At 39.1% G+C, this 144,179-nt stretch overlaps 2 protein-coding genes across 3 annotated transcripts; one reads left to right on the top strand and one right to left on the bottom strand.

Annotated features, from left to right (window-relative positions):
• The first annotated feature begins 13,454 nt into the window (after positions 1-13,454).
• basp1 (brain abundant, membrane attached signal protein 1) lies at positions 13,455-38,144 on the top strand. 2 transcript variants are annotated; one of them, XM_053651994.1, is made up of 3 exons: positions 13,476-13,557; positions 15,866-15,907; positions 36,214-38,144. In XM_053651994.1, the coding sequence occupies exon 3, from the start codon at positions 36,228-36,230 to the stop codon at positions 36,819-36,821; it is 594 nt and encodes a 197-aa protein (XP_053507969.1). In that variant the 5' UTR covers positions 13,476-13,557; positions 15,866-15,907; positions 36,214-36,227; the 3' UTR covers positions 36,822-38,144. The 2 variants fall into 2 exon arrangements, with proteins under 2 accessions (XP_053507968.1, XP_053507969.1); XM_053651993.1 differs by lacking the exon at positions 15,866-15,907 and having other exon boundaries at positions 13,455-13,557.
• A 20,470-nt stretch (positions 38,145-58,614) lies between these two features.
• Positions 58,615-120,145, bottom strand: adcy8 (adenylate cyclase 8 (brain)). Its single transcript, XM_053651266.1, has 16 exons — positions 119,580-120,145; positions 114,734-114,845; positions 105,977-106,104; positions 95,390-95,548; positions 94,934-95,204; positions 84,531-84,728; positions 83,621-83,721; positions 80,039-80,240; positions 78,551-78,643; positions 77,993-78,177; positions 77,583-77,664; positions 70,904-71,062; positions 64,977-65,123; positions 62,099-62,191; positions 59,310-59,424; positions 58,615-59,160 (listed from the first exon to the last, which is right to left on the bottom strand). The coding sequence occupies exons 1-16, from the start codon at positions 119,726-119,728 to the stop codon at positions 58,673-58,675; spliced, it is 2,682 nt and encodes an 893-aa protein (XP_053507241.1). The 5' UTR covers positions 119,729-120,145; the 3' UTR covers positions 58,615-58,672.
• Positions 120,146-144,179: the final 24,034 nt, after the last annotated feature.

Below are 144,179 nucleotides of genomic sequence, written 5' to 3'. Positions count from 1 at the left end.
GAAAACCACTTCTGATCTCCGATCCCTCAGACATCACCACCTTAAAAACCGGCATGAGTCTGTAATGGAGATCCTGACATGGGCTCGGGAAAACTTTGGTAAATCTTTGTCAGGCAACACCATTCGCCGCTGCATCCACAGATACAAGTTAAGGCTTTACTATGCAAAGCAGAAGCCAAACATCAACACTGTCCAGAAGCGCCGCCGAGTTCTCTGGGCTTGGTCTCATCTGAGATGGACAGTAGCACAATGGAATCATGTTTGTGGCTGACAAGTCAACATTTCAAATAGTCTCTGGGCCAAAGAGGAAAAGGACCATCCAAGCTGTTATCAGCATCAGGTCCAAAATCTGGGTCTGTCATGCTATGGGGGTGTGTCAGTGCCCATGGCATGGGTAACTTGCACATCTATGCGGGCACCATTAATGCAGAGAGATAGGTACACATTTTGGAGCAACATATGCTGCCATCCTGAGCAGGACAACGTCAAACCACATTCTACATTACAAGCGCATGTGAGAGTGCGGGTGCTAGCATGGCCTGCCTGCAGTCCTAACCTGTCTCCGATTGAGAATGTGTGCGCAAAATAAGACATGAATGCCCCGTACAGTTGTGCAGCTGAAGAAATGCATAATGGATGAATGGGGGAAAATTCCGCTTGCTAAACTTAACCAACTGGTGTCTTCAGCGCCCAAACGCTTAATAAGTGTTATTAAAAGAAAAGGTGATGTTATACAGTGGTAAACAGTCGTCTGTCCCAAATTTGTTGGAGTGTGTTGCAGTCATCAGATTTGAAATGAGTGTATATTTTCAAAAGTAAATTAAATTCACAAAGTAAAACATCAAATAATGTGTTAATAATGTGTTTTCAATATAGTACAGGGTGAATTGAATTTTCAAATGACTCTTTTTGTTACTGTCCCAACTTTTTTTAAATTGGGGTTGCAGAATATGGCCCAAAACACACTACATTTCTTAATGGTTTTAATGCCATTTGTAGTAGGAACCATTGTAATGTCTGTAATAGTTTATAAGGGTAAAGGGTATACATAGAGGGTTATCTTATCAATTCACATTTTTCATAATTCATATTTTTAAACTGATGTGAAAATAATTTCATAGGCTAGCAAGGTGATTTGCCTGTAACTGATACTTAAAACAAAAACTAAGGGTAGGCCTTTCCCAGCTGAACCTATAACTCGAATTACTGAATCAATTTGTGTTGTATTGTAGCAGATTCAGTGGGAACAGCTCTCAGGTGGTGCAAAAGAAAAGCTTTCTCCCTATTGTTGGGAGATTGTGGCTGTGCTCTCTGAGTGGAAGAGATGGATGGCATATCCCTTCTCCACCGTCAATCACAATGACACTAGCCAATCACGTGCATCTGTCAGTTCATGTATGCAGAAGAGGGTAGAGAGTGCTTTCTTCCAAGCATGTGTTAGTCCCCATCCTGCCCGGTGGATAGCTCTCATATAAAGCATCATAAAAAGAAGTAATGTAGAAATTGTGGTAAGGCCACCACACTGTGACACCACACATATATCTTATAAATATAATAACCTAAATAGCTTATACAGTAAGGTACATTACATTACAAGGTAATAATCAGTGGTGTTGGCATCCCTTCCAAACTGGTTGTCTCCAATGTTTAAGGGGAGTGGATGTTTAAATGTAACACAGCTGTAAGCAATAAAAAAAATCGTTGTATATAATTAAAGAATATAATTGTATAATAGATGTGCTAGCCATTGCAGGGCACACTCACACACCCATTCATACACTACGGACATTTGGGACATGCCAATCAGCCTACAATGCATGTCTTTGGACTGGGGGAGCAAGCCAGAGTATCTGGAAGAAACCCCCGCAGCATGGGGAGAACATGCAAACTCTGCACACACAGGGCAGCGTTGGGAATCAAACCCCCAACCCCGGAGGAGTGAGGTGAACATGCTAACCACTAAGCCACCGTGCGCCCCTTGATGTGCTATAAAGCTGAAAGTATACTTCACTTTTTACATGTACGATAGGAACAGCGTACAGTATGCATGACACAAATTGATACAAATTTCATCATCAGCAGAATACGTGCACACTATGCGCGCCACCTGATTTTTCTAACATGTGCATTTAATTCTTTTGCACTATTTAGATGTTCCACAAGGTGGCAACAGTGATCCATGGCCGTTGATTCTCAAGGTAGTTGAAGAAAAAAACAGAAGAAACGAAAGAAACGTAAACGAGTACAAGTTATAAAGTACCCACATTTGTATATTTCTAGCCTTAAAGAGTATACGGATTTGTATATGGGTGCTAATCATGACAAGAGATTGCCCAAGCATTATTCTTCGTGTTGTTGTGATTCTTCTTCATTGTCGTCCTTCATACCAGAAGACCTGCTTTACTGCTCTGTACTGACTCTTGTATTCCAGGAGGGGTAGTGCAAGTTGTGGTAATGCGCATACCTGTGTATGTATACATGGCAAATTGAGCATACTTTGAAAGGCTAAGCATACAGCTGTGCATCTACGCTAGTGTAAGCATTAAAAAAAAACAAAAAACAAAGAATGCCAGAGGCTTAAGAGGAGTAAAACACTGTGAAGCATGCCGTTATTGGAAAATATTCAACCCTGGGGTGGTTATGGTAGATTTGCTTCCAGCCACATCATACTGTACCAACATTCTTGATTAATTTTCTGTAGTGATTTATTCCTTACTTATTGTATATCCTGCAGAGATTAAGGATAAACTAGACTAGGGATTTACAACATTTGGAATTAAATTCAAACCAGATTTCACTGAGCACTGTTGTGAATGGTATTCTTGGCACGTTTCAGACATTTTTAACTGGCTATAAAGTTTTTTAACTGGATATAAAGTCTTTGGTTTTTGGTTTGTGTTTAAATATTTATATTTTTGTCATACTAAAAACCATGTCCAGCCATGTAACATGTACAGCCATTCCTGACTTTAAAAGCCCAAGAAATGTTTTTTTAGGATCTGCTTTACTTCAAACCCACATTAATTCATTCTCTTTTTGTAAAGCAGATTCACAATCTGAGCTGGATCAGTGGTTTTTAATTGCAAATCTGCACATTTGTGTTTTCTGGCTCATAAGTCTTATGTATAGCAGTAGGTTCACATGACTGTAACTGTGAATCAGTGATTTAGTGAACGTTAACTATGGATCAGTCCTTACACTGTGAAACAGAGACATGATACCCATATACCCTTATCACCATTAAACTAACATTATCTCAGGAGCCCAGCCTTGAGCAGCCAATTGTCTGGCCTTGACACCTTCCTCTCTTTGCCATAATCTCACTTCCTGGTAAGAGCTATCTACATACTGTTTTGACTATGATGGATGCTGCAGTGATCATGAAGACTGGGTATGTTTATAGTTTTTTTTTCTTTTCTTTTTTTAAATAATATGCATCTACACATACATGGACACACATACACACCTCTCTTTGCAAATGCCACTGGAGGGTTAGTGGCTTTCTGGAGAGTGTTGACCAATTTCGCAGAGAAGAGTACAGGTCAAACAGCTCACATTTCACATGTGAATGTGAATGTACATGATTGTGTCAGAAATTGCATGGTAATTTGCAATGGTAGAACTTCTCATATTATACTCACTTTTACAGTATATTAGAACATACTACAATGTCTGGATTTTGTTCATGAGAAACACTGTGCCAAATTCTCCTCACTGCAAGAGTTGTAATGGGTTTCATTTTTGTTATTTACTGACACACACATCAACATGTAAATGTAGAACTGAGTTATGCCAGCACTGCTTTATGCAAGACAAAGAGGGTGGATTTCAGGGGACAAGGCTGAGACAGAAACTGTAGAAAATGTAATCAACAATTGCTTACGCTCTTACACACTGCTTAAACACTAAGGGGTTCTTTGCTTCCTAAAAGTTTAATTTAATTTTTTTTTATCTAGAACCTTCTGTGAATAGCTATATATTGTCAGCAATATTACAGAGATTCAGATGGCCAAAAGTAACCATGAAATATTTCTTCCTGTTACTCCAGTAAATTTATTCAATGCAGGTTTCAAATCCTTTCTTGAATGTATTCACATTACACTAACCATATTCACTTGTTTTACTGTATTTCTATATATTCACTCATATTCACATACACTATATGGCTAAATATGACCACCCTTCCCAAACTGTTGCCACATAGTTGGAAGCAAACAATTGTCTAGAATTTCCTTCACTGGAACTAAGAGGCCCAAACATGTTCCAGCATGACAATGTCCCTGTGCAAAAAGTGAGCTCCATGAAGACCTGATCTCAACCCCACTTGAACACCTTTGGGATGAACTGGAACACTGACTGTGCACCAGGTGTCCTCACCCAACATCAGTGCCTATCCTCACTAATGATCTTGTGGCTGAATGGACAAATCTCCACAGACACAATCCAAAAGCTACTGGAAAGACTTCCCAGAAGAGTGGAGGTTATTACAACAGCAAATGGGGACTAAATCTGGAATGGGATGTTCAACAAGCACACATGGGTATGATGGTTAGGTGCCCACATACTTTTGGCCATATAGTGTATTTAATTATAATTGTTTTTAGTAAAGTAGTGTATAAATGTTTTTCTCACCAAAATTTTCTTCATACTCATGTGTGCATGTTGATAAAAAGCCAATCATCCATAAATTATAAAGCACGTTCATAGTAGAGTTCATTTACATTTTGTAATACACATAAAAGAGAGCTGAAAATGACAAAATGATTACTAAATGGTGAAAGTGCAGGGTACACTAAAAACCACACACCATGACCTCCTTTATATGGTGCCATTTCTGTTGTCCTCAGGCACTTCATATTAATTTATATATTTATTCTGGATCACTTTCTTTGCCATCCTTAATATGGAATGACTAAATGACTAAAATTCTCTAAATGACTAAAAAGTCATATATCTGAGAATTTGTGCATGCTAGCATACACAGTAATTACACCACTATGAATGACTCAATAAAAGTTAAAGAGGTTATGGAAATTTGATGGGTTAACCTGGAGACTAACTCGAGGTACAAAGGCACAAAAACTCAAAAGTGTACACACTCTATAGCCCTTCATGACCACTCAATTAGACCAGCAATGGGTTACATAGGGGCTGTTAACATGTAACTGATCTCTGGACTGAGCTGACTGTAAATATTGAGCCTCCTGTATTAACATTCATTCATGAGACTGAGATATAAAACAACACTGAAGCTCTTTCTTTCATATTCATACACACAGCATGAATTTAATTCTTTTAAGCTACAGGATGTTAGAAAACTGCCTACTTCAGTAAACTTCCACTGTATGCACACACACACACACACACACACACACACACACACACACACACACACACACAACCCAAATTCAAAGTGCATCTGAGCACAGGAACAAGAACATAAACATTTCCTTTGGCTTCAGATGCCTGATAAAGATTTAGTTCTTCCACAGGGAGTGAAAGAGGGCAAGAGGGAAAGGGACAAAGAGACATTTTTGGTAGTATAAAGTTTTAGCGAAGTTAATGTTTAATTCACAGTATCTTCAAATAAATACATACTTAACTTCTCATATGGTCGTGATCTGGACTGCCCTGGTGGACTCTTTCAGAAGCCCAGCAGTGAGATCAGAGGAACACGTCCCTATAAGAAAACATTGTTTACAGTAAATACTTTATATTTAGCTGATTATTTAATGTTAACCCTTTGTTGTCTTGTGGACCACATCTGATGGCATGAACACATGCTGCAAAGGCTTATGGTCGCTACGGTGCATCATGGGAGACAAGGACCATGTTGTAGCACATATGGAGAAATTTAGGTTTGAGCTCAAGAACCCAATAGCTGCAGCTAGGTCCTGGTGGGTATAAAACAAAACAGATCTTTACAGGGTCCAGTGTACCCCAAAGATGATAGAATTAGGTGTATTAATGAGCAAACTGGACACCTTGAACACTCTAGTGCTTTTTGTCATCTGCATGACAGACCTTAAAGCAAATGTATTTTTAGTCAAGGGATTTATGTCAATATTTTAGGGCAATGTAATAAATATGGTCTAATAAATTGGAACAGTGTATGAACTATTTATGAACTATTTAATATTTTGTTTCAAAAACACCACAAACACCAAATTCTTACTCAGAGCTGGTCATTAACTTAAATCTGAAAATCATGTCTTGTACTCAGTGTCCGGATGCATACCTGCTTAAGTACTTTTCTGATTATATATATATATATATATATATATATATATATATATATATATATATATATATATATATATATATATATATATATATATATATATGTATGTATATGTATATATACACACACACACACACACAGGCTTGGGGAGTAACAGAATACATGTAACAGCATTATGTAATCAGGATACAAAAAACTGGTAAATGTAATTCGTTACAGTTACTTCAAAAAACAAAGTAATCAGATTACAGGTACATTTTGTAAAAAATGGGAATACTATCAGGATTACTTTTTTTCATTTAAAACCAAAGAAATAACTCTTTTGACGTAACACAGTATAGACAGCTGCTTGATTATAGTTCTAGTCTTCCCAGTCGTGGCTCACATGAGCAACCTCCTGATGCATGCACAAATCAATTTTGCACATAGTTAATTTGGTAGAAATTAAGACTAATTGTTCTCTGAAATGCTTTTGTTGATGTAATGTTACTCGTATCAGAGACAGTGATCTTTTTTATTTATTTAATTTATTAAAACAAATTGAAACCTCAAACATGTTTTTAAACTCTAAAAGTTCTACGTAATCCAAAAATAATCAGATTACATTACTTTAATATTGTGATACTTAGATTACTTTACCGATTATATTTTTTATGAAGTAATTTGTAACGATTTACATTTTTAAAGTAAATAATCTAAACAATAAAAATACATTTTCAAAGAAGATTTCAAAGTGTCTGATCTCACATATAAAAGGAGACTATTCCAGAGTTTAGGACCTACCACAGAAAAGGCACGATCGCTTCTAGTTCTATAGCCAAAATGAGGAACTCTCAAAAGAAGTTTATAAGAAGACCTAAGTGCTCTGGTTGGGAAGTAAGAAAGAAGAAGATCACTGATATATTCTAGCGTGAGACCAGAAAGTGCATTTTAAACATAAAGCAGAATATTAAAATCAACCCGGAATTTCACGGGAAGCCAATAGAGACGTGAATACAGGGAAATGTGATCCCTCTTTCTTGACCCTGTTAAAAGCCTGGCTGCTGCATTTTGAACCAGCTGTTGATCTGATAACGCAGTTTGAGGCAGACCAATGCACAGTGAGTTACAGCAGTCTAACCATGATGAGTGAATCACAATTTCCAGGTCTTTACTAGAAACAATATGTTTAACTTTAGCAACAGATCTCAAATGGAAAAAACTACCCGACAACAACACTGATTTGCTTGTTGAAAATTAATCATGAGTCTAAAACACGCCAAGACTACATGATCTTGTAGATTCAACGACAGAGGACCTAACTTGGCCACCAGACCAGGTAAAGAGGACACAGAGGAACCTAAAATCAGAACCTTGGTTTTGCTTTCATTTAACTGTAAAAATTGTTTGCCAGCCAGTTTAATATATTTGAAGCAATTTAGAACATTATGAAATGAACACTTCTTGTTTAAGCTCAATGAGAAATTGAGAATTGTCAGCATAACAATGACAAGATATACTATACTTCTGAAAAATAAAGCTCAGAGGAAGCATACTAGGCTTACCGTGATTTATTGATGCCATGAATAATTATGCTACAAATAAATCATGTTTTAAACAGGTAATTAAGAATGAAAGTAAAAGCATAAACCAATGAAAATGTGTGTTCGTGTGTTTTTGAAAATCATTTTTAAGTTAGTTTTGGCATAAGAGTAAGCCATGCTGTTTTGTCATATTATATAAACATTTTTCATTCACATGTAAATAGACAACACTTTGAGGAGTTCAGAAATGTATCATGTGTTTGGTTATTTGTTTTAGTAATGACAAGAAAGCTTAGACAAGCTCTACATTTGAAAACTGAATTTTCAAAATACTTAAAAAAGTTCAAATTGTCTACCACTTGATTTTTTCATAATGACTCAAGAGGGAATGGTGATAGATGTCTGATTTGGACTCATCATATACATATATGGTATTTACAGCTATCAATACTGGCAGTCCTATAACATTTGAGAATCGTATCAAATATGTGTACACTAACCTAGAGTTCTGAATGTGACAGGCTTAGGATGTCGTAGTGTTGGCCAACTGAGCTGGCATGATGGTTCCATCTAGTGGTAATCTAGTGACTCATAATAGTGTTCATATGACTAAGACCTGGTTTACAGGCCTACTTTTGAGACTTCATATCTTCGAGCGCATCAGGATGTCATGCACTGATGCTCACATAGGAATTTACCGTCATTCCTGCATGTATGTGTGTACACTAAAGGCAGTGTCGCATGAATAAACCCAGAATTTACATGAAATAAAAAGCAGAAAAGTTCCAGAGCCTAAAACAAAAGAGAGTTTTGAATATTACTAGAATATTTAATAGAAGTCAGCATAGCTATAACCTTGTGTTATCAGTTATAAATAAAGTCAAAAAGTGTTTTCTTTTTACTTCGAGCAGTGGTGTCTCAGTCGTTAAGGCTCTGAGTAACTGAGCAGAAGTTTGAGGGTCCAAGCCACAGCACTGACAAGCTTCCACTGTTGGCCCCTTGAGGGAGGCCCTTAACCCTAACTGCTCCAGGGGTGCTGTATCATGGCTGACCCTGCGCTCTGACACCAGCTTCCTAACAAGCCAGGATAGGCAAATAAATTATTTTCATTGTACGGTAATGTATATGTGACAAATAAAGGCTTCTTCTTTTACCTTATCAATGCTTCTTTATTTACATTTTTAATGTCAATTTTTGAGAAATACAACCATATACAACAATTTCTGCATGAAAGGGTTAAATTTAACTAATGTTTAAATTCATAATTCTAGCAATCAATGAATGATGGATGCTTTGGAATTCTTTTAAAATTCTTTCTATGATTTACATCGCTTACATTGTGTTTTTACTGGGAATCACTTTGAAGAACAAAGTGTGAGATCCTGCTGATTGATTACATTTTTCATTATAATGGTAGCTACAGCCAGTATTTATTCCCTGAATATGCCCTGGAGTGGCTTGTACAAACGGTCTAACAAGGCTAAGCACCCCTGTCTTTCAGAGGTAAAAAAAACCCCATCATTATATGGGTTCATCCACATCAGATTATTTGCTGTTAATAAATGTCTTAAATCAAATAATTAAGGACTTTTGTGGACAGTGCAACTGTGCCAACAAATGATCATAAGACAAAGACAGAATAGTATGTAGAAGTGAGGCAAGGGACATCAGTTATTTTAAGACAGCAGTCATGTTAGGTCATTATACAGAGAGACCACCTGTAAATTTTGGTTTACACTTTTCAGCCTGTGTGGCTGACAAATCAGTAATATGTCATCAGCATTGATATGAAATACAGTTACAGGTGTAAAGAATGCAAATGAGCTGGATTATTTACTCTAAATGTGTTTGGTAAGTTTAATTTTTTTGTTTGAACAAAAGGGTTAAACTTCTCTGTTTCAAATGTTTGGTATTTGGATGAATTTGAAACACCTAAAAATAAATAGAAATCCTGAAATCAGCCGGTCTATCTGCATTTAGGTTTTTGTGTGTGTCAGGTCAACTCAGTTGACAAACTCCATTTCCCAGAACACACCGTGGCTTACAAACACGGCTTCCCCAGGCTACACTTCCAAGAAAACACACACCTTGCCGCCTTCACAGTCACCCAATTTCTAATCATGCACACCTGTTCCCAATCACACTCACACCCTTTATTAACAGACTTTCAAGCTGGATTCTTTGTAAAGTATATATTGATGTTCTAGAAGGTTCTGCCAGCTCTGAGGAGGACTCAATTCCTGCTAGGGTCACCACTGAGTACGTGCACCTCCTTGTCCAAGGCCCTTCTAGCATGTGTTCTTTTTCATAATGATGGTGCTTACTGTGTTCCTGAACATTAAGCTTTTTGGGTCAATTAATTGGGTTATTTTCTCAGTTTCTACCCAGTTTTTTGGTAGTTTTGTGTAACCTAACTGCTGGGTTATTTGTTGGGTCACTTTCACTGACAGTTGAATCAGCGTACCCCTTCACCCTGCCTGATGCATCAACCCAACTGCTTGGGTTAAATCAACTCTGCATGGAATGTCTTTGTATTCACCTCAGGTAGAGGTAGTGGTTTTTGAGGTGAGGAAGCCAAATGAACACTAAGTGTTCATCATTATCTAGTGTTAATACAGCTGAAAATGCCTGGCTGAGTTTGTGATATTTAGGCAGGGAGCTCTTGAAAATGTATTCATTGGGAAACAGTAACTCGGTGAGTGATTAACTTTACCTATTGTTATGGCTTCAAAAGTCAAGATCATGTACTGCTTCTTCTGTGTTGGTGTTATACTACTAGTGTCGTGTTTAGGACTGAGGTTATTTTATAGTTCTCTGGGTCTGCATCTTATCTGAGGCATCTAGACTGAGGCTCCAGTAGGGATGAGTGATGCTAACCTAGACACTCTGGTGAGTGTCTAGGTTAGCATTACTCTAGCATACAGCTCATGGTTATAGACATTACCTTTTTGAGAGTTAACAATAACTTAGCATTACAGCTATTCACCATGATGTAAGTGTGGATTAACATTAATTACATTTAGCAAGCCTTTTGGACAAGGCAAGCTGTAGTAATCAGCATTAGGATTATTGCTTGGAGCAGTGTTCATGTACTCTGTGAATGTTAATGCTAGTTAACAGGTGCAGACAGTCAGTGGCTAACGGAACTTGGCTAGCTTAGTAGTGTTGCCAAAATGACCAAAGTTCTTCAGGGTTAATATGACAGAGGATGGGGGTTACAGTAGGTTGTAATGCTTTCCACTATCTCTCTAATGTTGGTTAAATTAAATAGGTTATGCTAAATTTGGATGTGAGGTGTTAAAGGCTGAAATATTCATGTCAGCTTGATTTTCCTGGTGAGTCTACAGCACCATTTTGTTCATTATGGGAGTGGGGGTCATGTTTCCAAAACTACAGTTTGGGGTTCTGTAACACAAAACTAAAGGCATTTGTTCATATTTTGTAGCTAACAACTAACCAACACTCTTTGCTCTTTTACAGTTTTTCAAATGGCAGGGTGATTTGTAAGAAGTTATGTCAACTCAAATTCTTGTATTTGTCAAATGTTTTAATGCTTTTAATAAAGGTCACCTGAATTTCATGCAGTTTTTTTTATGAGCTTTTTAGTGGAATTTTAGCATACATAGCATTTTAGGGTAATTTAGGGTGGGGAGAGGGGAGTGTGCATGTTTTATTTTAAACATCTTTGTGGAAGTGTTTAACACGTGTGACATGTACGAACACTGTTAAAAGCAACACAATGTGTTGTCCTTAACTAGACATGCAGGTGTGTTAAATTAACATATGATTGAGTAAAGGTTCGTATCCATAAAACCATTACTGTACACTAGAAAAAGCAAATATGCAATAACAATCCAGTTTACATGATGCTAAATGCATCACTATTTTTGTTAGCTTTGCCTTACTGTAATGCCCACTGGATCCTAAATTGGTTACTCAGTTGTTTGGATGTTTTAAATGCCTCCTTTGATCAAAATCTGATTTCTTTTAAATGACATTTCAGTCCTTTACTTCAGTCTATATATAAACACCACTTTAGCAGCTCTAGCAATACATCTCTGAACACCTTGTGTATAAATAAAGGAGATGCCATGTTGACATTTGTTTTATAATCTGGTAGATTTGACATTTTCAAAGGGTAAAAATAACCCTGAAAATATTAAACCATTTATGAAATAAAATTAACCCAACACTTCTGTAAAAATGAAGGAAAAAAATGAATGGAGAAATTCCAACCCTTTAGGTTGGAAAAACAACCCATTTGTTGGGTTAAAATTAACAACCCAACATGCTGGGTTCATTTAACCTGAAATGAGTTCTGTCCTACACTTACCCAGCCACTGGGTTAAAAATAACATGGGGGGGGGGTTTCAACCCACTGTTTTTTAGAGTGAAGTGGCTGAATACTTATCTAAATGGGAGTTTTTTTAAAAAATTTTTTATGTTTTTGATATTAAATACATTTTACCAAAGTTTCTGGAAGTGTTTTCACTTTGCCATTGTTTATTTTGTGTAGATAAAAGGCTGAAAAGTAAATTTAATCAAATTTAACCAATTAGCTCAATGCAATGTGCAAAAACTGAAGGGGCCCTGGGACTTTTTGGGGTGGCTGTGACTCGGTTGGTAGAGCGGGTTGTCCACTAATCGTAGGTTTGGCGGTTCGATACCTGGCCCACATGAAGTGTCCTTGGGCAAGTCACCTGAACCCCAAGTTGCTCCCGATGGCAAGTTAGCGCATTGCATGGCAGCTCTGCTACCACTGGTGAATGGGTGAATGAGACACAGTGTAAAGCGCTTTGGATAAAAGCGCTAGGCTATATAAGTGCGCCATTTACCATTTACTTTCTGAACCCTGTGTGTGTGTGACAAGAGAGGAATTTCCCCTAATTTTAACATTTCTACTTAATAGTTTCATTACTTGACAAAGTATTTTATTTTTTGCTTGCTGTTTAAGTAGAAGTGCAGTGTTTCTCTCCATGCTGCTCCTAGTATTGATGCGCAATTAACATGTTAATACCAGTCTCTCTCTCTCTCTCACTCTGACTGCATATCGACTAACTTACTACCCACTTATTTTTTTCTCTTTCACTGTCTCTCCTGTGTCCTTGTCCACACACCGCCCATCTTAAATAGCCGGGGCATACGGTTTATTGCTGTAGCGCGGTGTCTGTGCCGCCAGGAGGCGAGAAGAGACAGTTTAATCCACAAGCACACAGGCTCTGCCCAACATCTCACACTACAGAATAGCGTGTCAAATTAGGATTAGTGTATTATATTCATGGTACAATAATGGAACACTTTGTAGTAAGGTATGCGGTTTTGACGTAGCCACAGAGCATGAAGCCCATAGAGCGCCAGCACTGGCATTTTAAAGCATAAGACAGAGGCTACAGTTAGAGAAGAAACAGCGTGAGATGTTACGATTTTGTGCCGTCGATTTGCGCATCCAATCAAGGCATTCGTGGTCTGTTCAAACTAAAACCACTAAAGCTGCCAATCAATAATGCTTTGAAATGGTGTGTATGATAAGTGATATGACGTTGTTTGTGTGCGTGTGTATGCTATGTCTATAAGCCCCCCCCCCCCCCCCCCCTTTTTAGCCACCCCCCTACCCAGCATCCCCCCCCCACCCCCGGCCCCCTCCCGCCTCCGAAGGAAAGAGGAATGCAGCGCGAGCTTCAGACTGGACAGCCGGAATCAGCGCATATCCGCCGACACGCGCACCGGAGAGAGACGCGGAAAAATCCAGCAGACACTTCAGAAAGGATCTTCCTAGAGAAACAGCTGCCGTCGGTAAGGTCCTTGCAATCACTAAGACAACTATTAGAATTCTCTGGCTTAAAAAAATAATAATAATAAAATAAAGTGGTCTTTGGGGATTTAAACATGGATTCGCCAGCTAACCCATTTGGAGCGCGCGCCACCGGACTGTAATGTGCCTACATTTAAAACGCTCACTCAAGCAGACAACCTGGCTGATTAATGTCTGAAAGAGACATATTTGTTTTGTTTCGTTATTTCGAATTAAAGGATCCTTGAAAGCGCCTAGAATTGAACCGGATAAAAGGAGAGGGGCGTGTACAGAGCGCAGGCTCGCGCCTCGGACCGCGCTTTAGTAGCCTTTCATAACGTTTCATTTTAAATTTTTATTATTATTATTTTGCATGAAAGATATCTGAAAATTGATAGCTGTTTAATGTAAGCATATTATGTGTGAAAATGTATGTGACAGTAGCCTATATATAATATGTATGGACAAAAGTTAACTTATTTGTAGACTATTGTTTTATATCCTAATTGTAAAAAGGTTTGGGTGTGAAATTGGTGCAAGTGTTAAGTCTTTGAGGAATTGAGAATTATTCATCTCCACCACACCCCTTTATCCCGGAGTGGAGGTGTGCAGCACTCTAACTGCCACACACACACACACACACACACACGCGTACGCGCACACACGCTAGCGCTCTCTCTCTCTCTCTCTCTCTCTCTCTCTCTCTCTCTCTCTCTCTCTCGCGCGCGCGCGCGCGCACACGCACACACAATTAAACATACATGACAAATAGACAAATATATACTATGAATGTGTGATGCTTCTTCTTGTAGCAAATTGGGGATATATAATATATTAATATATTATTATTTTATTTATGAGAAAGAATCATATTTTTTTGTCTATCAAAATGTTCGAATCTTGACATTCATTCCACACGAGCAAATTCCACATCGCTGATGATTCTGTGTGTTTTGCTGCATAATTGATTTTTTTTTTCTGTCGAGTACACCAGTAATTGCCCGCTTCTTTGTCTCAACGGCACGCATGCGCAGTACTCATAGGGTGTGGATAGTCTTTTTTTATTTATTTATTTAATTATTTTTTTAACCAGCGCATTTAAAGCGTTAAAGCCTTAATTTATGCTGACCGAGTTTATGCCGCCACTTGTGTCCATGCTTAAACAAGGAAAAAATTGCACGTCGGTGAATAGCTTAAAAGGCTTGAAGAGATGCTGCAGGCAATGAACCGATTCACTGGAGGCTCTCGAGGAGCGTGCACACACTCCCGTGCGCGCGCTCTTACTTGCAGCAAAACCAACACTGAGCATAGACCCCTATGAAAAAAAAACCCGTAACCCATCAGCGCCTAATGAATAATAATAATAATAATAATAATAATAATAAACCTAATGAAAACGATCGGAAGAAAAGCGTTTATTGTTTGTGCAGAAGCGCATCAGTTGGCCACAAAAGCTCCGGCTGTATGAATCACATAAGCCTCAACCTGCACGCGCTAAAATGCAACGCGATATAGTAAACCAAGACATTCGTGGAATTGAATGCATGTTTGATACAGTGTCATTCAGGGTTTTGGCATCTAGACGTGTTCAGCTTGGCTGCTGCAGCAAAGCTTGCAGTAGAAAATAAAAGTGGATTATGCGTATTGCATTCTGATAAAGCGGCGCTTCATGGCGCTTTAAAGAAAGTGAAATGGCGAATCAGACACAAATCAACAGTTGGTAGGCAAAATGGCGACTTTTACTCATTGCTGGTGAAATATTGTGAAGCAAATAAAGGGAGATACATTATGGCTAAAGTGAAATGATATGCATGTGTGTCTGGGGAAATAATAAATTGACACAGATTTCCAACTTACATATTTAGTCAGCCAAGACGTGCTTGGTGACCAGAATTTGCCTTAGCTTTCCATGCTTCTGAAGGTTTATAATCACAGATTAATATCATGCAAACTGCATTACAAAATGATCCCAATCTGGCCTCGAATCAGGCCAAGTCACTAGTGGTTCCTGACACAATAACACAAACTGTTGTACAGCAGTAAATTGCAGGAGAACAATAATATATTGCATAAATTAGAGCTGTAATGACAGCCATTTTCATCCTGGAATATTACTTGTATATTAAGCATTAAGGCAAACAATTACATTTGCCAAAAAAACAAACAAAAAAAGACCATTGGAGGCACATATGATTCAGCATGATCAGCATGCTGTTTGCTTGTGAAACTGATGTCATGAGCTTGAATTACATGATTTATAATTATCTACATATGCTGGTCAATCTTCCTAATTCTAATACAAATCTACAGATGCAAAATTTGAACATCAACCATATCTTGGCTACATTTGAGGTAAGTGTAATGTTTCTGAAAAACTACATATAAACATTTTCATGGAAATGTTCATGAATTTCTATTATACTATTTAATAAAACAAACAAACAAACAAACAAAAAACTTCATTGTAAAAGTTGTTGATTTTTCAAAAGGGTTAATTGCATTTGTTAGGAAAATCTTTACTCATCTCCAGACCATCACTTGAGTTAAGATGTTGCGAGAAGATGAACAACTGCAGAGAAAGGTGCGTGCGTGTATCAGACTACACTGGGAAGAGTTGTGGATGGCTTGTGATGTATGTAATGGCCCCTGCTTTGATAAATGAGAGAGAATTATCACCCACTGCTGCCTGAGCAGCAGGTCCTCCTCCTGGCTATAAACGGTACTGTGGAGGATTCAGTACTTGCGGGTAAAACACTAGCACAGTTGTTCTGAGGACAAATCAGTCTACGCAGGACAGCATGTAGTAATGAACAAACTGTAACAGACATAGAATAGTGTGATGGAGAAAACTGAAAATATTGAATATATCCTTTTATAATTTGTATTTACTCTTAGTACAAATAGAAGCATTGCTGTACTGTAACTAGCTGTAACTGCACTGTAAGAGTAGTTTCAGGAGTTTTTATTTATTATTATTATTATTATTATTATTTTTACACCATTCATGTAGTCTTTCCATTTGTCATTCAACATGGAAACAGCAACATCCTGATAATATTCTGGCAAAATATAGCCTACTATGCAGAAAAATATGCATTCCAAAACTAACCAATCAGCAGTAATGATTTGTTCTCAACTGATCTCAGAGCAGCAGAGGAGAACACTTGAGGTTTGCAACAGACTTAATCACTCAGCATGTTTAGCTCTCCCAAAATTCTATGCTACCAGGTTTCTTGATGAAAGGTATACAACGCACATATTATAAGCTAACATCGACATAGCTTTGAAATAAATGTTTATGCAAGATCATGTGCTTGTACATGTGAATGTTTGTGAGGGCAGTTGGCAGTTTGTAAAATGCTACTCATAATATTCAAAGCCAAATCAGCTTGCCAGTAGCAGTGACATTAGCTGATGGCAGTAATGTTATCGTATACGTTGCAGGGAGGAGAATAATGACAGAAAAAGAGGACGAGCACACAGAAAGTGAGTGAGATATCTGTAAACCAAAATATTTAACTCAATAAAATTAAACAGTCTGTCTTTAGTCTGTTCAGTTTATGGAAGAATAGACAAACAGAGATTTTAAAGTACCAACAGATGTAGTACATATTCAGCATTGTAGTATATGTAGTTTCTGCAATGTGGACTTCACTAAAATTTTGATATTGGTTACGGCTCTGCTTAGAGGTCAATCCTGGGCACTGTTCCAGCTATTTCTGGTTAGTACGTTAATGGATAAACTGTTTTTTTTCTGACTTCAGAATTATCAATAAGAACAAAAAGGTAGCTTGTGTTACTTTGATAAATATTTAATAATAACAGCCCAAAAGTCATATGCAAATAGATCTCTCTAGGTTAGCTATAGCCTGAGTACAGAACATTTTGGGCCTTTAAATGGTTAATATGGCAAAATTGTCATCCTGAAAAGCCACTATGTACTTGTCTTAAAAATCTCTCCCATTTAAATTGCTCTCTCAGAGAAACTGCTCTGTGAATAAATTAATTCCTCAACTGGTAGGAAAACATTTCACTGTGTTGTGGTGTCAACAGCCAAAACTGGAATAAACATGTAATGTGATATTGTATATTTCCTTGCTCAGTGGATCTTGAGTAGTGGACATTATATGAGCATACATGTGGTATTTTATAGCCCCTTAATGTGTTGTGATGCACAAATAACAAATGACATGAACAAGACTAGTTGTTTTGACTCTGTGTACCCTTAATGACCAACTGCTCGTAAATTCTTTTTAGTGAGATTGTGAGTTAGTTTGTGGGTTCACTGTCCTGAAGAGAAAACAAAGGTGTTTTATTTTCATGTTTTACTTGCTGGATACTACATTTGTTTTGTTTTGCAGTGATCTTAGCTTGCTTTGCTATGGTCTGTTTGTATTTGTGACTAATAGGTTAATAAATTAATATTTAGTGTTCAGTGCTGTTTTTTGATCATTTTATTCCTGGGGAGAATGCTCGTGACCAAACCAGCATTGTGTCCCTGACAGGTTGCTAAATAATTTCTACAGCACTCGTCTTCATCTAGCAATGTGCTGAATCTGTATTGGCAGGTATTCTGGTAGAGAGTTTTTTGAATAACCAGAATTTAAGTCCACTGTCAGTCAACTTAACCAACAGTGTCGTATGTGTTGTGCTTGCCTGCTTGCCTTGATGTTTAAGTGATGAATAAGTACACCCCATGGAAATTGTTGGCTTTTTTGACATATTTGGACAAGCAGACATTTGATCATCTTTGAAACAGTGCCTCTTAATAAAGGTGATATACTTGAACAAAACCACAAGGAAAAGTAGCTTTTTCAATCATTTATTCAACAGAAATATCCATAGATGTGTTATTCTTCTGTGGAAAAAGTAAGTACACCCTCGGCCTCAGAAGCTAGTATTGCCCCTTTTAGCAGAAATAACTTCTTGTAGCCGTTTTGCATAATTGTCCACCAGGCTTGCTGGAATTTTTGACCACTCTTCCATGCAATATTCTTTCAGTTGCAAGAAGTTTGAGGGTTTTATTGCATGTGCTGCCCATTTCAAATCCTCCCACAACATTTCAATGGGATTCAAATCTCGACTTTGACTAGGCCATTCCGTCACCCTTCCATTTCACTGAGCCATTCCTTGGTGGATTTGCTAGTGTGTTTTTTATCATTATCCTGTGGAAAGGTCCACTTCAACTTTCAGACAGATGGCCTCACATTATCTTGTGAACTCTTTGATATGATGCAGAATTCATAGTTGAATCAGTGAATGCAAGCTGTCCAGTCCCTGAGACAGCGAAGCAACCCCAAACCATAACATTTCCACCACCGTGATTCACAGTTGGTATGAGGTGCTTCTCCTGAAAAGCTGTCTTTGGTCTCTGCCAAACATGTTGGCGGTTACTGCGGCCAAACAACTCTAACTTTGAGTCTTCTGTCCAGGGCACATTATTCCAAAAGGCCTGGTCTTTGCCTATATGCTCATTGGCAAACTGTAATCTTGCAAAAGATTTTTCCTGGCACGCCTCCCATGCAGGTCAAATTTGTGCAATCTTTTTCTGATTGTAGAAGCATGCACTTTGACTCCAACAGCTGCAAGATTTGCTATCAAATCCTGTGATGAAATTTTGGGGTTCTTGGAGACTTCTTTTTGTATCAGACGGTCTACACTTGGGCTGAATATGCGGGGACGGCCAGTCCTGGACAAATTGGCAGTCATTTGAAATCTGCGCCATTTGTAGATTATTTTCCTTACAGTGGAACGATGTATTTAAAATAATTTGAAGCTCTTGCCAGACGCAAAGGCATCCACAACCTTGTTTTCAAAGTCCTTACAGATCTCTTTGCATGATGACACCACACACCTCAATAACAAAAAGAACACCAGACAGTAGATATGAGAGTTAAATAAATAAGACATGTTCCACCTGCACTCCCAAAGCAGGTTCTAATCACTGGCACCCAATCCTGAACACCTGATTTTACTCTAAGGTGTGATAAATGTAGGGGTGTACTTACATTTCCCATGTGACTGATCTGTTTGTCCAAATATGTCAAAAAAGCCAACAATTTCCATGGGGTGTACTTATTTTTTCACATGATATATGCATATGCACACACACACACACACACACACACACACACACACACGCACACACGCACGCACGCACACACATATCAGGATCATGCAAAACCATGCTAGTTTGTGTATTTTACTGGCATCAAGTATGTATTGCTATTATACATTGGCTTTCATGTATATCTTTGTAATTAAGAGTATCAGAAGAATCAAGAGTATGTATTAAGAGTAAGTTCCTACTACACTGATCAAAGAATCTGACACAGGCAGCAGTCTTTAAAATGTTCAGGAAAAATAAATGACAATCCAGGTCGACCAGTGTGTACAAGAGAGAACATTCTAGATATTCCACACCAGGCCAGTGTCTGAGTTTGCAGTCTGACTGCTGAGGCTTACTGAACTGGTAAACCTATTCTGTTGGCTGTGCAATATCCTAGTGTTAAATTCACTCTTACAGTGTTTAGTCGTGGACCCATATGAACACACAGTAAAGTGTTCCATATTGGGTTTTCTGCCAAATGCGATTATGCGAGTCTAGCCACCATGAATCCTGCTGTAATGTTTACTAAACCATATTAGAGACCAATAAATTGGAGTATGATTGGGCCTGTACATCAATATTAGAATCATACTTGCTGAATATGCATCATACCTATACAGTCTTATCAAACAAAATGACAGAGGATCGTGAAGGCCTGCATTAGGGGATAACACACAAACTATACACACACAGACACACACACACACACACAGCATGCCTGGAAATGGTTGCTATGACTCCCCTTGAGGAGCTTTATTACTAAATATAAAATGGTTGCCTATTCCATATATTGTACAGTAAATAGTACTAATACCTTTTGCACTCTGAGGTTCACTGTATGTCCAGTATGGAGCCAAATCAAATTCATGCACACTCTCTGCAGCACAAAACAAAGAAACTACCTGTAGATTGGGAGTATATATTTTGCCTATATATCATAATATGCATAATATTAATGTTTGTCATTCATTTTAGGTTGATGGTGTTGGCTTTTGTGGATTTTGGCTTACATTTAAGTGAAACTTTTTCAGTGAATTCCCGTTGCAATAATTGAAAAGAGATTAGGGCGAAGGGAACAGAAGAGAGAAGAGCTGTGGGTATGATTGATGCATAAAACCAAAAGTGAATCAGAGGATGAGAGCTGGAGAGAGACAGTGAGAGTTAGAGTTGTGCTGACAGGTAGAGACAGCCTGGATGAGAAGAACGCTGTCTGTGTGCATTTGTTAATTTAAGAGGAGTAACTAAAAAGGACATTTAGATCAAATATGACTCACAGACTCTCAGTCAGCAGACCTTACAGACATGTGTGCATGAATATGGGTGGGATATACTACACTGTAGGGTGTGTCATCATGGAATTTTTCTTAGCCCAACTATGATGACCTGGATGATGAGCCAGAATGGCTGCTGTTTTACGGTTCCTACGGCAACAGCGAATAAGAGAGCAGAGCCCCACTGACCCCACCTGTCCATCCTCTCTGATGTGTATGTGTTGGCCTTTTGTTGGAGACAAAAGTGTCCAGACAATGGTAAGACCATCCAAGGGGGGTTCGTGAGCAAAGTTAAAATATTTTTTAGGTTTTATTTAAAAACCACAAAGCAAAAGAATTTGTTTCAGTAATGCATAAAAAAAATAACTGAAAACATACAGAGCAACAATGTGCATGAGCAAGAGTAGATTATTCAAAATTAAAAAGAAACCAGATATGCAAAACTCTGTCACGATTTCCCCTTGCACTATACGCCGGAGCATCTGACATGTATGTGTATGTATGTCCTGTCTCTGCCCCTGTATCATCACTGGTTGTTTCCCGTACATGTCATCATTGTTCTCAGCTGTCTTGTGTTGGACCCCTGATTACATTGGTTATTTAAACCCCTCGTGTATCTATGTACGTCGCAAAGTATTGCGTGAGTGTATTCACCGTGCCAAGCCTTTGTTCATCGTGTTCCGTTTCATGGTTTTTGATTTTGTGTGTAGTTTCTCATTTTGCCTTGCCTAATTTATGCCCGTTTGCCAATTGCCTGACATTTTGCCTGTGTTGGACCATGCTTTTGAGTCACGTTTGGATTTGTCTGCCTGTGTCTGCTCTAATGAAGCTCTTATCTGCATTTGCATACATCCTAACCTCCATTACGTGGTTAACGTGACAAACTCACAAACAAATCAATTCTTCATGTAGTTCAACTTTCCATACATAGGTTTTTCATATTCAACATAGAAGCCATATCTTCCTGCATTTTAGATTATTTTTTATATGTGTAAAAAAAAAAGCCCTAGCAGATAATCAACATCATGTCTAATAGAGGTTCTAAACATGTCAACATGTCAGTCACTCTTAAACAAATGCATTGAATCTCATGTATTTTGGTTATTGAGGGAATATGACATCCCTCTGAAAAGCATGGTGAAAATAATATCCATCATTAATATTCATCATTGGCCAGGAATTTAATTATTAACTAATATCATTTGTAACAGGGCGTTTTGACCTATGCTGTGGGCTGTTGTCAAGGTAGTGTTTTACTGACAGATAAATGATGGGAGCATCACAACCAGCGGTATGCCATCACAGTCATAAATAACAACCCAGCTCCAGGAGGAGTGTTGCTCATCTGTCGACTGGGGTATCTTAGCAGGAACAAACAGGTGTAGTGTGATAAGACTGCTCCTTGCTTCCTAGGAAGTGTGTATGATTGTATCTAATAATGTATATTTCACTCTGTTGCTTCTGCCTGTTGTCTGTCCATCTGTTTATGTATTTATCCTTGGAGGAAATTATATAAACACTTCTAATGAATATTCTAAACATTTCTAAAATAAATTTTATTGCCAATCCTAATTTTCAGGTTATATCATTAAAAATCATTGGGGTGTGTGTGAGTGTATGTTGTCCTCAACTCCATGGCAATACAGATTAAACATCAGTAATGATTCACAACTCCTTTTTTTAATGGTCACTCATTGCAAGACCAGACATGTACGTGTGTGTTCATTACTGAATGGTCATGCTTTTTAAAAACATTATGAATGATGGCCATCATGAGCATTAAATTAATTAATAAAATAATTGTATGCACCAAACTACAAGTGTGTCGCACAGTGGAAATTTTTATCATAGTGAACAATGCATATGTGCAATTGAGTATGATGTTGCTGTGTGTTTGTATATAGGTGCGTGTGTGTGTGTGTGTGTGTGTGTGTTTCTTCGAGATAAGGGTTGTTCTGTCTTGAGGAGGTCAGTATTGGTTTCACTGCTTAGTGTAGTCTTTGAGGATGGATTGTTTATGCCATTCAGTAGGTATTCATTCTCTTGTATGTTTTAGTTATTTTCGTTTGATTTTTAAAGATTTCCACATTATCACAATGAATGTTTTGCTGAGTGGAGAAAAAAAAAACAGCATTACAATCTAACCATTCTATGCTTTGTGCTATTTACATGTGAAATGCAGACCATTGATATGCTTGCAACACCAGAGCACAAATCAGTCGGTTATAACCACTTACCACTTAACACTTAATCATCTTGCTCACTGATGACTTCCTCTTGGATATTGCCAGCTCGAATATTACTTTCTGAACATGGTCATTTTTCAGGCTTGAAGGTGAGCTGAAATAAAAATATCTCTCTGGACAGGGGAGGTACTGCGACTGTTCTGGAGCTCTTCTATCATCACAGCATGGACTATAGATACACTGCTGTGGTGATAAATACCCTCTGGGGAAAAATATTGTACTCCGAATACACATTAAGGGATGTAACCACTACAAAGCAAAAACATCTAGTCTTTATTTAGGTGTGATCAAAGAGAAAACTGATAAGGTTGATCTTAATTTATTAGCTCTCACGTCTGATAAAAACCATCCAGAGTCTTTCAGAGTTTCCACTCTCCATGGTTCCTGTGTAGCATTGCCCTGATTAGGTGACATTTCTTTGGCTTGGTCGGTTGAGCTGCACTTAGGTTCAAATGACAAGAACATCCACAATATAGGGAAAAGAAAAATAAAGGAGAAATCCTTGGATCCATATCCAAATTATAGATTCCCACTATTCTGCCAGCTTCTTTAACACATTAACATACACATCAATAAACACAGAATCTTGATTATTATTATAGTTATATTGTCCATCATTCCATTTGTGAAACATGCCTAGTAGCAGTGTTTGCTAGCTGTCACTCACCCTGACAGCTTTTAAGCCGGAGGTGCCATCTGACCTTGTTCATACACAAAATAACCAAAACACATCACCAAGAGGAAAGGTAGCATAGTCTATCTATAGTCCAATTTTTGTTATGCCTACATCGAGTGTTCTGGATTTGTGGGCATTTTTTGCATTACACACATGCTGGAAAGAAATGTACATATATACTGTATAATATAATATTGTATGCAAAATACTTATAGTTCTATTTAAGGTTATGTTTACATATAGACGTCTGACTTAATCCTAAATCTTGGCTCGCGCTACATAATTTAATCGTGCATGACTATGCATTCATAAATCTTGCTACATTCATTTACAATATCCTGAATAGCTTCATGCAAGAGAATTGCTTTAATGCTGCTTTCAGTGCTTGTTGGTGTGAGAGAGAGAGAGAGAGAGAGAGAGAGAAAGAGAGAGTGCTTATCTCTTTTAGTGTTTATTTCTGATCTCTGCTGTTTTTATTACTAAACATGCAGCCTAAGAGAGAGCAAGAGAGGATTGTACAGACGTGTACAGGATTTAACTAGGGCATTTGACAAATTTCACACACACACACACACACACACACACACACACACACACAATGCATCAAGAGTTTCATGAAAAACAAATAAAAAATGTTTAGGAGGGGAAAAGAAAAAAAACAATCACCGGCTTTTACAACTCTTAACTAATACTAATCAACTTTTGCTTATAATACAGCACTCAGTCTTTTTGGGTAAAAGTCTACCAACTTCACACAGGTTTTCGATAGGATTTAGGTCTGGTTTCTGACTGGGCCATTCCAAAACTTTCACCTTCTTCTTCTGAAGCCATTCCTTTGTTGACTTAGATTTGTGCTTTGGGTCATTATTGTGCTGAAAGGTGAATTTTTCTTCATCTTCAGCTGTCTAACAGAGGCCTTTCATATCAGTTTATCTAGATATCTAGCTGCATAAATGTGAAGTGAAGCACAACTTCAACAGAACAAGAGAACAATTTTCTAAGTAATTTCATTGTTAGACACACACACTCATTATCTTTAGAACAACAAATAAACCAAAATGTGGCATTTTAATTTGAATTCAAGTACAAGATTTGACAACATGAATAAAGCATCATGTTGGATTTAATGGATTTCAAGGCAAGGTGTCAAGAACAGGTACCAAGAGATTAGGCAAGATCTATCCCACTTTCCTGTTATGGAAATCTTCAATCTTTCATTATTTCACTGACTGCTTTCGAAAATCCAAACTTTGGAGTGAAACAGTACAAGATGAACTAAAAGTTGTGTGAGTTGTGTGAAGGGATCGATTCAACATGGCGGTAAGTTTTATATGCCTTGAGAACCATACATGTACTGGTTTATAAGTTACACAGTAGGCAAGTATTGCCATATTTCCGTTATAGCAGCACGTAGTGGTCAAATGACAAAAATTTTGTTCATGTATTAGAGAGAAACACTTTTGATTGTTTCTCTCTAAAAGACATCATTTTTGGTGTCTCTGTTTATCTGATGCTGATGTGTACGAGACATGAATCCCAAGATGGCATTGTCCTTTACGTTTTTTAAAATTTGGAAATAAGTAGAAAACCACAGGTGTCCTTTTCTGATTGCACCAGACATGTGTTTTGATTTCTGGAGCTTCAAATTCAACACACGTCCACGTGAAATGCAGGTGTGAAAGCTTGATGAAAGCTTGCTAAGGCTGCACAGCACGAAAACAGCCTAATGCTGGCTACACTTTGACAGTTATTACATCATCCTTAATGTCCTGCAGACAAGCTAGCAGGTGTAGCATGCAAAATTTCAGGATCCTAGGAGGTTACTTATTTAAACCTTCAAAGTGAACATTTTTAAGAGATAAAGGCAAAGACAACTATAATCGTGTCAACATTACGAGGACACAGCAAAGCCACATCCCACCTGCTACAACAACTCTTGTAGTAACGGCCCATAAATCAAACTAAAAATATATTAGGACTAATTTGCTAAATGTTTTGCATGTTTTTCCAGTATAGTAGAAGTGTATGTCGCTGGAGGCAAATTAAACTGCTGGAAAAATAATTTTTGTCTCTTATTACAGAAGATTTGGGACAAAATGTAAAACGCACACACACACACACACACACAATCATTCAAGACTGGATCAATCACCAAATTAAGGGAATGATTTAAGCCTTACACTCAGAATGAAAATATATATATATATATATATATATTTTGCCACCTTCAGGCTGAGGATTTTCCCTTGATTAATATTGAGAGGGATACTCTAGTCCTTTGCCAAATTTAGTGTTTTTTTTTTTTTGGTGTCCTATGCTTCTGGACTGTAATGTAATTGTATTCCAGTGCTTGGACCCCTTATAATCATTAACGTTGACTCTGTATTCAAAGCAGTCTCACGAACATGCACATAATGTAACTGCCCTCTCAGTAACCCAATACCAGATTATATCAGCAGGACAAACATAGTAAAAGAAAGGAAACAAAAAAATTCACTCCCTCTGTTTGACTCCAATAATCATGATCTCTATTGAGTTAACCTGAGGCAGTGTTTGGACAGAGACTTGCCGTATGTGAGACTATGTGTGTGTATGTGAATACGTGTATATTTTGGTGTGTTGTGTTTGACATGGTGTGCACAGGTGGACCAGGTGTGCCAGCAATAAAAGCTTAGATATCGTTTACTAGCAGAATGAGACAGAGAACAGGGATTAGAGTTTTGAAACACGGATTGCTATGATCACCGTGATAAGACATGGAAAAGTGGATTATTAATGTGCCGCTGAGGCTCTTGAAATATGCAGGAACTGGCCTAAAAAAATGCAGCTCCTTAATCTCGTAATTAATAATTCCACAGGAGGACAAAGTGGCACTGAGAAAGCATACAAGCGAACACTAAAACCCGGAGCACACCCATCCAACATCCTTCTGATAATGCGCTAAAAAAAATCTAGCCCATTCTTCTCTAATATAATATATGTACATATTATGTACTCTAATATATATAAATCAGAAAATAAACAAATAAAAATATGTATTTTTAAGAACCTGTGAGATTGGTTTGTGTGCTTAGAGTACATAATGAAAACGGCCACAGATCTCATTTACTTAATGGCTGTTATAAACAGCAGCAACTCTGACAGCAAGCATGTTTGGGCTGACCATGAGAGCCATGCAATAGTGCTGGCACTCGCAACCATGATCCACCAAGCATCTGTTATAGGCACTGAGCACTCTGTCAGTCAGCAGCCTTAGAACGCATATGAGCCACATTTATAAAATGGCGCACCAAATTGTGTTAGAAACATTAGAGAAACCATGATCACTATATACTATATATTACTGAAGCTTTTATTCACTGTTATTGCTAATGCTTTGGTTCATTCTGTTATTTAATTTAATTGAATTTTTTTTTGCATTTTATTCATTTGGGAGTCACTTTTATCCAAAGCAAAAATTGAGCGGAGAGTTTGAGCATTAAGGGTTTAGCTCACAGGCCCAACAGTGACAGCTGGGTGATACTAGGATTCGATTCAACTCAATAGAAACATTTACATCATTTGCCAGACACCCTTATCCAGAAGGACTTGCATTTATATCATTTTATGCAACTGAGCAGTTAAGGGCCCAGCAGTAGCAGGTTGGTAGTGCTGGGATTTGAACTTGTGAACTTCCGATTAGGAGTCCACTGTCTTAACCACTGAGGTACCACTGCCTTACAACCAGCCTTCCAATCGGTAATTCTCCGTGCCACCATTGCCCCATTACATATTCATATTTACCACTACTAGTTACCAAGAAGTATAGCCTGTTCTGCAATTAGGTCTATAGGGGCATTTGTATGAGCCTAGTTAAAAAATGCCAAAAAAAATGTGGTTTGATAGTTTTCATTTAGTTTAATAAATACTTTTTTGTTGTTGATAATTTGGTCTGAATCAGGTCAGTGCCATGTTTAGTCCATAATAATATTACAATATTAACAAAAACAGTAAGAATATTATTAGTTAACCTGGGACAATCTTTTTGGCACAGATCTATAAAACTATATTAGGCCATTGTGCAAAAAGACACCTGCCTTGTTGTGTTATGTGGATCTGGAGTGGATTCAGTGCTACAGTACATTTGATCCTAATCCGGTGCAGTCTGTTGTCTGGGAACACTTGATGCAGCCGGAACTGACTGGAGTTTGTTATAACACAATGTTTTTCAGTAACTTACTCAAAATGTTTTATGCTAAAGGGTAATACAAACTTATAAATGTAGAAATGAAAGTGTTGAATTAATAGGAATTGAGATTACCACTGGGTCTTTGAATTCTTCACCTGCCCCTCTATGCCAAAAACAAGAACTGGCAACCATTTTGATCAATATTCATTCTGAGTGTAAGGCTTAAATCATTCCCTTAATTTGGTGATTGATCCAGTCATGAATGATGAGTGTGTGTGTGTGTGTGTGTGTGTGTGTGTGTGTGTGTGACTGATTGATACATGACAGTTGACTTAAGCTGCAGTATTTCACTTGGCTTTTAGAACTGTCAGGAAATTAGTAGTGCTGATATAGTGTGTATGCTGAGTATATGTAACTGATCTTACACATGTACCTGTATGTATATAACCTAAATATTGCCTCTTTATTTACACTTTCATTTTTATATATACACATTCATCAGAGAAAACATACATATTTTTGATTGTGTCGAGCAGTTGCTTGACTTTTCCTAATCTCATTTATAGGCAGTTGTTTAGGATATAGCGAATATGTCTGTTGATTTTGTGCGTTTTATATGTTTCATATGCGTGTGTGTGTGTGTGTATGTGTGTATGTATGTATATATGTGTATATATGTGTGTATATATATATATATATATATATATATATATATATTATATATATATATATATATATATATATATATATATATATATATATATATATATATATATATATATATATAAATATTATATTGCATGTAGATCTTTATTTTTAAACTCTGAATTGGCAGTGAAGGAAATAGATCATCAAATTCATAACATAAATGGCCCCTTACTGATTAATCATAAGTAGGTTGTCTTCAACAAAAAGCTCTTAATTTATCCAGTAATGTAACCATGTTGTTGGGTAGTGCAAATATTTTTTTATCAGCTCACAATAATCAACATTTCAGGTAAAAGAAATCATACATGTAGATATGAGTTAGGTATACAGTGATATAGATGTGTCTCACAGGTAGGATAAAATGGAGAATAAATCAATATTTAAAAGGTCTGTGGTGAACCACATATTTGAACAGATTAATGACTAGAGTTGAGGTAGTTACATTGTGCCATATTTATACAGTCCCATCTGAAAATACTGGAACAACAAGATAAATTCAATTGTTTTTTCTGTACACTGAAGATTTTGATTTTGAAGGGTTTGAGATCAAAAGATGAACATGAGATGATGGATCAGAATTTCAGCTTTCATTTCCTGATATTTACATCTACATATGTTAAACAACTTACAACATGGCACCTAATGTTTGAGCCCACCCATTTTTCAAATGATCAGAATCGGAATCAGCTTTATTGCCAAGTATGCTTACACATACAAGGATTTTGTCTTGGTGACAGGAGCTTCCAGTGCACAACAATACAAAACAGCAACAAGACAAACACACAGAGAAGTGCAACAGTTTAAAATGGTAGTGGACAGGGTGAGTGGGGTCCAAACTGATGTTTCCAATCTTCTTCCTCATTCTGGAAGTGTATAGTTCTTGAAGGGAGGACAGGGGCAACCAATAATCCTTTCAGCAGTCCAAACTGTCCTTTGTAGTCTTCTGATATCTGATTTCATAGTTGACCCAAACCAACTATTATTGTCGTCATTTCGGATGAGGCCGATGACACTGGTGTCATCTGCAAACTCCAGGAGCTTGACAGAGGTGTCCTTTGTGGTGCAATCATTGGTATAGAGAGAAAAGAGTAGTGGGGAGAGGACACATCCCTGGCGGGCACCAGTGCTGATTGTACAGGTGTTGGAAGTGAATTTCCCCAGTCTCACAAGCTACTGCCTGTCGTAAGAAAGCTGGCAATCCACTGATCGATAGACGTAGGAACAGAGAGCTGGTGTAATTTGGTCTGGAGTTTAGCTGGGATGATGGTATTGAATGCTAAGCTGAAGTCTTCCAAAAGGATCCTTGCATATGTCCCTGGTCTGTCCAGATGTTGCAGAATATGATGCAGTCCTATGTTGACTGCATCCTCCACAGACCTGTTTGCTTAATGAGCAAATTGAAGGGATCTTGAAAGAGTCCAGTGATGTCCTTCAGGTAGGTCAGCACCAGTCTCTCTAATGAATTCATGACCACAGACATCAGGGCAACAGGTCTGTAATCATGAAGTTCTGTGACTTTTGGTTTCCTTGGGACAGGAATGATGATTGAGCATTTGAAGCACCGTTGGACTTCACGCTGCTCCAATGATCTATTGAAGATCTGTGTGAAGATGGGAGCCAGCTGGTTAGCAAAGGATCTGTGACACATGGGGGAAACGCCGTCTGGGCTTGAAGCATTCCTAGTCTTTTGTTTCCGAAAGACAATGCACACCTCTTCTTCACAGATCTTAAGTGCAGGCTGAGTATCAGGAGCGGGAGGAGGGGGCTGCAGGAGGTGTTGGTGATTGTGTGACGTGAAGGTCAGAGCGGGTGTGGGGTGAAAGATTGGGCCTTTCAAATCTACAGGAGAACGCATGCAGGTCGTCAGCCAGTTGTTGGTCCACCACAGGGTTGGGGCTAGGAGTCCTGTAATTTGTAAGTTGTTTCATGCCACTCCACACTGATGCCGTGTCATTAGCTGAAAACCTGTTTTCCAGCTTCTCAGAGTATCTTCTTTTAGCCTCTCTGATTTCCTTATTCAGTGTGTTCCTGGCCTGATTGTACAATATTTTATTCCCACCCCTCTAAGCCTCCTCTTTGGCTGACGAAGCTGCCTGAGGTTTGCTGTAAACCACGATTTGTTGTTGTTAAACTTTAAATAAGTCCTTGTAGGAATGCACATATTCTCACAGAAACTGATGTATGACGTAACAATATCTGCGAACTCGTCCAGGTCAGTAGCTGCAGCCTCAAAAATACTCCAATCCATGCAATCAAAGCAGATTTGTGGTTCCAGCTCTGCTTCATTGGTCCATCTCTTTACAGACCTCACTACAGGCTTGGCTGATTTTAATTTCTGTCTGTAGGTTGGAAGAAGATGAACCAGACAGTGAGTGGAGAGTCCCAAAGCTGCTCTAGGGACAGAGTGATATGCATCCTTTAATGTTGTGTAGCAATGACCCAGGATGTTCCTATCTCTGATTGGGCATGTAATGTGCTGTCTGTATTTGGGCAGTTCATGTGAGATTTGCTTTGTTAAAATCCACAAGAATAATAATAACTGAGTCCGGATATTGTTGTTCCATGTCTGTGATTTGATCAGCCAGCTGTTGCAGCGCTGCACTCATACACACGTTTGGCGCGATATATACACTCACCAGAAATAAATGAGGAGAACTCCCACGGCATGTAGAATGGCTTACAGTTAATAAAAAGCACTTCCAAATTAGGACAGCACATCTTCTTTATCGTTGTTACATCTCTACACCAACTTTCATTGATGTAAAAGCAAGTTCCACCTCCTTTCGTTTTCCCCAATAAATCTGTGATGCGATCTGCTCTGAACAGCTGAAAGCCCTGCAGATGTAACGCGCTGTCCAGGATGGCTTCGCTTAGCCATGTTTTTGTGAAGCACAAGGCAGCAGAGTTTGAAAAGTCCTTGTTTGTACGGATGAGGAGGTGTAGTTCGTCTGTTTTGTTGGTCGGAGAGCGGAGATTTGCTAGATGAATGCTCGGCAGCACTGTTCAAAAGCCACACTGATGGAGCTTGACCAGCACGCCTGCTTGTCGCCCTCTTGTACGTCTCACATGTCTGTGTCTCTTGAACAGCACAGCTGTGCCTCTGACTAAAATGTCTAGCAAAGCGTCCGAATATTTGAAAACCAGGAAAATATTATTTGGTATATGCTGCCAAATGTTCAGCAGTTCGTCCCTGGTAAAACTGACTGGGAAAAGATTACTAGACACAGGACAAACGAACAAAAACAACAAAAGAATAGGAGCGCTCCACACAGAGGCGGCCATGTCCGGTGCCATCTGGTAGAATACCAGGGTAGGATGTGATTGGAACATGTGACTGACAGGTGTTTCTTGTTGTCCAGATATGCCCTGTTAGATTGATTGTTTAAATAATTAATAGCTCTGAGTGTCTATTCCTTGTTTGAGCCCTGGGTTTTGCATTTGAAGACTGCGTTTGTTGTTAAAAAGGATCGACCAATATGAAGACTAGAGAGCTGTCTATGGGAGAAAAGCAACCATTTTGAAGGTGAGAAAAGAGTGAAAATCAATTGGAGGCGTTGCACAAGCAGTGGGCATAGCCAATGCAACAATTTGGAATCTCTTGTATAAGAAAAAAAAAACCCACTGATATACTAACAACAAGACATGGAACAAGTCAGCCAAGTAAAACAACAGCAGTTGATGACAAACATTGTGTGAGCTGTGAAGAAAAACCCAAAAACAACAGTTACCAACATCACCAACAACGTCTACAGGGCAGGCATGAAGGTATCACAAAGCACCATTCTAAGAAAACTTCAAGTGCAAAAATATAGAGGCCATAACACAAGATGCAAACCACTCATCAGCAGTAAGAATCAGAAGGCCAGATTGGAATTTGCAAAGAAATACAGGGATGAGTCTCAAAAGTTTTACAAACAAAATTAACCTCTACCAAGTGATGGAAAGGCCAAAGTGTGGAGAAACAAAGGATCTGTTCATGATCAAAAATATACAAGTTCATTGATCAAGCATGGTGGCGGTAGTGTCATGGGTTGTCTGCCAGTTTACAGAGAAATGCATCCAATCTAATTTGGATTAACTTCATCATGCATCAAGACAATGATCCAAAAAGCACTGTCAACTCAACAAAGGATTTCTTTAGGGGAAAAAGTTGTAGGTTTTAGACTGGCCAAGTCAATCACCAGACCTTAAACCAATCGAGTTGCATTTCACCTCCCGAAGAAGAGACTGAAGGGAGAAACCCCCTAAAACAAACAACAACTGAAAGAAGCTGCAGCACAAACCAGGAAAAGCATCACAAGAGAAAAATGCAACAGTTTGTTGATATCAGTGGCTCACCTGCTTGATGCGGTTATTGCAAGCAAGGGATATGCGACCAAATATTAAGTGTTATTTACTTTAATTTACTTTACGATGATCTGTTCCTATACTTTTGCTCAACTAACAATTGCCATGTTCTTAGTTGTTTAACACAGATAGATATAAAAATCTTCAGTGTATAGCAAAAACAAAAGAATTGGCCTTGCCATTCCAATACTTTTTCAGGGGACTGTACAGTACAATACATGTTTATGGGCATGCTATATTGGTCTGGCACAGCTGTGTAGTTATCTTTAGTGATATAGATTAAGAGATTCAGTAGTTTTTAATTTCTACTAAAAGAAAAGTGTAGGATATCTGATCCGGTGATTGAGTTGAGTACTGAATGAGGAAGGTTGTGTATTGTGTAAACATCAGGAGTTGTGCTCTGTTTAAATTTTACTCTACACTCCAGACATCACTTCTAATATTTCTTCCCAGAATGCTTTGCTGCTGCCCGTGATTGGGCCAAATTTTCTGCTCCATTTTCCCTCGCTCAGACACACACACACACACACACACACACACACACACAGACACACACACTCATACACACTCATACACACACACACAGACACACACAAGATTTTGAATCACTGGAGTTGTTGTATCTGTTTATGTGGTCAGTGATGATCACTGTAAATTATCACACACATACACACACACACACAATGGCAAGAGATGACAGAATAGCTATGACAAGCTTTCACTCTTCCTCACTCTCTCTTTGTCTGTGTCAGGGTCTGTTGTTCTCTGTCTGAATCACAGTCTGCAGCTCTCTGCCTCTGTGTCTCTCTCCTTCTCCCTCCATCACCTTAGAGTAATGTGTTTCAGCGTAGTGTATTTCACTCTTGTACTAACAGAACGCATGAAGATGTGTGAAATTGTAGATCGGATGTAGTTTGCATGAGATGCTGTCAGCAGTGGCACTAAACAGGGCAGGAATATTGTTTTAGGCCAGTTCTACATTCTTGTCACAGGAACTTTTTGGGATTCAGGATTTTAAAGAATGACTAGTAAAACATGAATCCTCCTTATAACTACTGTATGTTACAGTCTGTATTTTCAGTCTACAAAATAGAAAGCCATGTTTCCTTAATGGTATTTTCCATTTCCATTTTGTTATAGCAACTGAGTCTAAGTCACAGGGCATGGTGGCTTATTTGTTAGCATGTTTGCGTTACATCTCCAGGGTTGGGGGTTTGATTCCCACTTCTGCCCTGTGAGCAGAATTTGCATTTTCTCCTGTGTTTCGGGGGTTTCCTCTGAGTATTCTGGTTTCCTCCCCAGTCCATAGGCATGCATTGTAGATTGCTTGGCATCTCTTGTCCATAGCGTGTGATTGTGCACTGCAATGGGTTGGCACCCCATCCAGGGTGTCCCACACCATGTGCCCTGAGTGCCCTGGGACAGGCTCCAGGCTCCCCTGCTACCCTGTGTAGGATAAGCAATGCAGAAAATGGATGGAGTCTAAACCCGATTTCACACCAGAAGTGGTACATGCACATCATATCACAAATGCTCTGCCACATTTTAATTGCACTTAAATTGCATTCAATACAGGAATATTGTATTTTTTCTAGTTCTAAAAATTCCTATGTTGTCTCTTATTCATTATTATTGGCACAGAGACTGCTCTTCATTCCCCCCCACCCCTCCCGTACCTTTTTCTGTACAGTCTGGTTTAGTTCATGCATGACAACCCCCTAGTGTACACTCTCATGTGACATGCAAAGACTTCTGGAGACTTAACAAAGATTCAAGAGGCACTTTATATAATTCTATCTTTGATTTAATTTAAATAAAATTGATAACGTGTATACTTTAACTTGTATACATTCAGGATTCAGTATAGACCTGTCATTGATAGCACATGGCATAAAGCTTACTGTCTTTAATAGAGTTTTGGATTATCTTTGGCTTTTGGTGACATACAGACACAAATATCCACTGGAGCTGTATACAGGAATGGCACATTATTTTTACTGATGGTGATGGGGGAGACTGCCTCTATTGTTTTCTGAAAGACACACACACACACACACACACACACACACACACACACACACACTCACACTCCCCACCACCACCACCATTGTTATTTCTAGTAGAGGAACAGTTCTGAGTATTATTTTGGTTTGGTCACATATACATTACATACACTGGCTGATTTCCCCCCTCAGTTATACATCACACACATGCATGTACAAGTTTGTACTGTATGTGTGCGCATGTGTGTGCCCATGTTCTTTTCATTGTGAGCAGGTCATGTGACTGTGGTTGCTGTGGTAACTGCTATTCTGAGTCTTGGATTCTGGGGTTTAGTCTTTATCCAGACTTGCCTTATTGATACAACATCCCCTACTTAACACTGAGCTACGTTCTGTTTTCAGGCTGCATATTATAAATATATAATGTTGAGAGACAGTGATTACAGTTTACATTCAGTTAAAAGGGACTTTCAGCTGTATTATAATACAAGTAAATGTGCTCCATGAATAAAAAATTCTATCACTGCAAGCTAGCACAGCCATTATCTTGGCAGTCCATCCCCTGACAAACAATCTCTGCTGGCACTGTCGGAACACGAATGCCCAAAATGTAGTGAAATCACTCCATCATGCCTGTGGGCTGTGTCTAGTGACAACATACACACTGGTATAATGGGCACTGCTGCAAGCATAATACAGGCAGAATGATAAGAAAAACCTCAAGATATTTCAGCCTACTAGGTTTACCTAGACATTTATAATATGTAAAGACATCGCAAACATTTAAATCAAAGTAAAAAATCTGTGCAAGCCTTACAGACCTTGGCCCTTAATTACTAAAGGTTTATGATTGCAATGGTACCATTACTAAATGTACACATACTCAGGATCTCTCGTAGGATACAAACCTTTTTCCGAACAAACTGTATTTTCTCAGCCAGCTTCATGAGGAGCCTAAACCAAGAGGCTTTTCTGTTCTGAAATATGCTGAGCTCCTCAGTGATCAAGTCCTAAGCTTGAAATTAAAACTATATGTCTGGGGAAACAATTTAATTAGAAGTAAAACTGAGGTAAAACTATTTATTAAAATTCATTTTGTTTGCCTGTCTGCCTATTTCTTTGGGTTTCAGAGGTCCAACGCACCATGGGAGGAAAACTGAGCAAGAAGAAGAAGGGATACAATGTGAATGACGAGAAGGCAAAAGAAAAGGACGCCAAAACAGAGGGCGCGTCAGCAGAGGAGAATGATGCTTCGAAAGACAACAAGGAGGACGCACCAACTGCCACGGAAACCACTGAGACTGCCAATGACACGGCGGCAGCCACCAAAGAAGCAACACCTGTTGCAGATAGCAGTGCAACTGTGCCAAAAGAAGAGGAGAAGAGTGTTGCCCCAGCAGCCAAGGAAGAGAAATCAGCAGCTAGCACCACCTCAACATCTAATGCCAAGAGCCCCGACTTCGCCAAAATGGAACCTGCAAAGAGTCCTGAGGCCCCACCCACCAAGGCAGAAGAAAAACCCGCCTCTGCTCCAGCACCGGCCAATGAGAAAGAACCAGCGAAAGATACCACCCCAGCTCTCAAAGAGCCTGCCCCAGCTAAGGATCCTGCCTCTGTGATGGAGAGCAAGGCAGACGCTGAGGCTAAAAAGACTGAAGCTCCACCTTCTGCACAGCCTGTAACCACGGAGACCAGCCCTGCCCCCAGTAAGGAGCAGACAGTTGCTGTGCAAGATTAACGAACAGAGGCAAACAAACCAATAAGGAGAAAATAATAATTTTAAAAAAATCAGATTAAATTAGTGAAACTAGCCCTTCTTAAATTGTAACCACTCTAATATTAATAATTGTAATAATAATATTGACTTTGACAACATTATTCAACATCTCAATGATTTTTACTGATGATGGTTTTTTTAATAGAGCAGAGAGCAGTTACGAGGTGGTAATGAAGTTGTATAATTAGAATATGAGCTAAAATGATGATGATTAACGTGGTGCTGTTGATTTCTGTTGTCACAGTTATTATTGTTATTTTAACATGGACACAAGACTGAATCTACCACCAGCCCCTAAATCTAACTCTTAGTGTCTCTCTCACTCTTAATGTCTCTCTCTATCTTGCTACCTGTCTCACTCTCTCCATTTAACCCTCTATTTAATGGAGGGGTCAAATGAAAGCGTGAAACTGGCTTTTTTGCAGGCCACACACACACTTCTCACCAGTCTGTCCTTACATTGCTCTCTTTCCAAGATGAGTGTGACTGATGTGTGTGAGTGTGTCTGTGTGGTGGTCTTGCATTCTATTGGGTATCTTCTCTTTGCTGCCGTCTGGTTTGTGCTTTGGTCATTTGCAGTGGTTGACGTTGTGTTTTGGCCTTTGTTCTCTAGTCTTTCCTGACCTTTCAATGCCTTTCATTGATATCCTTTATATTGATGGAATTAAAAAAAAACAACAAAAAAAAGAAAGTTTGTGCAGCACAATGTAATATATGCACACGCGCACACACACACACACACACACACACACACACACACACATACCCGCACACATACATACACACACACACACACACACACACACACCACCGAGAGAGCGTGAGAGAGAGAGAGAGTCTGTGCTAAAAGGTGTTGATGCATTAAAACGTGTGTACACATTTGCAGTGTTTGTTTAACTCTCCATTGGTATTATATGTACAAATAGAATCCTGTGTGCATGTGTGCATGTGGCTGTGTGTGTGTGTGTGTGTGTGTGTGTGTGTGTGTGTGTGTGTGTGTGTGTGTGAGAGAGAGAGAGAGAGAGAGCGTTTAGATGGCCATGCCTGAGGACCCAGTCTGCCTTCTTAATGATTAAGCAGCAGTTGACATGGTGTCCATGCCTGACAGAAGAGAGAGTGAAAGAATGAATATAAAGACGATAAGAGAGTGAGATGAAGAGGGATTTGGAAGTGTGAATCACAGACTTTTACTAGACAAAATAATTTCTCTCAATGCAATGTGACCTGTGTGTGTGTGTGTGTGTGTGTGTGTGTGTGTGTGTGTGTGTGTGTGTGTGTGTGTGTGTGAGAGAGAGAGAGAGAGAGAGAGAAAGAGTGTGTGAGAGTGAGTGAGTGTTGTAACAGACTTCTTGCATGTCAGTCGTTGAGTGGCCCTGTAGCGTATTTTGGTTGCTGTGGAAATAATGTTGACAATATTCTATTACTCTTTCTCATTAAAAATGCACAAACACACCAACAGACTCTCTCTCTCTCTCTCTCTCTCTCAGTTTGTCTATTTCTCTCTTAACATCCCTTGCCAAATTGAAACAGAACTTAAGCTGGATGATTTGAAATTATATGTTCTTGTATAGATGGAGAAACTAATAAAATGTAAGAAACTGATTGAAATCCCTGGTGATCATGTCATGTTTTTTGCCTCTGCATTTTGATGCATTTTCTGCTTCAGGAAAACTTGAATATATTTTACCAAAATGAAAGAAATATTTTTCATTTATGGTGGCTTAGTGGTTAGTGCTAGTGGTACTAGTGGTGGTACTAGTGGTATATATTAGAGATGCACTGATGCTAAATTTCTCAGCTGATACCGATAACCGATACCTATAGTTCTGCCTTTTATGCCTTTTTTTAAAATTAATAATAATTAATTCCACAATTCTGAAGGAAATGTAAATAAAACCTTTATTCTCTACATTTCAACAAGTGTTTCACAGTAACTGGTCTCATAAACAGAAAACACATTACTCAAATTAACATTAACACGAACTAAATTCTGAAGATTAAAGTAAGATTTCGTAACTTATTGGATGTTATTAATTCATATTAACATTGACTGAATTCTAAAAACCCTGTTTGGATTCACATTCACTCACCACAAACATACTTCATCACTGAACATCAAACTGGTAATATAAAAAAAATATATATATATAAAAAAAATATATATATATATTTTATATATATAATATATTTATATTAACATTAACAGTATATGAATTATGCTACTCTACAAATATATTTTTCTGTGCAATATATAATTTTTTGTCAACCCAGCTTCATTTAAATCTTTCAACGGTGTACTGGCCCTTTAATTCAGCGCGAGCAGCACGGGGGACAAAAATTAGACTCAATGCCGAAACTCCTGCTTCACCTCTGCTCACTTCCTGCCCTGATCATCAGATGTTTTAAACTATCGGCTGATGGCCCATAGAGGGAAAAATAGCCTTATAGCCTTTATCGGCCGATGCATTGGTGCATTTCTAATATATATAAATAAGTACAGTGCATCCGGAAAGTATTCTCAGCGCTTCACTTTTTCCACATGTTATGTTACAGCCTTATTCCACAATGAATTAAATTAATTATTTTCCTCAAAATTCTACAAACAATACCCCATAATGACACCGTGAAAGAAGTTTGTTTGAAATCTTTGCAAATTTATAAAAAAATAAAAAACAAAAAAAGCACATATACATAAGTATTCATAGCCTTTGCCATGACACTCAAAATTGAGCTCAGGTGCATCCTGTTTCCACTGATCATCCTTGATGGCATCCTAGATGTTACTACAACTTGACTGGAGTCCACCTGTGGTAAATTCAGTTGATTGGACATGATTTGGAAAGGCACACACCTGTCTATATAAGGTCCCACAGTTAACAATGCATGTCAGAGCATAAACCAAGCCATGAAGTCCAAGGAATTATCTGTAGACCTTCCGAGACAGGATTGTATCGAGGCACAGATCTGGGGAAGGGTACAGAAACAGTTCTGCAGCATTGAAGGTCCCATTGAGCACAGTGGCCTCCATTATCCGTAAATGGAAGAAGTTTGGAACCACCAGGACACTTCCTAGAGCTGACTGCCCGGCCAAACTGAGCAATAAGGGGAGAACGGCCTTAGTCGGGGAGGTGACCAAAAACCCGATGGTCACTCTGACAGAGCTCCAGCCTGTCTCTGTGGAGAGAGGAGAACCTTCCAGAAGAACAACCATCTCTGCAGCACTCCACCAATCAGGCCTGTTTGGTAGAGTGGCCAGACGGAAGCCAATCCTCAGTAAAAGGCACATGACAGCCCACCTGGAGTTTACCAAAAGGCACCTGAAGGACTCTCAGACCATGAGAAACAAAATTCTCTGGTCTGATGGCCTGAATGGCAAGCGTCATGTCTGAAGGAAACCAGGCACCACTCATCACCTGGCCAATACCATCCCTACAGCGAAGCATGGTGATGGCAGCATCATGCTGCGGGGATGTTTTTCAGCGGCAGGAACTGGGAGACTAGTCAGGATCGATGGAAAGATGAATGCAGCAATGTACACAGACATCCTTGATGAAAACCTGCTCCAGAGCACTCTGGACCTCAGACTGGGGCGAAGGTTCATCTTCCATCAGGACAACGACCCTAAGCACACAGCCAAGATAACAAAGCAGTGGCTACAGGGCAACTCTGTGAATGTCCTTGAGTGGCCCAGCCAGAGCCCAGACTTGAACCTGATTGAACATCTCTGGAGAGATCTGAAAATGGCTGTGCACCGATGCTCCCCATCCAACCTGATGGAGCTTGAGAGGTCCTGCAAAGAAGAATGGGAGAAACTGCCCAAAAATAGGTGTGCCAAGCTTGTAGCATCATACTCAAAAAAACTTGAGGCTGTAATTGGTGCCAAAGGAGCTTCAACAAAGTATTGAGCAAAGGCTGTGAATACTTATGTACATGTGTTTTTTTGTTTTTAATTTTTATACTATATATAATATATATTTATATTATATATATATATATATAATATATATACATATATATATATATATATATATATATATATATATATATATATATATATATATATATATATATAGTGTGTTATTTTAACAATTCTTTCTTTTGATTCAAAGTAAATTAAATATTCAAAGCAAATAACCTAAGAACAAAATCAGGCTTTACTGACAAATCGCATCAGCTTTGTTTTATTACTACCATGTCTTTCTCCTGAATGTCTCTTGACTAAGCTGACTCTATCCAATGATTCATGAAGACTCTGTCATGTAAAACTATAATTGCTAACAGCATCAGATCTGAAATGATTCTCTCATTATACTCCAGTTCCTAATTAAAGCGATTACTGATTCAAATCAGATTCTCCACTCTGATTCCTGATTAAAACAATTCCTGATTAAAATCAGTGTGAAGCTCTTGAGAGAAAGCCCTAATCAAAGCTGAATATGCTAATCCTTGCATGAGAAGACATTCAGACTAATCACATGTATTCTGTAGTACTTTCATGAGCGCCATACACAGTTATGTAGTGAACAACTATAGGATCAACCAACACATACTTTGGACTGACTAATCAAAAGAAGTACTGTGCGACAACATCTGATTGGCTGAGGGCTGACCATAGTTACCACTCTTGCCTAGAAACACACTTGAACACAGACATAAAAGGAGATACAGTATATACATGCAGGAACTACAGTATAATATACAGTATATGCACATGTATAAAACTTGTATAAGCATAAAAGACCCAAAAAACAAACAAATGTTTTTAATGGTTTATTATCTTATAAACATTAAATAATAACATGTTTAAATAGGCTGGCATATATTTTGTTGAACAAAGGCATGCACAAAGGCACACACACACGCATGCATGCAAACATGCACACATTACTCTCTCTCTCTCTGTCTCTCTCTCTCTCTGAAAACTTGGAGAATAAAATTAGCCATGGTAAAGGGTAAGGTCAGACTGGTATAATTTACATTTCAGAGTCACTAAAGATGGTTTTACTGGTAAAACTCCACCTCCAGCTCTCTAAGATCAGCAGAGTCCCTGGGGGGAAAATCAGTGCCTGTCATTGGTTGGCTGCATTTCTATGGTAACACAGCTGTGTGTGCATGTGTGTGTTGGAAGCAGATGTGCTTCTTATGAGAGATCAGTCTGATCTCTACTAACTTGCCATTCACAGCTTAGACGCACCCCTGCACCACCTACTCCCTGCCTCTGCCCTGCCTCTGCTCTGCCCACACTTTAGCCTATGCACCACTCACTGGTTGCCACTTGTGCCACAGCGTGACTAAAATTCACATAAAATTCCATTTCCTAGATTGAAAGGATTACTAAAGGTGTGTTACCGATATCATCAGCACACATAGCAAACAATACTTTTTTTATGAATATAACTTTTGGCTCATCAGATTGGGAATGTACAAGTCAATGTGAGTCATCTAGCCCATGGAATATAAAGTGAGCGTAGCTTTCTTGGGATATTTTTCCACCAGCAGAGTAAAAATAAACAAAACATTTGGCCATATTCTGAATGTCTGAAATGTCAGTTACTCAATGTTAATTACTTAATATTAACTAGCTAGATATTTCTATAAACTGAACTAAGAGTAGTGGAGTGAGCCCTCTCTCTACCTGGCACTTTTTTTTGATAGGCTGGTGATGTTTGACATTTAAGTAATGCTGCTTCTTATAAAAATTGGTTCATAACTAGAAAAGCAAAATCTATTTGTTGCATAGCCTGAACAAAGCATTTTTATTATTACTATAAATTTTTATTTTGTGCAATAAGTTATGAGTAGCTTGTAGTTTGAGAAGCTACTCACAGCTTATTGCATGGCAAGTAGCTTCACCAACACTGATAACATTTTCTGATCTTTAATTTGATCTTGATCTTGAGTTTTAGCTTACAATTTCTATTTCTAAATGACAGGCCATTGTGTCTCCACCACACAAAACATTCTGGAATTGTAAGGTTGTTAACAATTTACAGTGTTGAACAATAATTAATATGTATATATGTAGGGACTAAGCAGGAACGAATTAATAGTTCTTCATTAACATTCAAGTTGCTAATATTAATGTCCAAGAAATGCTAATTTTACTTTCACTCTCTCCTCCAAAAATAACACTGTAAAGTGTTACACTTCAGAACTTGAGGACTGCTCACTTGACTTACTTGTGCCCTCAAGCACACGCGCACCATAGATCCACCAGTAGTGGTATCAAAATGCTTATATGGAGAAAGAAGGGCGGCTAAGGGCACCATTTGGGAGGCAGGATCATTTTAAGTTATTATAAATTAAGCTTACCAATACATCTCATATTGCAATGTGTTTACTTATGTTTACACACACATATCCATTGTGAAGATGATACACTGTCGAGTGTAGTGATATATTTTTGGCTTTCAATGTTTCTGACTTCTGAGTCTTACTGAAGTAATAGTACAGGAGCTGTCCAGTGCTGAACTGAAAATATCTCACCGGCCTGTGTCATGTGGAAGAAGCTTATTTATTAAAAAAATCCTTTGGAAAAATTGGAAAACAAGACAAAAAAACTGTATTTGGCTCCATTCATTTTGCCCTCAACCCTGAGCAGTTTCCCAGTCCCTGCTGATGAAAAACATTCCTACAACACTATGCTACCACCGTCATGCTTCACTGTGAGGATTTGGTTCTTAGCAGTTTTGGGTTTCTGCCAAACATAGTGCAAACAATTACAATTGGTTGCACCAGGACTAATCTAAGGGTTTCATAGCAATGGGGTGAATATTAATGCAACTACAACACATTTTTTGTAAATAATTTTGCAGACTATATTGTGGGCTTTTTTTATGTAGATTCATGACATAGAATCCCAATTAAGTTTCAAGTTGTAACACTACAAAATGTGGAAAAGTTCAAGGGGAGTGAATATTTATGCAAGGCACTACAAATATTACAAATACATATTACAAATATATTATACATAGTACAAATATTGTGATGATTAGACATAAAGGTGATCTATTCTGAGAGTTGTTTTTTTTTATTGTAAAGATAATGGTTTAGGTGCCACAAAGTATATGAGTGTACAATAACTAATACAATGTCTTTGCAATAGTATATTGGAAGCAGCTGAGACCATTCACTGGAGTGGTTTTGAGTAAAAAAAAAACATCCTGAATAGTCCTACTTGACCACAGATTTATGGTTAGTAGCCAGAGGTTAGACTCGCCAAAACTGTCTAAAGAAGCACCAATTTATGTCTTCTGAAAAACTGGGGTTACTGACTTACAGTAACATATATTCTTTGGTATACAATTGTAAAATTTCAGCAGTCCAAAAAGCAGTGGGATTAGAAAGTCAGAGTCTATGAAGAATTGGCAGATGAGTGAGTTAACATGAAGGATTTAGGACTAAATACAGAAGGGGATAACTTGACATGCAATTATACATCATGTAAGAGTGTGGAACACAAATACGGGTTGGTCAGGATTAGGGTGGTTTTTGTTCTATCACAATCTCCAGTTCCGAGATTTTCCGTGAGTAGCTGATTAGACACAGGATGGGTCCCTGCTCGAATGAATCGCCATTGTAAACCATGAATAGTAAATTCTTAGAGCTTGGTCTAAAAGACTGAAAAGTGAAAAAAAGTCATTTTGCTTATCTAGGGTGAAGCCACCTAGGAAATTTTATTTGGAATAGTTGAGGGCAATCTAGAAAATGCAGTGCCTGAACTTTGCCAAGCATCATTGGAAGTACAACTGGAAATGTGTTATGGCCAGATGAGATCATATTTTTACCATATACACCATTAACATATTTAGTAAAGAAAGGGGACCACACTATGGAAAGCCCACTGTATACTATGGTGGTGGATCATTGATGTATTAAGGATGTTTCACAGACTTTAGTTTCTACCTCAGTGGCAAGAATTGCTATAGTTTAATACCTTTTTTTTTAAATGAACGATTTTAATGAATAATTGACATGCAAGGGGCCTTGTGAAGACAGGAAACCTCTCGAATTCCACTAAATACCATGTTTTGGCATAAAACCTGATTGCCTGTCCCAGGAGATTAAGACTTGGTTATTCCATCAAAGTAAAGACCACAAACAACATAAAATCATGACACAAATCAATGTTTTGGCAGTCTAGGAATAATAAAAAGGGGCTTAAAATGATCAAGAGTGAGTAACCTAAAATATAACCTATACATTTTATACAGTAATATATTATTGATTGCAAAACACAAAGCTTTATGTTTATTGGCCTGTATATGAGTGGGGCAGTGGAAGCTCCTAAAAGGAGGTTGTGAAAAACCTGTTCCCTGCCTATCATGTCTCTGCCACTAGCAATTCTCTCTCTCTCATTCTCTCTCTCTCTCTCTCTCTCTCTCTCTCTCTCTCTCACACACACACACAGAGAAAGAGAGAGAGAAAGAGAGAGAGAGAGAGAGAGAGAGAGAGAGAGAGAGAGAGAGTTCCATTCACAGATGCATTAATCTTTGCCTTCAATGCCAATATGTTTTGAATGCAATTTGACTCTCAATGAGCCTCAAACAATTACAGTCAGGTATTGCACTACATGTTTGTTCCCAAAAAGTGCTCTTGCAGCTCCACATTACAGCAGAATTTAGTACCAACCCACCATGCTTTTTCTGAAGATGATTAGTATGCAGGAGGAAGCAGGTGGAACTAAAATCTGCAGAATTTAGGACTGGTAGGATGACAAGAGGACAGATATTACAAACTTAAAACCAAAGTCATGTTATGCTGTAAATATACAGTATTACATGAAGGAAAAGTGTTGCAGAACTATATTCTGAAACAATAAATGAATATTAATATTAGAGAGCACGGTAATCTACAAAATGTAACTGGTGCTGAAATTTATGCCATAGTAGCTTCAGTTTAAGAGGCTCATCCACCATCTGCAGTAACACTACATTAAAATATTCATAAGACTTTCATTTAAATATTCATAGGACTTATAAATAAAGAAATGACTGTGTATTGATCCAGAGAGCTGATAGGGCACTAAGATACCTGACTCCACCCATTTCTACAGAAACAAAACAATAAATAAATCAATGTTGATATTCATACTGATTTTTATATTGATTGTAATGTTGGTGTTCATTGTACTTGTTCATAGTATGGAGTTCATGGTTCAAGTATGAGCAGAAAATGCTCAAACCTTCACGCAAACATCATCACATGCACACACAGAGATACGCAAATACAACAGTCAACAGACTAGGATGTACACTAGCACCAGCTCTTGGGTGGTTGCCAAGCAACAGGATGTGTGGCAGGTTCAGGATTGTCACTAAGTGTGTGTTATGCGTTTTCAAAGTACTGTAAAGAGTGTGTATATTGGCTTGATAGGGTGAGGAGCTTTCAGAAAAGATGGACCTGACAGATGGTTTCTCACATTATACACATTTCTACACACACACACACACACACACACACACACACACACACACACACACACACACACACACACACACACAGCCTGCAGTGTCACAGCTGAGCTCATATTTATGCCAGTTTCTATGCTGTTTAACTCTTTGATGCCTCTCTTCAATGTTTTCCATCACTCTGCTTCTCTATCTTTCCCTCCCTCTCTCACACATATTGCATACGTTCTCTGCTAATCATCATAGCAACTGCTTTTTCATGGTTTCATTGGTCAGATAATGCAGCAATGAGAATAACAGCAGTCCTGTTTGGCCTGGCTGGTGAGTGCATGGTGAGAATACTGAGCATACAGATTAGTCAAACACATTCTGACAGGAAGAAATCTTTCCAGCAGATAAAACACTCACACATCGACACAACCACATACACACACTTAAAACAAGCCATATGCAGACACTTTCCCAAACAACAGACAAATGCACACACGCACTCACACACAAACCAAGCCTTTCCTGTAGGGTGACATGATGAGCCGATCGAGGTTGCCATGGAAACACATCCTACGTAAGGAGAGGAAACAGAATGGAGAGATTATGTTAATCTATAACTTTTTCCATAAAGACTAGTAGTGACTCAGGTGAGGAATACATACACAAAACATTGAGTTCATATATTTTAATTATGCAATATAAAAAAAAATGCCAATAGTACACAATAACATACATCACCTGGTTGTGTATAGTTTCCCATCAAAGACATGTGATTTGAACAGACCATGAAAATGGTATTAATTTCTTTTGTAAAATGTGCCTATTTGGAAACAAAGACAAATATTGGCACACAAACATGAAAAGCTTTCTGAACTTATAATTTAAAGACAATTATCAATTTGTTCCTTGATGAGCAATACTGCCTGAACAGTATTTTTGTAACTCATTCATTTATCTGAATGAGTTACAATAAGTCCAGAGCCTATACTGGCAACAGGCAATGGTGGCTCAATGGCTAAGACTCTGGGTTCCTGATCAAACAGTTGGGCATTCAAGCCCCTATTGGCTGCCACTGTTGGGCCCTTAACCCTATCTGCTCCAGGGATGCTGTATCATCTTTGACCCCAGCTTCCTGATAAACGGGAAAAAAATATTTCACTGTGCTGCAATGTATATGTGTCAAATAAAAGCTTCTTCTAACACTGGCACAAGGTGAAATGGCACAAGGCCATCCTCAGATGGATGCCAGTCAATTGCACTGCACCTTGCACACACACACACCTAGGGGCATTCTAGCATAGCCAATCAGCAATGTTTTTCGACAGAAGACGTACACCAGAGAACCCAGAGGTAACCAATGCTAATAGAAGGAGATCATGCAAAACTCCACAGAGACAGTACACCCTGGACAGGGTGCCAATCCATCGCAGGGCACAATCACATACACACTCACACACCCATTCATACACTACGGACACTTTGGACATGCCAATCAGCCTACCATGCATGTCTTTGGACTGGGGGAGGAAACTGGAGTATCCGGAGGAAACTCCGCACACACAGTGCCACGGTGGGAATCAAACTCCCGACCCTGGAGGTGTGAGGCGAACGTGTTAACCACCATGCACCCATCAAGCCACCATGCGCCCCAATTATTATAATGAGACATTTTAATCCACAGAATTGTAACAGTTGCCTAGCATCAGAGGGCAAATGCTATCTTGGATGTTAGTTATTGGGACTGCCCCCCAGCACACATTAACCAATTAAAGTCAGGGAAGTATTTCTACAGAAGACTAGATGAGAGGTTCACTGGTGGGCATATACTGTAAATGAGAAACTAAAGAAGACATTGATGATTTTTATCTTGTTCACTCTTGGGATGTCGAAACTGATGTAGCTGATGTTTTTTTTATTTTTGCAAAGTGCTGCACATGTCTATGAGTTCCAAACTGCTGTGCTGTTTTTTTTTTCTTCATTTTTTAAAACTATTTATTCACTGAGAATTTTCCAATAACAGCATATCCCAATCCTATACAACAGCAATTTACCAATGCTAATTATTGCTTATTTATTAATGAATTACATATCGTGTTTTATCCATTTATAGTTAGATTTATGTTAATATAGTTATTGATGTTGTGCAACATTCATGAAACAAGTTAATTCCTGTTATCACTTACACTATAGCATCTACATATAAGCAGTTGTGCTGTCACCAGCCTCTCCTTTTTCAAGGACCCCAAAACCAAAAATAAATAAACAAACAAATAGTAAACAAACAAACAAACAAACAAACAAATAAATAGATAGATAAATAAATAAATTAATGCTTATTACTGAGAAATCAGAAAGGCCTCCATCCTGAAGACGTTTTCTCAAAACCTGAAACCTCATTTAAAACAACAACAACAACAACAACAACAACAACAACAACAACAAAGGCTTTATTAGCTCAATATAAAGCTAGTGTGTGCATCAGGCTTAAATTACTGGAATAATGACAGGAAAGAAGAAACTAAGAAAGCTTCAAGCAGAAACAAAATCTCTCTCTCTCTCTCTCTCTCTCTCTCTCTCTCTCTGTGTGCATGTGTGTGCGTGAGAGAGAGAGAGAGAGAGAGAGAGAGAGAGAGAGAGAGATTGATTTCCCCATAAGGAATCTTTAATTTTCATATTTCAAAGAATAAAAAGAATCCATTTTGGTTTAGGGTTAGAGTTAGTTAATCTAATTAATTATCTGCATTAAGCTAATTACGTTTCTCAAAGGGATAGTAAAACAAATGTGTGTGTGTGTGTGTGTGTGTGTGTGTGTGTGTGTGTGTGTTTGAGCAAAACATAAATGAATTCCTAAAACACTTCGTTCTCTCATAATTGTACACCACGGGCAAACAGAGATTTCACATTCCTTGATCATTTCGAAATTGAGGTGACCTTAGAGACTTCAGCGCCATCTGCTGGACATGAAACTGCAGTTACACAAGTGTGAATTCAACGGAAGAATGGAAGATTCAGTAAAAACTCACTATTCCCCCAATTACCCCCCATGATGTTGGGTTCTGATGTGAGTCAAAAGAAATTCATCAAAGCACAAAAAACACTATTAAATGAACATGGAAATTTATTTTGTATATAAACTATAAAATATGGGCATATTTTCCATTTTTATTCAGTTTTTCTAACTTTTGCCTAACTAAAATGTCTTCTTTTTGTCATGGAAAAAATTAATAACACTGTCTTCTTGTTACATTCTGTCAAGACTCATAGGCACACTTTGGTTGTGCAAGTTAATGGCGATGGTGGGCATAGTAAGGGTTGACATCTTTCAAAGTGTAAAATGTAAAACAATTATGGATTCAGATGTAGTAACACTAGCTACTTGTGTTCACTGAATTGGCTTCTGACTGTTGGGCTAACAGCATCTATTTATGGTTAAGGCTCTTGGCTACTGTGATGAGGAATGTAACCAAACAGCGATGATGTCTAATGATATAGTATTCAGAATTTGAAGGTCAGTACTTTACCCTTTCTGCAATATTCAGTCTGGCAGGGAGCTCTAGTCCAGCAGCATTTGAAATTTGTTCTAAGCCAATCATTCATGTTTTGTTGTATAGAAATACACCAAAAAACTATATAATGCTATGTGAAGCCAATACTGATATATAAATATGATATTAGGAAATACACAATCATATAAATCACATATGCAGACATGGCTTTTCACCACTTCCTTGATGTCACACTTTCTAGCACTGTTCACAATTTAGGGTTCTTACCTGATGTGGTTTTCTAGTTCACTGTGTGAAGAAGCAAGATTTTTATTTTAGCCTGCATTTTCATTATCACTATGATCTTTATAGGTTAGCAGCCAATTAATATACATGGAAATATCACTAAATTAAAATAAATGTATGTGCTTTCACATACTGTGCAGTGTTTATTCTGTTCGACTGGAATCCTGGTGTAATCCTGCAATATAAACATTATATGTCTGTTTGTATGTGCACACCTGACCATCACATACACATGTGCTTGTTAATCTCATTCTAAAATCATGGGCATTAATATGGTTTCTTCCCTTTGCAGCTATAACAGCCTCTACTCTTCTGAGAAGGCTTTCCACTAGATTTGGGAATGTGGCTGTGAGGATTTGCCCATTCAGCCACAAGAGCATTAGTGAGATCGGACACTGATGTCTGGTGAGGAGGCCTGGCATGTAGCCAGTGTTCCAATTCATCCCAAAGGTATTCAGTGGGGTTCAGGACAGGACTCTATGCAGACCTTGACTTTTTCCACAAACCATCTTCATCGACCTCACTTTGTGCACTGGGACATTGTCATCCTGGTACATATTTGGACTAGGATCCTTGAAGTCAAATCTTAATGCTTCAACAATACAAAGACATTCTAGACAATTGTTTGTATCTAACTTTGTGGTAATATCCTAGGGAACACCCACATATAAGTATAATGGTCATATGGTCACATACTTTTAGCCAAATAGTGTATCATAAAATATCAAATAAACATAAAATAGGTCCAATGCTATAAGTTAATTTATTATAAATAGTATCACTTATGGTGGTCTTACTTGTCTTTTGTGAAAAATCTATTTAAGATTAAATGATTAAGAGAATATTTGTCATCCACTTACTTAATATGGAGAATTATTTCAAATTTTGTATTCTGTGATCTCTTGACTTTTTGTTATGAAATTACAACATATTAAAACTACCAATTAAGACAACCAATTTCTATAAACAATAAACAAATGCTTTAATTCTGTATATGTATATATATAATGTATTTATGCATATGTATAATCATAATTTTAGTTGGAATAAGCAAGATAAGGTCTAACCCTAAAGCTGGTAATTACTGCTATTCCTAATAGAGTTACTATGCTTTTAAAGGGTTATATTAACTCACTCTCCTCACTGTTTGTTGCATAAAATTTTATGTGAAATGTCATGAAAAAACACACATGCCAGCAAAGTAAGTCTCAGTACAAGTATAAGCTACTGAACTTAGTTGGAACATAAAATATGGACATGAAATTTATTGATTTTCAAGTACAGCTTACTGTATCGAATTATCTTAGGGGTGCTTTACAAAACTGAAGATAGCTAACAAATATGGTGGAAAACTTCCCAGTTTGGGAAAAAATCCTGCACAGTGCTTTTAACACCGTGGTCTATAACACAAAATGGCTAGCAGACATAGGAATATACACATAATAACTGAAGGCTAACATTTGAAGTGCTTTTTCCAAGACACGTGAAAGCCAGCCAACAGCATCTTTTCGAACTGTTGCTCATGTCGAGTCACAGTGCAGGATAACAGAGTTGGAGGACAGCCAATTTTGCGTTCTTGGACTCCTGGCCATGGATGGCTATGGCATTATTGGAGTTTGAAATTGCAATCGCCAAACAATATGGTGAATGATTTTCTGTTGTGCCACAGAAAATGAAAATAACTTACCTCCTTAATTGTGGTAGAATAAATGCTGACAAGGGGCTGAAGATGGTTTTGAGAAAATACTGGATGCTACAGTAAAATTTTGATTGTGTCATATGTAATCACCCACCCTTCTGCCATATGTTGTACTGTTGGAAATTGGCTGTGTTTTTATACAGTGGGGGAAATAAATATTGAACGTGTCAACATTTTTTTCAGTAAATATATTTCCAATGAGTCTATTCACATGAAAATTTCACCAGACTTTGGTATTACCTCAAGAAATCCACACATATAAAGAAATCCAAACATTAAAGTCCATAAATAAAGTTATGTGTAATAAAGAGGAATGGCACAGGAAAAAAAGTATTGAACACCCTTACTGAAATTTATTCAATACTTAGTGGAGAAGCCTTTGTTTGTAATGACAGCTTCAAGACGCTTCCTGTATGAAGAAATTAATTGGCCGCAGTATTCAGGTGTGATTTTGACCCATTCTTCTAAACATATTGTCTTTAAATCTTGTTAAATTGGATTCAAGTCATGTGATTGACTGGGCCATTCTAACACCTTGATTTTTTTTTACTCTGAAACCAATTGAGAGTTTCCTTTGCTGTATGCTTTGGATCGTTGTCCTGCTGGAAGGTCCACCATTCCAGCAGATTCCAGCGGTAAAGGACTCCATTTATTGTTCCTTCACTTATATGAAGTCTGCCAGTACCATGTGATGAAAAACAGCCCCACACCATGATGCTTCCACCTCCAAACTTCACTGTTGGTATAGTGTTTTAAGGGTGATATGTAGTGGCATTTCTTTTCCAAACATGGTGTGTAGTATGACAGAGAAAAAGTTCAATTTTGTTTTCGTTTGACCAGACTACGCTCTCTTTCATAGGCTTGTCCAAATGAGCTGTAGCAGACTTTAAATGAGCTTCGACATGCCTTTTATTTAGTAATGGAGTCTTGCAGGATGAGTGTGCATAGAGGCCATGGCAGTGGAGTGCATTGCCTATTGTTGTCTCTGTGATTATGGTACTTGCTGCCTCCAAGTGTTTCAGGAGCTCTTTCCGATTGGTCCTTGGTTCTTGGACTAGTCTTCTGACTGTTCTTCTGACTCCCTGGTCAGAAATCTTGCGAGGAGCTCCTGTGTGTGTCTGGTTGGTGACGGAGTGATGTTGCTTCCACTTGGGGATAATGGGCATAATCCTTACTGTTGGATTCAGAAGTTTTTAAATATGTCTGTAACTAATTCCATCAATATGTTTCATAACAATAAGGTTGTGAAGGTCATGGGAGAGCTCTTGGCTTTTACCCATCATGAAATGCTTCTTGTGTGACACCTTGGTAAAGAAAAGACTTTTTATAGACCATCAATTTACTAACCCAGCTGATATTTGCACAGATAAAGGTATAATTACTTTCTAACTACTTATAGATTTCAGCTGGTTCCTTGCCTTATCTTGCCTTGGAGAACTGCTTTTTCTTAGCATGCTCAATACTTTTTTCCTGTGTCTTTCCAATTTATTACACATTACTTTATTTATGGACTTTAATGTTGTTATTTCTTTATATGTGTGGATTTCTTGAGTTAATACTGAGGTCTGATGAAAATTTCATGTGAATAACCTCAATGGAAATATATTTACTAAATATATTATATATATTCAGGCCCAGACAACGTCAGGCTGCTCGAGGCATGTGCCACACAAGCTGCAGGTATATTTCAATACATCTTCAATCTTTCCCTAAGGCTGAAAAAGGTGCCCCAACTGCGGAAGACCTCCTGCATTGTTCCGGTGCCCAAGAAAGGTCATCCCAGTACCTCAAATGACTACAGACCTGTGGTGCTGACCTCACATGTCATGAAGACCTTTGAGAGACTGGTTCTGAGGCACCTCAAACTGATCGTAAGTGACAACCCTTGCGTACCAGACCCAAATCAGTGTGGACGACGCAATCATCTACCTACTGCATAGGGCTTACTCTCACCTGGGGATGCTGGGAAGCACAGTAATTTTTCTAATGCATTTAACCCCCCCGCCGCTTGCAGAAAAGCTCTCCGACATGAGGGTAGACCATGACATGATGGCTTGGATCATGGACTATCATGGACTATCTTACCAGCAGACCACAGTATGTACGACTGCAGGGCAGCCTGTCAGATGTGGTGATGTGCAACACCGGCATACCTCAAGGAACTGTGTTTTCACCTTTTCTATTCACCATATACACCTCTGACTTTAGGTAAAACTCTGGAACATGCCACCTCCAGAAATTCTCTAATGACTCCTCCATCGTGGGCTGCATCAGTAAAGATAAGGAGGAGGAGCACAGAGGCGTAGTGGAAAGCTTTGTCAGATGGTCTAAGAATAAACACCTTCAGCTCAACATCGGCAAGACCAAAGAGCTGATAGTGGACTTCCGCCGAAACAGAAAGCCCCCAACAACTATTACCATCCAGGGGGAGAAAATAGAGATGGTAGATTCATACAAGTTCCTGGGAGTGCACATTAACAGCAAACTGGACTGGTTGGAAAACACTGAAGCTCTCTACCAGAAGGGAAAAAACAGACTGTTTATTCTAAGGAGGGTATTTCATGTGAGCAGGAAGTTACTGCAGATGTTCTATCAGTTTGTGGTAGCCAGCGTCCTGTTCTGCGACATGCTGGGGAGGTGGAATTAAGGCTGGGGAGGCTGACAAACTCAACAAGTTGATGAAGAAGGCCAGTTCTGTTGTTGGTCACAAACTGGACAATCTGGAGACAGTGGTGGAGAAGAGAATGAGAAATAAAATCAGGTAAATTCTGGGAAACTCCTCTCATCCACTGTATGCTGAGCTGCAGCAGATGGAGAACACCTTCAGCCATAGGCTCATCCCCCCCGGGTGCAACACGGAACGCTTCAGATTTTCCTTTGTGCCGACAGTCATCAGACTGTACAATACCTAACCCCCCCCCTCCATTGACCTTACTTTACTACACTACATATATGCTGCTACACTGCTGTATTATGGGTATGGTATTGTACTATTTACATTGCTTACACACTACTTGTGTAGTAGTGATTGCTTTATCACTACTTCACAGTTATTGTTATATGTCTACACTGATTATACTGTACAGCTGCAATATGTAGTATATAGTATTGTTTAAACTGTACATTGTTGTTTGTTGTATATACTGTTCATATGTATACGTGTGTGTGTGTGTGTGTGTGTGTGTGTGTGTGTATGTGTGTGTGTATATATTTATAGTTTGCGCTTATGTCTATACATATGTATGCATCTTGTATCCATCGGCCGATAGTTTAAAAACATCCGATGATCAGGGCTGATTATATCCTGTCAATCAAAGCTGGGCGGGAAAACACATCGATTTCGTGCTGTGTGTAAAGAAGATGGCTCTGGTGTGGAATGAAGACAAAGCTGCAGTTTGTAAGGTCTGTAATCTCTACACTGCTAAAATTTTACACAGGAAGTGAGCAGCAGTGAAGCGGGAGTTTCGGCGTCGAGTCAATTTTTCCCCCCTGTGCTACATGTGCTGAATTAAAGCACCAGTACACGGTTGAAAGATTTAAATGAAGATAGGATGACATAAAAGTATATACTGCACAGAAAAATATATTTGTAGAGTAGCATATTTCATGTCCAGTTAATGTTAATATATATAAAAAAGTTTATATTATATATTACCAGTTTAATGTTCAGTGATGAAGTAGAAATGCTTTTGTTTGTGGTGAGTGAATGTGTAGCCTAACAGGAGGTTTTTTAGAATTCATTCTGTTAATAACATTCAATAAGTTAAGAAATCTTAATTTAATCTTCAGAATTTAGTTAACGTGTTAATGTTAATTTGAGTAATGTGAATAATCAGTTATCAGTATCGGCTGAGAAATTTAGTATCGGTGCATCTCTAATGTATCTATAATATATATACACACACAGCTGCAATCAAAATTATTCAACCCCCATTGCAAATCAGGTTTATTGTCAAAATGTACAGACTTTCAACACAATGAATGCTTCATGTGGTTTCCCCAAATTCAACTGAAAATGCAACTTATAATGATTTCTCCAGTTTCAAAATTATTCAACCCCTTCATGGCAAGCATTTTTAATACTTAGTAGAGCACCCTGGCTTAGTGGTTCGCACGTTTGCCTCACACCTCCAGGGTCAGGGGTTCAATTCCCACCGTGGCCCTGTGTGTGTGTTGGCATGTTCTCCCTGTGCTGCGGGGGTTTCCTCCGGGTACTCTGGTTTCCTCCCCAGTCCAAAGACAGGTGGATTGGCGTGTCTAAAGTGTCCGTAGTGTATGAATGGGTGTGTGAATGTGTATGTGATTGTGCCCTGCGATGGATTGGCACCCTGTCCAGGGTGTATCCTGCCTTGTGCCTGATGCTCCCTGGGATAGGCTCCAGGTTCCCCGTGACCCTGAAAAGGATAAGCTGTATAGAAGATGGATGGATAGAGCACCCTTTTGCTGTTATGACCTGCTGCAAACAAGATGCATAGCTAGACACCAGCTTCTGGCAGCGTACCTGAGGAATCTTAGCCCAGTCCTCATGAGCAACGGCCTCCAGTTCAGTAATATTCTTGGGTTTGCGGGCTGCAACTGCCTTCTTCAAATCCCACCAGAGATTTTTTATGGGGTTCAAGTCAGGTGACTGATGGCCCTGTAGAATCTTCCAGGACTTCTTCTGCAACCAAGCTTTGATGGAATTTGAGGTATGCTTGAGATCATTGTCCTGTTCGAAGGGCCAATTATGGCCAAGTTCACCTTCCTCACAGATGGCATGATGTTCTCTTCTAGGATTTTCTGATACTTCAATGAATCCATCTTGCCTTCCACACGCTGCAGGTTTCCAGTGCCAGAGGATGCAAAACAGCCCCAGAGCATTACAGAGCACCACCATGCTTGACTGTGGACAGAGTGTTCTTTCTTCATTCTTCTTCCTCCAGACATACTGCTGATCCATCGTGCCGAAAAGTTCCTTCTGTGAACTTCTATGGCTTATTTATATGATTTTGAGCCGAAATTTCTTGTGCTTTTGGGTCAGTAGTGACGTACGTCTTGGAGTTCTGGCATGGAAACCTTCTGCGTTTAGTACGCGCCTTACTGTGCTCACCGACACCTCAGTGCCTGTTGCCATCAAGTCTTGCTGCAGGTCTTTTGCAGTCACAAGGGTTTTTCCACAACCTGGTTTCTCAGAAATGTGGTTGCAGCAGGTGATAGCTTCCCTTTTCTGCCTCGTCCAAGTATTTAAAATATTTTCATGTGTTCTAGCTCAAGCACACCTGGTGCAACTAATGAAGCCCTTGATTAGTTTCATCAGTTGTGCTTGAGACAACACCTGTTTTGCATATTTGTGCTGTTATGAGGGATTCTATTCAGGGGGTTGAATAACTTTGAAACTGGAGAAATCATTATAAGTTGCATTTTCAGTTGAATTTGTTAACTGTTGAAAATCTGTAAACTTGGACAAACGTGGACAATAAACCTTGCAATAATTTTGATTGCAACTGTATGTGTGTGTGTGTGTGTGTGTGTTTGTATGGAATGCATATAATTCCAATTATGATAATTTAAATTTCAGCTTGAAACACTACAAAATGGAAACACTGGAAAATTGTAAGATGGGTGAATACTGTATTATTAGTGACCTACAATATTATTTTATTCCCTTAAAATTAACGTAACTAAGTGTCTCCGTAAGGTGTTGGGCGAAGAACAGATTCAGTGTACTTTGGTATAAAAGCTACAAGTCTCTGAAACTGTACTGGAGGGATGAACACCAATTGTTGAACAGATATTCCCTCCACTGGTGTTCAGCTGGGTTGAGATCTGGTAACTGCAAAGGCTATAATATATTAGTTAAATAATTTCATACTCATCGAACAATTCAGTGAGCCCTTGCACCCAGTGGATGAGAACATTTTTATCCTGGGAGAGACCAGTTCTATCAGGATAGAAATATTTCATCATAGCATGAAGCAGATCAGTCAGAAAAACTTTGTATCGGTTTGCAGTGACCTTCCCCTCCAAAGGGAGCAAGTGATACATATAGTAACCCTAAAATGGTGGGATTATGGGGAATATCCCATGAGGACATGGCAAGAACTTGATGAGTGTGTTTAAGCTACTCAGAGTAAAATGTTTTTGCTTTTAAGTGGCAAAACATTCATAGATATAATGGAATTTACTCCAAAAATTAGGCCTAAGAATAAGAGCAATTTATAGTACGAGTACTTTTAAATGGTCAAAATTTGCCATCAATACTTTACTTGCATTTGCAATTATTATTATTATTATTATTATTATTATTATTATTATTATTATTATTATTATTATTTCATACAAATAAGAGAGATTTCAACTCTAGTGTGATTGTGCTTTATGTACATTATTTGTGCACCTGGGCTCATACTACAAAAATAGGGTGTGGTTTAAGATGATGCAACTGTCACAATTGTAAATGCTTAAGATTTACTCCTAGTTGCTCTGAGTTGGTCTGAATTTTTATTTTTTTTTACTCCCAGCTTTTAACTAAGATTTTTTCCCCCTTCTCAGATTTTATGAAACTCTACATATCATCCCAGACTATGGGAAACAAGTCCATAATTTGCTGAACTTATAACTTTTCCAAAACTCTCAATATGTAGTACATCCAAGGAGCATCAGTGATGGGCAATAATCCAGTGTTAAAAAAAATCTGGTCTCTCAAGTATTTATAAAAAATTAAACCCCTTTATTTGTGTTTGAAATACAAAAGAAATACTAAAAAAAAAAGAAACGGCAATACAGACACGCAGGCAGTTTATCAGTCTTTGGGGCAGCTCAGTCTTTTAGTCAGGCGTTGTGGTGCTTTGCTCAGATTTTATCCTCAGGCCATCTCTATGTTGGATCAGTATTTTTTTTCCATAGTTTTTACTCATTAAAAAATAAATAAAGTGGTAGTCTTTACGCCAGTTCATTCTTGTCTGTGGCCATCTCAGCATGGCTGGCATCAGGCCCTGTGGGTGCCAACAGGGTCCTGCGGTTATAGTGGCCCTTCATGATGCCTGAGTTGTTGTTCTCGTTGAGGATCTGCTTCTGCTTTTGGCGGTTGAGTGACTGGACAAGGCCAAGCACCACAGCGGCGAGCGAGTATTGGCCTGTAAGCTTGCGTGGCTGCAGGATGAGTGGGTTGGGTTGCACACGGCCTAGAAGGAAGTGCGTTCGGATTTTGCCCTCCTGCTCGCTGATGCCCTTCACATAGATCTCACCACGGTATTCAAAAGCAAAGCCGCGCTCTGTCAGGATGCTGTACGTCTCCTCAGGGACCTGGATTTTTCCACTCACACCTGTGCTGTCCATACGGCTAGCCAGGTTCACTGTTTTCCCCCAGATATCATACTGAGGCTTTTTAGCACCAATCACACCTGCTACCACAGAGCCATGGGCCATTCCTGAGACAGATAGAGAAGAAAAAAAGAGGAAAAGAAAGAACATGTGAAAGAAGTGGAGAAACCAGAAGTGGAAGAGAAGAGACAAGAGTGGAATTTTCTGAAGTTCTCCCAGAATTTCAGTATATTTGTTTGAAGAAATGGTCTCTTACCAATACGGAGTTGGAAATTGTTAAAAGAGTGTTTGTTGATCTCTTGTATGCTCTCATTTAGAGCAATGGCAAAGTCGGCCAGAGCACACAGGTGACCCCATTTGTCTTCACATTGCTACAGAAACACACACAGACATGCAGAAAAAGACAAACATGCACATGCTTATTTAATATATCAAGGGCAGTATTCAGAGTTGGTAATTTTAGTCCAAAACGGACATCAATATTTATGTGGGGAAATTTTGCATGTATTCAGATTTCTTCTCTGCAGCTGCTTAAATTGATTTACTGAGCTCTCCATTCACATTTTGCAAATGATCTCTTTTGAGGTTGCCAGATTTTTCTTGAGTAGAAGCGATTGAGACGAGATTTTTCAATAGTGTCTAGACCACTTCCTTTAAACACAAACATTAGCCTTTAAGCCAAGAATAAAAAACCTCAGGGAGAGAAAATGTAGTACTGAAGAATGAAATACTGTTTTTTTTCTTGGCTGTCTAATGACAATTTAAAAATCAAAGCAAAAAAGACTAACATGATGGTATAGGCTATTATATAGGCAAACATCGAAATAAAGGAATCTAATTGCAGTCTAGTATATTGTTAATGAATAGTCCTAATCACTGCAAAGTTTAGTTTAATTTTAACAGTATGGCCTCCACCATATTAATCGGCAGCTTATAAAACAGCACTTGATACAGCACATCTTTCTATTTTGCATTTTATGTTTTTCATTGCATGGAAAATAAGCAATGTCTTTGATTAAAATGCATCAACTCTCCATACACTGTAAAAAAAAAAATACACTACATAGTGGGCATGTTTATTCAGTTGATGGAGAATTTATTTTTTGTTATATCCTGATTTGATTTCTTGTATTTCCTATATTTATTCAAGCTCAGTTATTAACATCTTGATGTGTTTTTATTATTATTATTATTATTATTATTATTATTATTATTATTATTGTTATTATTATTGTTATTAACCAAAATACACAGTTATAATATATATACATTTATATATACAATTACATATATACAAATATATACAGTATCTCACAAAAGTGAGTACACCCCTCACATTTTTGTTAATATTTGATTATATCTTTTCATGTGACAACACTGAAGAAATGACACTTTGCTACAATGTAAAGTAGTGAGTGTACATCTTGTGTAACAGTGTAAATTTGCTGTCCCCTCAAAATAACTCAGCACACAGCCATTAATGTATAAAACCGCTGGCAACAAAAGTGAATACACCCCTAAGTGAAAATGTCCAAATTGGGCCCAATTAGCCATTTTCCCTCCGCGGTGTCATGTGACTTGTTAGTGTAACAAGGTCTCAGGTGTGAATGGGGAGCAGGTGTGTTAAATTTGGTGTCATCGCTCTCACACTCCCTCATACTGGTCACTGGAAGTTCAACATGGCACCTCATGGCAAAGAACTCTCTGAGGATCTGAAAAAAAGAACTGTTGTTCTACATAAAGATGGCCTAGGCTATAAGAAGATTGCCAAGACCCTGACACTGAGCTGCAGCACGGTGGCCAAGACCATACAGCGGTTTAACAGGACAGGTTCCACTCAGAACAGGCCTCGCCATGGTCCACCAAAGAAGTTGAGTGCACATGCACAGCATCATATCAAGAGGTTGTCTTTGGGAAATAGACGTAAGAGTGCTGCCAGCATTGCTGCAGAGGTTGAAGGGGTGGGGGGTCAGCCTGTCAGTGCTCAGACCATACGCTGCACACTGCATCAAATTGGTCTGCATGGCTGTCGTCCCAGAAGGAAGCCTCTTTTAAAGATGATGCACAAGAAAGCCCACAAACAGTTTGCTGAAGACAAGCAGACTAAGGACATGGATTACTGGAACCATGTCCTGTGGTCCGATGAGACCAAGATAAACTTATTTGGTTCAGATGGTGTCAAGCGTGTGTGGCGGCAACCAGGTGAGGAGTACAAAGACAAGTGTGTCTTGCCTACGGTCAAGCATGGTGGTGGGAGTGTCATGGTCTGGGGCTGCATGAGTGCTGCCAGCACTGGGGAGCTACAGTTCATTGAGGGAACCATGAATGCCAACATGTACTGTGACATACTGAAGCAGAGCATGATCAGTATGCAGTATTCCAGCATGATAATGACCCCAAACACATCTCCAAGATGACCAATGCCTTGCTAAAGAAGCTGAGGGTGAAGGTGATCGACTGGCCAAGCATGTCTCCAGACCTAAACCCTATTGAGCATCTGTGGAGCATCCTCAAACGGAAGTTGGAGGAGCATAAGGTCTCTAACATGTCATCATGGAGGAGTGGAAGAGGACTCCAGTGGCAACCTGTGAAGCTCTGGTGAACTCCATGTCCAAGAGGGTTAAGGTAGTGCTGGAAAATAATGGTGGCCACACAAAATATTGACACTTTGGGCCCAATTTGAACATTTTCACTTAGGGGTGTACTCACTTTTGTTGCCAGCGGTTTAGACATTAATGGCTGTGTGTTGAGTTATTTTGAGGGGACAGCAAATTTACTCTGTTACACAAGCTGTACACTCACTACTTTACATTGTAGCAAAGTGTCGTTTCTTCATTGTTGTCACATGAAAAGATATAATCAAATATTAACAAAAATGTGAGGGGTGTACTCACTTTTGTGGGATACTGTATATATTTGCTTGTACTTCCTCATTTGTAAGTCGCTTTGGATAAAAGTGTCTGCTAAATGAATAAATGTAAAATGTAAATATAAAGCATCAGTTTGTATCAGTTATATCAGTTATAAAGCATCAGTGTGCTTTACCTGTTTTTCAGGTGACAAGCCAGACACAGCCATGTATGTACTGCCAATAGTTTTAATCTTCTCAATGTCTTGAAAACGTTCCTCTCCCAACAGCTGTAGAAAGTGGGGAGAGGGCAAAAGAAAGGTCAGGACAGAGTGTGAAAAGTATGAAATAAAGAGTGTTTCAAAGGGTAAAACATAACAATTAGACCTTGAACATTATACAGCCTTTGGGTGTATGAATTTACTGTAAGGTTCCTATATTTCTCTATGCTTAACCACAATAGGTTTAAGGTCTCTAAGCACAAACCTGAAGTCACCACAAGTAGCAAATAAACTCCTGTCTCTTTACTCCCACAATCTTGGGTTTTGGCTGTTCTAGAAATAAAGCTGCAGATAGATTGCCTATACACACCCTAATCCATGGACAGAGACTACAACAATTTTGGATTTAGAATGTAACAATCTTTAGAAAGTATAGTGTGTCATTCATTGGGTATGTACGTAGTCATTCTGCAGTTTTTAGCCTTGTGTTCACCATTTACCATTGTGAACAAATTCAACTAAAGATCACAAAACATTCACTCTAAATGTGGTAATCGCATTTGAAGTCTCTCAACACGAAGATAAAACAAGTGTCAGTGCTAGCAAAGCTTGTGTCCAAGCTATTATTTACTCCAATCCAGCAGCATAATTAATTTCACTGATCTCTTCCTCTATACAATCTATGGAACCTATGCATTTTCCTAGAAATACTATCATAAGCAATCAGATCTCCCTTAGCATGCATCAGATATTTTAAACTATCAGTTATCAAACCATTAACACAGAAAATTGATCTTGACCCATCATAATTTATTAATTATTTTAATATTGATCAATATTAAACATCTCCTTTATCTCCAAGATCCTAAAATGTCAGATAAGCTCATCCTTGCATGGGAATCACTGGATGGAGCGTTTGAAATTGATACTGTTCTTAAAATGTATTTGAGGAAATGTACAAAAGGTACAAGGAGACAGGAGGCTTCTAGATCAAGGAAACACAGATGCTTCCTACTTGGAAATCATTGTTATAGCATGTGATATAAGCCAGAATTAAGTGCCACTCATACAACTGTATGCAGGGCAGATTTGGCCAAAAACCATACATGCGTCTCAGCAATAAATTTAGCTTTTTCTTGCACAATATCGGCTTGATCATGGAGCAGTGCCATTGCCATTGTCTGACAGTTTTACACAGTCTGACACTGTTTTAAGAACAATATTTCACTATGGAATAAATGTTTTGGGTTTTAAATACACTCAGTGATGTTTGGTTTCAGGTTAACTCTGAGTGTAATCAGTAATGAGTACATGAAGATGTATTAGACAGTTAGCCAAATACAATTAGGTAATTATGTCACTGATAAGGTGGTCTTTAAAATGATGTTTCTATAACAAGGGTGTCTCAAATACAACAATACTGGTCTTGCAACGGGCATAGGAAGACTTTTGGCTGAAATGTTTTCTATAATCAGTCACTCCAGCAGAGCCACTATGGTTGTAGAGATGGTCCAGAAGCGCTCCTGAAACAGTCCCACTTGGTTCTCTTGTAACAGATAGTCTTAAAATAATTGAAAGTAAATACCACTTAATATTTGCTATTTGGTGTGTTTTTGGTCATTGCTGCATGATAAAGTTCCTCCCAATTAGACTGGATGAATTTCTCTGTAAATTGGCAGACAAAATGTTTCTGTAGACTTCTGAATTAATTCTGATCATGAGTCTTTATTGGTCACATATACAGTAGAGCACAGTGAAATTGTTTTCTTCACATACCCCATCCTGTCAGGAAGCTGGGCTCAGAGCACAAGGTCAGACATGATATGGTGCCCCTGGATCAGAGAGAGTTAAGGGCCTTGCTCAAGGGCCCAACAGTGGCAGCTTGGCTGGGGCTTGAACCCCAACCTTCCAATCAGTAACCCAAAGTCTTAACCACTAAGCCACCACTGGAATTGAATTCATTCTGCTACTACATCATGAGTTACATCATCAATAAAGATTGATGCGAGCCTGTTCCAGAAGCAGCCATGCAAGCCCAAGTCATGACACAACCTCCACCGACCTTGTATATTTTGGATCATGAGTAGATCCTTTCTTTATCCATACTTTGGACTTTCCATCACTTTGGAAGAGGTTCACCTTGGTTCCAGAACTTTTCAATATGGCCTTCCAATTCTTACTGTTATGATACCTTCACCCTTGCCCTGTGGAGGGTGTTGGTGATGTCACTGACTGTTGTTTTTTTTTTTTTTTCTTTCTTTTTTTTTTTCCCATAGCTCTATGTTTCTGTCATCGACTGCTGTTGTTTTCCTTGGCCAACCTGTTCGATGTCTGGTTGTTAGTACACCAGTGGTTTCTTTCTTTTTCAGGAAATTCCAAATTGGTGTATTGTCTATTCCGTATGTTAAGGGCATATGTGCTATGGCACAGATTGATTTTCACTCTTTTCTCAGCTTCAAAATGGCTTGTTTTTCTTCCATAGACAACTCTCTGGTCTTCATGCTGGTTTATCCTTTTTAATAACAAATGCAGTCTTCACAAGCAAAACCCAGGGCACCACCCAAGAGTAGACATTTAGAGCTATTAATTCTTAATTTACCTACTTTTGGTTGCCTGAAATAGAACTAAAAGTTCATGTAGTACCTAAAAGTTACATCCACATAAATATTGAAATAACCTAACAGAATTTATAACAGGTTTTAACCTAACAGTCACTGTCATTTCAAATCCAGTGCACTAGAATACATTCATAAAAACAATAATTGTTTGTTATTTCAATTTGACACACTATTCGCAAAATATTTTCACTTGTGCATGTATACATGTCAGTGTCAGTGTCTGTGTCAGTCCTGACCTCATCAAAGTCAGCAATGATCTCATTTAACAGCCGTAAGCATTCAACTCCTTGATTGTTCATTTCAGTCTGAGAATAGAAATCAGCAAAGCCAGGAATAGAGGCAAACATCACCCCGACAGCATCATAGGAATGGGAATACAACTCCTGTAGAGAAATAAAGTAAAAAAAGGACAAGAGAAGAGAGGGGTCAGTCTAAGAACAAAAAAGCAGACAGGGTGGATGGCATAGAATATTTGTAATAGTAAAATGATGAAGTGTGTACTGGTTTGAACCATGTAATATGCATATGTGTTTTCTGATACTTTTATTGTTTGGGGTAAATTTTTTATTTTTATCAATTACACTATTTGGCCAAAAGTATGTGTACCCCTGACCATCACACCTATATGTGGTTCTTCCCAAAACTGCTACAATGAGGTTGGAAATGCACAATTGTTCAGAATGTCTTTGCATGCTTTAGCATTACAAATTCTGTTCATTGGAACTAAGGGGCCCAAACCTGTTCCAGCATGACAATGCCCCTGTGCACAAAATGGGGTTTAACGCTCGTCTAATAAAGCACACATAACTGAAGTAATCTATACATGTTGCACAGCTGCATTACCTGCATTAACAGATGAGCATATACAGTACACTGACTATGTTTACATGCACATCAAATTCTGTTTAAGGTCTATATTCGGGTTGCAGTCATATTCCGAATAAAATTTTTATATGCGTACAGGCATTGGAATACATCGTTTTTGTAAATATACCTGATATGGCATTCCTAAATACCTAGTCTACAGCTAAGCATCTGTTATCACCCACAATTTCTTGTGGACTGAGCATGCGCATATATCTCCTTTCAGTGGATTTTCTGAAAAAGGCGTTACACACTACAAATTTCAGATTAAAACAGGCATATTCCAGCGGTGGGTATCAGGAATTTGGGGAATCAGATTGTTGTCTTGATCTGAATTGGGCAACCGCAGTCATTGACTAGACAACTAACCTTAAACAAAATGTTATTGCAAGTGTGCATTACAGGAATCGAGCACCAACATATTTACCAAATGATGACCTTCCTCACTGAACCATATCGTTAAAGCACTTTAAGTGAATTCAATTATTAATAACATTGCCTAGCTGTATTAACTATATAACAGTTGTGTCTAGTCAGAACAGTCATTAGACATTTCATAGACATTTCAGCCTAAACAAGATTTTACCCATCACCTGACTTCTCATATGGCTATTAGAGCAAGGCATATTTTAGTTGACATGTATTTAAGGATTTTATTTGTAAATATTGTTTATTTAATAATTAATTTTGTATTATTTTAAAAATAATAATTTTATCATTTAATTATTATTATTATTATTATTATTATTATTATTATTATTTTTTAGGATTGACAGAGAATTTATCCTGTAGGCATATATAATCATGGGCTGAAGGACATAAGATTGAGGTTTTGTGATGCACCCAACTTTTTTTGTTGTTTATACACTGTACTGGTCAAAATGGCCACCAGAGGGAACTAATGCTCTACCACAAATTCCAACACCGCAGCATGAAACACTCACATTCAGAAATGCACATACTAAGCAGTGTTTGATAAACTGCAGCATCATGACTGACCTTCGCACTTTAATGCTCTAGGTCTGTTTGAGTGTGAGTGTGTGTGCATGTGGGGTTCAGATCACATTTCTTTGCCAATATGACAATAGCACTGAATCATTCAGCTGACAACGGTAGAGTGACGTAAGTTACTCCATTAAAACACACACACACACACACACACACACATGCACACACACGCTAAAAATATATTCATTGTCCCTACTGAAGCATACTATAACAAGTCACCTGATTATCAATGGATGAGATAATTAATGAAACCTAACACACACACACACACACACACACACACACACACACACACACACACACACACACACACAAAGGTCTAAGAGATGTATTTTTAATAAGACCCCAGTGCCATGTTGGCACTATTCACTGAGAGTCAATCCTCCCAGTAAGAAAGACAAATGACTTAAGGCACACACCTATAGTCACACACACAGACACACACACACACACACACACACCCCAACAACACACCAGAACAAAGACACTGTTACAGTCAAGAACCAAGAAATCATGCAATAAAAAAGAGCCACATGAGACAATAGAGATACTGACATTGGAGATTTAGTGAGAGATTAGTGGAGGCAGAGATGAAGATGGTGATGGAGATAATGGCAGTTATTCATCAAAGGTACGTAGAAATGATAGCAGATTTGAGAACATGGAATGGCCTATGAACGACTATGCATCTTATGATTTATTAAGCTATCGTACAACATCAAATGAAATAGTGATTTTTGCGCAATTGATGAATCAGCTTAAACTGCGTGGAAACAGTGTCATGCCTGCTAATCCTTTATTTACATGGCATGCCCCAGTTGATCCTTTTCTAAATCTCATTTCATTTATGAAACATGCCCTAATGTATTTAGGAGTTGCAACATTGAGCCAATGAAATGAAGGCTTTCAGGTTTTCCAGAGTTTCAACAGAAGAAAGGATGGTGCAATACATCTGTCTTTTGCTATCCTTTGTTTAAGAAAGGATGGTGCAATACATCTGTCTTTTGCTATCCTTTGTTTAAGAAAGGATGGTGCAATACATCTGTCTTTTGCTATCCTTTGTTTATATCAAAATTAATGGTATCATATAGGTGAATATAAACAGTGATGGAAGTGTGCTCTGCAAAATCCCATAGAATCCCACACAGAATCCCACAGAGAACATCTAATCACCTGTGGGTATTAATGTGGCTTGGTTTTTATTTATTTTAATACTCAAATAGATTGATCAAAGCTTCATTTATTAATTTAGGTCAGACGAATTTCCATCCTGAACAAATTATCAACGCCTTATTTCAAGCCCTGATTTCAAACTCTAACCAGTCATAAACACAATTCTAACCAATCATAAACACAGTGAAAATGAGTTCTGCTTCATGACATTAGTTTTACTTTTAAAACTTTTTAAGTTTTGCTTTAAAGTGAGAAAATGTTTGCCACATAGGCTACTTATTCATTTGAGACCGTGTTTGGTAATATTCACCCCATCAAGTTGTCATGCAAACTAATAACATTATAGGCAAAGTGGCAAAGTGGTTAGGAGAAGAAAGATTGATAAACATCACCAACCACATAAATTCAACAACAATTAATAAGCATGCTTCAGCCAGGGACATCACACTTCCACTATTTTTATGATCAAACTTTAACAATTTTATCAATTACTTGTTGTAGCCCTAAACAAAATAATGAAATAAATGAATACAATCTACCCAAAAAGAAATAAAATCATGTCTGGTGTGTTATTCTGTTGATATGAAATAAGGTAATAACCTCCAAAAAAATGTATGATGATATGCAAAACTCTTTGAATAACCTCCTCAAGAGTTCACACCCAGGTCACTGCTTTCTGGTGTCTCTTGTTTGTAAATTTGCCTATTACTCAATTAAAGGACTCGTAGCGTCACTGCCAGACTGAATCGACAAACAAATCATGGACGGACGAACCACAAACCAATGCATGACTCAGCCAGACTCATGAGTCAGAACCTGGCCAAAGAACTCAACTAAGTTCTAAGCCTCCAAGAATACAAAGGTAGACCTATACTTCCTGAGTCATGCTTTGTCAAGGCCAACATGTGAGACATAGACCAAGAAATAGTTCAGGCATGGATCAGTCACTGGACATTGAAGCTATGAGCCACCACAATTCCAAAACAAGCTCATGATGTGCACACATTACTCACCAGACTCAGGCCACACAGGGATTCACAAAACCTACATGGTTACTGCAAACTCACTGCCAGCCTCCAGGATTGGGAGGGTTACTTTAAAAATGCATTCAGTTACAGTTACAAAGTACTTCATAAAAAATTAATCAGTAATATAATCCAAGTATCACAATATGAAAGTAATGTAATCTGATCATTTTTGGATTATGTACTGCTTATTTTAGAGCTTAAAAACATGTTCAAGGTTTGGACTTGTTTTAATAAAATAAATAAATAAATAAATACAGATCACTGTCTCTGATGCAGGTAACATTACATTACAAAAGCATTTCAGTGAACAATTTCTGTTAATTTCTAGCAAATTAACTTTTTAAAATTGATTTGTGTATGCACCAGGAGGTTGTTCATGTGAGCCATGACTGGTAAGAGAGAACCAGAACTATAATCAAGCAGCTGTCTATATTGTGTTACATCAAAGGATTCATTTCTTTGGTTTTAAATGAAAAAAATTGTAATCCTGATAGTATTGCCATTTTTATTTTTTTTGCAAAATGTAGCTGTAATCTCATTACTTTGTTTTTTGATGCAACTGTAACAGATTACAGTTAACATTTTTTTGTATCCTGATTACGTAACACTGTCACATATATTCCGTTACTCTCCAAGCCACACAGTGACAGTGTTCATCTGGGAACACCGACTGATTGCTAGAGCATTGTGCATTTTGTTCACCCTTGGTGGTTCATATATAACCCAGTTACGTTGTTTGTACTAGTATGTGTGACCTTTTCCTGAAAATGTTGCTGTCCTAGCCACAAGTTCACAAGTTTTTCCACACATCCCCCTGTTTTGTAAACTGCCATCCCAGTTTTCACTCATGGAGATCTAAATAATAGCCAGTCAGATGTAGAAAGTCTGAAAATGTGTGATGTGTGGCCATATGTGTGACATCACAGTGGCACCAGCCGATCATGGGGGTCTGTGAGCTCATGCATGCAATAGAGGGAAGATAGTGCTTTCCACTATTCCACTTTCCGTTACACCACCCCATGACGTTGCATGAGCAGCAACTTAGAAACATGTTGTCAGCTGGCTTCACATGCCTCACAGGCTTTGCCCTCCCTGCTTGGTAGCTGTTGTGTGATAGTGGAGAGCAACTGGAGGGTGTTTTATTGATTTTCTAGGGAGAAAATCAATAAAAAATCAAAAACAAAACAAAACAAAACAATCCTAGTGATCTACTGCACTTGGTGCTATGTCTCTCATTGCTGTGAGGGCTGTCTGTCAGAATTCTGGCCTAATTACATCTCTAGTTATGGGCATTATCTCATTATGAGCCAGAACTAATTGTGCCTCATGCTAGGGATACAATCCACACTGGATATAGCATCATGCGCTTTCTGAAGGTATGTGTCGAGACTTTTTTATTAGGTTGCATGCTGTACGGGTTTATGTGCAGGAATTCATTAACCTGTAACACAAGTGATGACATCTGTGTCCCCTCACGTAGAATATCAAAACGCTTATGCTAGAATGTGCTACACAGATTACAGCTCTGCCTTTAACACCATAGTCTCCTGCAAGTTGGTCACCAAACTGCAGAATCAGGGCCCTAATGAATCCACCTGTAATTGAATCCTGGACTTTTAAACCAACTGTCCCTAGTCAGTCAGGCATGGGCAAGATACAGTCACCTCCCTTGCCCTGAGCACAGGAGCCCCAGAGGGCTGTGTATTTATATTTATATTTGCTTTGCATAAATATTTTAAAAAATCAGGCTATATATGTGCCAGAAATATTACTGATAATAAATGCATAAAAATAATCGTGGAACATTTTTTATTATAAAATTATGATAACTATAACATTATGATTTCCATGACAGATGGACATGATGGATGATTGACAAAGATTTACTAAGAGTAACTGCGTAATTAATATCACATAATGTAGGGGATGGAATCAATATTTAAATGAAGCTTTTGTGTCTGTTATTTGTTCTCAAGAGCCATGACGAACTCAGACCTCAGAAACTTTGGAAAGAAGAACTGCAAGAATGCCGTTTTAAAGAATTTTGACAGCCCTTTGACAGTGTGCAGTGTGTAGGTGTGTGTCAGGACCTCATTGTCTCTGTCCTTCTCCAGAAAGTGGCGGGCAACATGACTGGGCAGAATGTTGCGCAGCATATTCTCATTATGCTCACGCAGCTCCCGCATTTCATTGATCTCCTCCTTTGCCTGTACTCGCCACAGGAAGTCCAACCTCGCGGTGTATTCCAGCTATAAAGAGAAAGAAAGAAAGGCAGAAAGAAAGGTGGAAGAGCAAGAGAAACAAAGGTGAATATCAAAGCTCATTGTGTCTGATGTGTGAGCAATACACATAAGATATCTTTGAAGACATTAAGATCCAGATACAGCTGGAGGTTCTAAATATGAGTTAAAATGTAACACTGATACTTCCATATTGACAATTAATCTAATCTATTTGTGAAGTAAGTAAATCAAAACTGAAAGCATACAGTGCAACCTGCTCTTTTTTAATTTCTGCAAGAAGTGTTGCCAGGTTCTGCATAAAATGACCACATATTAAAGATATATCCTGAAAATCAGAAATGGGCATCAGTATTTTGGGCTTTCAAGCTTGCATGACTTTTTTTTTGTCCGCTTCCTAAAAATAAAGGATATTACCCTCTATGAAGTGAATAATAGATCATTTATACCACAGTTCTCTTCCAGTGTTTCTCAGAATTGTGTGCTTCCAACAAAGTTTGACACAATTGTTTTGAATGTGTAAATTATGCTGCAGCATTAAGATTTCCCTTCACTGGAACTAAGGGGCTCAAACGTGCTCCAGCATGACAATGTCCTGTGCACAATGTGTGAACTATGAATACATGGTTTGCAAAGGTTGGAGTAGAAGAACTTGAGTAGCCTGCACAGAGCCCTGACCTCAACCCCACTGAACACCTGACCAGACATCAGTACTCAACCTCCATGCGCTCTGGGCATTTCCAGGACCAGTGCCACGTAATAGAGGTGGGAGCAATGGTTCGGCCCCCTGACACGCCACAGGCCGCCCCTGATTGAGCTGGGACATACCGCATTCTGGTGAGTGTGCAGGGGGGGTACAAACCATGCGTTGGTGGATTCAGGCTGTATCCAGAGCTCAATTCACCAATGCTTGGTTCAAGGAGAGGCATAGGGAATTGCATGTTTGCTGAAGGTGAGGCCATGAAAGAGATCCTGACTGATCAGGGCACACCATTTATGTCACAAACACTATGCAAGCTTTACGAATTGCTGGGGACTATATTGATTCACACCAGCGTTTATCATCCGCAGACGGATGGGCTGGTAGAACGGTTTAATCAAAAACATAATTTGCAAGTTTGTTCACAATGATGCGCGAAAGAAGGATAAGTGGTTAGAGCCCTTGTTATTTGCAGTATGAGAGGTGCCACAAGCCTCATGGGATTTTCCCAGTTCAAATTATTGTACGGACACAAGCCGCGTGACATGCTCAATGTCATTCGGGAAAATTGGAAGGAGGGACCTTTCGAACAGTAAAAATTAAATTCAGTACGTTCTTGACCTGAGAGCAAAACTCCACACCTTAAGCCACATAAAGGCCTGTTCACACTGGGATGTTCTTTTCAGTGTGTTGAATGGTCTGTTTTTCGACTCGTGATTTTGTGTACACATCCATGCGTTAAACACGACCGATGTGCTGAAAGAAAATGCAAATTCACTCCTTGATTGTAGATGGCGCTTATTGAAAAGCAGAAATACCCCAATACACAAGGTGGCGCTGCTCAACTTTCTGTTTCTGACAACCGCTTATCACTGACTTCACATAAGTATGGGCCTCATGGGAAGACCCAAATTATTATTATTATTATTTTTTTTTTATCAAATTTTTTTTTTGGAGGGGGTGGGTATAAAGCAACTATTGTTGTGCCCAAAAATGTTAATGTTCCTGCAAATTGATTGTGTATTGTCTAGGAATAGTCTTTTTGTGGTCAATATGATGATACAATGACGCAATAATGGGGCACTTAGCTATTTGAATAAGAGGTCAAGAATATGTGCCAGGTGCAAAATAATTACAACGGACAATCAATCAGCAGATTATCATTGACCAGAGATGTGAAACATCTGCAGGGAAGAGACAAAGAAAAAAACAATGCTATTTAGTGTAGAAAGCAACACTGAAAGAATTAAATGGATCACTTAGAATATATGCCGCATTCAGTTTCGTCATAGCCACAACATAATCTTATTAAATGAGTCATGAAATTCTTATCAGTTTTAAACGGACTGTTTAACGCACTGAAAAAACGTCCCGGTGTGAACAGGCCTTAACACAAGAGAATTTACTACAGGTGCAAGAACGTCAATCTCGGCTGTATAACAAGGGTTCTCGGTTACAAGAGTACACTGGGAGACAAAGTGTTTATTTTGCTACCCATGGCGAGCTCTAAATTACTCGCCAAGTGGCAAGGGCCCTTTGAGGTCACACGGCGAGTCTGGGATGTCAACTATGAAGTAAGGCGAACGGATAGAGGCGGACTGCGACAGGTTTACCACTTTAACCTCCTCAACCCATGGACTGGAGGTAAATCTAAAAACGACACAGATGGCTGACACAGATGGGGGGGATGTCGGAGCTAAGTTGTTTCAAGCCTGCCTCTACCTTCCTTCTCTTTGCCCAGCTTTAAAGCCTGTCACACTGTTATAGCAGCAAAGTTGGAACAACTCAGCGTTAATGCCCATGGGATGTTCAGTACTCAGGTGTCTACATACATTTGGCCATGTAGTGTAGATGATACTTTTGGAGCAGCGTCCCAGGTATATTTTTCAGGGCCCGAGTATATTTTGTCTCATTGTAAAAACAGAGAGAGAGAGAGAGAGAGAGAGAGAGAGAGAGAGAGAGAGAGAGCTAACAAGAGAAAGAAGCCAGATAGCATTGATAAAACATTCACATTCCAATTAATGCCTGGACTTGCTAGTTAGTAATTTCCTGTTGTAAAGAAACCAACAAACTACTCCATTAGTAAATTCATGGTGCAAATACACTTTTTATAGGAGGACCTAATATTTACTTGCTCTCATTTTCTGCACACTGCAAACAACATACCAAACATCATCAACAAAGAGGATAATCTGGAATAAATTAATGCTGCTTATAAAACAGTAACATGGACTAACCTACTGAACAGATGTGTTAAATAAAACAATTGCTGACTCTATTCCCTCGCTAGTTCACATTTATTGTGCACATAAAACAATAATCACTTGGAATAATCACTTTAATGTATCCAGATGATGCAATTTTAAGCAGCAGAATATGACTGACAGATAAAAGTCATTCAAATCAACATCAGCTTCTTTTTGCAACGATAAGTGCAGTGATAAGAAGTTTTTATATTTAGAAATTCACTTACACTACATCATGGATGGGAGGCCTGTAGTATGATTTCAGCTTGCATGCATACTCTGGAAATTTATGGGGCTTTTTTAGTTTTAGTTTTTTTTTTTCTTAGAAAAATCTTTCTAAAAATGATATCAGCATGAATACTTATTTAGTTGAGACAGATCTTTGATTAAAAGCAGTCTGAATGCATGTGTTGAGAGACAGAGTAAATGAAACATCCTTAATTTTAAGGACATGTTATTTTTAACATATTTATATTAAATGTACAGTTTTGATGGACAATTTATATCTATTTGGCATATACTGTACATCATATCTTAAATATATATTAAACATACTATGATATGACCCCTAAAACATCTTCCTGAAGCCAACCTCTAACACTATACCCAAACACACAGCACCCAAACTATGGAATCAAACTTAAGATACTCTAGCAAAACACTACACCAAGCTCCATAATACCAGACCATATCTAAGCAGAGATCTTTGCCCTGTTCTACTAATCAACACAAAAGAGAACTGTTGGAAATGTAAATCTACTCATAACTGATAGTTTAATGGTAGAGTTGTCAAAATGGATTAAAACCAAACTGAGCTGTTGTCTTTTCTCCTACCAGTAGAACTGCACCAATCCTAAACACTGCACTAAATCCAAAATAACACACCATGTCCAAACACTGTATCTATCCCAAACACTGCACTAAATCCAAAGTAACACACCATGTCCAAACACTGCATCAATCCCAAACACTGCACTAAATCCAAAATAAGACACCATGTCTAAACAATGTATCAATCCCAAACACTGCACTAAATCCAAAATAACACACCATGTCCAAACACTGTATCAATCCCAGACACTGCACTAAATCCAAAATAACACACCATGTCTAAACACTGTACGAAACCTTTACAATACCAAAATACACTCCAGATCAGCAACAGTGAAAGCCTTATATATTTACATTTGGTAGATCTTAAGTGTTCTCACTGTGTATATGCTGATGTTGTTGTTGTTGTTGTTGTTGTTATTATTATTATTATTATTAGCTTAGCTTATATCATGGGCAGCAGTAGTGCAGTGTTGAATTCTGCAAGTCTTTAATTTTGAAACATTCGTTAATTATTCAGTTGTTTGGAGAATGTAACAGAATCTGTCACTTTGAGTCTCAGTCAGAATCTGCAACCTTTCCTGTTCTGGGTTCAAACCAAGGTCATGAATTCCTCCACAACAATTAAATGCTTACTCCATTAGTTATTCATTTAAACCTTCATAAAAGGAAACAAAAGACAAGAATAACAATGATGTAAAATACAGCAATACTATAAGAGCATGCAGTTAAAAATCTTTTGGGGTTCATCTTTCTAAACCACAATGATTAGTAGTATATTTATCCTGAAAGTTAAAGGATGAACAGCAACGAGAGGTTCAAACATAAAAGAACACATCTTGTATGTAAGTTACATTTCTAATTGCAATTTTTTTCTACATCATTTTTCTGTAAAACATAAGATTTGCTAAAAAAAAGGTTTGTTAAAGCACACTGGACTTGATTATGCTACAGCACACTTCAGTGTACTTGCAGCCACACAAATGATTCTGATATTTAAAGTGTGCTATTTTATTTATTTATTTATTTATTAGCTATTTTTGCTCTTAATATACGTTATAAGTCTGTCTTTTATGGCGTCAAAGTGCACTTAACCATGCTATAATGGAACTACTCTATTTCTATTATAGTTAATTTGAAATATTCTCTACTATATGCTTTTAATGATGATGCACATATACAGTATTTTGTGTAAAAATAAAACATATATTTTACATGTATTACAAATACATGACTATTGCACTTGCACTAACTGCTCATTTCGGATCTAAAAGATTCAGTAGACTGACTATCATCAATATACAGCAATACAGAAGGAGAAACTCAAAGGTGATGTCCTAGTTTAGTATGTAAGTGATCAACACAAAGCAAATGTTTCTTATCCCATTTTGTGTCACCTGAAAATATAAAGTGGCTTGCCATAAAATGTCTACTCTGGTGTTTTAGAAAGCTCTATCTTTGTTAAAGGTTGACAAAAAATAAACCAACAAATATTCCATGCTTCTGTTTACTCAACTGAAGTTCAGTCTGAATACCTTAGACCTGCAGGTAGAATTAACAGAAGACACACATGTGCAAATGTGCAGTTACAGTACATGCAAACCCCCCACAACATGAACATTGTATGGAAGACCTCGACTCACGACTTTTCTTGTGATCTCAACATAACAAATTGTTTTCACAAGAAAATCTTGTGCCTTGTGAATGGGACTGGTGGTATCTTCGCCATTGCCATCATAAATTGAATAATTAGCTGTTGTAGAGATGGACTTTATCTCCGCATTAAGAGAGAGAAGGGTGTCCTCTTCTCAAGTGTTGAACACTAATGTGGAAGTTGTCAATCAGTGACAGACACAGAGCTTTTTTAGCTGGTGTGAGTCCCTGATCAAAAGATGCTGTGGAATTGCGCTAAGCTTTTGCTGCCTCCAGAACAATATAAACAACATATTGTTATGTCGAGATCACAAGAACATTAAGTCGAGATCACAAGAAAACAAGAAAGACAAAAAAATGATAATGCATGGCCACTTCCATAGATTCACAGAAACACCGTGACAATATAAAGCAGCACTGAGAAAAGGGAAAGGCAATTAGCAGAGTCAGGAGTGAAACTGATATTTGTTCTTAAACCTTAAGCAGTGTACTATTTCTAGAAAAAGTAACAGCAATGAGAACTATACCTCTCTTCACTCTTAAACAGTCAATTTCTTTCCTCAGTCTTTCTTTGGCTTCCCCCCATCTCTTTTATCCTCTCTCTCTCTTCAAACCTGTCCCCTCCCTGTTACTAGTTTATTGCTGTTTCATAACACCGCAGGTCTCATATTGATCACTGGTATCACTTACAGTAATTCACCAGTGTGAACATAAGAAGCTTCCTTTTTTCCCCGTTTCTCGACAAGACACACACACACACCAAAGAACAAGAAAATCTGAGTGCATGTGTATATGTGTGTGTGTCTAAGTGTATGCGTGTGTGTGTGTTTGTGGCATGAATTTAGCTCTTTGTGGTGTCCAAATGGCCTCATGATGATAGGAATATATGACAATATTGGCATTTTAGGCACATTTGGCTGGCTCACATTAGGAAAAGTGTTTGTTTTTTTTTTTATTTTTTTTTTACATGTTTCTTTTTAGGCACTGAAATTAGGGTTAAAGGTTAAAATCATAGACAGTGGTGCTCTACAGTAATACACAAGTCAATGGAAAGACTGTAGTAGTCTGTGTGTGTGTGTGTGTGTGTGTGTTTTCTCACCTGTTGTCCGTGATAAAATACAGCTAAAAGGAACATTGCCATCAGCAGTAAAGATGTTCTCTTGGTTCCCAGGAAACATTCGCTGTTGTCGGGGTAACAGGATAAAGAACGTCATAAGTGGGATTTATTAGATTCTAAAGGGCAAAGATTCTAACACTGGAAATGTGTGTGTGTGTGCGGGGGGGTTCTATGTTTAGGTGTATGTGCTGATCTCTGCATGAGTCATAGTTTTAAAAAAGTTACTACATGTATTTGTATCTGTTTAAAGGTGTGTATGTGTGCATTTCAATTTTTGGTGAGATACACATACTAATTTAACAATATTATAATCTTATTATTGTTTACTGTGTGTGTGTAGGTGTGTGTAGTTGTGTGTGTGTGTGTGTGTGTGTGTGTGTGTGTGTACTGACCTCTGGTTGGTGAAGCCATCGTTGGTGATGGTGTCATACCGGGTGAACAGTGAGTGATAGAAAGCTTCGGTCAGTAGTGAGTAGATGGCGATCATTAGGAGCAGGATGGCCAGTTTCAGGATGGAGTTTAAGCGCAGGAACACTGCACATGTCACCATGGCCAACACGCCCGTAAACACAAAATACTGGACAAAATAAACTCTAATAGGTTAATATGCCAACAACCATGGCTGCAAAGTCAGAATACCATTAACAATAAACACTTGTCTATAGACACAAATATTTAAAAAAGCACCTCATAATGAACACCAGCTTGATTAAATTTACTGTTAACGGTTTACGATTTCTCAGGAATCATTTTAATATCACTCAGTTTCTTATGACTCAGACTACTCTGTAGTCATTAATCTGGTTGCACTGTCTGCTATCCAATTACCTAAAGGATGCTACATAATACTTAATTATCCATACTGATCTTTTTAAATAGCTACACCATTGTGTTTCTGAGCTGACATTTCTGTCGTTCCTGCACTGAATAAAGCCAAAGGAAGAACAAACCTCTGGGTAAAGACAGCCGGGAATCGAAGCTGAAGCATCGAATGTGCCGTTCCTGAATACATCCCAAATTGATTTATCAACATTACACCATAACTAGAGAGAAAAAGAAATGATATATGTTTTACAAAGACCTTCATATAAAATGCCCTTTCTGATCATTCACTACACAGTCCCTCCAGGATTTCGCGATTTTAAAAAACAAAATCAAGCCTTTTTGGCCGCAACAATCACAAAAAAAAAAAAACAACTCTGCAAATTCCTGTACGGATTGACTACAAAACACCAAGAAACAAGTCAGACAGCATCTATACAAGATGGAAGCATTCATTTAGATCAGTGGTTCTCAACACGGGGGGCGCGGCGAGATCAGAAGAGGGGCTCAAAGTCTTTTAAGAGAAAAAAACACAGACAGGGCATCATTTGGGTACGCTGTGTATTTTATTGCTTTTCAAACATAATATGCATAAATGAAAAACCCCGCACTCCCTCTCCCTCTGCATTTTCTTTTTGCTGGGGAGAGGCGGAGCGTAGCCTGCCTTTTATGTAGCTGTCAGTGCAGAGTAGTGTTGCCAACTTAGCGACTTTTCAGACCCCTTTAGCGACTTTTTTTTGCAAGAAAAGCACCTAGCAACAAGTGTAGCGACTTTTTGGACAAACCTTAGCGACTTTCAAATGTGGCCAGTACTGTCCTGCAAGTGCGAGGTCTTGAATGATTTTAGAACGCAAGACGAACGGAATGCAACATGTTTTACATGTAAAATAATCCACGTTATTACAGCCTAGTTCTCTTGTTCAAAATAGTTATAATGTTCAGAAACACTTAGGATAATTCATGTTCCGTACCTGTCCGTTATATGTTTTTATAAAAGGCATACAAGTTATTTTAAAAAATCAGAAAAGTTATGAAAATTAAGCTAAGTACAAAACACAAAAGCAAAAAAAAAAAAAAAAAAAAAAAAAAAAAAACTATCTATCTACCTATCTATCAAAAACATTATAGATTAGGTTATATATATATATATATATATTATACCTGGTCTCCTCCAAAATGGGGGGGTGCCACATGATAGGGGAGGCTTGAGGGGGCTTTAGTTACAAAAGGTTGAGAACCTCTGATTTAGATTAAACACACAACCAGTATTCTAAAAAATATATGTATAGGTAATGTAATGCAATGTTGTCTTTTTAAGTGGATATGAATAGAGATTAAAGTATTTTTTTAACAGCTCCCCAGATGGCAGGTGACACTGATGACACTAAAATCAATACTTATTTCATATTTACAGTCATTCAGTGGCTAGTGATTTTTACATCACATTGCTACCATCACTTAACATGAAGTAGAACATGCTGTGTATCTACAGCGTCAGAGTGCAGAAACCTGTACATACCACAAACTTTAATTCATTATTGTCATAGACTCCATGTCTAGTGTATAGCAGGTCTTAATGATTCTTTAGAGTGTGTGTGTGTGTGTGAGACACTCACAATGTTGATAATGGCTGCCAGGAAGTTGATGAGGATGGACAGGAGGATGATAACGTTTCGTGCTGTGTACGTCTCATTCACCCAGCAGCAGGCCTTACGCAACACTAACGGCAGACACTTGTAATCTTCTGCCGTCGTCACGACAACCAGACAGCAGTGCAGCAAGATGAGTACAGAAAACTGGATCGCCATGGTCAGCATCCTACAGACATCACCAACACACCCAGAGTTATGTTTCAAAACTTCATCTCAACAGTTCTTTTAGAGAAAAAGTGTGAAAAATTGATTAAGTAAACTTGTTTTCATGACAACACCATACCTCTAATTACTTTCCTGAAACAAACTATGTGTCTGCAGATGATTAATTATTCCTTTGTTAAAAACCTTGCTGAAGTATTCTGTAAACTATATGTTAAAAAAGGCCCCGTTTCTTTCTACACGGACTCTTCCAAACACTCCTCACTCTAGTACGTCCCAAAACTTTCTGTGAAACCGGGATGCACTAAAAAACTGTTTCGGGGTTAAGCACACAAAGAGTTATTTCGCACGTGCGTTATTGGAGCTCGCATGTGCCATAGATGACAACAAAAGAGAAAAATATATGTTCATGAGCGGAAACGGGAGAACTCTCTATGCTCTGCTCCCGCGGACATTTAAAAATTTTTTTTGTTTAAACAATCAACAAAAGCAATACATCACAATCAACAGCAGCACGGCTTGGATCTCCTTCATGCTTGCTGTTGTTGCAGTGTCATTATCAGATTTCAGAAAATAGACTGTTTTTAAAAACACAAACCTTTATCCAAAGATAAAAAAAGCTCATTCCATGAGCAGGGTTCGAACCCAGACTACAGCAGTAAGAGCACCAAATCCTAACCACTAGACCAGCAGTTTAATTACAGCAAGTGCTTTTATCACTGTTACCCAAAGGTTTGTCTTCCAATCAGCGCCTACTACATGTTTTTATGAGCTGAGCAAACATTTTACATTGTTATGTCATTACAATCAGTTTGATTTTAGTGTACTGAGGATTCATATCCTCACCAAGGGCTTGTCGTGCGCAGTCATACGTCTCCGGACTAATTTTCCTAATCTTAATGGTACTTTAGACCGCGATGGAAATGCACACAACAAGGTCTGGAGGAACCAAATGGTCCATTGAAAAAAATTCCTGGGATTAATTGTTCCAGGTAATTCAGGTGGAAACGCGGTTTAAAACACACACACACGCACGCACGCACGCACGCACGCACACACGCACACACACACGCACACACGCACACACACCCCTATACCTCTTTGCACAATAAAGAACCTTAAATGGAACTATCTGAGTGTAACATCACTGTTCTGACTGGACAAGACTGTAGCCTTTCAACAGATCTGATACAGCAGTATATTTGAGACACGTTTTTTTCACTATATATCTTGTGTTGAAGCAAGGATATAACAAAATATGCTTTCATGTGTTTGGAATCTTGTATTAGCCTAATATTAGCAGTAATAGTAAGAATACATTATTAAAAATGAAAATGATGTTAAGGCTTACTTCTAAACGCTGGACTTATGTCTACAAGTCCAGTGATGGCTATAGTTAAACAAAAACTCCAAAAACAATAAAGATAAAAAAGGATGCCGCAATAGATTATACTAATTTTATTAGTTTTATGATTTGATTATTATAATCCCATATGTAATACTAATGAGTACACAAATAGGCGTTCATAAGCATTACAGTTAATACAATTCTAAACGTTGAATTTGGAGTACTTAAACATTTTAAAGTACTGTCAAAATGCTAATTTTGTATTTGATTTGTAATATAGCCTATCCTTTAACAAGCAAGTTCAAAACGCTGGTCATTGAGTACCCCCTGTCCTGCACATATTAGTGTTTTAAGGTGTGTTAGAGCAGGACAAGTGGATCTCCTGGACCAGGGTTGGAAACCTGTGCTTTAATAAATTCATAATAAATAAATAATTAACAAAACATTACCAAGTTAATATTTAGACTTTTGAACATGATACTCTTATTAATTAATGTGTATTTTATTTTGAACATAATAATTATTCAGTAAAATTTATTAGGATCACCACATGATTGGCTGATTGGATAATTGCGTGAATCTGCAGGTTTTCCTATTAAAGTGGATGGTGAGTGAATAATATGCTAAAGTTGTATTGAAGTTGTATTGGACATTTAAAATATATGCAAAAGATAAAGACAGACAGCGAGAGAGAAAGAGAGAGAGAGAGAGAGAGAGAGAGGGATAATTGTATTGTGTACAATTATATTGTTTCATACATTATTATATATAATTTACTCTATTGTAAAGTTGAACCTGTACTGCACAAGCACATGAAAGTTTTTATTTAATTTTTTATTTTGAACTTTTTTAAAAAGTATATAAATATATTTGTAAATTGTCACGGAACTGCCCGAAGCATGATAGTGTGCTCTTCCGGGTTGACTCTGACTGTGTTTAACTTTTGACACATGTTTTGTTTTAGTTTCTGTCCTGTCTCCTCCCCTGTTATCTTATTGGTTATTTCCTTGTTCTGTGTTATGCCCTTTGATTGCGTTTTATATTTAAACCCCTATGTGTGTTTGTTCTGGGTGAAGTATTGCCACCAGTGTGTTATCAATCCTTTGTTCTGTGTTCTTGTTTCCAGTTCTTGATCTTGTCCCTAGTTTCTTGTTTTGTGTTTTGCCTTGCCTCGTTTATGCCTGTTTGTAGATCACCTGACCCACGCCTGTTTTTTGACCTTGTTTTTGAATATCGTTTGGATTTGTTTGCCTGTCTCTAATAAACAAAAGCTTTAATTGCACTTACATCCGTCTCCAACCCTGATTACATGACATGAATGAAGCAGTTATACACTGGAATTATTTAACTTCATATACTAATGGTTTAACTAATGGAGTCACTGACGTTTACATGCACATCAAATTCTGTTTAAGGTCTATGTTCGGTATGCAGCCATATTCCGAATGTTTATTGCATACAGGCATTGGAATATTCCTGTATACATGGTTGTTGTAAGTATGCCTGAGATGCCATTCCTATACCTAGCCTACAGCTAAGCATCTGTTAGCACTCACAATTTCTTGTGGTCTGACCATGCGCATATATCTATTTTCAGTGGATTTTCTGAATAATGTGTTTACATGCAACACATTTCCAATTAAAACAGGCATATTCCAGGGGTGGGGATTAGAATTTGGGTAACCAGAATATTGTCTTAATTTGAATCCATCGGATTGCGGTGTTTACATGACTCAATACTTATTTGAATATCGCCAAATTCCCATTAATATTAGAATATTGATGTGCATGTAAACGTATCCACGGAAGACCACATCTATAAGATTTGAAGCAATTATTAAAACATGATTTCAATGTGCTAAACACAGTAATGAATAATCTACTTATTAATATTACAACATTATGTGGCTGTAATATACAGTATTCTAAGTACAAATTAGCATAAAATGGGTGAAAGTGACATAAGGTGCTACTGTATTTCAACAGTACTTAATTATTCTTCCAGGGAAGTCAGCATTTGTGTATTTGTGTTTTACCTTGCAGATGGCAGCAGGCTCTGGATTGCTGTGATGAAGAGGAGCACAATAAAGGCACATACCAGGTTAGATTTAAACACCTCATCCCTCATTTGGGAGTACTGTTGGAAACACACACACACACACACACACACACACACACACACAGTTACAAGGATAGATATTTACACAGACGCTCATATAGTCAAACCTCATTACTGTGTAGATACAAGAGAGTGAATAGAGTGGATGTGTGAGTCTCTCTCTCTCTTGCGCTCTCTCTTGCTCTCTCTCTCTCTCTCGTTCACACACACACACACACACACACACACACACACACACACACACACACACAGAAGCACACACTCTTCTGAGAGAAGAATATGTGATGTCTGAGTTGGAGGCAAGACGGAACAAACCAATCAGCTGCAGAGTAGCCAGACACAGCAGGGGGCAGATCAAGGTCAACTCAAGGAAATACAGTAAAAGCAAAACATAATGTGATGAGAAGGGGAAGCAATGGCAATTGGGCTCATGAGTAAACAAAGGGCAGATCAGTTAATCAAAAGTCAACCATCACTGGCCAACAGTGATTAGCCCATTCAACCATGGTTCTAGAGATGCACAATTTAGCACTGCTGTTTGTATCCAAACATCTGCATCTGAATTCTGAAGAGATACTGATGTACTGTTACTGTAAACAATCCAGACATGTTTGTATGTGTCTGCACATCTTAGCATGTGTTTGTGCATCAGCTTGTGTGGCTGGAAATATCCTACCACACAACAGCCTTTTGCTTACTTATGAGAAATCAATTTGTACAAAAAAAAAAAGAGGAGTGGGAAAGAAAAGCAGGAGGATGGAGTTCAGGTGAATTCAGATGAGTTCTGCTGCTGCTGCTGCTGCTGATGAGCTGGGGTAGCTGGCTACCTTGTGCTCCAGGACGGCTTCTCTAAACGTGAGAGAGAAAGGGATGATGTGTTGTCGTCGGAGTTTGTCTCCGCTGCGCAGTGCGACGGTGCTCTGCATGCGCGCGTTAATTTCCTGCGAGTCGGCGCGCACATGCAGCGCCTGGGCCAGATGGTTGGGGAGCAGGTTTATGGAGTGACGAGTGAGAGCAGCCAACGTCTACAGAGGGAAAGCACATGCAGCCTCCATGAGTGTGTGGGAGAGGGGGGTGTTTGTTAGGGTATATATTTGTATATGCCTGGCTTGTCTGTCTTTTTGAACATCTCTGTCTGTGTGTTTTTGTGTTCACAAGCTAATAAAGCAAGTGAAATGACTCATCAATCTTCCATAGAAAGACATCTTGACAAAATCTTGAAACATATCTTGACACATTTTGGATGAGCTGACTTAATTTGAATGAAAAGAAGCAGAGAAAGAAGATGAGTGGGAGCTTTCTGAAAGCAAGTGTTGACAAAGGTGACAGATATTACCAGTTGACACCGGTAACACCAGTAATTGTTATCCTTGCTCCTAGAAATATACTTAGCACAATTTAAAAAAATGATCTGATGTATAAATTTAGACTAGTTCTTCACAGGGTTAAGCATGTTTTGATATGTAGATAAATTTTGTGAACTTAATTATCTCAAAGTTAAACTAAACTGGTCTGTTCAGAAAAGGCCTTAGGAGCGGGATGATAGAAACCAACTAACTAACCCCTAGGGCTTAGGCCTGGTCCTGAGATGAGTTAGTTCTAAATTTATAGAAGACAATCTTAGACTACTGCACAAACTGGTAATTGATTTTTACTAACACTGGGTGCAAATTTTTACAGCTAGCTGGCAGGAAGCATAATATAATTTTCAAAACTATTTCCACAATATTTAATTTACATTGCTCTTTCTTTTAGCTAATCCTATTAATTACCATATGGACACATGTTAGGAGGGGCACCCTCACTGGTTAAATTATTATTATTATTATTATTATTATTATTATTATCATTAATTAGTAAGTTATTTAGGTTTTTTTTTTCTATTTTTACTCAGGTAGTACTTTATGATTGCATGCGATTATTTATCTGGTATCCCTGATAGAGGGCACGCTGTTAGGAAGAGAGATAGAGATGTACAGGGCGGAGTGTCCGTGCTTGACTGGTCTTTTCATCATGAAAAAGTCAAAGCCATCAGGGGCTAAGTATTGCAAAAAGAAAAAAAGAGGATGAGAAAAAGAAAGAGAAATATAAAGGTATGTGACTAGTAGTCTATGGACAGTAAAGACCTGTTTTGCCACCTATTAGCGCCTATTAGCGCTCCATCATGATGAGCATAACACGTTCACAAATGACACGCTGTCCTAGCAAGAATTCCCCATGTGTTAAAACACATTTAAGCAGCTGAATATTAGCACAATTAAGATGGATTTGTAAAAAATGCTATCAGAAAGATGGTGATCAGAAATGAATGTTTAGTGTATATTAAAGATAGTGTTGTTACTATTACAACCAGTGTAGACCCGCCAAACAACTGCAGTCTGAACAGAAAAAAAGTATAAAAGTTATTGTACATGAATAATTTCAATATGCAGTATATGTTTTCATTCTGTGCTGTATAATGCTAATCATGTTATTTCTAAAATAAAAAAAAGTGTTTCCCCACATTTCCCCTGCTTGTGGGCATCCACAGGAAGCTGCTTTTCACAGCTTCTTTCTTTAGACAATGTATAAATAGGAACAAATATCTAGCCTAACTGCATGAGAGAGAAACATCTTAACTCTTTGCCAACCACCTGAAACACTCACTCACTCACTCACTCACTCTCTCTCTCTCTCTCTCTCTCTCTCTCTCTCTCTCTCTCTCTCTCTCTCTCTCTCTCTCTCTCATGTATAACAGTTTGGTGTATGTGCCTATTGAAATGTCAACATATGGTAAAGATTTAGAAGGCTAAAAATTCATTATAGGACCATGACTAAGAAAAATTATGGCACATCACACATATGCAAGCACGCACGCACACCTGCACGCACACACACACACACACACACACACACACACACACACACACGCATAGATTAATTTTATCCAAAAGAGGAGTGAAGCCCCAGGATCATTCCCTGCAGCTATGGTCCTGACTCACATGGCAGAGAAAACAGAGCTCTACTTAAGTAATGCTAGAATGATTCTTGAACACACAGGATCTCTCACACTTGATTCATTGTGTGGTATAGTTGTGTGCAATCAAAGTTCTCTGAACTGATGTGCGTCACTGCTGTGGGATTAGGCCCTGTTAATCTGCTGATAGCTGCTGGGATTTGCAATAGTGTAATTCTAGTTTATGACCCCTGTATCAGGCTAGACATTCCCTCCCTTCCTGCGGACACTGCTCTCAGTGCTCTCAATGCTCAATAGTTCACCTATCAGCAGTGGGAATATCTGGAACAGGTGATTTTAGGATTGCCACACTGGTTGTAGAATGAAGTGCTATATCATATTGTATCATACTCTGAGTTACAGATGTGTTCAAATTTGACTCCCGGTCTCAGTCCAGACCCAGGGTGGGATATAGATATATATATATATATATATATATATATATATATATATATATATATATATATATATATATATATATATATTGATATACAGTATATAATAACAGTATTTTAACACCATCTATTTAATTCTACTCTCTGACTCTGATCAATAATGTTAAGACTGATGAAAAGCATGTGGACAAAATTTGTGTATACGCATGTGTGTGTTTGTGTATACAGTGCCCTCCACTAATATTGTCACCCTTGGTAAATATGAAGGCTGTTAAAAATTGTCTTTATTGTTGAACCTTTTGATATTTTTATGACCGTGGATTTAGATTTACCACCAGGAACACATTTAAAGGGTTCTTAGATTTAAACTTATTCAGTAATTGATCTGATAAGTGATTTGAATATAGTGTTGCTAACAAGTTTCTGGCATCTGACAATACAGCAGTGGGAAAAATTATGAGCTCCTGCACCGCACAATACCTTCAATTCCCAGGAGTTGAAACTCCCAACATTTTCGATGAACACACTGGATGATGTGAAATCTACCAAGCAAACCCAAGAGGGAGCTTCTCTCCTGCACTTCTCACATAGAATTGCGTAGTGTGTGTGCGCGTGCGTGCCTAGCCTCTTCACTTGTACCTAACATCGCTACTTAAATGACACCTCCAGGATAACTTAGGCAATAACAGTTTTTCTTGCATTTATACTTAGCTGGAAATGTTCATCTGAACATGAAATAGATTTCATTACAATGCAAGGTAAGAAACAAAATAAACAGACCATTTACCACTTGGTTACATTTCGTTACAAAAATCCTCTGCTCTCATGGATATAAACAACTGCAAACACAACACAGGTTTATAAAAAATATTTTTGTTAAATATAGGTGTGCAACAAATATTGGCACCCCTATGAATTCATACGAGAAAAATATATTTGAAGTATATTCCCATTGATATTTTAAAATTATTTACTACACCTGGGTGACTAGGAACAGGAAATTGTTCAACCATGACTTCCTGCTTCACAGGGGCAAAAATATGAGGTAACACATAGGCCAAATTCCCTTTCTTATTCATAACAATGGGTAAGACCAAGGAATATAGCTGTGATGTGCGGCAAAAGTATGTTGAGCTTCACAAAATGGGAAGTGGCTATAAGAAAATAGCAAAAATTAAATGCCCATTTCCACCATCAGGGCTATAAGTAAGAAATTCCAGTCAACTAGAAATGTTATGAATCAACCTGGAAGAGGATGTGGGTCTATATTGTCTCAATGCACTGTGAAGAGGATGGTTTGAGTGGCCAAAAAATCTCCAAGGATCACACCTGGAGAATTGCAGAAGTTAGTTGCATCTTGGGGTCAGAAAGTCTCCAAAACTACAATCCGAATCACCTACATCACCACAAGTTGTTTGGAAGGGTTTCAAGAAAAAAGCCTCTACTCTCATTCAAAAACAACCTCAAGCATCTTCAGTTTGCCAGACACTATTGGAACTTCAAATGGGATTGGGTTCTATGGTCAGATGAAACCAAAATAAAGCTTTTTGGCAATAAACACCAGAGGTGGTTTTGGCGCACACAGAGAGGTAGTCATATGGAAAAGTATCTCATGCCCATGGTAAATTATGGTGGTGGCTCTTTAATGTTTTGGAGCTGTTTTTCTGCCAGAGGACCTGGACATTTTGTTAGGATAAATGGCATCATGGACAAATATCAACAGATATTAAATGAAAACCTGACTGCCTCTGCCAGAAAGCTTAAAAGGGGCCATGGTTGGATCTTCCACCAGGACAATGATCCAAAACATACATCAAAATCAACACAAAAATGGTTTACTGACCACATAATCATCCCAGTCCCTTGATTTGAAACCCACAGAAAACCTGTGGGGTGAATTGAAGAGATGAGTCCACCAGCGTGGACCGTGAAATTTGAAGGATCTGGAGAGATTCTGTATGGAGGAATGGTCTCCGATCCCTTGCCATGTATTCTCCAACCTCATCAGGCATTATAGGAGAAGACTCAGAGCTATTATCTTGGCAATGGGAGGTAGCACAAAGTATTGACTAAAAGGTGCCAATAATTGTTGCACACCTATATTTAACAAAGAGATTTATTTGTTGGATAAACCCGTGTTTTGTTTGCAATTGTTTGATATCAATGAGAGCAGAGCAGAATTGTTTGAACAAAAGATCAATAAAGACAAATTTTCACAGCCTTCTTTGCTCATATCGTGCAAATATTAGTGGAGGGCACTGTATTTGTGTGTGTGTATGTGTGTAATGCATGCATTTGGATGACAGCATGCATTATTTGATCCACTCGCACACCAAAATAGACTTATCTGATAATATATAAATAAACACACATATGCATACAGTGTGGCCAAGATGAAGTGTATTTCTTTCTTGAAAGACACAAGAAAGATAAAACGATAAAAACAGCAGATGTTGAAAAAGTTGAAGGTTAAAGAGAGGAAAAGAGGGTGGGAGATTGAGCCTGATAGAGTGACTATGGGAAAGGAATCCTGTTACTACCTTACGGACATTCTTGTTGCCATGGAGACCATTACCAGAATCTCTCTCTCTCTCTCGCTCTCTCTGTCTCTCTCTTTCTCTCTATCTCTCAGACACACGCACACACACACACACACACACAGACATGCCATCTTATCACTTCAGTGCATACACAGTTCATCAGATTCACAACACACAGCTGTAGTCTAGTGTAGGGTAATAAACTGCACACAAGCACACACACACATTGAGATTTCTACATTAAATGAGGTTTATAAGACTAACACACATGCACACACATAGGGGAGGGATTTGTGTTGTGCTAGAGCATGATTGGGCAATTTTAGCATTGTGGTAATATCTCTTTGAAGTGTTAAGCTGTTCTTCAGAGCTGACTGCATGACAAAAACAACAAAAGCGCCGCGCTTATCAAAGACTACATTCCCTTATGTTAACCAAATCTCCACAGCAACAGCCTGGTAGTTCAGCCAACAACAAAAAAGAGTTCTTCGATACAAGCAGCAACTCACATACCAAGAACGTTCTAATCAACTACTCTTAATAAAACCTTCTACACCATTCATCCACACCATGTAGAACCTCCTGCAATCATTTCCGACTGTCTATAATGCCTCTGAACAACACCTAAAACTTCATGAGCAGCACTTAAACCCTCTGTAGAATTGTTTTTATCCATGAGGAGATAGTAGCCACAATAGTAATGAAAATGGATTTACTTCTTCTTTATCAGCTTCTACAGCACAACATATTCCACAATGCATCATTTAGGACCATTTGCAAGACAATTACACTTTGCTAAACTAGACATGATTGTTTACAACTAACCAGCCAGAGTTAGCGATCAAGCAAATGTGTCAAATCATAGGAGCTTTGCCCTGTCCATTTCTTCCTCTTTCCTCTAACCTTGCTTTTGGCTTCACTTTTATGTTAATGATAAAGGTTCACTAAGTATCCTGGTAGAATTATAGAACTTCATATAAACAAAATGATGTAATTGGACTGACCATTAGCAAGTTCTAAACCACATGATGAAATACGTAAAATATGTGTCCTATTGTACAGTATGTAATGTTTCCCAGACTCAAAATTGGGGAAACCATGGATTACCTTTCAAATTGGAGAATGCAAAATAATGTGCAAAAAGGGTCAGGTGAATGTAAAAGTTGTAATTCATTAGTTATAATAGAAAAGTAAATTGTAATAATTTATTTGCCTTTCATTGTCTGCTTCTACAAGGCAGAAGGAACAAGATAGACTGTTTAAATGGAGAAAATAGTGTTTTCGTGTAGATGAAAATAGTGCTGTTAGCCACAGTTCAGAGTAAACAATTTGCCACCTGGATCATGAGCCCCAGTGCAAATGCACCAGCTGCACCACACTAGCTCTTCCCCTGTCTAGAACACACTGCAGCTTGACTGTCGTGCACCATCTAATTATAACACTGCTCTTCCACAGCCCACCAGCAACATACCATTAGCAGTAGGATTTTCTACAATACTGCTATAAATGCAACAATGATGTAATGTACAAGGCCAATTCCAAAAAAGTTGGGTAACATAAAACATATCAAATGTAATAGTAAATGTAAGATTTTTTTTTTTAAAAGGTAATTTTGAATTTGATGGCTGCAACACGTCTCAAAAAAGTTAGGTCGGGGACAACAAAAGGCTGGAAAATTAAGTGTTACTTAAAAGCAACAGCTGGAGGTTAATTGGCAACAGGTCAGTAACATGATTGTGTATAAAAAGAGTATCAGAGAGGCAGAGTCTTTCAGAAGTAAAGATGGGCAGAGATTCACCAATCTGTGAAAAACTGTGTCTACAAGTTGTGGACCAATTTCAGAATAATGTTCCTCTATGTAAAAATGTAAAATTAATAATATTATCAAAAGATTCCAAGAATCTGGAGAAATCTCTGGGCACAGGGGACAATGGTGAAAATCAATACTCCATGCCCGTGATCTTCGGGCCCTCAGGCGGCACTGCAGTAAAAACAGTAATGATTCTGTAATGAAAATCCTTGCCTGGGCTCAGAAACACCTCCAGAACTCACTGTCTGTGAACATAGTTCTCCGTGCCATCCACAAATGCTGGTTAAAGCTCTATCATGCAAAGAAGAAGCCATATGTGAACATGATCCAGAAACACCGCTGTCTTCTCTGGGCCAAAGATCATTTAAAATGGACTGGGGCAAAGTGGAAAACTGTTCTATGGTCTGACTAATTGAAATGTGAAATTCTTTTTGGAAACCATGGACGCCGTGTCCTCTAAACTAAAGAGGACTAAAGAGGAGAGGGACATCCAACTTTTTATCAGCGTTCACTTCAAAAGCCTGCATCTCTGATGGTATGGGGGTGCATTAGTGCCTATGGAATGGCCAGCTTGCACATCTGGAAAGGCACCATCAATGCTGAAAGGTTTATACAGGTTTTAGAGCAACATATGCTTCCATCCAGATTCCATCCCACCTTTACTTCTGAGAGACACTGCTGATACTCTTTTTATACCTAATCATGTTACTGACCTTGTGCTAATTAACCTAATTAGTTGCCAAATGTTCCTCCAGCTGTTTCTTTTTAGTAACACTTACTTTTCCAGCCTCTTGTTGCCCCATCACAACTTTTGTGAGATGTGTTGCGGCCATCAAATTCAAAATTACCTTATTTTTTCCTTAAAATGATACATTTCCTCAGTTTAAACATTTGATATGTTTTCTATGTTCTATTGTGAATAACATATGGGTTTATGAAATTTGCTAATCAATGCATTCTGTTTTAATTTAAATTTTAACAGCGTTCCAACCTTTTTTGGAATTGGGGTTGTAACATGATTCTACAGTTCAAACATAACATCACTTTTCTTCATTATATCATTTTCTTTTTGTGATATTTCAAGATACTGTACTGTATAACTGTGCAACTTGCAGAAAGAACCTTGCCTATGGAAGAAGCCAATGTTTAACATAAACACTACAATCACATATTCAATTCATAAACAATAGAATACTAAAGGTATAGGCTACCAGTCCTCAGAGTGGTTTTACAATATGACTAGACCTTATTCTTCTGCCAAAGTGTGAGTGAAACCTCAGTGTAAACACAGAAAATGAATAGTGCCACATATTACAGTATATGAAAAGTAACACAAAGTAGAAACCCATGAAAAATATTTAAAATTCTGAAAATTTGTACACCTTGTACAGTGTACACCCTACAGAACTATGGTCAGATAACTTGCAATGGCTGAAAAAGAACTCAGATAATCTGTTTTTATGAATGTCTGAAATAGATCATATTTGATATGGCCTTAAGAATTTTAAATGATTATAACAGATTGGATGTTCAGAATTATTTCAGTCCAAAGCCAGAGGTTGAAATATCAGTGATTTTCCATCCAAACCAAACTGTATCTAAAAGTATCTAGGTTAAATAGATGTTACTCAAATATGACTGCTTTTTTCATTTCTGAGCCCTTAAATAGACTGGCCTCAGACTTTTTCAAAAGCTCTACATGTCTGTAAAACTTGAAAGAGGTTTGGCACAAAATACATTTATCTCCTTACACAACTTAGAAACAAGCATGAAAAATTGGTAGCGTGAAACCTGTCATGTGGACCAGTAAGCGCACAGCGGTACTGAACCTGAGACTACCTGTAGGAGGTGGTCTGAGTTCAGTTGCACTGGAACTGTGCCGCGATTCCCGTGAATGTGAACTCAACCAGTACTCGGGTCTGCACTTCACAGGAAGTAAAGTAACATGCGCATGTGTTTTAGCCAATGACGACATCATTAGTTTCCACAACATATGTGTACCATGAGTGGCAGGGGACTTTGTTGGACACAGTAGAGGTCCACTGCTGCACATAATCTCTGTGTGCATAATATCACCAAAATAAATTAAAAAAAAAAAAATATGGTGAATCAAGTTGTGTTCTCCATGCGTGTTTGTGATGACGTAAGATGAACACAAATGCACCAGGGTTTAATCAGGTGAGTAAGGTGAGTCTGAAACCAGACCAACGCTGTGGGTGGCACCGTGAACAACTGCATTGGGATTCAGACAACAGCAAACATGTCCAGTGTGAAAACCACTTTAGTAGTTTCAAACCTGACAAAACCTGACAAAGGTTCAGGTTAAGGTCCCCTACATTTTAGTCTATATATATTTCTGCTTGGTTCCATCATATAAAATATGACATATCTTATCAATCTTATCATTGGAGAGATTTCTGTCTCTCCAATGATAACCTCAACCCTGTCATTAAACTTCCTAAATATCTTCTGGAAATCAATCAGTGGATCTCCCATAATTCTCTACAATTAAGCACAGACAAAACTGAGCTACAAGTAGTGGTTGTAAAGACTATAAGGAGGGAAATACAACTGCATCCAGCTACACTGACTTTTAAACAAACAACGTCAGAAGTCTGGGTTATTATTACTAAATTATACAATTACAGTTTTATTAAATCATCTCAATAATCTTCAAAATGTAGAGGTTTCTTATGTCAGTCTGATGCTAAAAAACGAATACATATATTTATCTAGGGCAGACTAGACTTCCTAAAATAATAAAAATAATAATAAAAGCTCCAACTTCTCCAAAATGCTACTTCAAGGGTGCTTACTCGAACAAGATCCGTAAATCACTTAGATCACTACACTGGCTTCCAATCAATTACAGAATTGATTTTAAAGTGCTTTTACTTGTCTACATGGCTTTTAATGGCATTGCTCCCAAATATATTTCAGACTTGCTCACTGTGTATAAACAGAGCAAAACGCTCAGGTAATCAGTCGCTGGTCTTTGTCATTCCAAGAATTAAAACAAGAATAGGATAAAGTGCTTTTAGTCATTATAGTCCTACTCTGTGGAACACACTGTCTAATGACCTAAGATCTGCCACTACTGTGTCTGTGAAAATAAAATGTATTAATACTGATCATAAAATAGCTTGCTTTTATCACAGTTAGGATAGGGATCTGATTTAATGCCTGTAGTCTTGATATGCATGGTCCATTTATATACCAGACTTAAATACCAGTACCCAGTTAAACCTGTCAAAATATGAAACAACCACTACAGTGTTCATTACTGACACTAGTGACTTCTGTGACCTTTGCACTCTATTAACAAGTTATTTACATGAAACACCAATTATTTTATATTGAGGATCAGTGTGTGTGTGTGTGTGTGTGTGTGTGTGTGTGTGTGTGTGTGTGTGTGTGTGGGTGTGTGTGCGTGTGTGTGTGTGCGCGCTCTGTTCTGTTTCTGTCTCGGCAGAATGTACAGGTCACTCACATTCTGCTTGCCCACTATATTGTGGAACGGTAGTTCTGGACTCCATGTGCCTTCAGTAAATGTGGTGGTGGACGCTCTGTGATCTGATTGGTTGGTGGCCTCCTTCATGATGTCCTCAGGCAGTGTGAGGAGGCTTTCCTCAGGCTGCTTGATCAGGAAAGTTTCAATGTTGTGTCGGCGCAAGAAATCGTTCCGGTCCTTTCCATGGCCTGCCTCAACTTCATAGTCTCCATTTAGACAATCCAGCGCTGCTTTAGAGATGTGGATCCGCCTGTAACACAACACACAGGGCAATTTAGGCAACTATAAACTTTATTTAAAACTTGTTTTAAATTATTTTTATATGTTTATATGATGTTAATATGATTTCATGAACTATCTCTCATATCTGTAAAAAATGACATTAAATAGACAGCAATCTTGCTTAGAAAATGTGAATGTATGTGCATGTCTTACCCTGGTATGCCTCCGGACTCAAGTTTATTGGCAATATCCACATCCCAGGACCAGACATCAAACTGCCACTTCCTCAGTCCCAGAACCCCACATAAGACTGACCCAGAGTGAATACCAATACGCATGTCGATGTCATGCTTCGTACATGAACGCACATACCTACACACACATATAATGCAATCACATATACACCATATACACAAAACAAGAACATATGAGTGCATACTGAAGACCCAAATGAATAAACACTAACTGATGACAACCCACACAGACCCAACAAACAAATTCAATTATACACTTTTTTCACTCTTTGGTTACCTTGCCAAACCAGAAGTACAATGTCCTTCTATCATTATGAATTATACACTCTAAAGACAAATTAAATAGTCAGATCCACCAACAGCAGCACCTTATTCTACAGCTTCAATTGATGAATGGTAATTAATGTAATGTGCAAAGAAGCTAGAATAGGTATGGATCATCAGTTGTTGAACAGATTCTGTAGGGTGTACAGGGCCAAATCTGTATGTTGCTTGTTCATCAAAACACACATTTACTGGCCTGAAAAAACACCAGACATCAATCCCATAGAAAAGTTGTGGGATTATTTGAAACAATGGTTGAAACACCAAAATATGCACGATGAATGCTAGCTGAACTGGTCATCTTAGTCAGTTTAAAATTGACAATGGTGTCATTGTTACATGAAAGTATTGGTGCTGTTATTAGGGCAAGGGAATGTGTTAGCTTGTATTAGAAAAGAAATGACAAGTGACTTTATTTTTGTCTGGAGAGCTTAACCAGTGTGAAATTAGAATTAAATAAATAATAATCTTTCATTCATTAATTTGTTATCTGCTGGATTTACTGTGAGGTAGTTCCATTGACTTAAACACTGTATATATAGCTGAACACACACACACACACACACACACACACACACACACACACACACACACACACACACACACACACAGGTCCTTGCCATGGCCCAGCTCAACCTCTTAATCTCATTTAGACAGTCCAGAACTGTGGATGAAATACTGCATGAATGTTTTAGAAGCCTTGTGATCATGTTCCAGATGTTAACATCATGGTGTGTTGCAAATGTTGCAATGTTTGCAGGTTATGATAACCCAGTGTGGCCTACATCTGAAGAGCAAGAGTAATGCTGAAACACAATCACACCTCTACCAGGAGTCTGCCAAATTAGAAAATTTCATATGGCTCACATCTGTACACCCAGAGCAATGGCACAACACAGCCACATGCCAGAAGAGAGCTATATTAAAAAGTTGATATTTGTGCCGAATGATCACTTGTGTGGCCCACGTATGACTGACACACCAAAAGCCAGTGGATCCCCAGTTCTTATTCAAAACTACACAAAGGCTATGCTATTTTTAATTGACCCTACCCCCATCAAGAGTATTTTCTAAGTATATTTTCTATACATAGAAAATAGGATTCTAAATAGGTATAAGTGAAATGTTTTTACTTTTTATTTCATTGGGGAAAAAATCTAGATCTAACCAGATCATTATATCTGGATCACTACATCTGGATAATTAGGTGCATATATTTGTCTCACTTCATACTAATACTGTCTAGTACTAAAACTGTAAAACAAATATATAGTCTTAAGGTTACAGGCTTATAGTAACTTACAATAATTAATCTAGTTACTAGCTGCTGTACTGTACAGTGCCATTAGAATCTGAGTGTGGAGACCCTAAACACAAAGATTTAGGTATTTGATTTTTTTTCTTTATAAAATAAGGGGAGGACAACATACCCTCAAACATTATTTAATTGCCAACAATGGGCAGACTATAATAAAATGTAACAAACAAACAAACAAACAAAAACCCCCACAAAAACATACAGTGCCCTCTATTACTATTGGCACCCTTGGTAAATATGAGCAAAGAAGGCTGTGAAAAATTGTCTTTATTGTTTAACCTTTTAATCTTTTGTTCAAAAATTCACAAAAATACTCTGCTCTCATGGATATCAAACAATTGCAAACAAAATACAGGTTTTTCCAAAAATTATCTTTGTTAAATATAAGTGTGCAACAATTATTGGCACCCTTTTAGTCAATACTTTGTGCTACCTCCCTTTACCAAGATAACAGCTCTGAGTCTTCTCCAATAATGGCTGATGAGGGTGGAGAATACATGGCAAGGGATCTGAGACCATTCCTCTATACAGAATCTCTACAGATCCTTGTAATCTCTCTCCTCTTAAGTTCACATCACAGGTTTTCTATGGGTTTCAAGTTAGGGGACTGGCATGGCCACGACAGGACCTTGATTTTGTGGTCAGTAAACCATTTATGTGTTGATACTGACATATGTTTTGGATCATTGTCCTGCTGGAAGATCCAACCATAGCCCATTTTAAGCTTTCTGACAGAGGCAGTCAGGTTTTCATTTAATATCTGTTGATATTCGTCCATGATGCCATGTATCCTAACAAAATGTCCAGGTCCTCTGGCAGAAAAACAGCCCCAAACATTAAAGAGCCACCATCATATTTAACCGTGGGCATGAGGTACCATTCCATATGGCTTCCCTCTCTGGGTACACCAAAACCACCTCTGGTGTGTATTGCCAAAAAGCTCTATTTTGGTTTCATCTGACCATAGAAACCAATCCCATTTGAAGTTCCAGTAGTGTCTGGAAAACTAACGACAATATTTATGGAGGGCACTGTATTCAAAATTTGACTTTTGTGTACAGTTTGGATACATTAACTAGTATTATTAGATATTATTACATATTAAAAACCAGCAGCCATTAATCAAATAAATTTTTATTTAAAATAATATTAACATATTAACAGTATACAAAAATGTTCTATATATTAAACATCATTAACTGGTTGCTTCAGGCCAAGATTTGAATTTGTGTCAGTCTCATACAGTGTTGGGTAAGTTACTCAAAAAAAGTAATCCATTACAGATTACTTATTACTACTTTAAAATTGTAATCTGATTACCAACATGTAACTGATTACTGCATGTAAAAAGTAATTGTTACGAAACAGGACTCAAGACAGGATGTAAGCGCAGGAGTGACGTCTTTATTTAGACTTAGGCAGAGGACAGGAAACTGAAACACTTATCCCTTAACTCAGAATGATGCATGAAGCACAAAACTTAGAACAGGACTATGACTTGAAACACTCGCTTAACTCAGGCACGAAACATTCATTTAACTCAGGCTTGAAACGTTCATTTTACTCAGGCGTGAACAATCATTTAACTCAGGCATTAACACTCATTTAACTCAGGCATTAACACTCCTTAAACTAAGACATGAACACTCTTAACTATGGCAGGGCATGAACACTCTTAACTATGACATGGCATAAACACTATTAACTATGGAATGGCATGAACACTCTTAACTATGGCATGGCATGCACACTCTTAACTATGACAGGAAACACTCCTCTAATTATGTCAGGAAACACTCCTCTAACTATGGCAGGAAACACTCATCTAACTATGGCAGGAAACTCTCATTTAACTATGGCATGAACTAAGGAACAAGACAGGACATGGAACTTTACCGCGTGGCGCCATTACACCCATCAGTCTCTATTGGTCTCTACACACCCTCGAATATCAACCAATACTTGAACTGGAGGAGAACCAAACCAAAACAAAAGGCACGTGTCCGTAGGAAACAGTCTTAGCGTCCATGCGCACTTTGAGCACGTGCATGCGCTTTCCTGGTACTCGTGCACGTTGTCTCCACAGCGACCTCTGCCGGCGAGATCATGACAGTAATCAGATTACTGATTACTTTCACTATCAAACCTACAAAAATATACTACAAAGTAAAATTCATAGTTCTTACAGTAATATTAGCGTGCGTCGATGTATGACATGATCAGAAAAATTTGGATTTATCACAAAACTTGCCTCTGGTGTTGTTACTGTTTGTAGTACTACCAGACTGATAAAATATAAAAATACTTTTTAACTGTAATCAATTCACATTGTGAATGCCTTATAATTAGACAGCTTCACTTGCAGCTCGCTGTCTTCACGGCCAAAGGGAGTTGGGTTTCAGAGCCTCACGGATCTGGGCCGGTTGCTGCCGAGGCAGCCAGTCAACTCAGGTCCTGGGGATCTTGTATGGATCTGAAAGAGGAGCCGGAGAGGAGCCAGAGATAGAGCCACTGCTCTATCACTTGCTCTGTCTTCCAGGTCCGGCTCTCTACCAGATTTTGGAGCTCACATTGCGACTCCTCTTTTCACTATGAAAAACCAAAACACCCTCTCTGACTCCAAGGAGCCAGTAGGAGGTGCCATTGCACCAAAAACTGAGATCAGCTCTCAAGCAAATAAAGAGCTGCTTGAAGTGATTACTAGGGCAGTTGAAAAACTAAATCTAGACTGGCCTGGGGAAGAGGAAGTGGCTCGTAGCAGGCTGGATGAGCACTTCCTCCCAGTGAAAATAAATCTCCCTCACACCGCAGAAAAATCTTTTTTCCAGAAGTGCATGACAAAATATCACACTTCTGGGGAAAACAAAACATAAGCCATATTTATAACTCCACAATGGTGGATTATTTGGCCATCATGGGGAATGAATGGCAGGGCTATTTAGCTATGCCGAAGGTGGAGGAGGCACTTACAAGCAACCTCTTGGTATCAATGGCAGGTAATTTATGGGGGCTGGCTTTGTCATACAAGCCATGTAACGCAACCTTGGTGATGGTGGGCAAGGCGTATGTGGCAGTGGGTCTTGCTTGTGGGTCACTACATACAATGGCAGTGTTGCAGACCTACCAAGCAGACTTGCTGCGTGAGCTCTACATACGGCAGCATTCTATTGTGCGGGAGGCACAGAAGGCAGAGAGCCAGGGGAACGGGGCAGCCATAGTTTCAGCCTGCTAATAGGCCTGATCTGAGAATGGTCATAAAGGCCAAGCAGACAAAGTAGGAGTGGTCCTGAGGGGCCATGGAGGGATGTATTGGGGGACATGAGGTTGTTAGAGCAGTTAGCCCCCAGTACTACTTTAGAGTCTCCCCTAGCCAAGGCTGTCCCACGTTTTCAGTGTTCTCTGGTCAGCGAGCTGTCACAGGGCAACGGAAATCTGATGCTTTCCCTCCAATAGAATGTGGAAAAGTTAACATCACTAAAAGACTAAAAGCATGGAAACTACTGCCAAATGTGTCTCCATGGGTTCTGTCTACCGTAAAAAAGGGTTACCAGGTCCAGTGCAGAGCTTGAACCCCCTGGTTCAGAGGTGTGCTCACCACAGTAGTCAGCACAGAGCAGGGCCCGATGTTAGAGCAGGAAGTCTATCCCTCTTCGACAAAGTGGCCATAGAACATGTATCCCATTCCCTGAAGGAGGGAGGTTTTTACAGCCTCAATTTCCTGGCCTGAAAAAAAAATGGGAGCATGCAGCCAATTTTAGATCTGCATCATCTGAACCTCTGAACTGTACTGTTCAGACAAACAGGTTCAAGATGCTGACGCTCAAACTTATTGTTCCACAGATTCAGTTCGAGGACTGGTAAAATTCTTTTAGATCTAAAAGACGCATATTTCCACAGAAATATCACCCTGTCACAGGAAGTTCCTGAGGTTCATGTTTGGAGGCAGTGTGTACCAATATTGGGTTCTTACCATCAGGCTAGCTTTATTCCCTCGTACCTTCACAAAGTGTGTGGATCCCATTCTGGCTCCCTTGCGTCTCCAGGGCATCCATGTACTAAACTACCTGGATGACTGGTTAATTCTAGCATGATCCAGGGAACTAGCGATTCAACACTGACATGTTGTTCTTGCAAACATAAAGAGCTTGAGGCTCAGGTTGAACCGCAAGAAAAGTATGCTTTCTCCAGTGCAGAGGACAACTTTTCTAGGAGTTATGTGGGATTCTACTACAATAAGAGTGTTTCTATCCCCAACATGCATAGGGTCAATCCTGTCAAAATTGAGCAAACTAAAGCTGGATCTGGGCATCCTCTCCAGTCTTTATGAGAGACTGTTGGGGCTTATGGTAGCAGCACCCAATGTCACACCTTTGGGCCTATTGCACATGAGACCATATAAGTAGTGGCTGAAAAGTTCCGAGGATGAAATCTCTGAGAGTAATCAGTGTCACGCTGCATGCCTACATGCTCTGAGAATTTGTCCCTGGTTTCTAACTTTGGGTCACACTCTAGGGGCGTCTCCTTATCACAAGGTGGCAATGACAGACACCTCCCTCACAGGCTGGGGTGTGGGTTTAGATGGCTGTCCAGCTCGCAGTCTTTGGAGCGGCCCTCATCTGGAGTGGCATATAAATCACCTAGGAATGCAGGCCTTATTTCAAGCACTGAAATTCTTTCTTCCTCAATTAAGAGGGCACCATGTGTTAGTTGTAACAGACAACACAGCGGTGGTCTTATATATCAACCACCAGATAGGGTTACATTCACTCCCCCTGTTCAGGCAGGTGCAACCAATTCTTCTCTGGGCAGAGGGAAACTTCTTGTAAGTGAGTGCAATGTAAATTCCAGGCAACTGGAATGTGGGGGCAGACATCCTGTTGAGACAGGGGCTGAGGCCCGGGGGCCCAAGTGGTGGAGTCTGTATGGAAGAGGTTTGGCCAAGCGGAAGTGGATGTGTTTGCGTCTGAGGAGACAACACACTGCCTGCTGTGGTTTGCCCTCCTCCCACACCATTAGGACTGGATGCCATGGTGCACATGTAGCCGAGGTCACATCTGTATGCTTTCCCCAAGTTCTAGGGAGAGTTCGCCAAGACCATCTACGTCTGCTGCTAGTAGCACCTTATTGGCCAGCTCGGATAAGCTTCTCAGGGATAATATCCCTGTTAGATGACACTCCTCGGGAGATTCCTGTCCGCAGGGATCTACTGTCTCAATCCGGAGGGCTGATTTATCACCCTTGGCCGGAACTATGGTAACTGTGGGTCTGGGCCCTGAGGTGCACCAGCTCATAGATTCTGGTCTCACAAGTGAGGTTGTAGAGACCATGTTGAATGCTAGAGCACTATCCATGAGGAAATTGTATGCACTCAAGTGGCAACTTTTTGTCTTGTGGTGTGAGGAACATCAGCAAGACCCAGTTAACTGCACAATAGCTACAATCCTGGAGTTCTTACAATGATGTTTCTCAGCAGGGTTGGCTCCTTCTACAATCAGGGGCTACATGGTCGCCATTTCAGCCAGCCATGCCCCTATTGAGGGAGCCTCTGTGAGGCAACATCCTTTAACTTTGAGGTTTATATGTGGTATCAGGTGGGTGGGGCCCTTCTGCAGACAACGCATACCTTCCTGGGACCTTTCTGTGGTCCTGGAAGGTCTGTCAGGTGCCCCATTTGAGCCATTAGAGTCCCTCAGAGAAGCTTCTGACTCTAAAGGTAGCTCTTCTGCTGGCCCTGACATCCCTCAAGTGAGTAGAAGATCTACAAGCTCTCTCTATTGCCCTTTCCTGCTTTGACTTTGCCCCTGGATCAACCAAGGTCTTCCTATATCCTAGGCCGGATTATATTCCTAAAGTGCCACAGTCTGCTGCCCAGCCAATAGTGTTGAAGGCTTTCTGCCCTCCTCCGTTCCTCACACTGGAATAAGAGAAATTGCACCTACTGTGTCCAGTAAGGGCTCTCCGTACTTACGTCCACCGCTCCGGCCAGTGGCATAAGTCAGAGCAGCTGCTGGTCTGCTTTGGTGGTGACAGTAGGGGTGATGCTGTGTGAAAGCAGCGCATCTCTAATTGGATAGTGGAAGCAATCTCTATCACTTATGAGGTGTGCGGTCTCGCTACGCCTCTGGGCATAAGGGCTCATTCCACTAGGGGGGTCGCCTCCTCGAAGGCTTTGTCCAAAGGGGTACCCTTACAGGAAGTATCTGCTGTGGTGGGGTGTTCTATGCCGTACACATTTATTTGATATTACAACCTGGTAATACAACAAGTCTTGCAATAACCCTTGGGCTCGGACCTTTTGAACAGGCCATGCCCTCAGTATTACGAAGTGGGTATTCTTGTTCCCACAGTGTAAAGCTCACGTACTGTCTCATTCCCATTGAACGGGGATGTCTGGGTTACTCATGTAACTCTGTTCCCTGAGAAGGGAACGAGACGTTGTGTAGCTTTGTCATACTGGGGCAAGCCTGTGAATTGTGTCTTCACTTCAGATAATAGAGCTGACGGCACAGTTCACAGGTGCCATTTTTATATCACGCGACGTGGTTAATTGCCATGTCACCTGATCACAGCAGGCCTATAAATAGGCATGAAGTTACACAAGCTTCAGATACCAGTCCAATGCGAGGGCACATCCCTCAGTGTAAAGCTCACACAACGTCTCGTTCCCTTCTCAGGGAACTGGGTTACATAACACAGATGGTTGTTTTGGGGTTTTTCTTCACAATGTTTCTGTCATCAGCTGTTGTTGTTTTCCTTGGCCTTCCATTCGGTGTCTGTTGCTCCGAACACCAGTGGTTTCATTCTTTTTTGGGACATTCCAATTTGTTATATTTTCTATGCCCAATGTTTGTGCAATGCCTCTGATTGATTTTCCCACTTTTCTCAGCTCCAAAATGGCTTATTTTCTTCCATAGACAGGTTTCTGATCTTTATGTTGGCTTATCCTTTTAAACAACAAATGCAGTCTTCACAGGTGAAATGAAGGCTAAAACCAATAGTATATGTTCAGAGCTATTTATTGTTTAAACAATCAATCTAACAGGACACACCTGGGTAACAAGAAACACCTGTCAGTCCCATGTTCCAATAGTTTTGCTTGCCTACAAAGTGGGAGGTCTGATAAAAAATGTACTATGTTCTATGTCCTTTAACACATTTACATATTAATGTAAGGAAATAAAAGCTGAAATTCTAAACTCTCTTCTCATATTCATCTTTGGATCTCAAACCCAAATATTTTCAGTCTACAGCCAAAATAATAAATAAATAAATAAATAAATAAATAAATAAAAATTTGAATCAGCCTTGCCATTCCAATCATTTTGGAGGGAAAAGTACAAATTATGTGTTTATTGTAATATCTGTGAACAATCTTGAAAAATTTCTATTTTAATATACTGTAATTCAACACACACAATGTACTTGCAATACCGATTTAACCAACTGAGTATAATGGCAGGCCACTCTTCTCATCTTGTTCTTCTTCCTTCATCATCATCATCATCATCATGCAGTTCCTCATTTTAGATATAAAATAATATATAGCATCAGAACTATAAAATTAACAACAACAACAACAACAACAATAATAATAATAATAATAATAATAATAATAATAATAATAACAATATGTAGTAATAACCAATATTCTTACCTCTCCTTATCGACATTATGCCCTCTCTGGCAATATAAAAATTAGTCCATTCTCGTCTGTCTCCTCCAGGGGCAATGAGATGAAGGAAGGTTTTTTTTTCTCCTTGACTTTAAATGGTAAATGGCACACTTATATAGCACTTTTATCCAAAGCACTTTACACTGTGTCTCATTCACCCATTCACACAGTAGCAGAGCTGCCATGCAAGGCACTAGTTTGCCATCAGGAGCAACTTAGGGTTCAGTGTCTTGCCCAAGGACATTTCGGCATGTGGAGTCATGTTGGCCTACACCAACCCTACGATTTGTGGACAACCCGCTCTACCAACTGAACCACAGCCGCCACTTTAACTTTTAGAAAACAATTCCCACAACATACCCCTTAACCACTGACATACAGTTAAATGAAGCTAAAATGAAGTCACTGATTATACATCTGAGAAATAAGGGACATTGTTAACAGACAACAGAAATGGACACCTACCCACCGCCCCAATTAGAGTGGGCTAGGCTAAGTAATGAACTGCTGCATGATTCATGCTCAGCTCCAGACTACATGTGGCTTTCCAGCTTTAAGCCAAATAAAGCCTACACATAAACACTTTCAAAAGTGTGCCATATTCACACCACATGTGGCCAACCCCATACCTGTGTGTTTTTATTTGGACCATACACCTCAACACCAGCACTGATCCAAAAGAGAAATTCTCACCAATTCTGCAAGTGTGGCAAAACTTTCACTTTTGGCCAAAAGTTCGTGGATACCTGACCAATTACACTCATATGTGCTTTTTGAACATCCCATTCCAGATTTAGTTCCCATTTGCTGCTATAACCGCCACTCTTCTGAGAAGGCTTTCCACTACATTTTGTGTGGCTGTGGGTATTTGTGCTCATTCAGCCACAAGAACTTTAGTGAGGTCAGCACTGAGGTCAGGTGAGGAGGCTTTGTGTGCAGCTAGAGTTCCAATTCATCCCAAAGATGCTCAGTGGGGTTTAGGTGAGGGCTCTGTGCAGGCCACTCAAGTTTCACTCTAACTTTGGCAAACTATGATCACTCTGTGCATAGGGGCAATTGTCAGTGAAGGGAAATCTTTTGACAATTGTGTGCTTCAAACATTGTGGCAACCGTTTGGGGAATGGCTAACAGTCAGGTGTCCACTTATTTTTTGCCATATAGTGTACTTTCGCCAAAAGTACCAGATAACAGTCACATGTGGGCCAAATATACATGCTATCTAGGAGCATTACCTGATAGTTTTGATCATGCTGAGGCCCATTTCTACACAGCAGTGGGCATGATCTGGTCTGGGTTCAGGAAGGCCTGAGACACAGTAATAACAATCTCCAAGAATCTTTATCCTCAAACAGTGGTGTTCCTAAAAGAGAGGTAGAAAGAGAAATCAAGAAATGTATTTAATTTTAGCCCAGTGGCAATTGAGAGTGAAAAAATTCAGATTTATGCTGAGAATTCTTTTTACAAAAATTTTGCACAAACTGGCAGTCTCCCTCTATTGGCTGAGAGATGTGAGCCTTGCAACAAATTTGTAAGAGTACGCTAGCATGTTTGACAGGCACAGACAGAGCATTAATGATAATCTCACTTAGTTGCACTGATATCTATTACTCATGCTTGCTGCAGTATTTACATGCTCTCACGATTCTGTAAACAACTGTGCCGAAACAAAAGACCAGTTAGCGCTGCTCATCATTGCTAAACACTACACACTGCCACAATTAGCCATGCTATGCGTCATAATTGCATGCTTCAGCTGCTAGCACTAAATGATATAGTACAAGAGCAGACTGAGCTCAATTCTCGTTTGGAGAAGCTTCAAGGGTTAAAACAAAGATTTAATCACAATAATGCTACAGTACAAATGCCACCCTATTTTTATTTTTTTTTAAATTTAAATATTTGATGTTTGCTGCATTATTGGGTCAATAAAAAATAATTAATTAAAAATAATAATTAAATGGTACATACAATCTTTAGTAAATAATGTTAAATATCACATACTAGCCTACTATTTAGACAAAAAAAAAAGATTGTAGGCTCTACATAATACACTGCTGTGAAAAAGTATATACTGATTTATTTATTTTTTTGTGTGTATATCTTCAAATAAAATACAACATAAAACAAAGGCAAACTGAGTAAACACATAATACAATTTTTATTTTTTATTTTTTTATTGAAGTAAAAAAAAAAGTTATCCAACATCAACCATGTGAAAAACTAACTGCCCCCTTAAACTTAAAATCTGGTTGTACCACCTTTAGCAGCAATAACTGCAACCAAACGCTTCTGATAACTGGAGATCAGTCTTTCACTTACTTCTAGGACTAGGACTTACTCTGATGCTTTCGATCATTGTCTTGCTGCGTGATCCAGTTGAGCTTGCATTTCAACTTACGGACTGAAGACCAGACATTCTCCTTTAGGATTTTCTGGTAGAGAGCAGAATTCCTGTTTCCCTCAATTATTGCAAGTTACCCAGGCCCTGAAGCAGCAAAGCATCCTCACACCATCACACTTCCACCACCATGCTTGACTGTAGGTATGATGTTCTTTTTGTGGAATTCTGTGATTGGTTTATGCCAGAGGTAACAGAGACCCTGTCATCCAATCGGTTCCACTTTCAACTCATCAGTCCACAGGCCATTCTCCCAAAAGGTTTGAGGATCATCAAGGTGTGTTTTGGCAACATTCAGACGAACCTGAATATTTTTCTGGGTTAGCAGTGGTTTTCTCCTTGCCACCCTTCCATGGATGCCATTTTTGCCCTGTGTCTTTCTGATAGTGAATTCATGAACAGTGACCTGTATTGATGCAAGAGAGGCCTGTAGGTCCTTTGATGTTGTCCTTGGGTCTTTTGTGACTTGCTGGATGAGTAGTTGCTGTGCTCTTGGAGGAGTTTTGGAAGGTCGGCCATTTCTGGGAAGGTTCACTACAGTGCAGAGTTTTTCCATTTGGAGATAATAGCTCTATCTGTGGTTCTTTGGAGTCCCAGAGCCTTTGAAATATATTTGTAACCCTTCTCAGACTGATGTATTTAAATCACCTTCTTCCTCATCATTTCTGGAGTTTCTTTAAATTTTAGCATAGTGTGTTACTGGGTAAGACCTTTTAACCAACTTCATGCTGTTGAAAAAGTTGATTTGATTGAACAGGGTTTGCAGTAATCAGGCCTGGTTGCATCTAGTCCAGCTGAACCCCATTATGAATATCTATGAAACTGTATAGTTTCATAGATTTGGCAAATTAGTAACTATGGGGGCAAATACACACACAGGCCCAGTTAGTATTGGATAACTTTTTGCCTCAATAAAAAACATTATCATTTAAAAACTGCATTTCATGACTACTCAGATTGCCTTTGTTTTATCTTAGATTTTGTTTTAATTTCTGAAACAATGTATCTGTATCTGCCCACTACAATGCTAAAGTTAATATTGTTTTAGGACATTATACTGCTCTAGATGATTTCACATTTTCAGGTAATAAGTAAATTTGGGTTAATTTCTATAAAATAATAATAATAAAAATAACAACAACAACAATAATAATAATAATAATAATAATAATAAGATGCTGTAGCATTTTCTATGAATCCACAGTCATACAGGTGTCATATGTTTGACTGACAGGTTTCTTTTTTCTTTTCACAAACACTCATATCTAGTTTTGAAATTCACTTTCTGAGTATAGTTTAGCCTGACATTGCTGGCTGCAATATTGAAGCTCTGCTTTGACGCTTGAACACTACCATAAATATCAAATGAAGCTTATTTCAGGCTCATGTGAGTGCTGCAGCTGCTGATTGAATTACTGACTCCATCTCTGAATCTGTCCTCACAGGTTTGTGCAGAAACAGAAAGGTGCTAATTTTTATCGGGCCATATTCAGAGTTGAGTTACATACAGGTAGTGAGGGGGCTGTGCAAATTGGTATTAAGACCTCAGGGTGCAGTTTGCCAAAAAAAAAAAACAGACATGTGTCTCAGTTATGTGCGATGTTGACCCTGAATTAAAGTCGATTTTTCTTGCAACATAATGAGAAACAGTGTTTAAGTGATAAGTCCAGCACCACTGTCCAGACAGTTTGTTCTAACCACAATGTCAGACTGAAATTCACAGAATGCCATTCAATGGCAATATTAGATACATACAGTGCCCTCAACTAATATTGGCACCCTTGATAAATATGATCAAGGAAGGCTGTGAAAAATTGTCTTTATTGTTTAACCTTTTGATATTTTGTTCAGAAAATTCATGAAAATACTCTGTTCTCATATCAAACAATTGCAAACAAAACACAGGTTTATCAAAAAAAAAATCTTTCTTAACTATAGGTGTGCAACACTTATTGCCCCCCTATGAATTCATATGAGAAAAATATATTTGTAGTATATTCCCATATTTTACATTATTTTAGTACACCTGGGGGACTAGGAACAGGAAATTGTTCAACCATGACTTCCTGTTTCACAGGGGTATAAAAATGAGGTAACACGTATGCCAAATTCCCTTAGTCATTCATAACTATGGGTAAGACCAAGGAATATAGATGTGATGTGCAACAAAAGGTTGTTGAGCTTCACAAAATGGGAAGTGACTATAAGAAAATAGCACAAGCATTGAAAATGCCCATTTCCACCATCAGGGCAATAATTAAGAAGTTCCAGTCAACTGGAAATGTTATGAATCACCCTGGAAGAGGACATGTGTCGATATTGTCTCAATGCACTGTGAAGAGGATGGTTTGAGTGGGAAAAAAATCTCTAAGGATTACAACTGGGGGTGCACGGTGGCTTAGTGGTTAGTATGTTCGCCTCACACCTCCAGGGTCCGGGGTTCGATTCCTGCCGGGGCCATGTGTGTGCGGAGTTTGCATGTTCTCCCTGTGTGACTGTGCCCTGCAATGGACTGGCACCCTGTCCAGGGTGTACCCCGCCTTGTGCCCGATGCTTCCTGGGATAGTCGGAGGTCGCTCCAGGTTCCCCTCCAGGTTCCCCGCGACCCTGAAGAAGGAGTAAGCGGTAGAAGATGGATGGATGGATTACAACTGGAGAATTGCAGAATTTAGTTGCATCTTAGGGTCAGAGAGTCTCCAAAACTACAATCCATGTCACCTACATCACCACAGGTTGTTTGGAAAGGTTTCAAGAAAAAAGCCTCTATCCAAAAACAAACTCAAGCATCTTCAGTTTGCCAGAGGTGGTTTTGGCATGCATAGAGAGGTAGCTATATGGAAAAGTTCCTCATGCCCATGGTTAAATATGGTGGTGGCTCTTTAATATTTTGGGGCTGTTTTTCCTGCAAGAGGACCTGGACATTTTGTTGGGATACATGGCATCTTGGACAAATATCAACAGATATTAAATGAAAGCCTGACTGCCTCTGCCAGAAAGTTTAAAATGGGCCATGTTTGGATCTTCCAGCAGGACAATGATCCAAAATATACATCAAAATCAACACAAAAATGGTTTACTGACCACAAAATCAAGGTCCTGCCATAGCCACCCCAGTCCCCTGACTTGAAACCCATAGAAAACCTGTGGATCCACCAGCATGGCCTTTGAAATTTGAAGGATCTGGAGAGAAATCTGTATGGAGGAATGGTCTCAGATCCCTTGCCATGTATTCTCCAACCTCATCAGGCATTATAGGAGAAGACTCAGAGCTGTTATCTTGGCAAAGGGAGGTAGCACAAAGTATTGATTAAAAGGGTGCCAATAATTGTTGCACACCTATATTTAACAAAACAATTTTTTTTGGATAAACCTGTGTTTTGTTTGCAATCATTTGATATCCATGAGAGTATTTTTGTGATTTTTTTTTAGAAACGGATCAAAAGGTTAAACAATAAATACAAATTTTCATAGCCTTCTTTGCTCATATTTACCAAAGGTGAAAATATTAGTGGAGGGCACTGTAAATATGAAACTATTGATTCATTAATTCACAAAAATCAACAAAGGTTTTCTTTTGCACAGAGGAAATTGCATCTTAAGGAGACATTATCTCGAAGATTGAAAATTATATGTATTTTTTATATGGAGTTATGAGCGTCAAACATTTCAATTTAAATGTAAGAGTAGCAGATGATACTTGGTCGACTTTAAACCATAGATACATCAAATATGACAATTCAAAATAGCCAATTAAAAGCATGATAAAATAGTATACATTCCTCAAATGCAATACACATTTCATGACATTGATTTAATATATTGTGTCACACTGACTTGTGCACACTTAACTGTTGCCATGAGATTTTAAATATTAAAATAACAGCAGATAACATGGTCTAAGCTTCAAACTTGACTTTACTTCACTTTACTTCAAGTTCAAAACAATAGTATCTGCTGTATTAAGTGCTATTTTAACTGCTAAATAATGGAAGCCATATTGTTAGTGTTTAATGTGATAATTACAACTACCACTATTCATGCAGAAATATACTGACAGTACTAGATTACTATTATATGTTTATTTGAATGCTTGTGATCATCTCATATACACATTCTCATACATCATCATATCAGTCTTTCATTTTATTTGTTTATTTTTAAATTGTCATATTTTTATGTCACATATTTCTTTTGACACTAAAAAAAAAGCAAACAAAAAAAGGATTAACATAAGTAACATCTCCTTCTTCAGTCCACATTTTCTATCCCACAACATTTTGGGGCTTACAGGCATGTGCTGGTCTTTGTCTTTAAAGTAAGTGATCGAGACAATATTGAAAAACCCCATGGACACCTGTACTCAAGAATAATCTGAAAAATCAACATTATGATTTGATTTGAAAAGCAGAAAGATGGAAATACTGATACATATTAATGAAATGACACCAATACCTGGACACATACACATACACACATATTGTATATTTGCATATTTGCATACACACATTTGCATAGCATTACATAGACAATGACACACACAAACACACCAATAGTAGAGCCATCTTATCAGTAATATGCACGACACCTGCATAACTGGATTATGCATAAGTGAACATGAGTATGCCTCCAATCACAAAAACCGTGTACTTACACATATTGGCTATTTTATCAGTAATACAAGTGCACCTTTGAAGTATATAATTGCTATAGCCCATCCATTGCTATACACAATTAGTCACCCACCTTTACCTCCATCCATCGTAGGACTACTACCGACTAGATATTATTTGAATGGGAGAACATTCTTCTTTTTCAGTGTCTTTGCTGTGTCAAAAATAGTCTACCAAACCAAGTATCTAGCCAGCAGAAGCCCAGGGGTCAGAAAGTGATTCAAATACAAACTGTGTATGAAAAATATTAGGAGTCTATAACTATGCACCAACAAGGTGGACCATAAAACCAATAGAGTAATAGTAATAGCGTCCAATAGAGCAGCCAGTAAGTGTACAATGTGTCCAGCACCACCGCTGTACCTGATATACTCTTACCAGTATCCAGGGTTGGGAGGGTTACTTCAAAAATGTATTCCATCACAGTTACAAATTAATTAATAAAAATGTAATCATTAATGCAATCCAAGTATCACAATATGAAAGTAATGTAATCTGATTATTTTTAGATTACTTCAAGTACACAAATGTAAATAAAGTAAAGAGAAAAGCAATATGATCTAAAATGTTTTTATTTGGAGCTTATTTTAGAGCTTAAAAACATGTTCAATGTTTGGATTTGTTTTAATAAAATAAATAAATAAATAAATAAATGAATAAAGAAAACCTAGGATGACCATATTTTGGTTTTCCAAAAAGGGGACACCTTTTTTATGGGGGATGTCTTAATAGCATTCAAAACAATGTTACTATGAATGCAGACTTTAATACACTGAAAAAGACACACTATTAGCATCACATAAATATATATAAATAAAATTGGTTTCATCTGCCCACGTTTGACATTCTTTTTTCCTACATTCTTCTGAATGTTCATGACATAAAATAAAGTGTACATTGTTTTGACTCAAGACAGCGGTCATTTGCTGGTACTGTCAAGCAACTGTTTGATACTGTACACAACAGCGCATCAACTTCGTGGGTATGCTGAGAGTAGTCTAATGGTTTAGAGGCAGAAATTTGCTCAATAGTTGCTTTCGACCAACTGCTGTGCAAGAAGGCGGGAATTACAGAGAGGGGTTAAAGCAATGCAAACATGCACACACATGATTTCGTATTAGACCACAAGCACATCATAATGAAACTAAAGCCAAATTCCGGACATTTTCTCAAATTTAAAAATCCTAGCCGAACGCTTTTTTAAGGTCTGAAAAAGAGGACAACAAAAGCATTTCAGATAACAATTTGTGCAAATTTCTACCAAATTAACTTTGTGCAAAATTTATTTGTGCATGCACCAGGAGATTGCTCAATCAAGCAGCTGTCTATATTGTGTTATGTCGAAAGATTAATTTATTTGGCTTGAAATTAAAAAAAGTTGTAATCCTGATAGTATTCCCATTTTTTACAAAATGTACCTGTAATCTGATTACTTTTTTTGGTGTAGCTGTAATGAATTACAGTTATCAGTTTTTTTGTATCCTGATTACGGAATTCCATTACATATATTCCGTTACTTCCCAAGCCTGCCAATATCACACGACATTACCATATCCATATTCAAGGAGGATGGGTGGAAATGCCAGCTTGTACATCTGAAAGTGGCTGAGACTACCAAGATGCCTCTCTGAAACAGGCCTCTTTGGGCGAACATACTGAACACACTTCAGGTGCAACCCATCGGCCTGGGGCACATTCAGGAAAAAGCCATCCTGGTCCTAGAGCTGATAGAGTCCACTAATCCACTAATTGGGTGCACAGATGCCCAGGTGCACACTGGCAAAAAGTGGAAGGCCCAAGAAGAAGTAGACTGGGTAACCAGCAGTCTCCAACACCAAAGAAGTCATTGGCAGGGTCCAGGCTAGGTTAGGGACAAGCTCTGCAGCTCTGGTCCAAAGCCAAAAGGAAAGAGAGGAAGGGCTTGGTCATGGCAAGAGTGACAAGAGGGGAAAAATAGCAGGACAAGATCAAGGCTCTGTCTCATGGCCAATCTCAAACCATGGATTGGCACAGAGGAGAGATGCACTCTCTGTAACACATCTCTACAATACATTCTTACAGGCTCCAAAACCATGCTAGCTCTGGGGTGATACATGTGGTGACACGATCAGGTTGTGAGGAAGCTGGCAGAAGCGTTGGAGATTGCTGCTAAGTGTAGGTTTGCCAGCTGGAATTCTGTCATATATCCTGTGGAGGTTGGCTTCATCTGCACATCAACATCATGCCTCCTCACAGACAAGCGGGTTCTGTGAGCTAAGCTGCTAAAATCTGGAAGAAAGCTTGCAAAGGACACAAAGAAAGCCAGATTTTGTTTATGGCTCAGGAGAAAGGATAGAAGTTGGGCAATACAGATCTGATTTGAAAGCCAACTGCAGGGGTGGCAGGGAGACAACCTCCACCAACAGGAGATGTACTGGGGTAAAGAGCAAAACATCAAAGATTGGTGGTCTCCTGGCTGAAAACCCTGAATCTGGCATCACTGGTGGAGATGTGTCAAGCAGAGATGCCAAACAGGTAGCAACTCTCATCTGCACGCTGCATGGATTATGACTGAATGACATTTAACTCAAAACAGACACTGGATGGGATTCACACCATTTGACAATTCATCACAATATACTGTATGTAGTAGCTATAAAAAACACACAGCTCTGTGCAAAGTTGATAAATGTTTATTCCAAATTTGGTCACAGCCATTGGTAAATGCACTTGCAACATTAAACAACAATTATATTTATGTTTCTAATGCAATAGGAGTATTTTTCTGGGAAAAATGTAGTCACCACCAACCATTCATCCCTTTATTTATCACTAAGCTAAATACATACATATGAGACAGCCTGCTAGAGTTAGAATGTGTGTGTGTGTGTGTGTGTGTGTGTGTGTGTGTATGTGTGTGTGTATGTGTTTTGGTTACTCACATGTGCGAGACGATCAAAGCGGGCAAAGAGCTCGTTGAGCATTCGGACGAGCTCTTGAGCTGAGAGGGTGGTGGACAGGTTTGTGAAACCCTTCACATCAGCAAAAAGTATACTGTGGGAGACGGGCATCACACAAATATAAACACACAGATTAGCCTGTTTTATGCACCTAAACAATTCTTTACTCAGTACTCAATTATTTTACTAAAGGTGTAATTGGTAGTTCTATACACTGGCAATCTGCCAATAATCGATTTGTTCTAAAATGTCAGCCTCTTTGTCATCTTCTATACTCCCGACTGTAATGTAACTGATCATGCTTTATTCAATAATTCCCTGACACACCTCACTCTCTCACTGTTCGAGTGAGAAATTCAAGTATGATCTCAGCTGACAAGCAGTACCATTTCTCAGGGCAACATCAACAGGATTTCTGCCGTCAAAGTAAAAAACAAAAATACAAGTTTTGTATTGAAAATTATTATTATTATTATTATTATTATTATTATTATTATTATTATTATTATTATTAAAATATTAAAATTGTATATGTTAAATGTGTATTTTTATATTTATATGAATCAGGCAAATATATTCATAAGCATGAGGAAAAAGTTACTTTGACTATTATTACACACTAAAAAAGCACAATTCTGAAAATGAAAAGAAAAAAATTCCAAAGAAATTTCAAAACATACTGTTCTCTAAATGGGTTATTGTAACTAGCCCAGTACAGACAGCAAGCCAACCTCTTCCCACAGCTCACAATACCACACCCTCAGCAGTGCAAACCCAGCGCCCCACTTCGACAGAGTATTAACACCTCAACAATGTTTCCAGCTCATCACCAGTTCCATAAAAGACTCACCATTTCATCAGTTCCCTGTGCAGCATTGTACTTACCCATGCGCTCTCACTCCAACATGTTCCCTTTCAAAGGGAACTCCATGTTGCGTTAGCTGAACGCTGTGGGAAGCATGCTCGCACATGACCGGTATCTGAAGCTTGTGTAACATCATGCCTATTTATAGGCCTGCCGTGATCAGGTGTCGTGGCAATTAAGCGTGTCACGTGATATATAAACGACACCTGTGAACCGTGCCATCAGCCTTATTATCTTCAGTGAGACTGCATGTCAGTTGTTTGTGTAACACTTGCAAAAAGACTCTTCATTTCCTCTCTATCTTTTCGAAAAACTAAAATAATAATAATAATTCCGCTCTGATGCCAAGGAGCCAGAAGGGTGTGCTAAAAATTGAGAGCAGCATATAAAGAGCTGCTTGAAGTGATTACTAAGGCTGGATGAGCTTTTTTCTCCCCAGTGAAAATAAATCCCTCACACTGCAGACAACTCCCCTTTTTTCCAGAAGTGCATGAGAACATATCACGCTTCTGGGGGAAAACCATGCATAATCTGTATTTATAACCCTGCGATGTTGGATTATTCAGACATTGTGGGGAATGAACGGCATGGCTATTTAGCTATGCTGAAGGTGGAGAAGGCGCTTGCGAGCTACCTCTCTCCATTGGCGGCAGGTAATTTATGGGGGCTGGATTTTCCATTCAAGCCATGTAAGGCCACTGTGGCATTGGTGGGCAAGGCTTATGCAGTAGTGGGTCTTGCTTGTGGGTCACTGCAGACAATGGCAGTGTTGCAGGCCTACCAAGCAGACCTGCTGCGTGAGTTCGGCAAATTGCGGCATTCAGCCAGTTCCTTCCCTGTTGTGTCGAGTTCACCCGGGCATCCACAAGTGGAGCCCGGGCCAGCGCTAGTGTGAGGGAGGCACAGAAGGCAAGTACGGCAGCTCGCCTCCCCCCGCAGACAGCCAGGGGACTTTGTGGAACTTATCGTTCCACAGATTCAGTTTGAGGACTGGTTTGTGATGATAGATCTAAAAGGTGCATATTTCCACATGTGACTCGCCCAGTCACAGGAAGTTCCTGAGGTGTGTGTTTGGAGGCAACTCATACCAATATCGGGTTCTTCCCTTCAGGCTAGCTTTATCCCCTCGCACCTTCAAAAAGTGCATGGATGTCATTCTGGCTCCATTGTGACTCCAGGGCATCCGTGTACTAAACTACCTGGACGACTGGTTAATTCTAGCACGAACAACTTTTCTAGGGGTTATAAGGATTCTACAAAGATGAGGGCGTTTCTATCCCCAACATGTGTAGGGTCAATCCTAACAACATTGAGCAAGATAAAGCTGGATCTTGGCATCCCCTCTAGTCTCTACAAGAGACTGTTGGAGCTTATGGCAGCAGCAGCCAATGTCATAACGTTGGGCCTATTGCACAGGAGACCATTTCAGTGGTGGCTGAAAAGTTGTGGGTTTTGTCTGAGGATGAAACCTCTGAGGGTAATCAGTGTCACACGGCTTTGCCTACGTGCTCTGAGACTTTGGAAGTGTCCCTGGTTTCTAGCCCTGGGTCACACTCCAGGGGTGTCGCCTTAGCACAAGACAATAATGACAGACACCTCCCTCACGGGCTGGGGCATGGTCTTAGATGGTTGTCCAGCTCACGGTCTCTGGAGCTGCCCTCATCTGGAGTGGCATATAAATTGCCTAGAAATGCGGGCCATATTTCTAACACTGAAATTCTTTCTTCCTCAATTGAGAGGTCACCATGTGTTGACAGACAATACAGCAGTGGTCTCATATATCGTCCACCAGGGAGGATTATGTTCGCGCCCCCTGTTCAGGCAGGCGCAACTAATTCTTCTCTGGGCAGAGAGAAACTTTTTGTGAGTGAGTGCAATGTACACTCTGGGCATCTGGAATGTGGGGGCAGACATCCTGTTGAGGCAGGGGCTGAGGCCCAGGGACTGGTGGCTCCATCCACAAGTGGTGGAGTCCATATGGCGTAGGTTTGGCTAAGCGGAAGTGGATGTGTTCGCCTCCGAGGAGACAACACACTGCCCACTGTGGTTCACCCTCACTCCTCCCATTAGGGCTGGATGCCATGGTGCACATGTGGCTGAGGTCACATCTATATGCTTTTCCCCCGATAGCTCTGCTCCCACAAATTCTAGCGAGAGTTTGCCAAGACTGTCTACATCTGCTACTAGTAGCACCTTATTGGCCAGCTAGAAAATGGTTCTCAGAGACAATATCCCTGCTAGACGACACTCCTTCAGAGATTCCCATCCACAGGGATCTACTGTCACAACCGAAGGGCTGATTTATCACCCTTGGCCAGAACTGTGGAAACTGTGGGTCTGGCTCCTGAGGGGCACCAGCTCATAGATTCTGGTCTCACAACTGAGGTGGTAGAGACCATGTAGAATGCCATCCACAATGAAATTGTATGCGCTCAAGTGGCAGCTTTTTGTCTCGTGGTGTGACCCAGCGAACTGCTCAACAACTACATTCCTAGAGTTTTTACAAGGACATTTCTCAACGGGGTTGGCTCCTCCTACAATCAGGATCTATGTGGCCGCCATTTCCGCCAGCCACACCCCTATTGATGGAGCCTCTGTGGGGCAACATCCTCTAACTTTGAGGTTTATGCGTGGTGTCAGGCTGCTGAGGCACATCTGCAGACCACACATACCTTCCTGGGACCTTTCTGTGGTTGTGGAAGGTCTGTCAGGTACCACATTCGAACCCTTAGAGTCAGCCTCTGAGAGTGTATGTCAGAGCAGCTGCTGGTTGGCTTTGGCAGCGACAGTAGAGGTGATGCTGTGTGAAAGCAGCACATCTCTAATTGGATAGTACAAGTAATCTCTATCGCTTATGAGGCGCACGTTCTCGCTATGCCTCTGGGCATAAGGGCTCATTCCACTCGGGGGGAGGGGTCACCGTCTCGAAGGCTTTGTCCAAAGGGGTATCCTTAGAGTATGTGTGTGCTGTGGTGGGGTGGTCTATACCACACACATTCTATTTTACAGCCTGGATATACATTCCGTCCCGGGCTCGAGTGTCTTGCAGTGACCCTCGGGCTCAGATCTTTTTGAACAGGCCGTACCCTCAGTGTGACAGAGTAGGTATTCTCGTTCCCACCAGCATTCAGCTAATGCAATGTGGAGTTCCCTTTGAAAGGGAATGTCTGGGTTACGCACGTCACTCTGTTCCCTGAGAAGGGAATGAGATGTTGCATAGCTTTGTCATACTGGGGCATGCCTGTGAATTGCATCTTCCCTTCAGATAATAGAGGCTTATGGCGTGGTTCACAGGTGTCGTTTATATATCACGAGACGCGCTTAATTGCCACGTCACCTGATCACAGCAGGCCTATAAATAGGCATGATGTTATACAAGCTTCAGATACCGGTCACGTGTGAGTGCGCTTGAGCGTTCAGCTTACGCAACATCTCGTTCCTGTCTCAGGGAACAGGGTTACATGCGTAACCCAGACATTTTCCATATATGTTCTAATCTTGCCTTACCTTACCAATCATCACTGGTTGTTCTTTGATTGTATTTCTAGTCATCTGTTGCTCAGCTAAGCTCTTTTTATTTCCACCTATCCTGTTTTTCTTGCAGTTTCTGTTGGTAGCATCCTTTCAGGTTTGCTGTGTTTGTTTACTTCCTGATTCTGTTTAATAGACGTTTTGGCTCCTGCTTTGGTTTAGTTATTTATATAGTGCTTCCCTTTCTGCTGCTGTTAAGAGGTGTATGTTTTGTCTAATAAAGGACCGCTAAAGTGTCCTTTCAAGATTGGAATTGTTGTCCAAAAGGATTGAATTAATATAATGAATTGTAATTCTCATCACACACGTGTGTAATATGCATTGAGTTCTGTGCAGGGTTTAGTGAAGGTGTGTGTGTAAGAACACAGGAAAGACTACAGCAATCAAGCAGGATCTGCTGTTTGAACTGACATGGTGGCCTGTTGGAATTACCTGACGTTCTCATAGCGGTGAATGTAGATGCGGTGAAATTGATGCTGCAGATTCTCATCTTCCACGTTACTCATGTCATTAATCATCTCCAGAACCACGAACCGTGGCAACACTGACAACACCAGACGCTCCTGGTACAGGGGAAACATGAGTAGTCAAGTTCAGTAGCTATCATTATTCACATGCACATAATAGCCCTTATTCATCAAAGTTGCACAAAAATAAGCATAAATTTGGGCGCACAAAATGATATACGAATAGATCTGCAACACTGATTCATGAAGTGACATCAGACGAGCAATGGTTTGAGCACAAATGATTAATCAGACTCAACAATGTGGACACAGGCTCCTGCACTCTAATCCCTTATTTACCTGTCATATGCATGTGCCACACCCTCTTATACATTATACAAATGTGCCTATTACTCAACTGAAGGACTAATGATCTGAAAAATATTAGTGTCTGAGCATTCTGATTCACATTCACAACTTATATGTTGCCCCATAACCTACATCTTAGTTTTAGGTTCCTGCATGTGCAATTGTCATTATCAAAATTAATGTCTATTATTTTGGTTAGTACTTGCACTAGTCTACTTATTATTCTTGCTATAATTGAGATTTTTTGGGTTGTTAAAATGGTATGCTCAAATTTAGATTATCATTCACCTACAGATATGATGAAGATCAAAGTGAATTGATTCAGTGAAAACGTTGAAATTTGTGTATTCAACTTTGATGAATAAGGGTCAATATGATTAAACTCATATATACATGATGGACTCATATACATGTTTAATACAGTGGATATAAGAGTCTACACCAGATCTATCAAACTGCAAGGAGAGCTCTTGTGCACAGCTGCATCATTCCATGTCAAGTCATTCCATTCAAGTCATTCCCTGGGTTTTCCATAAATTCGGGCTCTGACTGGCAATTCCAAAAATGTTGATCTTCTTCTTCTGAAGCTATTCCTATTTTGACTTGGATTTGTGCTTTGGGTGGTTATCATGCTTCAGTGAGATTTTTTTTTTTTTATCTTCAGCTATCTAACAGAGGCCTGCAGATTTTGTGCGAAAATAAATTGGTATTTGGAGTTATAGACAATTCTCTTTATCTTGACTAGAGCCCCAGCCCCAGCTGAAGAGATAGCACTATTCAAAAAGCATGATGCTACCACCACCATGCTTCACTATGGGTATGTTCTTTGGTGATAAGCTGTCTCATTTTTGCACCAAACATATTTTTAAGAATTATACCCCCCAAAAAAAGTCTATTGTTGTGTCACCAGACCATAACACTTCCATAAAGCTTCCATAAAGCTTCCATCTAGCCACCCTATCCCAGACGTGAAAAATATGAGAGATAAATTGCTGTGATACATCTCTTGGCTCCCTGATAAGTTTTCATGTTGTCCTTTCATCAGTTTTGGAGGGACATGCTGTTCTTAGTAATGTCGTTGTGGTGCCCCATTTTCAGTCCGTACAGTGATTTTTTTTTGTAATTGTTGCAGCCAAAAATGCTTGATTTTGATGTGGCTTTTTTTTCTTAAACTTGAGACGCAATGTTTTTCTGCATTTTTTTTTTTTTGCAAAAAAACTACTTGAATTGGCAAAATTGCAATTGCAAGAAACTGTTCTGCACGGTCTTTCGCAGGGATGTTTGTTGGTAAATGAGACCTTTTAGCTGTACTCATGTTTGGCGCATATGAATCGAAGAGAGCTTTGGCTGAATGAGCATTGTGATGACGTCACATGATGCATCTTGGCCGAAATCTGCAGAAAATCTGTGATACTTTTAAAAAATTGCAAGTCCCTGTGAATATTGCGGAGTTTGCTTGATTTTCTGCTTTACCACTTTTCTGCTTTTCTACTTTCATTTCTGCAATCACAAAATTGCGAGGGACTGATTTTTAACTCTTCACAGTGTTCCATGGTACAACTAATATTTTGGAAATTCTTTTGTACCTCTCTCCTGATAGACACCTTTCAACAGTGAGATCTTGTATCTCGCCATGGCTTCAGCAGTCAGTTGAAACATTTCATTTGAATGGCACAACATTTCTAGTTAGATTTATTCACCATCTGTACTTGCAAGTGAACAGATTTTGTGAATTCTGAAAAAAACTGGCTTGGGAAAGATTTCCTTCCTCTGTCCTGCTCTCTTTCCCGAGAACACACACATACAACACAAACACAACCCCATCTCTTAAACACACAAACAAAAGGACACACACACACACACATACACACACACACACACACACACACACACACACACACACACACATACACAGGCATCTGGCTATATCCTCCTTCTTCTAGGAATCCATGGCCCTTGGGAGGGGGAGAAAAAGTAATTGATTTAAAGATGAGAGAAGTAATCTCATGAGAAAGCCAGACAAAAAGAAAAAGGTACTCAGACTCCGTAGGGAATATTTACCTTCCTTCTCTCACCTTGTCTCTCCTTTCCCCTCTTTTTTCTCATTCATTCTTCCCCTCCCTCTATCTTACAGAGAGCTCTCAGGTGATTTGTTGAAGGGGGTTCCATTTGCCAGTCAAGTGGGGCACATGATGCAATCACACTGTGTGTGTGTGTGTGTGTGTGTGTGTGTGTGCGTGTGCTCAGTGTTTTTTCCCCCAAGGGTGTGCTGGTATGATAATCCTACTTGTTTTGTGTCAGAAATAGACAATTACACAGAGTGATTCTCTGGTCTAGGGGGTCACATGAACAATTATCTGTCAGGATGCTTTCCAATCTATTTAGACTCATGAACACACAGGCTCACACAGTCACACAAACCTGTCTCTGATTCTCAGTCTCCAGGCGGAGGCGAGCTTCAATGCACCTGCGTGTCTCCAAAAAGGCCTGCCGTTGAGCACGGTCTGCCAGGTAACTGATAAACACACCCGCAGTGTTCATACACAGGAACAACAACACCTGGGCACAGAGCTACAGAGGGAGAGAGAGAGAGAGAGAGAGAGAGAGAGAGAGAGAGACAAAGATACATATTTTGTACCTTATACACTATACATTTTGCTCATGCTAGCATTATCCATGTGCCTGTGTGTGTTAGTATATGCATGGATGTGTATTTTAGTGTGTTGATAACTAAATGTCATGAGGATCAAAATATCTGACAGTTGAGAAGTTATGGTGACACTTGTCTGGTGCCCACATGGTAAACTGCATAAAAAAAAAATATTACAGAAAAAGAAAGAAAAAAAAAACCCCTAAAAGAGCAATGTTTTAATTAACTTCATTAATAATTCTGTAAATGGAAGGCCTTGACAAAGACAAGTGTGTGTGTGTGTGTGTTTGATAAAGAGGGACAGCTGTTTGCGTATTCCTATGTGTAATGTATAATGATAGAAATGTCTTAATTAAGTATTTAATTTTGTTGCTTCATTACATTACTGTAGTTTGCAGATCCTTTGAATTAGATTTGACAGATGTTCTTTTATTGCTGAATGCTTTATAACACGAGTAACCTAAATGGTCTAAAGTGTATGTCATTACTATTGCATCAATCAAAATTCTTAAATTATGACAGATTTCATTTTTTAAGTGTATCTGATATATAGTGCATGCTTCCCATTGATCAATCATCAATTCTTCCAATAATCCTCAACCCACAACCTCATCACATGATCTTCTGTCATGCTCCTATCCCCGTCTTCTGATTACTTTACATGCACATTTTTGCAACCCATTTAAATAACCTCTGTTATGTGACCATTTGCCTGCTTCACATTTCTGAGTATTGCCTACCACTTTTGTTTGTATGCTACATTGGTTTGAATATAACCAGAAAACTTGCCCTTACTTCTGTAATTCTGCTTCATGGCAGAATTCTTCACCAAAAACATTGACACAGTAGCAAAATCTTACCTGTCTTTGCTCAATGCCTTGTAGTCAGCAAACAACAATAGCAAATCTCTGCTAGTCTACATCATAGATTCCCAAACCTGGTCTTGAAGCTCCCCCCTTGTCCTGTGCATTTTACTGTTTTCCCTGCTTCAACACACCCACTTCAATTTACGAATGGCTGTTTAATAGCTGCTCCGTTGAATCAGTGTATTGGGAGCCAGGAGTTGTAAAGTTAGCACTGGAAGAATTGTGACATTGGTTAATGGGAGCCAAACACTTCTTCATTCTCTACACCAACCACAAGAACCTTAATATCTTAAAACACAGTTACTCACCCCAAGATAAGCTTGATGGGCCCTCAAGCATAACACTCTCATTATCCAGGCTCCAAAGATGTCAAAGCAGACAGTGTCTCTTGCATTTACCCCACTGATCTTAAATCCATCTTGTGAGTTGTGGTTCATCACTGACAAAAGTAGGGATATTGACTGCCAAATCACCCAGACAGTGCTACTGCCCAGAGCTATGTCCCTTTGAATCTTTGCTATGCTTTGTTAAACCTGGGCTTACATCCCCATTGCCACTGATCATCCAAGGGTTACAAAGACCCATTAACTCCTTGGGAGGAAATGTTGGTTGGAAACCATGCTACAAGATATACAAAGGCCATGCTCTGTGTGTCCAAGCTAAGGTTCCATGCACTCTCCAAGCTGGCAAACTCTTGATCTTACCAATCTGATTTTACTAAGCACAATTCCCATGCTCCATATTGCTGTGAACTTTATCACAGCTCTGTCCTCCTCTCAAGGCAAAAAGACCATCTTAGTCCCTCCAGCTTATTCCACTTCCTGTTATACATACAGCATTCAAGACCACAGAACTTCAGTGTTATACTGAAGGCCACAATTTACCTTGCAAATATGAAGGGAATTTAAGCTGAACCTAATGGCATGTTAGTTTAATGTCTGGTTATTATTCCCAAGTTAACGGGCAAGTTGAGAGCCAATCAAGAAATTGGTTGAATCCTCCTCACATTCTGCATTAATTACCCAGAGGTACGGTCATGTTTCCTCCCATGGGGAGAATATGCAACAAACTCCCTGAGTCATTCAACTGCCTGGCTCATACTTTTCCATTGTTTACTGGGCAACAAACCATCTTCCTTTCCCTAGAATGTCACAATCACAAACACACCAGCTGTGAAGAATTGTTTTTAAAAGATACAGGGAGCATGGGAGTAGGCACATCAACAGTTAAACATTTTAAAAGGAATTTAAAATTCCTTTTAAATTCCCAATTATGAACTAGGTGACTGGGTATGGCTGTTGACAAAGGATATGAGACTTTTCAAGGGTGGAATGAAACTCATGCCCTGTTAAATCAGCCCTTTCACAATAATCCAGTGAAGCTACGTCTATCTTATTAACATACAGTATATCCCAAAGCTTCCATTTTTCCATTTTGAAGCCTGTCATTCCTGGAACACAAGACCCAATTTTCCCACAGCTTCATCATATGATCTCCAGTCAAATTCATATTCATAGTCTTCTGAATACTAATGTCACTTGCCTGCTTTCAATCACACTATGCACTTTAAATAACCCAGACCCAGGCTGGGTCTGAATATCCCTACTACCAGAGTTTGGTATAATTATTTGATTACAGTTACTGATGTCAATAAAATTATGTTATTGCATTATAAAATGTATGGTTAAGAAAACAATATTAAGTAAAATGCATTTTGAAAAGAAATCACGTTTTGCCAGGGGCGTAACCTGGCCTGGGTGTTGAGGGCTGTTGACCTGAAGATTTGTTCTTTAGCCCCAAATAATTATACACTTGGGCAGTTTGTCACTGTTGTAATTTTATATCTTCCGTGAACGGAGGCAAGACCAGTCAGACAGGGTTTACAGGAAAATACGTGGAAATACTCGTGTCTTACCGGCTGACAGCTCTCAATTCTGCCAAAAGCTAGCTCACAGTCAGTGTGAGGAAAAACTGATATACGCTGTATTTTACGATATTTTTTTTTTTTAAACTACTAAAGGGGGTGAAACTGAAACACTAACATCCTCTTATGCTGAGCAGGTAAACAAAGCGTGTAAATGTCTATATGAGTTCCAGTTTATGTGAACATGATATGAACAGAGCATAAGGAAAGATGGCACTGTAACAGCTAAACCCATACACAGCTTAGCTGTGCCTCCCCTTGGCTACTGACATCAACCTAGCCTAGTTAGAAAAGTTTGCTATTTTATCGATCTGGTAGTCCTACAAACAGTGAGTCAAGTTTTATGATAAATCCAACTTTTTTTGCAGTGTATTTTTGTAGGTTTTATAGGTTTTGAAAGTAACTTGAAAGCAAAGTAATTAGTAATATGATTACTTTTTACATGCAGTAATCAGTAATGTAATCAAATTGCAATTTTAAAGTAGTAATTAGTAATCTGTAGTGGATTACTTTTTTTTTCACTTAATTAACACTGCCTACTACACAAAGGAGTAGAATGTCCGAATTATCAGTATTCATAAAACAGTAGGCGAGAAATACCCGGAACACCTACTGATTCCACCTTGATTCTGCAGTATGGAACCACTGGACACTGGATACTGCGCTATCCCATAATGCAATGGGACTGGCATAGAAGAGCTGTCAGAATCGGTGCCACATAGTATGTCTGGATTGTATTCGTGCTTACCACTTATACTGATCAGTACATACTGTATCAACGACCGAGCAGTAGGTACTGAATCAAATGCAGTAGGTGCTGTCATAGTATGCGATTTCTTTACTTTGCAAATGTCATGTTTCGTGACGTAACGGAGATATGACGGATGCAAATGCAGTTTGAACAGGTTTTATTTAGGAGAGACACAGGCAGGAAAATCCAAAACGTGATCCAAAACGAAATCCACAAACATGCAAGAGGTCAGGCGATCGGCAAAAAGGCATACACGGGACAAGGCAGGATTCAAGGTCGTGGTCACGGAAAACAGGATCGAGACACAAAACTTGAAACAAACAATGACTATGAACTGGGAGCTGAGAAACCAGCGTGAACTAAACAAACGAATCTAAACATGAAACATGAAACGAACTATGACTGGTTATCTATCGTAAGGACTCTTAACTAATCTACAATATTATATCTTATCTAATCTATCCAAACTACTCAATCTAATATTCCGCGCTGTGGGCTGGGAGGCGCGCGGTATATATACAAACCTACTCAGCGTCGTAATAGCTGACGGCTGAGGGCAATTCAGACACATGTGAAACAATAGCCAATGACAAAATGGGGAGGAGACATAACAGAAACATAAACAAATGCACGTGTAGAAATGTCACGATTGTCCACAAGGGAAAAGCAGGTGCTCGCGCACCTGCTCGTGCACGCGCACTCACATGCTCCACAGCGCGCTGCTTAAAGGGGAACTCGTGACAGAACCCCCCCTAAGGGCACTCCTCCCGGAGTGCCATGAAACATCCATCTCCATTGGCGGCCCCGGCCCCCTGGGCAGAATGTCCCAAGTAGAGCCTGGAGACCGCACGGCGTTCTTGGCGAAACAAAAAAGCAGAGCGACGTCCTCGGCGGAGCAGGGAAGCAGAGCGACGTCCTCGGCGGAGCAGGGAAGCAGAGCGCTGTACTCAGCAGAGCAGGGAAACAGGGCAACGTCCTCGTCGGAGCATGAAAGCGGAGCGACGTCTCCGGCTGAACAGGTAGGCAGAGCGACAACCACAGCCGGGCAGACAGGCTGAGCGAAGTCCTCAGCGGAGCATGAAGGCAGAGCAACATCCTCAGCAGAGCAGGAAAGCAGAGCGACGTCCTCGGCGAAGCATGAAGGCAGAGTGATGACCACAGCCGGGCAGACAGGCTGAGCGAAGTCCTCGGCGGAGCATGAAGGCAGAGCGACGACCACAGCCGGGCAGACAGGCTGAGCGAAGACCTCGGCGGAGCATGAAATCATAGTGCCGTCCTCGGCTGAACAGGAAGGCACAGCGACGTCTTCGGTGGAGCAGGGAAACTGAGCGATGTCCTCGGCTGAACAGGAAGGCAGAGCGACGTCCTCGGCTGAACAGGAAGGCAGAGCGACGTCCTCGGCTGAGCAGGAAAGCAGAGCGACATCCTCGGCTGAGCAGCAGAGCAGAGTGATGTACTCAGTGGAGCCTGCAAGCTGAACTTGGCTGGTCATGTCAGCAGACTGGGATGTGAGCAGAGCTTGATTGTCCGTGTCAACAGACACTTGGTTGTGCATGTCAGCAGACGTGGACGTGAGCAGAGCTTGGCTGTCCCCGTCAGCTGACTTGGGCGTGAACATAACTTGGTTGGTTAGGTCATCAGACATAGACATGAGCAGAGCTTGGTTGGCCATGTCGGCTGACTCGGACAGGAGCAGGGCTTGGTCGGTCGTGTCGGCTGATTCGGACGGGAGCAGGGCTTGGCTGTACGTGTTAGTAGACTCGGGCCTGAGCAGAACGTGGTCGGCCATGTCGGTAGACTCGGGCTTGCGCAGAATTTGGCTGTGCGTGTCAGCAGACTCGGGCGTGAGCAGAACTTGGGCGACCAGGTCGGTAGACTTGGGCGTGGGCTGAACTTGGGCGACCGGGTCGGTAGACTTGGGCGTGGGCTGAACTTGGGCGACCGGGTCGGTAGACTCGGGCTTGAGCAGAACGTGGTCGTCCGTGTCGGTAGACTTGGGCTTGAGCAGAACGTGGTCGGCCGTATCAGTAGACTCAGGCGTGAGCAGAACTTGGTCAGCCATATCAGTAGACTTGGGCTTGAGCAGAACTTGGTTGGCCGTATCAGTAAACTTAGGTGTGAGCAGAACTTGGCGGGCCGTGTCAGTAGACTTGGGCTTGAGCAGGGCTTGGTTGTCCAGGTTAACAGACATTTGGGACAGTAACTGGGCTTTGCAGTGGATCTGTGGAGCTGAGACCCCCTCCTGAACTTCAGGCTGGGGCTCTGGGGCTGGGGCCTCCCTGTTGACTTCTGGCTGGAGCTCGGCAGGTGAGCTCACCTTGTGGGTCTCAGGTTCGAGCTCTGAGGTCGCCAGGTTAACCTCCGGCTGGGGCTCTGATGCTGGGGCCTCCCTGTTGACCTCTAGCTGGGGCTCGGCAGGTGAGCCCACCGCGTGGGTCTCAGGTTCGAGCTCTGAGGTCGCCAGGTTAACCTCAGGCTGGGGCTCGGGTGCTGAGACCTCCGACGGGAGCTCCGAGGTCACCCTGTTGACCCCGGGCTGGATCTCTGCACGGGCTCTCCGGTGGAGTTTCTTATGCTCCCGCCAGCTGCACTTGAAGCATTCATGAAAGCAGTAGAATGCTTCCTGGAGACCCACTTTTTTGCAGGTAGGGCATTGTAGCTTGGTCTCCCTCCTGCAGCCCTCAGACATGCATGTCGGTTCCACCTCCACCACGTTCGCTGGAACCTGAAGCAGATCGGTGGAGGCTGACCTGTCAATCCCCTCATAATAGAGGTTAAATGGCAGGTCAGGCTGGGGCTGTCCATTGACTCTCCACCCCAATAAATCCAGGCCATGAAGCTGCCCTGGCTGCGTGAACTCCTGCATAAAAAGTTCTGCAAATTGAGTGACATCCTGGAGGGCAGAGGACCCAGTGCTCACCAGCTGCTCCGCCCAGTCACGGGCCGGACCACAAAACCTGGACACCAAGGATCCGATCCACTGTCTCTTAGTAGGTTTGGGAAACGCCAGGCTGCAGAAATATTCCTGGCAGCTGAAGAGGAACTCCAGTGGGTAGTTCCCCAATACCGCTGTCTCTGGTGGCAGTTCAACGGCGTACCGTTGAGGGAACTGCACGGACAAGAAATGCGGCCAGTAATCCGAACGTTTCCTGATAAGGTATTGTCCTGTTACTCCCATTGTAGTGTGATGTCTCTCTCGTCCTCATGCTGCATCCATGGTAAGGCGGAATATTCTGTCACATTTCGTGACGTAACGGAGATATGACGGATGCAAACGCAGTTTGAACAGGTTTTATTTAGGAGAGACACAGGCAGGAAAATCCAAAACGTGATCCAAAACGTAATCCACAAACATACAAGAGGTCAGGCGATCGGCAAACAGGCATACACGGGGCAAGGCAGGATTCAAGGTCGTGGTCACGGAAAACAGGATCGAGACACAAAACTTGAAACAAACAATGACTATGAACTGGGAGCGGAGAAACCAGCGTGAACTAAACAAACGAATCTAAACTTGAAACATGAAACGAACTATGACTGGTTATCTATCATAAGGACTCTTAACTAATCTACAATACTATATCTTATCTAATCTATCCAAACTACTCTATCTAATATTCCGCACTGTGGGCTGGGAGGCGCGCGGTATATATACAAACCTACTCAGCGTCGTAATAGCTGACGGCTGAGGGCAATTCAGACACACGTGAAACAATAGCCAATGACAAAACGGGGAGGAGACATAACAGAAACATAAACAAATGCACGTGTAGAAATGTCACGATTGTCCACAAGGGAAAAGCAGGTGCTCGCGCACCTGCTCGTGCACGCCCGCTCACATGCTCCACAGCGCGCTGCTTAAAGGGGAACTCGTGACAGCAAAGTCTAACTCTGACAATGTGTCTATTAATATCCAAGCCGCATCTCCTTGTATTGATTAGTGTTATGACCATATCCTGTTTTAATAAAACCAGGAATACGCATGTGTATCCATCTGTCTGCTTCATAAATTTTTTTTTAAGTTCTTAATAAATCTTTCTTTTAATGCACAGTTTGGTCACACAACTTTTCAAAGCAACAATCTGAAATTTTAAATATAGTTGTTCTTATTTATATTTGGGCCTATTTTAACACATCCCATACATTTTCCCAAGTTTGTGTCTATGTATTCTGCCCAAAATGTAAACTTCATGGAACACTGAGATGTATGTAAAGCTGACAGCATGAATCCCAAACTCTGTGGTTTGTGACTGTTCACTGGCAACATGCTCTCCCTCCCCCACACCCTTTCCAAAAAACTGGAACCTACAGAGAATGAAGCCATCATTCATCATGTCACTGGAAAACAACAGAATTGCATGCATGTCCAACCAGCTCTAGCAAACAGCATGCTGTGGAATAACCTGTCTGTAACAGTGAGCTCTATTAGTGATCACAGTTGATGTGGAGAAGAACCATGAATTCTTTAAAAACATTCATATAGTCTGCAATATGTAGTTGGCAAAAAACGGCCAACATCATAAAACAAATTGTAGCAAAGGCTGGGATTTAATCAGTCAAAAGTATAAAGCTATTGATGTGTAATAATAATAAACTGATTTTCAGTTTTGTAACTGTGCATTTCAATTATTGATCAGCTTTATGAAGATGTCATGCTTGAGTTCTTGTTTCTTAAAGCTTTGGCTTATATGCAATGTAACTTCTCCCAGTACGTCTGCACTGGGAGGGAGGTTTTTAGGAACAGCTAGAGAGGTAATGACTAATGTAGAATACCTGAACCACGTTGTCCTACATATATTTGTGTTCTTCCTCTTCCTCTTTCTCTCTCCCTGAACAAGAAGCTGAATGTACTGTTGCAGTGAACAGAGTAAAAGTGAAACAAATAAAAGCTGAGGAAGCAGGGGGAAACAAGCTCAAGTGAACCCCCATCACAATTTCTTCTGTATTTGTGTATATCTCATACTAAATAGTTTTAGATCTTCAAATGAAACACAACATAAAACAAACGCAACCTGAGTAAACACACGATACAGTTTAAAAAAATTATTGAAGAAAAAAAAGGTTATCCAACACCTATCACCAAAGTGAAAACTTAAACTTAAAATCTAGTTGTTCCACCTTTAGCAGCAATAACTGCAACCAAATGCTTCTGATAATTGGAGATCAGTCTTTCACTTACAGTACTTCTAGGACTAGGATTTACTCTGATGCTTTAGATCATTGTCTTGCTGCATAATCCAGTTGCGCTTGAGTTTCAACTTACGGACTGAAGACTGGACATTCTCCTTTAAGATTTTATGGTAGAGAGCAGAATTCGTGTTTCCTTCAATTATTGCAAGTTGTCCAGACCTTGAAGCAGCAAAGCATCCCCACACCATCACACTTCCACCACAATGATTGACCGTAGGTATGATTTTCTTTTTCTTGGAATTCTGTGTTTGGTTTACGCCAGATGAAACGGGACTCCTGTCTTCCAAACAGTTCCACTTTTGACTTATTTGTTCACAGAAGATTCTTCCAAAAGGTTTGAGGATCATCAAGGTGTGTTTTGGCAAAATTCAGATGAGCCATATTGTTCTCCTGGGTTAGCAGTGGTTTTCACCTCGCCACTCTTCCATGGATGCCATTTATTCCCAGTGTCTTTCTGAAAGTGGAGTCATAAACCTTTATTGATGCAAGAGAGGCCTGTAGATCCTTTGATGTTGTCCTTGGCTCTTTTGTGGCTTCCTGGATGAGTCGCTGCTGTGCTCTTGGAGGAATTTTGGAAGGTTGGACACTTCTGGCAAAGTTCACTACTGTGCTGAGTTTTTCCATTTGGGGATGATGGCTTTTACTGTGGTCATTTGGAGTCCCTGAGCCCTTAAAATACCTTTGTAACCCTTTCCAGACTGATGTTTTTAAATCACCTTCTTCCTCATCATTTCTGGAATTTCTTTGGAACTTTGGCATAGGGTGTTACTGGGTAAGACCTTTTAACCAACCTCATGCTGTTGAAAAAGTTCTATTTAAGTGTTGATTTGATTGAACAGGGTTTGTAGTCATCAGGCCCCCAATATGAATACAGTTTCATAGATTTGAGAAAATAGTAACTACAGGGGCAAATGCATTTTTACTCAGGCCCAGTTGGCATTGGATAACTTTTTTGCTTCATACACTCATCATGGACATGGATGTCATGGCAATATTGGGCTTTCAATAATTTCTTTTAACTTTTCTTTTTCTGGGGCAGAATGATTGTACAACATATATCTTTAAAAAAAAAAATGGTTCACAAGTTTTAATTCATTTGGGGTTTTCTGTAATCAACACAGGACCAAAATTATACATACAGGGTCAAAAATATACATATAAACACTTAGATTATTAATTTAATGATGCTGAAAGTTCCAAAATGTCCTTTAATTTGCCAAGACCAAGGCCTCTTAATTTCTTGTTAGCGATCATGACTGACTACAGCTGGCAGCTTCTCTGTGCCACCATAAAAAAGGTTTGACAGCACTCATTGGATTGACCAACACACAGTACTATGGGAAAGTCAAAGGAGCACAGTGCAGATTTGAGAAAGAGGATGGTGGATTTACACAAGCCAGGAATGTCTTTTGGAGCCATTTTTAAACAATTGCAGATTCCAAGATTATCACTTCAAACAATTGTACATAAGTACAAGTTATTGGGAAGGGTAGCCACTTTGCCAAGGTCTGGAAGATGACCCAAACTGTCACCCTCAGCTGAGAGGAAATTGGTTCGGATGGGCAGGAAAAACCCAGGAACCACCAAGGCATAGGCCCACCATGAACTGGAAGCTGCTGGAACATCAGTGTTACTGTCTACAGTTAAGCGAGTTTTACATCGCCATGGACTGAAAGGCTGCCGTCCAAGAAAGAAGCTCCTGCTCCAAAATCGACACCTTCAAGCCCATGTAAAGTTTGCAGCTGACCATATGAACAAAAAAGCCTTCTTGAGGAAAGTTTTATGGTCAGATAAGATAAAGATTGAGTTGCTTGGCCACAATAACCAGAGGTATGTTTGGAGGAGTAAAGAACACTGTACCAACTGTTAAGCATGGTGGTGGTAGCATTATGTTCTGGGGCTGTTTTGCTGCTAGTGGAACTGGTGCATTGCACAACGTCGATGGAATAATAAAGAATTAGAATTATTTAGCATGATCTCAAACCATCAGCCAGACAATTGAAACTTGGACACAATTGGGTGTTCCAGCAGGACAATGACCACAAACACACATCAAAGCTGGTTGTGGAAAGGATAAAGCAGCCTAACATTAATCTTTTGAAATGGCCTTCCCAAACTCCTGATCTGAACCCTAGAAAATTACTTAAGAGTCAAGTCAGGGCCAGGAAACCAACAAATGCCATTGAACTTGACCAATTTTGCCAGAAGCTGGTTAAAGGCTACCAAAAGCGTCTGCTCGAAGTGAAACTTGATAACGGTCATTCAACTAAATATTATGTGTGCTGTATGTATATTTTTGACTCTGTATGCATAATTTTGACCTTGTGCTGACTACAAATTCTGACTACAACTTCTGAGTACAACTTCTGACTACAACTTCTGAGTACAACTGTACTTATTCACAGCACTATATTCTATTATGTCAAAAACCTTGGTGAGCATTTGGCTCTGGTGGTAGAGAGGGTTGTTCACTAATTGTAGGGTTGGTGGTTCGATTCCTGACCCACATGACTCAACATGCCGAAGTGTCCTTGGGCAAGACACTGAACCCCAAGTTGCTCCCGATGGCAAGTTAGCACCTTGCATGGCAGCTCTGTGTAAGTGTGTGTGTGAATGGGAGAATGAGACACAGTGTAAAGCACTTTGGAACTGCTAAGGTTAAAAAAAGCGCTATATAAGTGCAGACCATTGAGCATCAAATTGCCTGTAGGTTTCTGTGTATCAAGTGGATCTGTCATTGTGTGTATATGAATTGCAACAAATGTTGTCATACAACAGGTCAGCTGATGTTAGGACATGATTATAATGGACCTTGCCATGAACTGTATTTAAAGCTAAAGCATCATTTTAGTTCTGTTTTGTTTCTTTTTGTTTTTTGAGTTGCTTGAAGAATTTTCTTTTAAAAATTAACGTTGAAAGACCTTGGTGTGATTGTCAACTCCAGTCTCGCATTTGAAGCTCATGTAGGTAACATTAAGTGTTACAGCCTTTTTCCATCTCAGAAATGTGGCTATGCTACTGTAAAGCCTTGCTGTCTGCCTGTTCCAGTAGGTGCATATTGCAGCCAACGTCCAGGAAAAACTAAAAAATGTGATTATATTACCCTTTTTTCATCAACATTACCCCGCAGGGTGCCTGAAGGAACTTTTGGTCTACATCTTTGTGAAACTAAAGGTACTGAGAATAATCAATCAGTACATAGAATAATGAAGACTACAGCAGGGGACAGAGTCTTTTCTTAACAAATATGGGATGTCCTTCCCATTAATTTTCTGGATTCAGTCTTTAAAACAAGGCTGAAAACCTATTTGTTTAGTCAAGCATTCTGTTAAATAACTCTTCTCCTATGTAAATATGCAGATCTGGGCATTAATGAGTACTGTATGTAGAGTTGTAGCTTTAAATGATTTTGAGACCATCTATTAAGAGTGAACCTAAGCTAAAGAATCATAAGAAGGTCAAGCAAAATGTGCGGCACAATCCAGGAGAAATAAACTGTCCCCTTCATACATCCATCCATTTTCCATTCTGCTTATTGTACCCCGGGTCACAGGGGAGCCTGGAGCCTATCCTGGTGAACAAGGGCACAAGGCAATGGACAGGGTGCCAACCCAGCACAGAGCACAACTGCCCACATACACGTAACCATTCACACACTACAGACAATTTGGAAATGCCAATTCAGAAATGCCTAGAACGCATGTCTTTGGACTGGGGGAGGAAACTGGAGTGCCACGAGGAAACCCCCAAAGCATGGGGAGAACATGCAAGCTCCATGCACACAGGGTATAGGCCGAGATTCGAGTTGCCTACCCCCGAGATGCGAGGCAACAGTGCTAATCACTGAGCCACTGTGCCCCCCAAGCAAACTGTCCAAACTGCAAAATTGACTGAGAATGCTTTTATCCTAACATAATTTATACTACTTACTATTATATAAATACATTGGTTGTTAAAATAAAACAGAAGCTTGACCACAATTAAAAGCTTCATAAAAGCTTGTGTTCGCCTTTATTAGTCATCAGTGTTGCACACACATTTTTGGACCAAAATATATTTAAATTCTTCACTGCTCTGGGAGATTGTTAATGTCACACAACCTTTTGTTCTGCTCCATAGGCAGCATTAATTTATAACCAAAATAGCAACAGCATAAAAGTGTGAAGAAAAACCATGACTTGCGACCAACCAAAATGGCAAGATGTTAGAGTTAATCCGCATTTAATGACATGAAAATGGTGCCTCATATTTGTTTGTATTGATTGATTATATAGTGGGTCAGTTAATGTGAACTGAACTTCTAAAAGTATCAGTTTTCAATTACTTCAAGTTTGAGCTTAGCTTTTTAGATTACTTAATGGTAGTTGATCTTAGTAGTTAGTAAGTAAGGTATCAATGGCTCTAAATTACTCTTAATTATTGTTATAAGTTAATTATTTTATTCACTTGCATCCAAGAATCTATCAATGTACTTAGAGAATGTGCTTTGAATCTGAGATTTTGATATCAGTCATATGGCAGATGATGTTAGTTGTAAGTAAAGAGTGTTTGTTTTTCATACCTACTGTACGTGTACAAGTAAAAGGAAAAAACAGGTAATTCTGGAATTAACCAAATGTTCCAAAGTCAAGTGTGGACATGAGTTATTAATACAAACATCAATTTATGGTGAAAAACATCTATATTTAAATAGACCTTATGTGTTGGGTTAAGTAACCATGTTTTGGGTTAAAAATCAGGTTGCAAAATAATTTTTTTAGTGTCACATTGCGACATCTATGGCACATTCACATTTGATCTGGTGTAGCTATTGCTCCCGTAAGCATGACTGATCAATGATCTTGCCCCATATGGTACACACTACACCACGTACCCCAAGAGATCTCCTAAAAATACACCCAAACACTCGAAAACAGCATGCATTTTCTTCAGGGATTATTTTGTAACCAGCTGCAACCATTACCTACTGAAACAATTACATCTTACAGAGCAACAGGGACACAGATACACATGCTACAAGACACTGGATAAACTTGTTCAGACATGTCTCAGCACCTGCTACTACAAAAGCCCCATAGGATGTGTGTGTGTGTGTGTGTGTGTGTTTTGGATCACTGTATTACCCTAATAATTCAAAGAATAACAAGAAATGTCTAATTTTCTCATTATCTCAATCTCCTCACCATGGAATTATTTTCCAAACACACACACACACACACACACACACACACACACACACACACACACACGCAAATGAATAAAAAGAAAGAGTAGAATAGTAATCCTGAATTTGATCCCTTTCTCTACCTTATCTTCCTTCACATTTTATCTTCCTTGTATTCATCTCCCTCTATCTTTCTATCTTTAATTCGCTCCCTATAACACCCTCCCTCTCCGTGTCTCTTTCTCTCTCCTACCCTCCCTCTCTCATTCCACATCTACTGTAACCATCTAAACACCATAAATAAAAAAGGAATACTATGTTCCAGGCAGTGTGAAAGAACACGTCACAGAATGGATAAAATGAGCCAGTAGCATAACATTACTATTGATGGAGAGAGATACTGTTACTGTTGTGTGTATGTGATGCATGGTGGGAAGATAGCTGATTTGAGTCTTGCTGCTTCACAGCAAACAGCATTTACACATGATGCCCCTCAATTAAATCAATCATAGTATCTTACATACTCATAGGTGCATCACAGGAATTTAATACACTGGTTCATATTCAGAGTTGGTGACTTAAATTGCCAATTAACATATATCAATGTATGACTTCATATGTCAGTAAAAGTAAATGTTGCACATTTTATATTCAGACTTGCGTATATGTTGGTGCTTATCTTTATTTTCTAGACAGAGTCAGATCTAAATGCTAGCCTGTAGTTAACCACAGAGGCCCGCTTACCACCTGCAACACCACCAGTACTGATATTAGAGGAGGTGTAAACAGTGACAGTCCTGCTGGAGTTGCTGCTTGTGATTTGGTATCAGCATGACAAGAGCACAAGTTTAGTTGTCCATTCAATGATAGCTGGGTTCGAGTGTGTTTGTGTGTGCAGAGAGGGAGTGGATGAAATTATATGATTGCTTGTTTTTTATAAAGCCTCGTGTGGGTAGGCAAAAACCAAATGCTGTTTACAGGCAGGCAAAAGAGTCTTTCATGGAACATTACTAAGAAGAAAGAAGGCTTTTGTAAGAATCATGTACAATCTGACCAGGGACGGAGAAGGGGTTAACAAGATTAAGATTGATTTTGATTTCAGTTTAAGTTTTCCGATTTACATTTGAGCCCTTTAATCTCTGCAAATTTCTATAAAGTTATACGTTTTGCACTTGACACAAGTGATATAGCAAGACATTTTGTAACAAATGTAGATAAAGCAAATTAATGGGGAAGCAAACCAGATTTGTTTTCATGAACTTGAAATCCTTGTGATTTTCTGGATCCAAAAATTTTATGAAAAGCTCAAACTTTACAGTTTTTCAGTCTGCTTTTTTTAGGCACATAGAAATTGTTGTCTTCATCTATATACATTCATCTATAGGTGCAGCTATAGTATAACAAGTCAGGGACTACAAAAAACAAATTGGCCTTGCATGTTGGCCACATTTTGGCCAAATTTGCCTAACTAACTGAGATCATACTTTGAGAAAGGTTAGAGACAATGTGACAGTGCTATTTTGATTGCAGTCCTGGATTTAGGATATACACCATGAAGCCAGGAGATCTGGAGAGAAGTATCTGTGTTGTAATTAATTTCCCCTAGCTAAAATCCCAGTGATAATTTGGGGAAAAATTATTTATAGTCTGTATTGGTATTAAAACTATTTACAAAGCTAAATGAAATCTAACAATATCAAACAAAAGAAACACCCAAACCTAAAGATCACATAAAAATATATATATATATAAATAAATAAAAAAGTAACAACTACCCCTTGGCAAGCAGTTTATTATACTCAGATGATTGGTAACCAAAACAAACAATCAAATAAAAGAGTGCAATGCATAATTGATAGCAGAAATTACACTTTAAGGAGTATCTAATAAATTAATCTCATGTAGCTCCTAACACACAACCACAACAGATTGTATAACATTGTAAAACAGTCAGCAGAATAAAAACAAAGCCAATAATGTAAACATTGATTCTTTTCCATTTCTAACAGTATTTTAACACACCAAAATCTGGTCTAGAGGCAGTTCTGAGCTACATTAAAGATCTAACGATCCTACAACACTGTACACAACTCCATCTGCTGATGAGTTTAATTTTGACTGATTAATTGTCGGATTTATCCACTCTGACGAGTGCATACCAGATGAAGTGATCAGAAAAATGACAGCTATGATTGCTGATCCATAAATGACATATTTAATCACTTCAGCTTCAAATGTAATCACTCGCATCATTAATCCAACCCAGAAGACGGCTTCACACAGTGACAGGAAATGATCAGCTAGAAAGGCAAGTACAAAAATAGACTTTCATTTAGTTCAAGCTAGCTTTAAAATTGCTGTTTTATGGAAAACATTCCATGCCAGAAAAAAACCTAAAAAACAATCATACTGGTGGAATAAGGTCAAATGAAATATTTGCACAAACAATATTGCTTTTCATTTATGACATGCCAACAACATACCACACTGAAAAGAAAAACCTTGAGTGCATTGTTCTTACATCATTTAGTCTATTTAATGAAAAACACATGCTGAAATTTGTCACAGAAGTGGATATGATCCACCTTTAAAAGCAATCCATTCCACTGCACTGCAGCTTACTGTGCAATTCCACTTAAGATAGAAAAGCAATGACCTGGTGAAAAATGTTTAAGAAAATACACAAATTATATTGTTTTTCATTAGCGACATGGAAAATGATACACATTGAGTAAATCATTTATTACAAAACAATTGTCAGGGTATTGCATTTTTAAAGAATTAAATACTGACTTGTGTTGGAAATGAATGCAATGTAATTCACATTGCATGCACTCACTTTTAAGGGTTTGCATGTAGATCCTGCTATAGCCCCCAAGTGTGGTGTAGGACTGTGATTGGACAAATTGATAATTGCATTTCATTGTAGCATTACTTCCACCCAGTGATGGAAGTAAAAGGAATAACAACAAGGAATAACATTTGCTTCTGACATGAAGTGAGCATTTCCATTAAAAGCAACACCCTGCTGATTGTTTTTCACTTAAGAGATCAAACAGCATAAGAGCAATGCATGTTACAGTGAAAACCAATACTGTTTGTTTATTATGTTTCACATTATTTTACTAGTGTGATTGCTTTCCACTCTGGCACAGAATCTTCTAAATACAGAAAAAATGAATAGGTCAGTGGTGTTTAGTTACATTTACATTACATTTATGGCATTTGGTAGATGTCCTTATCCAGAACGATTTCATTCATTTGAGGGTTAAGGCCTTGCTCAAGGGCCCACCAGTGGCAACTTGGCAGTGCTTTGATTTGAACTTATGACCTTCTGATCAGCAGTCCAACATCTTGGACTACTGCAACTGCAATTTAATTGGACATCAAATTGCATGAAAAGCTCCAAAAAAGCTCCAGTGTAGCGCCTAATCGTTTCCAAACAAACAATGTACTTACTGGACAGATACATCCACATCAGGGACAAGTTTCCCAGTGCACTGAGCTTCTAAATACAAGTTCAACCTCACAATTCACATTTTTCCATCCATCCATCCATTTTCTCATTTTCTCACAGGGAACCTGGCGCCTATCCCAGGGAGCTTCTGGCACAAGGCGTGGTACACCCGGGATGGGGTGCCAATCCATCGCAAGGCACAATCACATACACACACCCATTCATATGCTATGGACACTTTGGACATACCAATCAGCCTACCATGCATGTATTTGGAATGGGGTAGGAAACCAGAGTAGCCGGAGGAAACCCCCACGGCACGGGGAGAACATGCAAACAGGGCCACAGCGGGAATCGAACCCCCAGCCCTGGAGGTGTGAGGATTGATTCTCACACCTCCAGGTGACACAGTGACACAAGTCACTGTGTACTCAAAGCACATTTTTATTACTACTTAATCTTACAAAATTACATTATGCTTACAAACTTACATTTAGGCTTGCGTATGCTTATGAAATGCCAACAAAGGTATGTAATTTCATGAAATACACTTATTACTTGATACTTCTTTTCAAATACATTTCTTGCATTTTTATAGTGTGCTATAAACCATAATAATGCACAGTAGTGTATTTAAGTACACTATATACCAGCCCTATATATCATTTAATTTTAACATTTATTTAAATTTTCCTACATTTGTAATTGCCCTAAGACTATAAATTTAAAATGAATGCTATTTTTTGTAATGTAAAAGTTGTGCAAGTTTTGGACCTTTCCCTCAATTAAATGACATGACATGAGTAATTGTGAAACTGTAAAAAACAATTAGACGAACTTTGAGAACTTGGCTGGCTTCACGTGACTCAAAGGATGCACATATTAGCCTTAACCCTCCTTGGTTAGTAGCTGTAGTCTGATAGTGATGAGCTGGCTGGTGGGTAGGAATTAGCATGAGACAAAAATTGCAGAGAAATTGCTATTATTACATTTTTGTCCTTGGAAATAAGTCCCAGAAAACTAATTAATTAATGCAAGAACCTTGGGAGAACTTTGTGCAGGGTCAGGCCATCCATGGGGTCAGGCCCTGATTTTGCAACGTGTTGCTAAAAGACTTGGATATTTGAGAGAAATGCAGAGTGTGTAACTGTAACATTAAAGCGCTAGCTAGGGTGACCATACGTCCTCTTTAAAAAAGTGCCCGGCCAGGATTACAAAATTTTAGAAAATGTCCGAGATTCGGCTTTAGGTTCATTATGATGTGCTTATGGTCTAATACTGCATCATGTGTGTGCATGTTTGCATTGCTTTAACACCTCTCTTTAATTCCTGACTTATTGCACACCAATTGGTCAATTATAAAAGGCTTGCAGCAACAATTGGCCAAATTCCTGTCTCTCAACCATTAGCCTACTGTCAGCAAACGCGCAAAGGTTGCTTGACAATAGCAGCAAATGACAGCTGTCCTGAGTCAAAACAATGCCCATGGCCATAATATGGTCAACAGAATATGGTTACCATAAGTTAGCTATTGTTACAAATGCAGGCTAAAATCTATTGTGTACAGTTTAACCCCTAAAGTCTTTGTTTAAATCTTTTATAGTTATGTGAGTGATAAATGGTCATGTGATAACTAAGCCTACATTCACACTGTCAAGCAACAGGTAACGTTTCACTCTTTATGTAAGGTTCCCTGATTTTCCCAGACCCATCCTTTTGTGCAGGTTGCTTGTTGGCCTCCAAAAACTCAACTCTCACTACCTGTCTTTAGTCCCTTTTCAACTGCAATTGGAGCTCACAGTAGAGTTTAAATACAATAGAAAATACATTTATGCATTTGTGACACAGTGATATGTATATATTCTGGCTACTTCTGTCCCATGTCAGAACCTAGGCAGTGCACACACACAAGTAACAATGATATCAGTCGCCACAGACACCCACAGGAGACAAACTGCGAGTGACCTCATCTTTCATAATAAGACCTTCTAAATTTAATTAATTTCCTGCTCTGTTATTTCAGGATCTGTCGCTAAGGTGTACACCATGTATCTTGCTAGTGTTACAGAGATATGCCAACACCTATTGAACCTGTTAGCTGGTTTGAAAATAGTTTTGAAATTAATAACTTATATTGTATATACAGACTCAGTGGCTGGTTTTGTTATTTTGCTGGTAAATTTTATGTTTCTGCACGACAAGGCAATATTTGATCCTGATAGAGGAAAACACATGAAGAGTGTGTTTGTGTGTAAGAGAGAGAGTAGAGAGAGAGAGAGAGAGAGAAAGAGAGAAAGAGAGAAGGTGAAGAAGATGATTTAAAGAATAGGATGGAAAGGGGGAGGGATGAAGCTAGGCAAGTATGTGAGTCAGAGAAACCTTTTTCCATATCATCTTCCCACATGTGCTATTTTTACAGTCTCACCTACACACACACACACACACACACACACACACACACACCCATGAGCGTGCACGCATGCATGCACACACGCACACACATGTAAGACATCTTCATGCCACCCAGTTGCTTTCTCAAAGATAGCAATGCCCTGTGATGGGCACACTGTAAAACTGGATAGTTCATTTAACTAAAAAAAATCTGAGGAAACCTTACCTTACCTTACCTTAATTACCTTAAAATGTTTAAGTTGATAAATCAATTTTTTAAGCCAAATACACTTAAATATAACAAAAATTTAACTCAAACTTGTTATATTTAAGTGTATTTGGCTTAAAGAAATTGAGTTATCAACTTAAAAGTTTTGAGGCAATTAGTTTCCTCAATTTTTTTGGAGTTAAATGAACTTATGCGGTTTTACAGTGCATAAGTGTCCGAAATTCAAATCTTCCCAAACTGAAAACCAAAACCTGCCAAAAATGATGTGATTCCACTGCAGTGGTAACACACATGCTGTATACAAATATCTTTTGTATACAAAAATCTGACCTTTTGTTGTTTAAAGTAATGTAAACAGCATTGTTATAAACTTTGAATATAAAATTAATATTTATTCATTTATTGTTTATTCCAGTCTAATAGGGAAAGGCATGATATTTATTAGGGAATGACTTGGCTCTTCAAATTTACAGTGATTATAAATCTAATATTGTCAACACAGAATCAAAATATAGTAGTATCTTTTACCCCTCTACCCCAGAACAAAATTTCTAATCTTTAATACAATTTCTCAGACATACTGTACACACTCACCACTATATAATACCTGATCCAAACACTGTTGCCCTGCTATACTAACCATATACATATCTGCCTAACACTTCTAAACATAGGTTGGCCCCTCATATACCTGTATACAGTGGGGAAAATAAGTATTGAACGTGTGAACACTTTTTTCAGTAAATATATTTCCAATAAGGTTATTCACATGAAATTTTCACCAGACATCAGTATTAACCCAAGAAATAGGGAATTATAAAGAATTTACAACATTAAAGTCCATAAATAAAGTTATTTGTAATAAAGTGGAATGACAAAGGAATCCAATTCAACAAGATTTAAAGACAATATGTTTAGAAGAATGGGCCAAAATCACATCTGAATACTATGGCCAATTAATTTCTTCATACAGGAAGCATCTTGAAGCTGTCATTACAAACAAAGGCCTCTCCACTAAGTATTAAATAAATTTCAGTTAGCGTGTTCAATACTTTTGTTCCTGTGCCATTCCTCTTTATTACACATAACTTTATTTATGGACTTCAGTGTTTGGATTTCTTTATATGTGTAGATTTATTGAGGTAATACCAAAGTCTGGTGAAAATTTCATGTGAATAGCCTCATTGGAAATATATTTACTGAAAAAATTTTTGACATGTTCAAAACTTATTTCCCCCACTGTATATTCAATTCAATTCAGTTCAAATGTATTTGTATAGCACTTTTAACAATAGAAATGGTCACAAAGCAGCTTTACAGAAATCCATACATAGTTTAATATTCATGAGGGGATTATGTATAAATGTAAATGAAAATGTAAATTTATATTTGGATCCCAGCGGTGACAGTGGCAAGGGAAAACTTCCTGAGATGGCATGAGGAAGAAACCGTGAGAGGAAGCAAATTCAAAATGGAGCCCATTCTCTTCTGGGTGATACCATTACCATAAACCATTACTCTTCTACAATTATACACTATATAATCAAACAGATTTATGTGTTGAAAGGATGTTCAGTAGTTCAGTTGTTCACCAG

The sequence above is a fragment of the Ictalurus furcatus genome, chromosome 20 (assembly GCF_023375685.1).
Source record: "Ictalurus furcatus strain D&B chromosome 20, Billie_1.0, whole genome shotgun sequence".
Taxonomy (NCBI): Eukaryota; Metazoa; Chordata; class Actinopteri; order Siluriformes; family Ictaluridae; genus Ictalurus; species Ictalurus furcatus.
Note: the sequence above shows the minus strand (reverse complement) of the source record. Positions and strands in the feature narration are given on the sequence as shown.

Bases quoted from the DNA above. Each gene is read 5' to 3' on its own strand.
- basp1 (XM_053651993.1), top strand. From the start codon at position 36,228: ATGGGAGGAAAACTGAGCAAGAAGAAGAAGGGATACAATGTGAATGAC.
- adcy8 (XM_053651266.1), bottom strand. From the start codon at position 119,728: ATGTTTCCCCTGTACCAGGAGCGTCTGGTGTTGTCAGTGTTGCCACGG. The intron at 106,105-114,733 runs GTGAGTAACCAA...CCTCTCTTTTAG, and splicing joins GCTTTGATCGTCTCGCACAT to GAACACCACTGTTTGAGGAT. The intron at 71,063-77,582 runs GTGAGAAAACAC...TTCTCTTTATAG, and splicing joins TATTTTATCACGGACAACAG to CTGGAATACACCGCGAGGTT.